Consider the following 144179-nt stretch of genomic DNA (forward strand, 5'->3'; position numbering starts at 1 on the left):
TTAAATGTTGTCCTTTGTAAGAGTTGCCTTGGTCATGATGTCTGTTCACAAGCAATGGAAACCCTAAGACAGTTGTCAAGCTGGGCGATAGGCAGTAAAAGTGGGTGTCATAGAAAAGAGAGTTCCTTCAGGCATTCTGTCTTCAAATATGTCTGGAAACCATCCTCATCTGGATACATACGGCTAAGAAGAGGAGGGAATTTTGCTGGGCAACTGACAGTCTGCTACACCATGCCATGTGCTCGGTATTGAAAGAGGAACCTCCCCAGAGAGGCTGAGCCATGTAGTGATTAAATGTTCAGGTTCAGGGCCAGACAAATATATATTGGAATCCTAGAGCTCTGCACATTATCTGATATCTGAAGATACTTAGCAAATTGCCTGTGAATAGACAATATCAAGCTTAGATAAGGGCATAGCCTTTGGGCTGAATCTCAAAAGGCCAGCAGTGACAGCTGGGAGGAGCCGCCTTGGCTGTGGGCGAGCCACCTTAGCACCTCTTTCCAGTTCTCATACCATACGCGAGGGGCCTGTCTCTTTGTGAAAGCAATACCCAAGGGTGGAAGCGCCAGCAAACTGAAGTGTGGGTGAAAGTCCGTGCCAGGAGCTAGGAAGACAGCCAGAACAGACCTCAAATCACTAGAATATCACCTCCGAATGTAGACCGCGTTAGTCCAGTTCTGGGTTGGATAGAACTGGTCTAGGTTGGATAGGACTACCAGGCTGAGAAACTCTTCAAGGATTCTGAGTCGCTCAGTATGGACAATACTGTCCTTGTGGCTTTCAATTCCACAGGCCATGAAGACTGGGTGAGCCAGTGTCTTCTCTCTCACTGAATGAAGCTTTTCCCCAGTTTCTGGCAAAACCGACTTCTTGGGAAGAAACAGGTAATCCCTTTGGGTCCCATTTAATAGCTAGTGTGGTCCCTACAGCACCAGAGGAAGGGGAGGTGCTGTCTAACCCAAGCATTATGGTCCTTTACCCGCCATTCTAACTTTTTTCCTAAATCCATTTTTTGACAGCTTATGAAGCAGTAGGTCTCCATAGGAGTCTTTCTCGCATCCTTAGTTTGGGTTAACTAGCTCACCTGCTCTTCTCCTTAATCCTCATCCTTGCTTGAACACGTCCCCCGCCCCGGTACTCCTTCCCTCTGCTTTCATTATCGAATCACACTCTCCTCCACCCATCCTCAGTGCCTTCCCATCCATTCCCCTTGTCCACACACTTGTCCTCTACAGCCGCTCCAAGTTACACAAGTCTGATCCACATAGGAGAGAGAAGCAGCCATTGTCTCTCTGAGCCTGGATCCCTACTTAGGACGTTTCCTAGTTCCATCCTCTTTCCCGAAACCTCCCCAGCCTCAATGTTCATTGCAGCAGAATGGAATTCTGTGCGTGAATTGTCACACTGCCACTATCCACTCATCTGTTCACGCGCATCTCAGCCAGTTCCATTTTCCAGCTACTGTGAGCAGAGCTGGAGCCAGGATCGCTGTGTCAGGATATAGAGTCCACGGGTACGTCCTATGCCTAGGACTGGTGTAGCTAGACCATGTGGTAACTCTGGTACAGGGCTTTGGGGTTTGTTTTGAGACACACCAATTTCCGTACTGGCTGCACCACTTTGTGCTCTCACGAGTGACGGATGAGGATTTTCCTTCCTACACATCATTTGCCAGCATTTGTCCTTTGCTTCCTTGATAGCCATCCTGCCTAGGGTGAGTTGGAAGCTAAAAGCAACTTTAATTTGCATTTCCCTCATGGCTAGGGATGTTGGATACCATATATTATTGGCTGTTAGTATTTCTTCTTTTATGATTTCTGCTCTTGACTACACAACCTATCTTCTCGATGTTTAGGTCTGTTTTGTATATTCTAGGTGCTAATCCTGTCATGTGTCTATCTGGTAAAGATTTTCCTCCCATTCGGTAGACTACTTCTACACGCTGTTAACTCTTCTCTTTGCCGTAAAACCTTAAATTTCATGGATCTGGTTTGTCAGTTGCTGGCAATACACCTTGAGTGACTATCGTCGCATTCAGAAGTCCTTACCTCTGCCCGTATCTCGCACTGTTTCCTTTCCCTTCCCTCTAGCAATTAGGGTTTCAGGTGTTGTAAAGTCTTTAGTACATTCGAAGTTGACTTTTGTGTAGTGTGAGAAATAAGTATCTAGTTAATTCTTCTGCATACAGATATCCAATTTCTCCACCACATTTGCTAAAGAGGTTGTCTTTGTTCCAGTAATTTTTGGCTCAAAAAACATGTGACTATAGCTACACAAGTTTATATCTGGATTTTCTTTTTTCTTTTTTCTTTTCGACATCCAAAGCTTTTTTGTTACCAGTAAGAGTCAGGGTTAATTTTTGTAGCCTCGGCCGGCCTTTCGGCCTCTGGCACGCCTTGGGACGGACATAGGGTTTGGAGTGGCTCTATGGAGCTCCTGGGGCCTTGCCAAAGCGTCACCTCTCGGTCATTCTGAGGACCAGACAGGAGCACAGTGCCTTGGCCCTTGGGAGACTCCAGGACCAGCTTGGTCGAAGGTCAGGATCTTACCCACGCCCCCGCCCCTGCCCCCAGCCTTGAGGATCCGACTTCCGGCCCTGCTGCTCACCCTCAGTGCACACACCTTCTGCTTGGGCACTTCCAGAATCCGCACATCATTTGTGACCATCCACAACCACAGCGGTTTTGTTCTCCCGACCAGGAAGCTTCATCTTCCGGATCATTCAGCACAGGGACAGAAATGCCTGGTTAAGTGCGGCTCATAAATAACCTTTTCAGCACAACCTGACTGAAGGTGGAGTTGGTCTGTCTGGCCAGAAACCTGTACAGCCTGACTGGCAGCCGCAGGAAGATGTCCTGGCTCTTGGGCTCCTTGCGCCGAACCTTTCGGTCCTTGTTGTGGTGACTGTCAACACCCATAATGGCGTCTCCTACTCGACACTATATCTAGATTTTCTATTTTATTCCATTGATTTATGTGTCTTAGGGGCTGGGGATTTAGCTCAGTGGAATAGCGCTTGCCTAGCAAACACAAGGCCCTGGGTTCGGTCCCCAGCTCCGAAAAATAGAAAAAAGAAAAAAAAGAAAAAGAAAAAGAAAGTAGAGATTTATGTGTCTTTTATTTTTTGGTTAGTTGGGGTGTGTGTGTGTGTGTGTGTGTGTGTGTGTGTGTGTGTGTGTGAATGTGTGTGTCTGTATGTGAGTGTGTGTATGTGTAAGTGTGTGTATGTGTGTGAGTGTGTGTGCCTGTGTGTGTATGTGTGTGTCTGTATGTGAGTGTGTGTATGTGTAAGTGTGTGTATGTGTGCCTGTGTGTGTATGTGTGTGTGTGAATGTGTGTGTCTGTATGTGAGTGTGTGTATGTGTGTGAGTGTGTGAGTGTGTGTGCCTGTGTGTGTATGTGTGTATGTGTATGTGTGTGTGCCATTACCATGTTTGTTTTGTTACTGTGCCTCTCTAATACACCTTAAAATTAGGTATGATGACACATCCAGCTTTCCATCATCCCCTTGGAATTTCTTTGTCCACCTAAGTTTATTTCAGCTCCAAGTGACTTGTAAGATTATTTTGGAGCAGAAGAAGTGATTCGGTGGTGAAGAGCATGGACAGCTCTTGCAGAGAACCTGAGCTCTGTGCCCGGTACCACAGCTCACAGCTGTCTTTAACTTCAGTTCCAGGGGATCTGACAGCCTCTTACAGACTCCAGAGGTCCACACGATGCACACGCTCCACCCCCTCCCCGAATAAACCTTTAGGATGATTTTATCCACTTCTGCGAAGGATGACATTAGAAGTTGGAGGTGGATTACTCTGAGTCTGCAGGTTGCTTATGATAAGACATCCATTTTCACAATATTGACTCTTCTAACCCATGAAGATGGAAAGTCTTTTCATCTTCTAATACATGAATGTCTTCTTCGGTTTCCCTCCTGGGTTGCTTAAAAGGTTTTAGTGCAGAACTGTTTCACATCCCTGCTTAGGTTTATTCCATAGCGTGTGTGTGTGTGTGTGTGTGTGTGTGTGTGTGTGTGTGTGTGTGTATCATGAATGGGATTGTTTGGTTTTGTGTTAATTTTGTGTTCTGCCACATTGCTAAAAATGTTTATCCACAATAGGGATTTTCTGGTGGAGTCTTACTGTACCACCTTTCTACATGACATGGGGTTCCCTCCTAGCTTTACATGGGTATGATGCAAGGGATCCCTTTTTGTTCCTGTCTATTTGGTGCTCTTTGTGCCTCTTAGGCCTAGATAGACCCCTCTTACCCTAGGTTTTGGGAAACTTTCTGCTTCAGTTGCACTGAACATTTTTTTATGCTTTTAGCATGGAGGTCTTCTCCTCCTTCTATGACCATAATTGTGAATTTGGCCTTTTTGTGGTATCCCAAAGACCCCACATGTTCTGTTCATGTGTTTGAAATGCTTATCAGTTTATTTTAACTAAATATGTCAATTCTTCCACTTAGCCTTTCCTGGACAGTCTTCCCTCTCCTCAGTCACATTCTGTTGGTGAGGCTTTCTATTGGGCCTTTTGTTTAATTTATCACATGGTCCATTTCCAGTGGTTGAGGTTGAGTTTTCTTCAGTAGTCCTTTACCCCACTTCCTCCTCTCTCTTTGCATGTGCATGCCTGTGTGGCACGTGCATTTTCACACATGTAGGTATGCGTGCACACACTTCTGGAGGCCAGAGTTTGATGTTGGCTGTCTACTTCCCCATCTGTAGCCTCTGCTTTGGATGTTGCCTCTCCTCCATCTCATGGATATTTGGATGTTGTCTCTGCTTTTGTCTTAGGGCACTTTGTATAGACCAACTGCTACTCTTCGAAGCTGCCTAAAAAATGCATTTGGTTCAAAGAATCTCTCTTCTCTGAAACCATTAGAATTAAACTGTCCTAATAGAAGAAAAAGGAAGAGCTGCCAGGGGACCTGACTGAAAGGGTCCAGAAGAACTTTCTACAATACTGAAAACTTCCTGTTTCTGCTACCTATTTCTGAAAAATAAATTGTCCTCACACTGATTTATTGAAAACAACTATATCTCAGGAGCCTTGTGGAAGAGGTAGAGTGGAGACTAAAGTCTGTGATGGCTGGGGCCTCGGCTCTGGGACTTTGTGATGACTCACTCAGGACTTTGCCTATTGGCTGCTGGACATTAATCAGCTTCTTGACACTGTAGCAAAGCACCTGAAACAATCAGCTTACAAAGAAGAGGGTTTTATTTTGCCTCACATGGTGCTGGGTCCTGTAGGTTTGGGTCTATGGCTGTACAGTACATCATCATAGGAACATGTGACAGAGAAGGCTGTGGTGGACAGAAAGGGAGAGACAGGAAGGGACAGCATTCCGACATCTCTTCAAAGGCACTTTCTCTAGAGTCCTAATTTCTTCCATGTAGGCCCCCACCTCATGAGAGTTCTATTACCTTCCCATAGTGCTGTGGACTGGCCGCTAAACATTTAACACATGGAACTCTGTGACCTTTCAGAACCAAAGTATAACGAGCTATCAGCAAGAGCATCTGTACCTGGTTTCTCCTTGCGGCCTCCTGACTTCCTTTGCAGCACAGTGAAAAGATTCTAAGGAACAGGAGAGGGGTGGAAAGAGGGAAGGAAAGATAGAAAGGGGGGATAGTGGAGAGAGGACAGAGGCCAAGGGAGGGACAGGGACAGAGAGAGGGAGAGAACATGAATGAGAAACACTTCAAGTAGAGTCAATGTCTAGCTAACTTAGTCTTTGAAATCATGTCATGGAAGAAAGTCGCAAATGCCAGTTCAAATTAGGGAGGAAGGAACGAAAGAGGGAGTGGCACATAATGTGCAGGCTTGTCTTAACTTTTATTCATATTTTTAGACTTAGTTTATATGTTTGGATGCTTTTGCCCGCGTGTATGCCTCTGTACCGCGTATGTGCCTGGTGCCCCATGGTGGTTCAAAGAGGACACTGGGTCCCTTACAGTTACAGATAGATGTGAGCCACCATAAGGGTGGAGGGAATCAAACCCAGGCCATCTTGGAAAGCAACAGTTGCTTTTAACAGTTGAGGCTTCTCTCCATTCCCTTCAACGAGTTGTTAAATACCCACAGGCCTCCAAAATTGTCAGAGCTCCCCAAACAAACGCTGCTTAGTCAACACCGATGTGAAAAGTAGCAATGCAGTTACATAGTAAGACACAGTTTCAAAACAGCACATCCTACCAGACCGGACCTGGCCCCAGGAGATAACAGTCGGTGAAGGGCTTACAGGAGGACCTGAGCTCAGTTCTCAGAAGCCTCATTTAAAAAGCCAGGCGAGGCAGACCCCTGGGGCTCACCGGCCAGCCAGCCTAGTCTAACTGGGAAGTTCCAGGCTAGTGAGAGATCCTATAACATGTAAAGAAAAAAAAATGATATTACTATGTTAACTTTAAAAGTATATTGCAGCTAGAGGCTGGGAAGAGTGCTTAGTGGTTGAGATCATTTACTGCTGTTCTAGAAGACCTGAGTTCAGTTCCCAGCACCCATGATGTCAGGTGGTCCCCACCTACTTGTCACTTCAGCTCCATGGGAGATACTGGCCTCTATGGCCATACACACCCATACATATTCATATAAATAAAAGTAAAATCTTTAAAGGGTAGACAGTGCCTGAATATTTACACCTGAGTTGGTCCTCTGACTTCCAACTGCACGCATATACACAGACATGTACCCACAGGACACAGACTTCATATATGTGCACTTGTGTGCACACAAACACACACATACACACAACTCTAAAAATGCAAGTCTGTGTATTGTCAAAAGCCAGCTTCGACACCACAGGGTAAGTTGAGGAGGGCCAGGTGTGGAGTCAATGACTGATCACTCAACAGACTTTTCTCTAAGGGAACAAAGCTTGATTCACTAGGGGCCAGCAAGAAAAAGAAAAGGAGGAGGGAATCAATCTCTCTCTCTCTCTCTCTCTCTCTCTCTCTCTCTCTCTCTCTCTCTCTCTCACACACACACACACACACACACACACACACACACACACCCAAAGTGGATAAAGCAAGACAAGCTCCAAAGCCTTTACACAAATGCAGACAGACAGACATACGGAATGGATGGAGCAAAGCTCTAACGACTTTATTTTTTCTTCTTGGCCTTTTTATACCATCGAAAACAAAGTTCTCTATGTAGCAGAAAGATTACTTCATAGCCATAAGTTACATATCCTCTAAAAACAATCACCACAAAAGCATATTCTTTAAAAATAGATTAAAATCAGCAAAACAGGAAATTACAAGATTATTGATTATGTATTTTTCTTTTGAAACTCAGACCTAATTAAACATTTCCCATCTATCTTTCTTTCCACAAGTTCAACATAATCCCAAAGCAATAATTCTTTTGTTATTGATTAACAAAGTCAGTCCATAGTAGCAAGTTTTCTCCTATGCTTAGCTGACAACAGTTTGTATTTACCAAGGAATAGATCATCATCTCTCTTATGTCTTATTTTTGAAGTCTTGTTAACCTTAACTGGCTAATCATTTATTCTTTATTTTTATACTCAAAATAGAATTATTCTTTATTCATAACCCTGCCTTTTCTTGGCGCACATTGAAACCTATGGCCACATCCCTGCATCACAAGATCCAGGAACTCAGACCCTACCTAGAAAGAATGTTTTCTTTCATCATTAACTTGTCCCAGCCTACCTTTCGCTTCCGACTATAATCACATGCTTGTGACCATGAAAGCTCATGGAGCTCCTTTTCTCACCTGTGCAGCCCTCAGTGCTCTACAAGGAGGCACATTCTGCTCTTAATTCTTTATCTTTCTGTGAAAACAACTTAAACCATCTCTTTAAACTTTCTATCAACTATCCTAACTTCTTAAAACTATTTAAAATCACATGAGGAATTCTGTAAAACCCATTAATTCATCCAAACAATATTATTTTGTGAAAGTTCATCTTCATATTGACCTGTAGGAGAAATGCCCGATAGGGTGGGCTATCACCCATGAAGGAATCACACAAGAATATAGGCGGTGAGAGTCTCCCCATGACAATCATGCCATGCCAGATACATGAGGTCGATAGCAATGACAGACATGAGAAGCCACAGCAGCAGCAGCAGCAAGAAGAAATCCTTGGATGAAGCCCCCAGGGCTGTACCTCTCCAAGGTACACCCATCGCAGCTGAGCAGAACAGTGGACCATCTCGAGGAAGCTCACTTGCCTACTGCAGCTCCTTCTGTCCATGTATCCTATGGGCAGGTCTCCAGTTTCCTTACTCTCAGCCCCAATGGTCTTGGTTCTTGGACTCCTAAATGGATTCAGACAGAACATAGCAGTATATCAAACAGTCAAGAGTTTACCTAAGGAAGCAAGAAAATACTCTATTATCTTTGAAATTTTTTGTACACTTTTACATGGCATCTTGGTCATACCCACCCCACCTCTACTTCTCCCTTTCTACTCTCCTCCACCTCAAGAAAACTCTTCCAAATTCAGGTCCTCCTTTTAAAAAAAAAAAATGACAGCCAACTGCTGTTAGCATCTCAGTAGGGGTGGGGCACCGGAACCACACATACACCCTCACTAAGAAAACACTTCTGAAAAGGATTGCACTGAGCAGAGTAGCATCTACTGGGGCCTGGCAGTCTATGGGATTATACTTTTCCCTGTTATTTCCCTCCCACACACCCCCATCTCCTTCAGGGTCAGCACTTTGAGGAAAAGGACATACTTTTTCCAGAAGCACACTTTCCCCAGAATTCAGTCTGTTTTAAAACACACACACACACACACACACACACACACACACACACCACACACCACACACCACACACCACATACACACACACTATATACACACACATACCACACGTACACACACACTATATACACACACACCACACATACACACACATACACACACACCACACACATACACACCACACACACACACCACACACACACATACATACATACACACCACACACACATACACACCACACACACACACCACACACGCACACCACACACGCACACACTATACACACACACACCACTCACACACACACACATACACACACTACACACCACACACGCACACACTATACACACACACACCACTCACACACACACACATACACACACCACACACACACACACACACACACCACATACACCACACACACACATACATACACACCACACACACACACACACCACATACACACCACACACACCACACATACACTATATATATACACACACACCACACATACACACACCACACACACACCACACACACATTATATACACACACACCACTCACACACACACACACACACACACACACGTATATATGATACAATAATATATGTAGGGTTTTAGTATCCCTAGAGTTGAAAACTTTATTAGGGAAATGGACAACAGCACTTTGCCACATGCTTCTCTGTAGACTTTGTCCTGAACTTGCTTTAAGCTGACCTAGGTAGAATGGGTCACTGTCACCCACTGTCCCTTTTGTCTTGTTTTTGAGACCCTGAGCTGGACCACACCATTAGTTTTACATCCTGTTTCAGGCTACTGAGCTGGTCTACCCACCGTTCCCTGTGTTCTATTTGGGGGGACCTGTTGTTCTGTACTTCCTGGAACTATCCTCCTCCCTAACAATACTAATGCAAGTCACAGATGTCACTTTCAGGTGACACAAATGTCTCCCTTGGGTCTCCAGATCTACAAGGGTCCTTGGAGACAAATTGATTTAACTCCTACATATTTGAGGGCTGTGAGAATCTACCAGAGATGAGAAGGAGCTTGTTGTAGGGCACACAGCAGTAGGTTTTAAAATCAGACCATGCTATCTGGGTCCTAAGACGGGGCTCTGCCCCACATCCCATGCATCAGGAAGTTGTATTATAGTCCACCCCTGCTGCTGGACAGAAAATTGATGAGACTGAATCGCACGATCAATGTAAAGCTCACACTTTGTACCAAATGAAAAGGGTTATGTATTTGTTATTAATATTTTAGTTTGGGGTGATTTGACTTGGCTTTGGTAGTAGAATCAGCCATGTAAAAAGTGTTCTTGGCCATCCAGTGTCATCACACACACCCCATTCCCTTCTACCAATGTGCTCTCTGTAAAGGTAAAGATTTTTGAGCCAGCTCTCACTCAACAACTGATCCCATGATAGGAACATAGAAGCATGTTCCTGGCACTCACTGCAAGCGAAGCTTGGATCCTTATCTTTGCCGCATGCTGAAGCACTAATTAATTTCAGGCATTCTCCTATTGTGCTCCTCTAAACTCTGGAGTGTGAGGCGCTCCTGCATTGTGCAGCAGAAGCCAGATAATGGCTTGCTTTTGCATAATACGAGTGTTCAGTCCCGTGTTGTAGTTCTTATTCAAGTTTCCTGAATGACTCTATTTAAGAGACCCACATTGGGACAAGGAAACACACAGTTTCGAGTGGAAGATTCATTTCAGAAAAGTATAGAGACTTGTAGGATGGTGTACATCTGTTTTGAGAAACAGCAAAAACTGACATTAATTATTAATGAGTTTTAGGCTTCATATTGATATCATGATATGACTAAGCAAAAGTGGCTACTGGGAGTTTTTTTTGTTTGTTTGTTTGTTTTGGTTTTTTTTTTGTTTTCTTTCTTTCTTTCTTTTTTTTTTTTTTTTTTTTTTTTTTGGTTCTTTTTTTCGGAGCTGGGGACCGAACCCAGGGCCTTGTGCTTCCTAGGCAAGCGCTCTGCCACTGAGCCAAATCCCAACCCCGGGAGTTTTTAAAATATACATTTTTTTTCTTACTCATCCTTGTTTTCCACTTCCTACTCAGCATTACCTTCAGACAACAAATCAAGCCTAGATTTTATGAGCCCAAATCTCACCTGTGATGACTTGGTCCAGACTTCATGCATATTCAGCCTCACCGAAAAGATGATTTATAATTAGTTGCTTAAAGAATAACATGACAGGATGGGCTACAGTTGTCTGTCTCCTTTCACTCCGTAATTGTCATGAGCCATCTAGTCCATATTTTAGTGTGTGTTTCAGCTAAAATTGCATCAGTGCACTTAGTCATGGTCTTAGATTGGGTTTCCACTGCTGCGAAGAGTCACTATGACCCAAACAACTCTTATAAAGGCAAACATTCAGCTGGAGCTGGCTTACAGCTTCAGAGGTTCAGTCCATTTTCATCAAGGCAGAAAGCATGGCAGCATCCAGGCAGACATGGTGCTAGAGAAGGAGCTGAGGGTTCTACATCTTGACCTGACTGCAGCCAGAACTCTTTCCCCCACTGGGTGGAGCTTCAGAGCCCACCTCACAGTGGTGCACTTCCTCAAACAGGGCCACATCTACTCCAACAAGGCCACACCTCCTAATAGTGCCACTTCCCGTGGGCCAAGGAAATTCAAACCACCACAGTCACATAGACAGTAATCCGCTAGGGTCTCCCATTTAACATTGTAGTGAGTCTCACCAGGCAGAGATGCTGCATATTTGAAAACCCTGCTCCCATTCCTCAAAACTTTACATAGAGTAGATGCTCATTGAATGTTTATCAGCTGAATCTATAAAGAATAAATATTGTCTGTACCTTTCTTTCTAGAAAAAAAGACCCTGAAATCTAAGAAACAGGTTTGGTATGATGATGATATCTGTGAAATTTGGCATGAGAACAAGGTGAGTCACACCTCCACCGTGGTGTCCAGCTCTGGCCCTGTCGAACTCTACTGATCCCTGTGACCACACAGGCAGCTGTATGGAAGCACTGTCACTGAGGTATGGCTCAGCCGCGGGCCCGTGAGTGGCCAACCATGATTGAGTAAAGGGAGTAAGCACAGTGGACGGTAGAATCTAAAAAGGGAAGTAGATGGAGTACAGCCAAGGGCTGAGCATAGCACTATGAATGCAGCCCTAGAGAAACCAACTTCGATTTTCCTGAAAATGGTGGCAATGATGTTCCTAGAAATACAAAGTATCACACGTAGAAAAAAATGGCACAAGCCCTTTCTGAAACCAGTCTAGTAGCTCTTATAGGGTTCAATGTATTTCTTCCATGCAGCCATTATTCCTGGGTGTTTGACCCAAAGACATGGTAACACACACAATTCACAAAGACTCATACACTAATATTCACAAGTAGCCAACAGACATTCCTATTGCTTGGGAAAACAGACTGGCTCTCAGGACAAGATGACTTCTGCTTCAGAGTATAACTTTATCCTTCGTGGACAACTGTCCCCACCTGTGGGGCAAACTTTTATACTCTGCTATTCTTGGAATCTAAAAATAATAAAAAAAAAACAGACTTAGTTCTGTGCTTTCAGCTTACTTTACATAATACCCTTTTTAAGATTCTATGTTTTATCAACATAATTGTTTATAGTTCCTACCAAGTGTGTCAGGTCTCTTATTAAGAACTGAGGCTTAAGTCAGGTTTATTTAACAATGTTCCCGTTTTCTAGGCATTATATAACAGATGATTTTTAAGGCATGATTTGTTCTTCAATGCCCCCTGTGAAACTAACAGTCTGGGTGTTTTGTAAACATACTTAAAGGCCTAAACTAATCTGAACAGAAGGACAGAAAGGATGGCCAGTATTTATTTGGTCCTTGCTCTCCAAGGTCAAGGAGGTCCCAGGGAGCCATGGTGCATGCCTTGCAAGGTCCTGTAAAGCAGCTCTAACTAGGTTGTATCCTCTTGATCAGGGAGACTGTGATGTTGGGAAGCAGATAGGAGACTGTAACCCAGCGGTTCTCAACCTGTGGGTTGAGACCCATTTGGGGGGTCAAATGACCCTTTCATAGGGGTCACCTAAGACCATCAAAAAGCATATATATTTATTCTATATTTACATTGTGATTCATAACAGTAGCAAAATTACAGTTATGAAGTAGCAACAAAGTAATTTTGTGGTTGGGGGTCAATACAACGTGAGGAACTGTATAAGGGTCACAGCATTAGGAAAGTTGAGAACCACTGCTGTACCCAGTGTATATTCTGCAAAGCAGAGAGACAACCCTGAGAGGACTGTTCCTTATAAGAAGACCTTGGCTCGTCCCAACAGATGGCACAACCAGCCAAAGAAAGATTAAAGAAGTCAGAGGTGCTTACCAAGCCCAAGTGACCCCTGAGGACCAGACCCTAAATGCCCTTAATAAAACAAAACAAGGCTAACTATGGCTATCTACATGGTTTTAAAAACAGAAATAACTAAAGATTAAAATTATTGGTAAGAATATAAAACAAACAAAAATCTAAACTAGACGTTTACAAAGACAACCAATGATCTAGGTCTTAAAGGGTCCCCAGTAAACCCTGAGTAGGGGCTGCTTACATGACAGGTAGAGTTATCAGCCTCCCCAGATGAAATCAGACTAATGACTCTCTTGCCCTTCCTCACTGTAAACAAAATGATACTTGTAACATTCCTGGAAATTCTGCAAATATTTCCTTTGTTTTTCAAGATCTACAAAATCAGGCCAAAGCCACACCAAACTACTTGGAACCAGCTCCCTGGACTCGTCTGTGGAAATGGGTTGTGCCTATTAGAATTTAAATAGTGATCGTATTAATTTCTGAACCGCGAGCACTTCATGATGTTTAGCTTTATCTCCTCACACTACAACCAGTCTCCCGCTCAGATGCTTCTGTGACAATCTAACACCAACTATCTGGGTCCCCTTGATTTCCCTCCAAGGCTTGAAAGTCTACAAAGAATGGGAACCCTAAATCTTTCTGCACCCCAACTTCCTCACTGTAAATTTAACCCTCACTCCCCTTGCTTTGACTCTATTTCCCTCATACCTAAGCCCCAGTCAAGGACTTCTTTTCTCACTTCACCTGAGTTTTATTCACTGCCGTGCATTTTCAAGGCTGCTTAGACAGGCTCACTGGAGGAACATCCCAACCAGCTCGCCCAGCAACTCAACCTAGCAAGAGAAATTCAGACCTGTCATCATCTAATGGCAGACCCTCATGGCAGTCAGGGTTACCAGGTTAGGAACAGTGAGGCAGACAGTTCAAGGATAGGGCCGTGATTCATGCCTTTAGTCTGAATCCAGAAATGTCCTCAGTCCTGTTCTGACTGGAGACCAGAAATGCCAGAAGTATGCAGGAGCTTTGGCCTGTAGTCTGGTTCTTGTATGACTTTAGGGCTTCAACACTTGACAGGAAAATAACTCTGGATGTACCCACTTCCTCGTCATCAGCTTTGGACTACTTCCCATTTCCCCACCTGGTAACTCCAGAAAGGTAAATACCGGCTTTGCCCCTTCTTAGAATGTAAATCATCGTAGAAGTGTAGGCTGGCCTAGGCTTGTAGAGGTTTATTATGGCAAAGCTGCTTCATCCTGGTCAATAGAATCTATCTGCAGCCCTGGGTAGAGACTTGACATTCTAAGCCACTCAAAACATTATATCCCATTGTCTCCTGGTTTTAAGAGTCAATACTGGTGACCTTGACAATCACCTGCCCACATCTACCCCTCAGCACTTAAAAACAGGCTAGAGGAGGGAGGACTAATCCCTCTCATAAGATGATGAGCTGGTCCTTTCTAGAAGCCTCTCCCTCAGGGCAGTTTCTGGCAGAGCTTCCATCAATGCAGCACTGCAGAGTCTGCCTGTTTAAAGTTTTCTTCTTCTATATCGTTTTCTTTGGGATGCCGGTCAAAAGCCCAAGCATGCTTTCGCAGGTTCTCTTGTCTTTCACTTTGTCTGCAGGCCTCTCCCCTTCTCTTGCGCTCTGTAGTTCCCTGTCAACCTCTCATTTTCTCTCTTCTATCCCCCTCTTCTAGACAGTTGCCAGCATTTAGAGTATGCATAATCTGTTGATTTTCTTTGGAAGGTTAGTAAATTTGTTCCTGGACTTTCTTCTAAGTTAGTTATAAACTTTTTTTTTAATTAATGAGACTAAAAACCCAAAAGGAAACCTCAGTTTCCCCACTAACAGTTTTAATCCACAAAACTAGAAATATCCCGAGCCTCCATTTTGTGGTTAGATTTGTCAACCTGACTCAACCTAAAATCTACTGGGAAGAGAGTCTCACTGAAGGATTATTGTGATGGTTTACATATGCTTGGCCCAGAAAATGACACTATTAGAAGGTGTGGTCCTGTTGGAGTAGGTGTGGCCTTGTTGGAATAGGTGTGACACTGTGGGTGTAGGCTTTAGGACCGTCATCCTAGCTGCCTCAAAGCCAGTCTTCTAGCAGCCTTCAGATGAATATGTAGACCTCTTGACTCTTCCAGTCCCACATATGCCTGGATACTGCCATGCTCCTGTCTTGATGATAATGGACTGAACCTCTGAACATGTAAGCCAGCCTCAGTTAAATGTTGCCCCTGTAAAATTGCCTTGGTCATGGTGTCTGTTCACAGCAGTAAAACCCCAACTAAGGCAATTATCTATATTGGGTTGGCCTGTAGATATATCTCTAAGGATTGTTTTGATTAGCTGACCAGTAAAGACCCAGCCTACTATGGGCAGCACCATTCCCTAGGCAGGGATTTCTGAACTGTGAGGGGAGAAAAACTGCGCACAAGCAGGCAAGTGAGCAAGTGTACATTCAATTCTCTGTGCCCTTGACCATGGAGGTGATGTGACTAGCTTTTTGAAGCTCCTGCCTTGAGTTCCCCATAATGATGGACTGTAACCAGGAATTGTAAGATGAAGTAATGCGGGCTGGAGAGGTGGCTCAGTGGTTAAGAGCACTGACTGCTCTTCTAGAGGTCCTGAGTTCAATTCCCAGCAACCACATGGTGGCTCACAACCACCTGTAATGAGATCTGATGCCCTCTTCTGGTGTGTCTGAGGACAGCTACAATGTACTCATATATAATAAATAAATAAATCTTAAAAAAAAAGATGAAATAATGCTCTTTCTCTGCTAAGTTGCTTTTCGTCATGGTTGTTGCTATTGTGGGTGGTTTGTTTGTTTGATTGGTTTTTTGAAATCACCGAAACAGAAACAAAACTCCCTATCAGGCAATGCAAAAACAACCTCTGGCATGTTACACACCAATTAAAATATAAAACTGATTCATACAATCATAGATGGATTTCAAAAACATCACACAGTTAAAATAAGCCAGACGAAGACTATAAGTGGACGATTTCCTTTAGATTAAAATCTAGGGGGAAAAAAACCTAATCCACACCACAAAACTCAGCTCAGTGATTGCTCCAGTCCAGGAGTGAGCAGAGAGTTCAGAGCACAGTTGTGGGACAATGACATTGTTTTGTATCTTGATTAGTGATGATCTCCTAGTATATGCATGTCATGTCTCAAACTTACCGAGCCCTACGTTAAAACACATTTTAATGTGTGAACTATTCCTAATTAACTCATGCACCTCTTTTAAAAATAAAATTTATTTATTTTAAATTTTCATGTATGTGTGTTTTGCCTGTGTATTTGTCTGTGCACTGTGTTCATCCATATACATAGAGGCCAAAAGAGGGTATTGGATCCCCTGAGGCTGGAGATACAGACAGCTGTCTAGGCAAAGAGGTAACAGGGCTCAGGCATGGTGGTGCACAACTTTAGCTGTAGCACGCAGAGGCAGAGGCAGACAGAGCTCTGTGGATTTAAGGCCAGCCTGACGTACACGACAAGTTCCAGGCCAGCTAGAGATATGTGTTGAGTCTCTATCTTGACAACAAAAGGAAACAAGCTGGAGAGAGAGTTCCTTACTTAACCCATGTACTGGTCTCCCAGAGGAGCCACGTTTAGCTGCCGGTACTCACATCAGGCAGTTGTGCATCCAGGGTCTCTGGCCTCTGTGGGCACCGGCATTTGTGTCCATACCTCCACACAGACACACAATTGAAATAACATAGTTAAACAAACAACGAAAGAGGAGACAGAGGAGACTTGCCAGCCAGACCTGACTGCTCAGGACTGTAATCCTAGCACTTAGAAGACTGAAGTAGAAAAAAGACTGTGAGTTTTAAGCCAGCCTGGGCTATAAGTGAGACACCATTTCAAAACAAAAAAAGGAGACTTTGGTGAGGTGTTATGACTTAGGATGAGGCTAAACAACCTCATGACGTGGACAGATGGACAGAAGGAAGTAAGTGGTCAACAAAACACATGGAAAAAGAAGCAGAGGAGAGAAAGAAAAACAGGGAGTGTGGGTAGAGGAAGAGGGGAGAGAAACATTAATTTTTATAGTTAACACAACATCATATTTTTAAAAAATTAAGGGGTTGGGGATTTAGCTCAGTGGTAGAGCACTTGCCTAGCAAGCGCAAGGCCCTGGGTTCGGTCCTCAGCTCCGGAAAAAAAATTAATTTTTATTTATATGAGTACACTCTAGATGCCTTCAGACACACCAGAAGAAGGCACCAGATCCCATTACAGATGGTTGTGAGCCACAACATGGTTGCTGGGATTTGAACTCGGGACCACTGGAGGAGCAGCCAGTGATCTTAACCACTGAGCCATCTCTCCAGCCCCAGATACAATTTTTATCTATCTATCTATCTATCTATCTATCTATCTATCTATCTATCTATCTATCTATCTATCTAGAGATGGGGGTTCTCTGTGTAACAAGCCCTGGCTGGCCTGGACTCACTTTGTAGACCAAACTGGCGTCTACCTCACAGAGATTCTTCCGTCTGCCTCCCTAGTGCTGGTTAAAGGCATGAGCCAATGTACCTAGCGAGGCACCATTTTAGTGGGGGTCTTATTTATCCCACTCCACAGAGACCTGTTTCATGTCCTACTTCCTCTACTGATTCATTGGCATTCAGGCCAGGCCATTTTCCCTCTTTTGAACTCATATACTAAGTTCTGTTAAATATGTACAGTGTCTTCCTTCACACATTGTTTAGTGTTCCTTAACTTCGAGTGTCTTCATGTTTACTTGCACAGTTGGAAAGAGGCTCCTTGTGCTTACACTGGACTCTGGACCCCCCATAGATGCTTCACGCAGTTCTAGGCAGGTCTAGATGTTCTTCAACTGATCTGGGTAGATAATTTGGAGGTAAGGAGATAAATCTATAATTCTCTCGACTCTACTTAGGGACCAAGGAGGCAGTGCTGAAATTCGTAAACACTTTCGTAATTCATTCTGTGTCATTGGCAGAATATAATGCTGGCAGAGCAGCAGCCAGCATCTCTTCAGGTGATGTTTTAGAGGCAAACTGGTGCTGCTGTTGTAAGGTTTTTTTTGTGAGGATTTCGCCTCTTTGTGTTCTCACTCTTTTTTTTTTTTTTCTCCAATAAGGAATTTCAGCCAGGGCAGTCACATTTGTATTCGAAGCCTGCCAACTCTGACCAGAAATCAGGTCTCCATTTAAAGACACACCTTGACAAGTGGATTAGATGTTCTAGTGAAAGGCAGATAAATGTCACTCATGACACTAAATAAAAGTCAGGGCTGGCTTATCAGCTTGTAGGGTTGAGGTCTTACCTTCGACATTTCTCAGAGTGCTTTACACCTGATTATCCTTTAGCTGAGGCCGTTTCCATCGAGACTCTTCCATTTGTACCCCAGAGGGAATTACACTGCTCACTCTTAGGAGTATGTGACTTCTGTCAACTTCCCATCTCCCTTTAAAAGACAATACAACCTGTGGCCTCAAATGGAAATCTGCCAGAATTTCCTCAACTGTCATATTACAGAAAGAAATAGAGTAGGCTCCTCTCATTGCACTGGATGTAGGACATCTTGTATCTGCTTTACAAAGGAGCAGATCATGTTGTAGCAGGCTCCGATCACTTAGGTTCTAGTTTAGACTCAAGCATGGGATTTGTCATCTAAATCTATGTAATACCAAGTATGGATTTAGGCTTCTGGGTTTTACCATATCTTTCCCTCTAAAACCCAGTAAATGTAGTTCAACTTGCTAAATGCATAGTAATAGCAGGCACCTATTTCTCTATACACAGCATCACTTCTCAAAGCAGTTAAAGAATGCAAATGTTTGGCAAAAAGAGTGTTCTCACTGCCAGAGAAATCTAGAGAATGGTTACCAAAGAGGCTTTAAGGTGACCCCAGAAATGTAGCCTGCTTTGCCAGATTATTTCACAAAAGAATATTTCTCACAAACTTCAGACTAGGGTTTCCATTGCTGTGAATAGACACCATGACCAAGCCAACTTTTATAAGGGACAGCATTTAACTGGGGCTTACAGCTTCCCAGGTTCAGTCCATTATCATCATGGCAGGAACATGGCAGCATCCAGGCAGGCATGGTCCTGGAGGAGCTGAGAGTTCTACATCTTGTTTCAGTGGAAGATAGGAGACGATTGACTTCCAAGCAGCTAGGAGAAGGGTCTTAAAGCCCACCCCCACAGTGACACACTTCCTCCAACAAAGCTACACCTACTCACAAGGCCACACCTCCGAATTCTGCCACTCCCTGGGCCAAGCATATTCAAGCCACCACTACATCACTCATTGTTATAGTTTTGTGGCTGAGTAGCTATATGGTCTTAGTTGACTTAAGATGAACGCATAAACAGTGGAACCATAGAATTAAATAATCTGTCTGACCATATGTATCAGTGTATACTTATTGGAGCTTTAAGATGCATCTTTTAATCATATACATTTCCATTCTGTCCTTGTTTTTCTGATCTACATTGTAAAGGTCAATGAGAATAGAATTTTATAGAAACAAACATGTTCTGAATACTTACTCACCAAGGTTATTTTTGCTTTTGTCTTTGAAGTACACTTGGCAATTATGAGGGTTAATCTTCATTGTCACCTTGACTAGATTTAAAATCATCTAGACTAGTAGTTCTCAACCTTCTCAAGCTGTGACACTTAAATACAGTGGGTTCCTCATGTTGTGGTGATGCCAACCACAAAATTATTTCATTACTACTTCATAACTGTAATTTTGCTATTGTTATGAGTCATAGTGTATCTGGCATCCAACCCCTGTGGGAAACATAACCCACAGGTTGAAAACTACTGATCTGGACAATACACCTCCTGGACTGTCTGTGAGGCTGATTCCTGAGTGGATTAGCTGAGGAGGGAAGACTCACCTTAAATGTAGGGAGCACCATCTCATGGGCAGAGGGCCTAGCCTGAATCAAGTGGAGGAAAGTCAAAAACCCAGTGAATACAAGCATTTATCTCTCTTGCTTCCTCCTCTGCCCAGATATGAGTAAATGCTCCCAACACAAGACTTTCCACGCTGTTCTGAAATATAATATCTCCAACTATAAACAAAATAAGCCCTTTCCCTTTAAGTTGTTACCAGAATTTTGTCAGAATAATGAGAAAGAGACCGAGTCTACTCAATGTACTAAGAAGTGGCATCCTCACATAAGCTTGACCTTGTGGTTCCTAGGCTTGAGGAACGGTTTCATGGACGAGGTAAGGAAGAGTTCACATCTGTGGGCTAAATAAACCTCAGAATAGTGTAAGCAGAGCTTAATGGACCACTCTGGTGGACCTGGGGAGGACTAGACTGTGGACAGAAAGGCAGATACTGAAAACTGCTCATGACATCTCAGAGTGGGATAAGGATTCAATACTGGAACTAGCTAGAGGCCATTTCTGTTACATTTTAGAGAGGAATTTGACTTTATTTTGTTCATGCACTAAAAACCTGAGCAAACCTGAATTCAAAAGTGATAGATTAACTTATTGGATGGAGGAGATCCCAAGGCAGCATAGCATTCAGGCTGTGGCATGGTTACCTCTCTCTGTTCTAGCTAGATTTACAGAGAGTAGAAATGTGTGAAAAAATGTGCAGTGTGGTGAGTAAAGGAGCATGAGCAAGATTAAAGGAAGGGATAAGGAGGGGGTGCGAAGTTCTGTAATTCCTAAAGAGATTCGCACAATTAATGAGGCACATCAGCTCTAGGCAAAGTCACTCACATATTGATAATGATTATAGATTATTTTAGGTAGTGAAGAACATGTAAAATGGAAACTGAATATGTCAAAACCCTAGAAATCTTTGGATGGGTTCCTTGAACAGAAACGCCTAGTTCCCTTTTCTTGCTTTGTATTCAAAAATACAACTTCTCTATGTCTTTGCCCTTAGGATCCCTTTATACTTTTAAATAGTATTACATTTTAAAAACACTTTTGTTTAGATCTATTTTAACATCATGATAAGATCTATTTTAGCTCATGATAAACCAAACCTGAGAACATTTCCTCGTCTCCAAGAAACTACCGTCTTTTAAACAGTTAATTATTTTTATTTTTGCCAGACATTTTGGCTCATGCCTTTAATCCTAGTACTCAGGAGGCAGAAGCAGGCAGATGTCTGTGAGTCTGAGGACACGCTGGTCTGTGTATCAAGTTCTGGGTCAGTTAGAACTACACAGTGAGACTCTGGCTCGAAAAATAAATAAAAACAAATAACTCATCTATATAAATAGAAATAAGAACATATTTCATGTGTATCTGTGGTTTGCCTGCATGTTTGTCTGTATACCACACATGTGCTTGATGTTCTAGGAGACCACAAGAAAGTGTTAGATTCCCCTGACATTGGAGTTACAGACAACTGTGAGCCACCATGTGGGTGCTGGCTCTGGAAGAGCAGCCAGTGTCCTTAACCTCTGAACCATCTCTCTAGCCCCAGAAATGGTGTTCTCTGCTTCACGTTCCCTGTTTTCACCCAAAGCTTAATAACAGTCCAAGACTCATTCTATTTCCTTGTGTTCTGACGATTTTATAAGAAGATTTCTACCTTTTCTAAATATGTGCAGTTATTATGACTTGGGAAATTCCTTTGAAATCCAATTAGATGCTGAGCTGTAAGATTTACTTGTTAGGTAATCACTTTACTGTAACCGCTTGTATTTTCATGCTGATTAGGTTCCCTAAAACCCTGTTTGCAGTGCCCCCCAACCCCCACCCGTTGGTTCTGATTGGTAAATAAAGATGCTGACAGCCAATGATTGGGATGGGACTTTAGATTTCCAGGGCAAGGGACCAAGGAAGGAGCAGGAAGTGGAAGACCATTCAGGGGAAGGGAAGGAAGACAGACACTAGGCCTGAGGGGTGCAGAAGACAGAGAGCCTAGCTGTCATGTAGGAGTTGGGGATCACAGCCCAAGAGGGCTGCACATTTGGGTTTAGGGCACCAAAGGTGGAATATAGGATTAGGAAGTAACCAACTAGGGAATATGGGGAGAGAGGGGATGAATCAGCCATGTGGAGGTTAGAAAGCGGCCCAGACATTGAGCTGTTTGAGGCATATAAAAATATAAAGGCTGTGTGTGTTTATTTCATTGGGGAACCCAGAACATTGGGGCAGGTAGTGAGGAGAGCATGCTGATGCCACTGGGACTGATTCGGGTAGCCTTAATTGGGTTCTGCTACACTACATATTTGGTGACTGTACCTTGTCTTTGGTTCTGATGGCAATATTTCATTCTTCCTAAATTCACTTTTAAGTTATTCAAGAGAGTTTAATTGCGGTATTTTAATTTTCCCCTTTGTATAGATCCAAGGCTATATAAGAAAGACTGTGGATCTTTGGTCAAATCCAGTGCTCATGAAGGCATCGAGATCCCTTGGAATTGGCGTTACAAATGCCATCCCTGACCTCAGGCTGTATTGCAGAGCAATAGCGGAGTTACAAATGCATGCTAGCTACCATGTGGGGAGTGGGACCCAGCCCAGCTCTTCCAAAAGAGCCATAAGCAACCTTAACACTGGGCCATCTCTGCAGCCTCAAGATTACGTATCTTACACGTTTAGTAACTACCTGTGACTAATCATAAGAGAGATAGTGCCATGGGTTCAGCCAATCCCACTTCCTTTTCCCGTTCCTGAGTACTCAAGATGACTACCTTGTCCAGGTGTCCTCTGCACCTGGGCTGGAGCCAACAGGTTTGGGCCTAGTGGGATGTTAACTGCAAGTATCATAAGCTACCATTAAGCCTAGCTCTTAAAAACATCCAGCTCAGCCCTTCTTCCCCAATTTTGCCTTTGCAGACTTGTCTCAGTTACTTTTCTATTACTGCAATAAAGCACCAGGATGAAGGAGGCTTCTAAAAGAAAGTGTTTAATTGGACTTACAGGTTTTCGGGGTTAGGCTCCATTACGATGGATGTCAGGAACAACCAAGTGTTCACATCTTGATCCACAGGCAGGAGGCAGAGATCATAGTGGGAATGGCAGGAGTCTTTTGAAACCTTAAAGCTGGCTCCCAGTGACACACCTCATCCAATAAGGCTATATATCCTAATCCTTCCCAAATAGTCCTACTCAGGGACGCAAGTATTCAAACATATGAACCTACAGGGCCATCCTCATTCAAACCATCGAAGGATCGAGGATGGAAGCAACAAGACCCCCAAGTCATTGTGAGGACTAATGCTGTGCTCTAAGTTTAAATTACTATGCTTAAGATCTCTGAAACAAAATGCCTCTAACCTGTAGGTTCCACATGCCCAAGGACCGATGAGTTCTCAGAATGCTGGAGGCTGCTGTTCAGGTAGGATAACAAGCCACATGTTTTTGCTTATTGACCCAATTGCGCAGGATGTGCTTGATCACATGTAGGCGGGATGTATGTAGACAGGAAGTACATCAGTATGTATGCTTGTCCCTGATGAGTGGATGAAGGTGGGGATGAAGATGTATCCTTGTCAGTTTTGCCTTTACAAGCCTCTGACTAATGTGATTTGGTACCATACTCTGGAAATCTCGAGAATAGACCTGGCCAGTGCCCACTGTCCTGGCCAGTATTTAATGAAGTATTGCTTCAAATTTGGCTCAAAAATTGTAGTACTGGCCTTATTCTTGCCTGATTGTGATTAATATCACCATAGGAAGACCTGGAGCCTGACCTCACACATGGTAAATGCAAATTTCATAATTGTTTGTCCTTGTACCAAATCTCACCTTTATCCTCATACATTGGGGGAAAACGAATTCTCACAAATGAAATGGGAAATGATTCAAAACATGGGGCCACATGCTGATGAGCTCAGTTCATTTGGAAGATGAGACTACGTGGAAGTCAGGCTGGGCTTTCATGCTGGGAGAAAGGGACTAATGAGTGATATTTGAATAGGCAAAAGTGATGGGGACATTAGCACTTTATACCCAACAAGGATTGTCTCTAATTCCAAAGTCATGATGCTACCCGTCAGATCAAGGCTCATTTCATACTTGAACTGAGTCACTTTTCAGAGGTGCTCAGCTCCTCCAGATGTAGTCTCATTAGGAACAGAGTTCTGGATCCTACTTCTTTTTTCTCTAAGGGAAAACCCCCTTTTTTTAAAAAAAATTAAATTTAAAATTAATCATTTTATTCGTTTACATTTCAAATGATATCTCGATTCCCGGTTATCCCTCCTCCACGAGCCCTCCATCCCATTGCCCACATCCCCTCTCTTCCCCTTTGCCTCTATGAGGGTACTCCTCCACCCACTCACCCACGCCAGCCTCACCACTATGCTGGTGCACTGAGCCTCCACAGGACCAAGGGTCTCTCCTTCTATTGATGTCAGACAAGGCCATCCTCTGCTACATATGTCTCTGGAGTCATGGTTCCCTCCATGTCTACTCTTTGGTTGGTGGTTTACTCCCTTGGAGCTCTGGGTGGTCCAGTCAGTTTATCTTGATCTTCCTACGGGGTTGCAATCCCCTTCAGCTCCTTCAGTCCTTCCCCTAGCTCTTCCATTGGGGTCCCTAGGCTCAGTCCAATTGTTAGCTATGAGTATCTGCATCTGTATTAGTCAGGTGCTGGTAGAACCTCTCAGAAAACAGCCATTCCAGGCTCTTGTCGGCAAGCATTTCTTGTCATCAGTAATAGTATGGAGGTTTGGTGTCTGCAGATGGGACAGATCCCTAGGTAGGGTGGTCTCTGAATAGCCTTTCTTTCAGTCTCTGTTCCGTGTTCTGTCCCTGTCTTTCCTTTGGACAGGAACATTTCTGGGTTAAAAATTTTGAGATGCGTGGATGGCTCCATCCCTCAACTGGGGGCTATACCTATCTACTGGAGGTAGTCTTTACAGGTTTTAATCTCCTCTTTGTTGGATCCCACCCTTCAGACCAAAGAAACAAAAATGTTTTCTTCTGAAACATATAGTTCTAAAGAATAAATACCAACTGAAAAGAAAAAAGAGAAATTGAAAAACAAAGGCTGACATGGTGGTGCAGGCCTTTAATCCTTACACCCAGGATTTCAAGTTCAAAGCCAACATGGGGGTACTGTCTCAACAAATAAAAGCCCAAGAAGAGAAAAATAGTTTGTCGATGCTGTTAAGCTCTACCATGTCAGAATGTGAATGTATTTGAGGATAGAACCTTTAATGATCTAATTGCATGAGGCCATTAGGTCTTAGGCAGTTATGCTGGGTCTCCCTAATAGAAGGGGAAGTTTGGTGCTAGGTGAGGTACAGTGCACTGTAATTCTAGCAATTGGAGGTCGCTGATGTAAGAGGATTTGGGGTTTTGAGGTTTGCCTGAGTTACACAGTCATATTTTTTTATCTTTGAAAAGTTCAACTGAGACACACAAGAAGGACAATGACGTGAAGTCATAGGGAGGTCCAGGATGAAACCGCAGAGGCAGCACCAGTCAGCACTTGATCTTACACTTTTGAAACTCCGAAAGTGAGGAAAAAAATAAAAGACAGAATTAACTTCAGCTGCGGCCTGGGGGAGTTGATGGAGTGGTAAAAGGAGCACAGAAGATCCAAATTCGGTTCCCACCACTCCCATCAGGCAGCTCAGGACCACCTGTTACATACAGCGCCAAGGTGTCTGAGGGTAGTCGCATGTACACACCTCTCCCACATACACATACATTACAACACACTTCTAAATCTTAAGGAGAAACAAGTGTATTTCAGCTAGGCGTGGTGGCCTAGGTCCTCAATCCCATCACTTAAGGGGTAGAGGGAAGCGTAGAAGATCAAGGTCAGTCTTGGCTACGAAGAGATTTTGTGGCCAGTCTGGACTGGATGAGACTGACAAACAACAGTGTACTGTGGAGATATAAACTGGGCAAAACTGATGAGGAAAGAAAGCATGCAATAATCCAGACATCAACAATAGACAAAATCAAACACAGTATTCCCTAGGATAATTACAATGTTAATGGGAATTAACATTTAAATGTTCATGAACCTTTGGGGGGTCTATTTCTCACCCATTCTCCCCACCCTAGGTCTAGAGAGCTCAGCCACCTATCCTTCTAGATGTGGCTTTGCTCCAGCTTTCCTGACAAAATCCCCTGAAGAGCAGGAGTGTTCGTGTTGTACTGACATTTACTGTGGTAGTTGTTCATCTAGTGTAACTGTTTTAAGAGCTGCCCTTACTAGGCCAGTGAGATGACTGGTTCAGTAGAGATGCTAAGTGCCAAAACTGAAGACCCAAGTTTGAATCCAGGGACCCATATGGTAGGATAACTTATCCTTTGACCTCCACACATTAATTATGCCATGGATCCTGCCTCAAATATAAACCAATATAATAAGAGTTGCCTTTGACTTAAAGGCCTGCCAGTAGCAGGAAACACAATGAAGTCCTGGCCAGTTGCCACTGAGGGCCAGGTCTGAGTCTATGGCCATGCAGCAGCAGGGCTTCTGTGTTGATGGCTATGACTCAAGATCATGCTGACATCCCTGGTCTGGGCTGCCACCTGGGACCATGTTGATGTCCGAGGCCTGTGTAGAGCTTGCCCCAGCCCTTACTAGCTGCAGCACTTAGGAGAGCCACATTTGGGTAGCACAGTAGAGCTGGCCCTGTTGGCTTTAGGTTGGTGGTGGATCAATCCTGAGGCCATGAGCACAAGGGAGTTGGCTCTGCCATTCATCTGCTCTGTGGTGGTGTGGGCAAAGGAGAGATGCCCTCCCGCCCGCTCCTTACTCCTCTAAGCATGGGACAGGCAGAAGAGATGGCTCTAGCCTTGCATTGGGTGAGCTAGCCAGGACAGTACTAGGGAGCTTACCCTGATGTTTTTATGGGAGAACTGTCCGACTGACCAACTCAGCTACCACCCAGGCCCAGATCCAGGAATTTGAGTTGGCCCACCCCAGTATTTACCCCATCTATGAACTGCTGGAGCATGTCCAGTCCTGGAGATCCAAAGATGCGGGATCTCCATGATACAGGGCAACAACAGGATATCCAAGAGACTTCCAGGTGAGGATCCAGTATTGATAGTGTAAGCAGAAGCCAGAGGCCTCAAACAGACCAATGAGTCATTGCGATAAACATTTGCAAGTGAAGATGTGTGACAAAAGAGTATTCTGAGGGGCACACTGTGACATACTATAGCTTCCATAACAAGATGATGATTCTTCTTCTTCTTCTTCTTCTTCTTCTTCTTCTTCTTCTTCTTCTTCTTCTTCTTCTTCTTCTTCTTCTTCTTCTTCTTTGTAGAGGGCCACTATAACATTCGCCACCGCTAGATGGCGCTGGCTTCCACTGCGCCCCACGTGGAAGGCCAGGATAGCCTCCGCCATTACAAGATGGCGCCAGCCTTCGCCGTGCCAGCCGGCCCCTTTCAGGAAGTTAACTGTGCGCATGTGCAAGAGTGCCTTCGTGCCAGGTCTTTGCCCACTTCGGGGCGTGCCTTATGAGATCATGGGTAAACAACCAATCAGGTGTGGATGCGCCATGCTAGGGTGTATATAAGCGCGCCATGTTGGCGCGGCGAGGCTTCCTCTTTAAGATTATAATAAAGTTGGTCACAGTAAGGATTTCTATGTACCCGCGTGTTTCTTGCTGGCAAGAAGTCGCGCGTGGGACACTTTCCTTCTTCTTCTTCTTCTTCTTCTTCTCCTTCTTCTTCTTCTTCTTTTTTTTTTTTCAGAGCTGGGGACCGAACCCAGGGCCTTGCGCTTCCTAGGTAAGCGCTCTACCACTGAGCTAAATCCCCAGCCCCCTTCTTCTTCTTCTTCTTCTTCTTCTTCTTCTTCTTCTTCTTCTTCTTCTTCTTCTTCTTCTTCTTCTTCTTCTTCTTCTTCTTCTTCCCCTTCCCCTTCCCCTTCTTCCCCTTCCCCTTCTTCCCCTTCCCCTTCTTCCCCTTCCCCTTCTTCCCCTTCCCCTTCCCCTTCCCCTTCTTCCCCTTCCCCTTCCTCTTCCCCTTCCCCTTCCTCTTCCCCTTCTTCCCCTTCCCCTTCCCCTTCTTCCCCTTCCCCTTCCCCTTCCCCTTCTTCCCCTTCCCCTTCCCCTTCTTCTTCTTCTTCTTCTTCTTCTTCTTCTTCTTCTTCTTCTTCTTCTTCTTATTATTATTATTATTATTATTATTATTATTTTATTTTGGGGGAGGATGTTGCAAGGAAGGGTGGAGGGCAGATACTGCGGGATATGGAGATGAGTGGGCCTGAGATGCACCAAGTGAAATTTGTCCCATGGGTGGCAACCCAGACCATGGCAGTCAGCAAATGAATCAATAGCTTTTAAAAAGAGTTGTCTTGGGGGGGGGATTAAAAAAAATAAAAAAAAATAAAAAGAGTTGTCTTGTCTGGAAAGATGGCTCAGGGGTTAAGAGCACTGACTGTTCTTCCAAAGGTCCCGAGTTCAAATCCCAGCAACTACATGGTGATTCACAACCATCTGTAATGAAACCTAATGCTCTCTTCTGGTGTGTCTGAACACAGCTACAGTGTACTTATATATAATGAATAAATAAATCTTTAAAAAAAGAGTTGCCTTTATTGTCATATTATGAGAACTATATTTTCATGGCAGTTTAGTAACTTTTAGTTTTTAAAAAAAATCTAGATTTACATGGCATAAGGAAAAAATGAACACTGTTTTACATATTATCCTTTACAGGAATGTAATTCAGATGTCAGCGGAAAGCTTTCCTCTGGCCCATGAAATCTTGGTGAACATGTCTCCGACCCTCTGGCTTCTAAATCTGTAGAAGCCTATAGTCTGTTTCAATGTTTGTGTGCATTTCCAACACAAACTCTCATCACCTCTTCTGTTCTTGAGCTGTTCATTGCCCACACTTGTGATTCCAGACCACAGTGACTCAACACCAGACTCAGTCTCTTCTTTAATTTATACAAGACAAATTCAAGCTTGAATATTAAAAGACTTCCTAGGACACACTGGGTTGAAGAAAGTGTTACAAGGTTTAGTCCATACCCTCCTGCCACTGTCTGGGTTTCACCTTTTTATTTTTTAGATAAAACACCACGATCAAGGAAGTTTATAGAAGGGTTTATCTGAGCTTATGGTTCCAGAGGAAGAAGAATCCATCACCATCGAGATTGGGAAGCATGGCAGCAGGCAGCCATGACAGCTGGCACAGAAAGCTGAGAGCTCCTGCCTTAACCTGCAAGCAAGAAGCAGAGAGAGCAAACTGGGAATGGTGTCTGGCTTTTGAAACTCGCAAGGCCCGCTTCTAGTAACGCACTCATTCCAACAAGGTCAGACCTACCTCTCCAAAAATGGCCACCAACTGGGGACCAAGCACTCAAAATGCCTGAGACTGTGGGGGAACATCTCATACAAGCCACACTCATCAATCAAATTACAAGGAGAGGTTTTTAGCTCAAAACCCCCCTGGAATTAGACTTAGACCTGTTGAGGGATGATCGGCTTTTCCTCTCCTTCAGTGATGCAGATATGGGCCAGGTTAAACCGCATTCAAAGTAGCCAAAGGCAGGTTTATTAGGAGGCAGCTCTCAGCTTCACTGGTCTCATAGGTGGAGCTCAGTGAAGTCGAGCATCTATCTAGGCTAAAGCAAGGGGTTTTTTACGGGTCTTGGGCACTGGATAATGATGTGTGAACTAGGAGCTGCGATTGTGTCCACATTATAGTCAAAAACTGAGTCCCAGGGCAGGCCCTCTTGGGTGAGTTGTGGGAAACACGGAGAGAAGGGGAGGTGACCTGTTAGCCTAGAGTGCTTTCCAAGCAGGTGGGGGATTTTTCTGTGTGGGAGGGGCTAAAGATGGGGTAGGAGGGCAAATGGGGTTTCCCACCTTGAGCTGGGGATGAGCAGGATTTCCAAACGAACATCATAGAGTAGCATACGTTTCTGTATGTTTCCTTTGTTTTTTGGACCCAGGCTACCCTCCTCTTCAGTGCTAGGATTACTTGAGTATGCCTCTTTGTCAGACCAGGATGTTTTGATGCTTATTACCATATACAGCTTTTGACTTATTTTTTACATTTCAAAGTTCAAAACCATTTGTGATCAACTCTGGGGAACTCAATGTAGCAAGCTGCCTGCTCCTCCCCAACTGCCTATGAATTTGTGTTCACATAAGAACATAGCCCATTCCAGAGGACACAAACTCTTAAAGATTTATTTATTTTATGTGTATGAGTACACTATATCCATCTTCAGACACACCAGAAGAGGGCATCAGATCCCATTACAGATGGTTGTGAGCCACCATGTGGTTGCTGGGAATTGAACTCAGGACCTCTGGAAGAGCAGTCGGTGCTCTTAACCACTGAGCCATCTCTCCAGCCCTGGACCCAAACTCTTAAGAAGGAACTATTTCCAATTAAAATGGGAATTTTCATCATAGAAAAAATATTCTAGAACAAACACATATATATGCACATATATAACTATTCTTAAACATAGGCTAAGTTCCACAGTAGCATTCAAATGAAGTCATTAAACCATTGAGGGAGGGACAACATTTACTGCCTGACAGGTAGCAGAGAAACCCTTTACAGAGGCCTCTTAAGGTGAGCCTTTGTCATTGAGTGTGATTTGTCAGGCCAAGGGGGATTCAGGGAAGAGACTTTCAGGCTTGAGCAAATGGGCACGAATACCTCCTCTTTCAAGACTTTTTTTTCATAAGCTTCGGGTGGGGTGGGGGATAGACAGGGCACATTTGAAGCCACCAGAAAACAAGGGTTAAAAATACGTTGGTTTGAGAGCAGAGGATTAAATGATCCTTGCTTGAAGTGAAATACAAGCAGTATGAATAAGCAAGTGATTTAACTCTTTGACAACCTGACTTTATGTGTTATGCTTTACAAAAAAATGGTACAGCAAAACCACAGAATGGGTGGAGTTGTTACACTGTGCCCGACTCAGGCAAACAATCACTGCCTCAAGGCCCACAGAGAAACATGCTTCCACAAAACAGCCCCTTCCAGCTTTTACTTTCTTGCCTGCTGTATGCACTGAATCTAATAATTTTTTTTCCCCTCCCTGTTTGGAGAATTCTTTCACACTGGAGTCACCAGGATGACACAGCCAGCCAGCACAGACGGCTCAACTGGTGATAAGATAATTCTTTAGTTCCTTGCCTTAGCACATCATAGGTACTCAACAAATGCTAGAACGTGATATTGGGAAATGTTGATACACTGAGCATAGCAACAAGGTTGTTTAACACCAAATTCTAGCTAGATTCTGCAACTATTTAAAGTGACTCGTCGGGTTGAGAGATGGTTTAGCAGTAAAGCGTTCATGCTGCTTTTCCAAAGGAGTAGAGTTTGACTTCTGGCAGTCACAGCAGGCAGATGACAGCTCCAGGGGATCTGATGCCTCTGGCCTCCATAGGTACCATCACTCGTTCACATAACCACATGTAGATATACACACATTCACATAATTAAAAATAAATCTTAAACGTATTTTGAAAAGTTGCTTATGCAAAAGCAGATTTTAAAAAAATTTGTAGGACACTTTATGATGCTTTTTCATAGTTCTGCCAGGCACAGTTGCATTTTAAAAAAAAATGAGAGAAACCAGGAAATGGAAACTAGAGTGTAGATGGTTCTATTCAGCCCAAGACTGATTGTGAGAAAGGAAGTCAGATAGGCCACGCCTTTGCAAAGCCTGACCACACCAGCAAGGAACTGCTGCCGCGGGCCTACTGTGGCCCGTGCTCTGAGGACTACTGCGGGCGAAGGCGTCAGCCCGGAGTCCAGCTCTCAAAGGCTTTAGGTCTCACCACCTACAGCCCGTCCAAACCGGCCACCGCTTGTGCAGTTCAAACGAACTCTCACTTAACCGAGCTCCTTTCCCTGCTTCCCTCGCGGTGGTGGAATGACGTAACTTCCGGTCGCTGGACGCACGTGGGAGGAAGTGCCCTCGGCTGGCCGCTCCCGCCAGTCTCGTTGGTTACACTCTCCCGCTGCCCGGCTGCTGCTTCGAGCTGCCCGCTGGTCATGGGAGTCCCGGCGTTCTTCCGCTGGCTCAGCCGCAAGTACCCGTCCATCATTGTCAATTGCGTGGAGGAGAAGGTGAGGAGGCGGCCAGTACGCCGGAGTGGGGACCCAGCGCGACACGTCTAGGCCGCGGCCCTCGGGAACAGGCGCCCGCCCCAGGGAGCCTCGCGGGCCGCTTCGCGGGTTCGCGGTTCCGGAGGCGCTCTGAGCGAAGCAAGGGGGAGTAGGGGTCTGTAGGGGCTTGGACGGCTCCTCCCCCGACTGCCAAGCCGGGTACCCCAGACTCCGCCCACGGCTTTGTTTCCTCGGCTGCCCGCGCCGCTCAGAGTTCGAAAGGGCGCCCTGTCTGGTCAGCCCCCTAACGCGGGCAGCAGGGTTGGCTGGGTAGGGACCGCTGCCTGGTCCACTTTGTTGAGCCCGGCATTCCCGGTGGTCGGATCGCTTGTTTTCCACCGGAGACTGGCCATTTGTTGCAGTTAACCGTGCTAGTTACGAAGGACTAGGATGGAGGAGCGGTCTGTCTCCCCGCGGGGGCTTCGCTGTCTTAAGACTGCCGGGCAGCTCGCTGTTTTCACTTCCTGTCTTCTCGAGTGGTGTTAGTTTGCTACTTCACAGGCAGACTTATAGCTGTTCCGATTCGTGAGTTTTGCTTTTGTCGTTCGCGTAATTCTGTCCGAGTTCGACTTTGTACTCTCAATTAGAATTTCTGGATTGGAAAAGTTCCGGGCACATGTGTCCCCTCCCACTTTCGTCTTTAGAACCGCCTCCTTCCAAGAACCTATTTCTCCTGCTTAAGTTATTTACTTTCTTACTTCGTGTCTTAGAAGAAACCAAAAGCTTTGTTTTGGTGACATTCCTAGTATTTTTTTCTGTTCTCAAAAGACAAATTGCTAAGCTGAATTATTATTTCCTTTGTAAAACTTTGCCTTCCCCTGGGAGGACGTTCCAAAGGGAAAGCCACAGTTGTTCTTCCGTTCTTTTCCGTCCAGTCTTCTCTCTCGAAAGACAGACGCTTTGGACTGTTTTGGCACTGTCTCTGAATATGGTTGTTTGATTTATCTGTTTTAGGTCTATATAATTTTGGGTAGAAGAGGAATTAGCTATTTATTCACCACCACCCGTTTTTCTAATGCTAATTCTTGTATCTGATGGTAAATTTTGTAATTTAATGGAGAACTGGTTTAAACGTATATCGGGTCAAGGCATGGCATATACATTTAGTCCCAGCACTTGGGAGAGAGGTAGGCTTGAGTTATGGAGTTCAGCCCGATCTACACAGAGTTCAAAGCAAATTAAGGCTTATATAGTGAGACCCTCTCGCAAAACAAAAATTCTATCGCCAAACGAAGTATCATTTTCTACTTTCTAAGACTGATGTTAGCTTCCCCACCCCCACCCCCCAACTCTAGCTGTCTTAATTCTTTGGTCCCCTGTACTTTTTAGTTCTCGTTCAAGATTGTCAAACCTTTGACCATACAAGCTGCGAGAGAAGTGGTGTTGTTGGCTGTTTTATACTGTGATTGTAGTTTGAGGTTGCTTATCTTTTACTAAAGCTAGCTCCTCCCTTACCCTGTCCCTCTCACCCTTAGTTTGGGTACACTTTATACCTCATCTAAATTATTTTATCAGGCATTCTGTCAAGTCCTTTTTTTTTTTTTTCCATTGCGCCTCTTTTAAGTATTAATTTTTCCTTTGGAGATACAAATTCCAGACGCTCACACACAGGCAATCTCCTGTGTACTGACATTCCCAGCTTGGAGTTGTCTTTACAGCTATTTTCTTCCCAGCACTTTTTTTCAATATGCTTCCTGGAAAGATGCTTCCCGAGAATTACAGTTTGCAGAATAGCCCATCTCTCTTGGCTTAAAGCTATCTTTGGTTTTTATTTTTGAATTGACTTTTTAGGAAATGCCACTGTGTGATCTGAAATACCTTTATTTTCTCCGAGTGATTATGACTCCAAGTTGGAAAACCAGTTCCCATGAAGATGTTAGAAACACTCTTTCTAGCTGTTATTGTTGATGAAAATTTAAACATTTTCTTTTAAGACAAGGTCTCACTATGTAGTTCTGTTAGGCCTGAAACTCAGATTTGCCTGCCTCTACCTCCCCAGTGCTGGAATTTAAAGCCGCTTGCTGGCTGCTAGGTCTGGCAGGGTTTTGTGGTATGTATTTCCCAGATTTTGGTACCATTTACCATGCACCAGACTCTGTTCTGAGCACTGGATCGATACTAGGTTGTTAGGTGCCTGTTATGGAGAAGGAAATCAAAAGGGGAAGATTCTTTTCAATTACTTTTCCAATTTTTGAAAAATTTCAATATTTCTGAGTTACTTATTCAGCTAATATCATACCAATATGAAAGCTGGGAAGGCCTTGTGTCTAACTTATGACCCTCCCCTTTCATTCTTAAGAACTGGTCAGTTTGTGTGTGCATGTATTAGTTGTTCACAGTGTTTTCATTGTGCCATTTGTATACATTTACACAATATGTTTAGATCCCATCCACCCTTTTACATCCTTCTTTCTTAGGTGTCCCCATACTATCCCTGTGCGGGCCCCCCCCCCCCCAATCCCTTACTTCCCTACCTTCATTGACTTCTGTCTCTGTGTGAGCAATTAGTGTCCTTTAGAAGAATATGGGTGAGAGTGAGCTTTCTCGAGCCTACTCCCCACCCCACCCCCCAGTTATCTTTCCCCTCCCCCTCTCCTCTTCTATTCAACAGGGTTTCTCCATGTAGCCCTGGCTGTCCTGGAACTTGCTCTGTCGACCAGGATGGCCTTAAACTCAGAGTTCTATCTGCCTCTACCTACTGAGTGCTAGGATTAAAGGTGTGCACCACCACCTGGTGAAAGTTTTTGAGTATGTATATATGTACACAGACACAAGTGTACCTGCTCCCAGGACAGAGCAGAGAGACAGTGACATGTCTTAGCATGTGTATGGAGGTCAAAGAACAACTTCGTGAAATCAGTTCTTTACTTCTAAGCAAGCACCTTTACCCAGTTGAACTTCGGGTTGGCCTCTATGCTATTTATTCTTCCTAGTTCATTGACTTTCATGTTCCGTAGTTAGATTTTGAGCTTAATTGATATGCATTAACCATCTCTTTCATTTTTGAAACATAGTCCAGGTTGTCCAGGAACTCATAATCCTACTGGGTGCTGGGATTGTAGGCATGCACAATCATATAGGCACAGCTAGATCATATCATATGGTAATTCTACCTTTCTGCCTTTTTCTTCCTTTTCTCTTTTTCATAATGGCTGCCATCACACACTTTGCTTCTAGCAGTGTGTGTCAGCACTCCCCAGTATCTGTGCCAGCATATGATGCTTGATTTCATGTGATAGTCATTTTCACTGGGGTGAAATCTCATTGTAGTTTTGATTTGCATTTCTTGATGACTAAGGGTTTTTCTTTGTATTATTGGCCACTTTATCTTTTAAAAGGTATTATTTCACTTATTTATTTATTGGATTATGTGTGTATCAGATAACTAACTGGCAGGAATGTTTCATTCTGTATGCTCTCACTACCAATTGTTTGCTTTTTTTTAATGCAGAGACTTAATTTCATGGAATCTCACTTGTTAATTTTTTTCTTTAAAATTTATTTTTATTCATGTGTGTGTATGAGTGCCTTCTGAGGCCACAAGAGGGTGTTGGATTTCCCCCTAGAGATGGAGTTGGGGCAAATGTGACCCCCCCCATGTTGGTGCTGGGAACCAAACTTTCTTCCTCTAGAAGAGCAACAAGTGCTCTCAACCACGTTGCCTTCTTTTCACCCTCTCATTTGTCTTTCTTCCTGGAAATTTCCTGGACAATTAGAGTCCTTGCTTGTGCTTTATCTTAAAGTGTTTTCCTTATATTTTCTTCTGGTAGTTGCAGAGTTTCAGGTCTAATACTTAAATCTTTGATCTATTTTGAATTTATGTTGTAATGAACAAGAGCTAGAACTCTAGTTTGAGTCCTTTGCCTGTGAACACTCAGTTCTGCAGCATTGTTTCTTGAAAAGTCTGGCATGTTTTTAGCACTTTTCCCAAATCCGTGATGGCTGTTGCTATTTATTTCTGGGTCCTCTTTCATTTCTTTTTTAACATGTTTGTTTTTGGGGTCCATAACTTTGCTGATTTTATTACCACGGCTCTGTTGTGTAATTTGAGATGGAGAATACTGACACCTCTAGTGTTTTTCTTTATGCTCAGTATTACTTTGGCTTCTTGTGTTCCCATGTGAATATTTTTTTTTCCTGTAGAGGTTGTCATTGAAACTTTGATAATAGATTACATGGAATCTGTAGATTGCTTTTGGGCTGTTCCAAAGCATGGGAGATTTTAGTCTTCTAGTATCTGCATCAATTTCTTCAGTGTTGCATTATCTTTTATTTTGGGATTATATGCATAGTGCATGCACATGGGTATGTGGTTGCTTGTGCATGAAGAGGACATAGGACATTGAGTATCTTCCTCTTTTACTTTCCACCTTATATTCTCTCTCTCTCTCTCTCTCTCTCTCTCTCTCTCTCTCTCTCTCTCTCTCTTTTTCCGGAGCTGGGACCGAACCCAGGGCCTTGTGCTTGCTAGGCAAGCGCTCTACCACTGAGCTAAATCCCCAACCCCTCTCATGGAATAAAAATTGAGCTCCTTATTCTTTAAGGGAGGAATTTTCACTGAATTGGGAGCTCACTTTTTAGGTGAGGCTAACTGGCTAGCAAACTTTCATGATTTCCTTGTCTTACCCTCCCAACTATAGGTTTATAGGCACATATAGCTGTGACTTGCTCTTTATACACAGATCCTGGGATTCAATTTAGATATGCTCAATGCTCACAGAGCAAGCACATTTACCTATTGAGGCGTCTCCTCAGTGTCCAAATTTCATAGAGTTCTTTTACTTCCATGATCATATTTATTGTGGAATGTTTTTTGTTGGGTGGGTGGTGGTTGATTGATTGGCTTTGTTTTTGAAGCTATTGTGAATGTGGTTTTCCCCCCTAGTTTCTCAGCATGTTCATTATTTGTATATAGAAAAACTTCCTGCCTCATTGTGTAGACTAAGCTGACCTCTAACTCACAAGAGGCCTATCTGCCTTCCTAGTGCTGGGATATGTTTGCTACTTGTCTTGTTGTCTTTTTAACTTAGGAGTCACTGACCAAGTCCAATTAGTGCTCTTCACCTATATATGTGTGTTGGGTTATCCACTGGAGCACCAACAGTATACTGGGTGCTACACTCCAAAGAAAATTGTCTCTCCCTTCTCTAGCTGTGGACTGGACCTTGTGAGCCTTTCTCTCATCCATGCTAGAATGTTGACCGACTTGATCTTGTATAGGTTTTTGTATAAGTGATCCCAACTTCTGGGAGTTCATGGTGTAATGGCCACATCATATCCAGATGTCTGCATTTTCCCAGTACCATCTCCACCCTTTAGGTCTTAGATTCTTTCTGTCTCCTCTTCCATGATGTTCCCTGAGCCTTGATAATGATGTCTCACTTATGGATAAACATTAATAGTCACTTATTCTTGGATGCTACTGATTAAAAAAACAAAATCAAAACTTTTGTTTGTGTCTGTATGTATGTGTGTGCATGCATGTGTACATGCCCTGGTGTGTTTGTGGAGGTCAGGGAACCAATTTGGCTCTCTTGCCATGTGGATCCTGGGGCTCAATCTCAGTTCATCAGGCTTGCTAGTAGTCACCTCTACCCCATGACCTATATTGCTAGCCTTTTTACTGATTTTATTTTAATACTGATTGTATATGCTACTTCACTGAAAATGTTTATCCACTCTAAGAGCTGGTAGCCTTTAGGATATACTTAAAATTATTTTTGTATGAGAATATGTGTGCCATGGCAAGAGCATTTACCCACTGAGCCATCTCATTAACCCATCCTTAGAGTCTTTTGAGTAACATCCAGTTTGCAAATAGAAATAATAATTTTACTTCTATAATAAAATGATCTTTCACTTGCCTTGTTACTCCAGCTAGGAGTTTCACTGCTGTATTGTAAATAAGGGTGGCTAGAGTGGACATTCTTGGCACATTCCTGTTTTTAGAGATCCCCTGCCCCCATTTACTCTTGGCTGTGTTACTCATACATGACACTAATTATGTTGAGGTATGTTCCTTCTATTCTAATTTCTTCAGGGCTTCATTCTAAAGGAGTGAGCTTTGTTGGAGACCTTTTCTGCATCTGAAAAGATCATATGATTTTCCCACTTTGCTTTAATTATGTAGATACTAGATTTGTGTATAATGACTTGTGTATGTTGAATAATCCGTGTCCCTGGAATGAGGCGAACTTGATTCTAAGATCTTTTAAATGTGTTGCTGAATTCAGTTTGAAAGTGTTTAGTGAGAATTTTGTATCTGTGTTCTCAGGGAAAAAGATCTGTTTGTAGTTTTGTTGTATTTATATTCCCTTGTATCATCAGCGTGATATTGGTTTTTGAGAATGAGTTTAGCAATGTTCTTCCCTTTCTGTTTTATGGCACAGTTTGAGGAACATTGGTGTCATTTCTTATTTAAAGATTTGATATTGTTTAGCAGTGAACAGTGGAATCTGCCCTGGTCTGGGTTTTCGTCAGATGATTCTGTTATAACTTCACTTTCATTGTACCTTTATAAGCATAAATTTTATATTTGGTAAGTCATATGTGTCTAGGAATGTATACACTTCTAGATTTCCCAGTTTATTGGAATGGAGTTTTCATAGTAGTCTCTAATGGGCCTCTGAATTTCTTTAGTATCTATTGTGATGTCCCCTTTTCATTTCTACTTTTATCAATTTGAGTCTTTTCTCTTTGGGCTGATTTAGTTTAACAACAGTCAGTCTTAGCTGGGTCTGTGCTAATCCTCCGTTTGTTTCAGTTTGAGTACATGCTGCTACAGCAAGCATAGGATCAATCTGGTTAATCTTTTCAAGATGGGTAGCATATTGCATAATGTGTTATTTGTTTTTCATTCATCTTACTGAGGAACGTTTGCACTGTTTCCAGTTTGGAACTGCTAGAGAAAACCCATGAGCTCTGTGTACATCTTCTTGTCATTGAAACACATACTTTCATTTATGTGTTGAAGTCTAGGAGTGAAGTGATGAGGCTATGTGGTAGGCACATGATTTAACAAGAAAGATCAGTCCTGTAGTCTGATTCAAATTAGGTGCACCATTTTCTGTTTGACTTTAGCAGTACATGAGAATTTCTCAGTTGCTTCCTTTCATTACCAGTGGTTAGTGTTTGTAGGTTTAGATATTCTAGCACAGTGTCATCTGGTTTGTGGTTTTAAGTTTGCATTTTCCTAGTGACAAATGATAATAGAACACTTTATCAAGTGCTTTATGTATCTTCTTAGGCAAGAGGACCGTTCCTTTTAGTTTTTTAAACCATATATGAGTTAAGATTATGTTCAGTTTTATTTAAATATTCTAGGTAGAATTCTTTAGGTTAATAAATATTTTGCATGCACATTCTGTTAATCTTCAGATTTCTCCCTTAAAGAATACCTTTAGAATTTTTTAATTTTATGTTTATGATTGTTTTCCTTGCACAAGTCTGTGTCTTATGGATGTGCAGTACCTGTAGACACCAGAAGAGGGAGTTGGAATCCTTGGAACTGGAAATGAGCCACTGTGTGGGTGGTTGGAATCAAACCCAGGTCCACTAGGGGAGCCTAGTGGTCTTATTCTTTAAGTCATCTCCCCAGTCCCTTAAAAATTTTAAATTTTAATGATGCGTTTAGTAGTTTTGTTTTTTTGTTTTGTTTTGTTTTGTTTTTGTTTAAGTTTTTGCCTGGGTCATTGAGCTCGTGTTTTCTTTAATGAAGTTTTAGTCTTTGTTCATTGATTTTTTTTTAAATGTTTTAAACCTGTTTTGCATTCCTTGGGAAAACCCTAGAAGTCATGTTGTATTGTTTATTTTGTGTTGTTTTGTTTTGTTTTAATTATTGTTGGGTTCAGTTCACTAAAGTTTTCTTTTTACTTATATATTTACAAAAATACTTGTAGCATTCTTGCAATGTGTTTTAATGTGTAATTTTTGTTTTATTTTTTGAGATGGAGGTCTTACTGTGTAGCTCAGGTTGGCTTTGGTATTATGATAAGAGTTTTGAAGCATTTATAAACAAGTGGGCACATAGAGTTTTGAAGGTAAAATTGAGTTTGCATTCTTGGGCAAAATCTCACTTGGTCCTGTTGTATAGTCTGTCTGTCTGTCTGTCTGTCTGTCTGTCTGTCTCTCTCTCTCTCTTCCTCTCTTCCTCTCTTTCTCTCTCTGGAGGTGTGGGGGTGTGTCTGGCTGATTTTTATTCGCTAATGTTGAGGATTTTGCATTGATTTTTTTTTCCCATGAGGTACTCATCTGTAGCTTTTTCCTGTTAAACTTTGTCTGATTTTGGTGTTCAGATGATATTGGTCTTGTACGACAAACTAGGAAGTGTTAGCAAGGGTTGATGAATAGCTAATATGAATTCTTTTTGCATACTTGGTAGAATTCAGCATTGTTGGCCTTGAGTTTTCTTTCTAGTCAGTTTTTGAATTACTGATTCAGTTTCTTCACTTATTATTGGTTTATTTTTATGTCTTCCTGAATAATTTTCAGTATTTGTTTTTCTAGTAATATGCTCCTCTGTCCCATCTAATTTGTTGATATATGTTCATTCAAAGTATTTTTATAATTATTTTTTGTTTGCAAAGTTGTCAATTAAGTAAGTTTTTGTGTCTCATTCTAGTAATTTGAGTCTTTTTCTTGTTCACATTAAAAAAAGGACTGTCTGTTTCATTGATCTTTTTGAAGGATTAGCTTTTAGTTTCACTGATTTTTTTTTTTTTTTTTTGCTAATTATTTTCTACTCTAATTTTTTCATTCTTTTTGTTTGCTTTAGGCTTGGTTTATTCTCTTTGGGATCTTGAAATGGAGAAAGGACTAGGTTATTGAGATTATTATCATTATGATGATGATGATGATGATGATGATGATGATGATGATTGCTGCATAGTCTAGCTATGCACGCAAAGCTAACCTCAATCTCTCAGGATCCTGTTGTTTCAACTAAGTGCTAGAACACAGATGCTTAGCTGTTTGTCTGGTTTGATCTGAGATTTTATGTACATCAGTGTTTGCCTGTGTCTGTGTATGTACACCACATATGTATGTGGTGCCCAAAGATGCTAGAAAGGTTGTTTTGTTTTTATAGTTTTTCAAGACAGGGTTTCTCTTTGTATCCCTGGATCCTGGAACTCATTCTGTAGACCAGACTGGCCTTACCTCTGCCTCCCAAGTTCTGGGATTAAAGGTGTGCACCACCACCACCAGGCTGGAGGATATTCTTTTATTAACATGTTTTGTTTTACATTCTTATTGTGATGGTGTTCAGTAAGTAAAGGCACTTTTAAACCCAGCAGCCTGAATTTGAGCTCTATAACACACATGGTGGGAAGACAACATTCTACCAGGTTATCTATGACCTCTACATGGCACCAAAGGCATGTGCATAGTCCCTGCCTCAACCTTCAAAACAAATAAATGTATCTTAAAATAACAGTATTTTGGAGGATAGAGAGATAGCTCAGTAGTTTGCTGTTTTTGTGGAGGACCTATGTTCAGTACTGCCTGTAATTCCAGTTCCCTGGAATCCAGTGCCTTTTGACCTCCAAGGGTGTCTGCATGCATGTGGTACACATATAAATAAGCAGGCACACAGGTATCTGGTGGTCAGGGGACAAGTTTTGGAGTTGGGTCTTTTATCTACCTTTATGCGGCTTCTGAGGATTGAATTGATGTGACCAGGATTACTCAGCAAGTACCTTTACCCCCTGAGCCATTTTATTAGCCTAAATGTATTAAATTACATTTATTTATTTGGTGACTGTGGGTAAATGCTATGGTATGCATATGGAGGTCAGTTCCTTCTACTATGTGGATTCCAGGGGTTGACCTCAAGACATTAGGCTTGGCAGCAAAGGCCTTTGCCCTCTGAGCCATCTTCCTGGACTTCATTACTGTTTAATAATAATGTTCCTAGATAAAAACTTTCTTTGGTTAACACTTTTTATGCTGTCCTGCTTCCCCGAGAAGTAAGATGTTACTGGGGTTCTCTTGAAAGTTGCTAAGCATTTGCTGTTTATTAATTTATTTGAGAATTTTATATTTATTTCATGTGTGTGAGTGGTTTGCCTGCATGGATGTATGTGGTGCCCTTTGGAGTTCAGAAGGAGGGCATCAGATTCACTAGGACTAGAGTTACAGACAGTTGTGAGCTGGATGCTGGAAGTCAAATCTGGGTCTCCTACAAGAACAACAAGTACTCTTTTTTTTTTTAAACATTTATCTTCATTGCATTCTGACCACAGTTTCTGCTCTCTTTATTCCTCCCAGTCTTCCCCCTGCCCCCTCCCACCCTGTTTCCCCTAGATAAGTTTCCCTTCAGAGAAAGAGAAGGCCTCCCAGGGATGTCCACCAAAAACACCATAACAAGATATAAAAGTGGGCACAAACAGCAAGACTGGATAAAGCAAACCAGTAGGAGGAAAGGGGTCCCCAAGCACAGGCAAAAGAGTCAGAGATGTCCTCCATTTTCACTGTTGGGAGTCCCATAAGAACACCCAGCTACTCAACCATGAGGTATATGCAGAGGACCTAGCTCAGACCCATAAAGAGCTCCTATGAGCTCTGCTGTAGTTGATTCTTTGGGCCATGTTCTCATGGTATTCTTGAATCCCTGATTCTTACAGTCCTTCCCCCCACCTCTTTCGTGGGGTTCCCCAGGCTCCACCTAGTGTTTGGCTGTGGCATCTGTTCCCATCAGTTGCTGAATGATGCCCCTCTGAGGACAGTTGTGCTAAGCACCTATATGTAAGTATAGCAGAATATCATTAGGAATTATTTCATTGACTTTTTTTGGTCTGTGTGTTTGGTTCTATCCTGGGTCTCTGGGCTCTCCTGCCTCTGGTTCTTGGCTATCTGGGCAGTGTCGGGTCTGGATTCCCTCTCACGGATTGGGCCCCAAGTTGTACTAGCCATGGGTTGGCCATTTGCACAAGTTCTGTGCCACTGTCACCATTGCCCCAACATGTCTTGCAGTAAGGACAGTATGGTTGAAGGTTTTGTGGCTAGATTAATGTCCCAGTCCTGCTGAGAGCCTTGCCTGGTTACAGGTAGAGAGGCCAATTCAGGCACTCTGTCCCCCATTACTAGGAGACTTCGCTAGGGTCATTCTCGTAGATTCCAGGAAGTTTCCATTGCACTAGGTTCTGCTTCACCTTCCAAATGCCCCACCCCAATTCCAGTCATCTCTCTTAGTACCCCCCCCCCCCCAAATCCTCCCATATTGTGTAATGTCAACACTTTATCCATTCTTCCGTTGAGGGACACCTAAGTCATTTTCAGTTTCTGGCTTTTGTGAATAAAGCTACAGTGAACATGGTTGAGCAAGTGTCCTTGTGGTAGGATGGAATGTCCTTTGGGAATATGCCCATGAATGGCATAGCTGGGTCTTGAGGTAGATTGATTTCCAATTTTCTAAGAAACCTCCATATTGATTTCTAATTGGCTATATATATGCTTGTATTCCCGCCAGTAATGGAGGAGTGTTCCATTTGCTCCACATCCTCACCAATTGAGCTGCCACTTGTGTTTTTGATCGTAGCTATTCTGACAGTTGTGTGATGGAATCTCAGAGTTTTGATTTGCATTTTCCTGATGGCTAAGAAGGTTAAACATTTCTTTAAATGCTTCTCAGCCATTCGAGATTACTTTATTGAGAAATATGGTTTAGATCTGTGTCCCATTTTTAATTGGATTGTTTGGTTTGTTGGTGCCTAGTTTCTTGAGTCATTTTGAATATCAGCCCTCTGTCAGATGTGGAGTTGGCAAATACCTTTTCCTAGTGGTATGTCCTTCACTTCACAGAAGCTTTTCAGTTTTATGAGGTCCCATTGATTGTTGATCTTAGAGCCTGTGCTAATGGTGTTCTGTTCAGGAAGTTGTCTCTTGTACCAATGCTAATGCCAACCAATGTATTCAAGGCTATTCCACACTTTCTCTTCTATCAGGTTCAGTGTGTCTGGTTTTATGGTAAGGTCTTTGATCTACTTGGACTTGTTTTGCACAGGGTAATAGAGACAGATCTATTTGCATTTTTTTAACACGGGAGACATCAGCACCATTTGTTGAAGATACTTTGTTTCCTCATTATGTAATTCTAGCTTCTTTATAAAAAGTCAAATGTCCATAGGTGTGTGGATTTATGTCTAGGTTTTTTATTTAATCACATTGATCAACCTGTTTTATTTCTACAGTTCCATAGTACAGCCTGAAATCAGGGATGCTGATTCCCCTGGTGTCCTTTTTTGTACAGGCTGCAAAAGTGCTCTTAAGTGGGGAGCCAACTCTAACCTGACCGAACTGTTTCCCCTGCTACCTTCGTTCCTCTAGTATATTCTCATATCATTTCTCTTCCTTTTTGTATATTTCAGCATTTTTACTGTGATGATGTGTATATTTTGGAGTTTATAGAGCTTCTGGTATATATATTTTCTTCTTTTTTCTTTTTTTTGGAGCTGGGGACCCAGGGCCTTGCGCTTGCTAGGCAAGCGCTCTACCACTGAGCTAAATCCCCAACCCCTATATTTTTTATTTGTGATAATTTCAGTATCTCTTTGAATTTTTTTCTGTTCTATCCTTCTCTTTCTTATGTATGTTTGTGCATGCATTTTTTTTATGTAAAGTTTATTCTTGGAACCATTTCCAAAGATTACATTTATACACACACACAGACACACACACACACAGACACACATACACACACATACACACACACACACACACACACACACACACACACACACATGTTTATCGTTTGTTTGTTTTTAGAGACAATGTCCTGGAACTCTTGAATCCTCTTGCTTGATTCAGTATATATTTATAGAACTGTCTAAAAGTCCCTTTTTCCATACCCCTCACCGTCAGTTATAGTATATATTGAAGCTTGCTTTCATGCCCGTCCCTCCCTTTAAGTAACCACTTTTCTAAAATAGTTTTTGTTATTATTCCCTTAATGTTCTCTGTGCTTTCATTGCATGTGTATTTAGCTCTACACAATATCTAATTAATGTGTATTTTCTGCCTCTTACATTTTCTGTCCAGTGGTGTGTTCATAACCATCCAGTTAGCTTTTTATATCTTACTTGGCCTGGCAGTCCAGTACATGGATACATGGCAGTCTACATAAGTTAGCTTCTGAATTTTATTTAAACAGCTTTATGAAGTATAACTTATTTGCATACAAAGTAACATTAATAATATAATTTTCATACACATAAAATTATTTTAATCATGTTCATTTTGTATTACCCTTGATATAAATTCTATCATGAATCCATTTGCTTAAAATACCAGGTTTTTTTCTTTGTTTTAAGTTATTTGCTTTTGAAATAGTCTCACTGTGTAGTCTTCACTGTCCAGAAACGCTTTACATAGACCAGTCTAACTTCAAATGAATAGAGATCTACCTGTCTCTGCCTCTTGGTGCCACTTAGAGGTGTACACCATTGTGCCTAGTGGTGTCAGTAGTTTTTAGTGTATTTGCAGAGTTGTGTGATCATTACTAGTATATAATTTTAGATTTCCTTACTATCTAAAGCAGTGGATATTCATTAATAGTCACTTTTCATTTCTCTCATCTTTCTTCATCCTCAGCTTGATATAGCCTTATCTACTTTGTTTCTGTAGATTTCTATAGGTCTTTCATATAATCATACAGGATAGGTGACTACTGTCTTGTAGCATAACTTTTTATAATTACCTGTGGTTTAGCATGTACATGATGGGCCTTTAAATTATGGACTTTTTCCCCTATTGCTTTGTGTTTAAGAACTCATACTATTAGTAAAACAAAAATTGGGTCTTGTGTTAATCTTTCATTGAAGTTCTGGAGGAAAACCAAAAGGACTGTCATTATTAAAGTGTAATTGAGAACCTTTGAGAGTACAGCCCCACACTTGAAGGCCTCACAATGTAGTTGGGTAGAAATGACAAACTATTCATAAGACTACGATGATATTACAAGAGTATAAGCAGAATCCTAAGAAATGCAGGAAGGAAACGGTTCATTCCTTGGGAGCTGACATATTATAGATACTGTGAAGTGAATGACATTTGATTTGAGGCTGGGCTCTGAAGTTACTAAGATTTCAGGAAGTGAGTGTTGGTAGAGGGAAGAAGGCTTTCTACCCAGAGGTGCAGCAGAAGAAAGGACAGCGCTTTTCCTGGGACATTTGTTTTTCTGTTCTGTTTCGTTTTTAGGTTTTCTTTTGCGATGCGGTTGTACTCTGTAATTTTGGAACTTACTGTATAGCCTGTTAGCCTTAAGCTTGGGACACTCCTTTCTCAGCTTCTCCAGTGCTGTGTTTAGGTGCCAGTTACTACACCTGGCTTATAGGAACTTTTGAGAACTGAATTGGGCCTCCATAATATTGTGTGGGTCAGGCTCATTGTTTAGCTGTTTGGTTGGGAAGCACTGGGAAAGTAGGCAAGGATAAGACACAAATGTGTTTGTGTTTTACTGTTTAAACACTAGACTGGAAGTGAGATTGTGTGAAGGTAGTTGCTACTTCCTAGGTATGATGTGATAGCATGATACCATGCTCACAGCATGAAAAGAGATGAATGGGAAAGCATTTTAGGTTAAACTGACAGAACTTGTTAGTGTAAATGGTGAGAGATGTGATGAAGATGGCTCCCTTGACCTTGCTTGAATATGTCAGTGATCTTACATAATTAGAGTTAGAGGCGGTTTATACTTTAATGGGAACATTTCATTTGATTCTGTTTGTACTTCCAGTTCTGAAATTAAATCGGTTCATATTGTGCATAGTACCTGCCATATTTAGATCTGCACAATCAAAATATTGCTTATCACTTCTTCATAGCCAAAAGAATGCAATGGTGTGAAGATTCCAGTTGATGCCAGTAAACCTAATCCAAATGATGTGGAGTTTGATAATCTGTATTTGGATATGAATGGAATCATCCATCCCTGTACTCATCCTGAAGACAAGTATGTAATCCATTTTTGCCATTGATAGCACACGTTACAGAAGCACTACATTCTATTACATTGTCTGCTTATCATTATAGACCAGCACCAAAAAATGAAGATGAAATGATGGTTGCAATTTTTGAGTACATTGACAGACTTTTCAATATTGTAAGACCAAGAAGACTTCTCTATATGGCAATAGATGGAGTGGTAAGTGCTAAAAAGGAATTGATTTAGAAGCCTCTATTTTTGTTGCTATTTTCTGAATATCTCAGTGAAAGTCAGCTGAATTGTAAAAAAATATTGACTGTGGTTAATTTCAAAAAGAAAAGTCTCATACTTCAATAATTCATTGACATTTTCTTTTGTCATTTTACTATGCAATGCTATGGATTACTGATTGATGAACTTCCCCTTTAAAGTGACATAGACAGTAAATTTAGATACTTAGAAGTACTAAGTGACACATACAAAGGTGTTGGGAGAAGAGGCAGTTTGGATTTACTATGGGATAAAAAGTGAAGGTTAGAAATGATGTATGGATTTGCTTGGAAATATTTTGAATAGCATTATGTAAACATGAGATATATGTTTTTAGGCACCACGTGCCAAAATGAACCAGCAGCGTTCAAGGAGGTTCAGAGCATCTAAGGAAGGAATGGAAGCCGCAGTTGAGAAGCAGCGAGTCAGAGAGGAAATACTTGCAAAAGGTAAGGAGGATATATCTTTAAGTTGGACTTTCCCCCTTTTCTGCAGTTCCCAGTGCTTTAAAATTTCTGTTGGATACCTAGGTTAGAGCTAAGTTTCAGAAGAAAGTTGGAGAGGGATGCTGAGGCCAACTGGAACTGCTTCTTCAACCCAGTGTGTGTGGTGTGACCTTTGGTTGGTTTTATCAGGTTTATCTGTTGGTGTGTGCTACCCACAGCAGTATAGTAGATAGAAAAGCCCCCCCCCCCCACTTTTTTGTTACTAATTCGCATTTTATATCAGGAAAAAAAGATGTCATGAGCTATTTAATTTGCTTGAAAGTATGTAAGTATATATAGCTATTTTAACCATGGCTTGTAATTAAGATTCCCTTTGCCTCTTTCCCCGAGACAGGGTTTCTCTGTAGCCCTGGCTGTCCCTGAACTCACTGTGTAGTCCAAGCTGGCCTTGAAGTCAGATCTATGTGACTCTGCCTCCTGAGTGCTGTGATTAAATACATGTACCACTATCACCAGCTGTAGTTATGACTCTCTTACAGCTTGTTTCTGTTAGAATATTTTAATGATTTATTGAGAATTGTTGTCAAAATTAAAACCATTAACCAATGCTTATGTTCTCTTACAGAGAAAGGACCTCATGATTTTTATGTTTCTGTGTTGTAGAATCTTTTGTGTGTTATGTATTTTTTGACAGTCTTAATAAAACAGTGGTTTTCAGTCTGTGGGTTGCACAGACTCTTTTGGGGCTTGAAAGACTCTTTTACAGGGGTCTGCATACCAGATACCCTGCATATCAGATATTTCCTAACTGGCAAAATATAGTTAAGAAAGTAACAATGAAAATAATTTTATGGTGGGGTCAATCCAACATGAGGAACTATTACAGGGTCGCACCAAAGAAGGTTGAGAACTGCTAAGTTAAAGCTTATTAAATTGAAGGGGAGAAATGCTGTTTTCTTCTCAGAGAGCAGATCATCTTTTTCTTAAGTTATAACATCTTTCTTTCATATTTACATTTTTTGTTACTCTTCTGCCTTAATATTGATTAATTTATTCAGTTTTTAAGGGGAAAACAAAACATTGCCTCTTTTGTCTAGGTGGCTTTCTTCCTCCAGAAGAAATAAAAGAAAGATTTGACAGCAACTGTATTACACCAGTAAGTAGTCTCAGGCTTTGCTAGCTACTGCTAACTCTTAAATGATAGGTTAATTTCTTTCTTTCTATCATTTTAGGGAACTGAGTTCATGGACAATCTTGCTAAATGCCTTCGCTATTACATAGCTGATCGTTTAAATAATGACCCCGGGTGGAAAAATTTGACAGTAAGTTTCACACTTTGGTACTTCAGAAAGATGAGAGTGATCATTCGAGGCTGTACTTTGATATGACTGGTATTATTTATCCCTTTCCTCCGGTAAAATGCTAGTTGACTGTCAGAGAAAAGAGAAGCCTTCTCAGTTATTGGAAATGGGTTGCCTTGCATGGTCAGATTTTATATAGCTGAATTTTCTCTTAATGCTAGTTTTGTTCTCTTACCTCACTGTTAAGCTGTAAAATGGGATTCATAATTTAAAAAAAAATACAGATAAGAATATAGCTTTTAACTAGAAAGTAGGTTTGTCATTAGAAATCAAAATGTAGCAAAATAAAGTTGTGAGACTGTATTTACAAATGGATAGTTCTCATGAAGTCTTTAAGTAAAACTGAGTGAACCTTTCTGTTATTGTAGCTTAAGGAGTATTTTTCTTTAATTAGACTTAGTAATTAGACTGGATAACTCTTTCGTTGATGATTGGTGCTGTATCCTTTGTAGTAAGTAGTTAGAGCTTGTGAACTGGTGAGGAATCACTCTGTTCTTTTCCGTCCTTGTGTTTAGTTAGCAGTGCTGTATCCTTAGTGTTCAACACATACCTTCTTTAGTTGTTGTCCCACCTACTAATACACATTGAGGAAATTGTCTGTTTTTTCCTCTTTGTTCATAGAAACTGGGGCGGTGAACTAAACATAGAAAACCTTTTTTAATAGGTTATATTATCTGACGCTAGTGCGCCTGGTGAAGGAGAACACAAAATCATGGATTACATTAGAAGACAAAGAGGTAAAATTCAAAAGTGTTTGATGATAATGAATATAACTCAGGCCAGGGGATGTAGCTTAATGGTAGAAGATTTACTTAGTACATGCAGGACCTTGGGTTTTGTCCTAGCGCTGACTGAAAACAATTAAGAAGACCATTAGCTAGAAAATACTTGGCAAGTTGTGGTACTTCTGTTGTGGGTGGTATGTTTCTATAAATACATGTTTCTTTTCTTTTTTAGCCCAGCCTAACCATGACCCAAATACTCATCATTGTTTATGTGGAGCTGATGGTAAGTTTGTTCTTGGTTTAAACCAGAGTATGTTAAGTGGGGTATTGTGTGGCGGGTATTTCAGGGTGGGTTGACAATTCTCAGGTGTCTTGCTTGAGTTTAGAAGGAACCACTGTTGATTTGTTGTTTTACTGTGGTCAGTTAACCTGTGATGAATTTTTTTTTTTGTTGTCGTTTTGTTTTTAAAACTTTAAATGTGTGTCATTGACTTTATTGTGGACAGTTTCCCACATAATCCCTAGTGGTGTTTTATTATTGTAAGTCCATGTCTCTGAATGACTTTATAGTAGAAAACTACTATTGGATGGCTTTTTGGTTTTCCTGCCTATGTTCTTTGTTCTGTGGGACTTTTTCTTGTTGTCATTGTTTAGTAGTACTTTGATTATGGTATAGGATCCATCCAAAATACCATTCATTTGTTGTTTTCTTATTGATAGCTGATCTCATTATGCTTGGTCTTGCTACACATGAACCTAACTTCACCATAATCAGAGAAGAATTCAAACCAAATAAACCTAAACCATGTGCTCTTTGTAATCAGTTTGGACACGAGGTCAAGGACTGTGAAGGTTTGCCCAGAGAAAAGAAGGGGAAGGTAAGAGCTTTAAGATAGACATACCCTATTTGAAAAGTCTGTTACCATAGGAAAATATGCATACTGCCACACAGCATACCATTTCAACAGTTTTAGAATGTGCATTAACCACCAACTTTATTCAAACTACTTCATAAAAATATTTCACAGAAATGTAGCTTGTGGAAGAATCTGAAGTAAGCCTGCATTCACAAACTTGCACACACTCAATTCCTTCTACTTTACATTTTTATAATGTAATTTTTGTTTCCATGAAGGTAAGTTCCCGTAGATAATGGTGTGTATTAAGTGTGAATTGTTTATGGAAGATATTTTAAATGATTACTATTTCCTTTGAAGGAACTACATATATATTACACATCATGATACTTTACCGTTTTATGTTTATCTGAGTTACTTGGTTGGTTAAGACCCTTCCACACGGGTTTCTTGGGGAAAACTGAAAAACAGTTAAATATAGTATTCTATGTGATTTTGGACAGACAGCAGAAAAGCGAAATATACAATGATCTGAGTAAACCCTCACAGAAGGGGCAGAGGAATATACATACTGTATCAGAATACTGATACTGGGGGACAGAGGTGAGGGAGGGGTTGGCAAACAGGCCTTTCATGGTTACCTATGAGTTAGAAGTTTTTTTTTTTTTTTTAAGGTTTTAATTTAAGGGAGAGAGAGAGGCAGGCAGACAGACACAGAAAGATAGACACAGAGAGAGAGAGAGACAGAGACAGACAGACAGACAGAAATAGATACCAGAGATAGACATCCGTTTTGACCTGACATGGGTGTTAGAAACTGAACTTGGGTTCATTGAAAGAATGTCAACTGCTCCTAACCACTGAGCCATCTCTCCAGCTCCTTTTATATTTTCTAAAAGGAAAGTAAAAGTATTCTAGAATATGAATATTCATCTGTATATGTCTCCCCAAATATAAAATATTCACTGCCCTTCATACCAAATAATTGCCCACTTCTGATCTAAATGTGATTTTTTTTTCCCCCCCGGAACTGGGGACTGAACCCAGGACCTTGCGCTCGCTAGGCAAGCGCTCTACCAGTGAGCTAAATCCCCAACTAGATGTGATTATTTTAAAAAGGTTTGGTGAACTTTTAAATTTTTAGTGCTTAAATATTAAGTGGTTCTTAAATTAGAAAAACTCTTTAAGATTTGCATGACTGAAAAATTGCAGGAATAGGCTGGACACAATCTCCATTTCTTTCCTACAGCATGATGAACTTGCAGATAGTCTTCCTTGTGCAGAAGGGGAGTTCATCTTCCTTCGGCTGAATGTCCTTCGAGAGGTACGTTTCAATGGTTTTTAGAACTGGCACTCATAAAGCATCTTCTTTCCATTGCTTTGATATTAACCTTCTTTTCTTGTAGTATCTGGAACGAGAGCTCACCATGGCCAGCTTACCGTTCCCATTTGATGTGGAGAGGAGCATCGATGACTGGGTGTTCATGTGCTTCTTTGTGGGGAATGATTTCCTTCCTCACTTGCCGTCACTAGAGATTAGGTGTGTGTATTTGTGGGATGTGTCAGGGACTGTTTCAGCCTTCTCGACTTCAAAGAGCCCATTGGTTTTAATGAATAATATTTGTCTCCTGGTGGCAGGGAAGGTGCAATTGATCGTTTGGTTAACATATACAAAAACGTGGTACACAAAACTGGGGTAAGTTTATTCTTGAATAATTTAAAAACAAAAATATTTGGTTTTTTAAGAGGATCATTTTACATGTATTTTATCACTTACAGGGTTACCTTACAGAAAGTGGTTATGTCAATCTACAAAGAGTACAGATGATCATGTTAGCAGTTGGTGAAGTTGAGGATAGCATTTTTAAAAAGAGAAAAGATGATGAGGTAAATACATTGTAGTAGCTGAAATTGATCCTGTCTTTCCTAGGCTGTGATGTACTTTTTACCTGTCTGAGTGTGTTATGCTGCCCCTGCTGTAATCTCAAACCTAGTTCTTGGTTATTTTATAACGGCTGGGATACTTGCTGTGTGAAACCGTGTATTGTACATTATTTGAGTTGTGTTGCAGGTTTTCTTTTCCTAATCTTATTTCAGGTATAAATCCAAAAACCTGAAGCCTAAGTTGGCTTTGAACTAGTGGCTATCATGTTTTTTTAAGAATTATTTATACTCTAGAAACAGGGTTATGTCTTAGGAGTTTGTATTCCAGGAGTCCAGGTGTAGAGGTCTGAGTTGGATGGCATGAGCTAGGGCAGAATGGCGGCAAAATGGAGGCCCTGTGGAGGGTAGTGCCTCTAAGGTAAATTAAAACATTAAGGAAGAAAATAAGTAATGAAGCACTTTGAAATTGCTTATGGAGGATCCACAAGTGCTTGTGGAGGAGTCCAAGTTTCTATTTTGGGCAATTCAGAATTTGTTGATACCATTCACCGAATATTGGGGCGAGGGACAGATACAAAATGAAGTACATTTTGGAGATGAGTATGGGATGACTACAGAATGTCTGACATGGGGCAAGTCTTGAAAACAATTTTAGAACCTTGGTTGATGGAAGGAGTTACTTGAAGCCAAGAGTGGGAATGTGAAATTCTATGGGCTTGTGTGGAGTGAAAGTGCCCCCATAAAAACACTGGGAACATTGACCATTGCTAAGAGTAAGGAATCAGTTATAGAGAGGCAGAAGGAGATCCCTAAATAGAAAAGAAGCTACAGTTTAGAATGACTTAGTCATGCTATCTAAGGCTTGACCAGGGGTGCAAAACCTCAGGAAGCTGGTAGGCTGGAGGGGCAGCAACCTAGAGGCAGAGGGATTGAAGATTGATGGTAGGGGTAGTAAAGGAGGAGACTAGAATGGGGCAATGAGCTGATAGTAGCTCCTTAAAGAGAAAGAAACTTTTGTAAGCTGAGTTGATAAAAAGACAAATGGCTGTATTGAGCAAATAGCAAGTAATAATTATATTGTTCCTGTGTTTTTAACTCTGTGTACCACAGTTATTCTCTCTTAGTTGTAGGGCTTTGGACCTTTCTTATATCAACTTGACTTGACTATGCATTTTTTTCCAATTGTCTTCAGTATTAGTCAAGTTTTCTTTTTTTCTTCTTCTTTTCTTTTTTTTTTTCCCCGGAGCTGGGGACTGAACCCAGGGCCTTGCGCTTGCTAGGCAAGCACTCTACCGCTGAGCTAAATCCCCAACCCCCAAGTTTTAGTATCTACTAGAGCATCTGTTTTGGAGTTGGTTGTTGTTGTTATTATATTTGTGTGTGTGTGTGTGTGTGTGTGTGTGTGTGTTTGACTATATCTTTAACACTTACAGTGTTTTCACTTTATTGCTATTGATACATAATAATGTATATGATGTTACAGCTTGGTATAAAAACGCCTTGGAAAAGCAGTCTTTATATGTGCTACAGTGCTAACTTACCATTAAAGGACAAGGGATTTGCTTTCTACTTTAGTGTTTTAGATGTAATAATGATTTCTTGCTGACCTAGCTGAGAAAGCATTTTAAGCTTTGGTGTCCCTGAAGTCATACTGTCTTTTCTCATGGTTGCACAGCAGGAGAAACATCAGTTTCAGTATGAAACTTCCAGAAAGTTTGTTTGTGGCTTTTGGTAAATCCATGAAGGTGTTCATAGCACATAGAAGAATTCAAGACCAGTTCACACCAGTGGTTGTTTTGTTTATGTGTGACTACCAGCCCTTAGGGCCATATATTCAGCAGGCAGTAGAATGAAAGTCTTCAGAAAAGGATGTGTTAGTACTTATTAAAATTGAGCAGTTAAGCCTAAATTGTGATGCTGTATAGTTAATGAGTTTTGGAATCCTTAGTATGAGCAGCCTAGCTATGTGCTAGTGTTTTGATTGCCAGTAATAAGGCAGTAGACAAAGAGTTGACAAAAATTTCTGCCCTCTGAGAGCTTTTATTCTTTAGGGGAAGATCGACAGCAACCATAGTAGCCAGCTCAACCTTGTAATGTGATAGACTTTTAAAAGCCATTAAGATAAAAACTAGTTGAGACAGTATCTGGCAAAGTAGTAATGGCAAGATTGTACAGCGAGAGGCTTTACTGACAGATAAGTGAATAAAGACACGGATAGTGTTAAGGTGTATGCCACGTAGATGTTTAAAGGAAGCACTTAAAACCCAGAGAATAGCTCTGGACAGGAGCTGCCTTGTATGTACACTGACCAGTAAGGGGCAAGCAGAATATAGCAGTAGGAGAGGAGGCAAGACGGTGAGAGTATTGGTGTGAAGTTCTGAAAAGTGATAAGAGGGCTAGATCTAGGTACCCCTATAGGCTATTTTAAGTACTTAGCTTTATTATATACCAAAGGGAGGTTCTAGATAGAAAACTGATAAGATCTGATTTTTCTCCTACCTTGCTTTGATTAACTATGGAGAGCATATTTCATGCAGATGAGGTCGGCACACGTTTTGAAAGCAGTGCAATGGGGCTGGCCAATGGGCTGCATGTAGGTTATAAGAGAGAAATGAGGTGTCAAGAATGACCACAGGGTATTTCCAAGCAGTTAGAAAGTGAAGCATCTCCTCTAAGAAAGGTTAGGGTGCAGGAAAATCTTAGTAGAGATGAAAATTCCATTTTGGACGCGTTTAGTTCAAAGTACCCAGATGGAGATTTTGAAGTGGAAGAGGTCCTGGTTATTAACATATGGACAGTGTTTAAAGCCAAGAGAGCAGATGCTCATTCCCATTGGAAGAGAAAAGTGAAGAGGTCCAAGTACTGAGCTCAAGGGAACAATAAAATTGAGCAAAGGCAAGAAGTGAGAGTAGAAGAGAGCCAGGTAAAGGATGTGATTCAAGGAAGTTCTGAAAAGGACTGAGAAATTTCACAGTCTACAGCTGGCTTAGATAGAAACTTTGTAGAGAGGGAGGAGGAAAGCTTGATTACAGAAATCAATGGGGGAGCCAGCTAGATATAGCTCAGTGGGTAAAGGCACTTCTGTCAAGCCTCATGACCTTCAGATTTCTAGACTCCACATGGTAGGAGAGAACAGACTCCCTGAACTTGCTTGTTCTCTAACTTGCCTGGAGCGCGTACACACTCATCCACACCCTTCTCTCTGGCTTGGATTTCCAGAACCACAGAAATAAGTCAAAGAAGAAAAAACTTAGCAGTTTCCATACCATTGGAGGTTTCATAGGCTCATCCTGGGTCCATGTTAAACCCTTCTCCTGAGCTGGGTGTGGTGATGAATGTCTTTAATCCTAGCAGAGGCAAGTGGATATCTGAGTTCTAGGGCAGCTTGGGCTACACAGGGAAGCTGTCTTGAAAACTACCACCAATAAAACCCATCTCCAGGATAGAAAACACCAATTTCAGATCTCATTAAAGTTTTGTATTGCACTTGGCAGGATACACTTAGAAGAGATACAAGTACATCTGCCTGGGGTAGCCACCAGTACTTGTACCTGCTGGCTTTTCTCTGTTTTAGGCCACAGCAGCAGCCGTGAGCACTGTATTATTGTTTTACTTTGCTAAGTATGGGTTTGCAAACCTGTGGAATAGACCATCATTAACTGGGGACAATGTCATCCCCAAATCGCAGAAAGTCAAAATCACACCTGTTCTTTGAGAAGAGAGAAAAAGAACCCTACCCTGTACATTAATGTGGCCCCGAATAAACATTAGATCTGAATTCCCTTTTTTCTGTTGATAGCTTTCTAGATGATACCAATCAGTCTTTGTGGGATCCCACTTCTTTCTTGCCTGTGGTTCTTGTGGTTTATGCTAGAATTAGGAGTGAGAGCCTTCAGTAATGTAGCAGAGTGTGTTTATTCAGCTGTCTTGTAGAGGTTTTAAATGGCAGTTATATTTAACAACTTAGGATTCGTAATTTATTTAACTTGTATTTTCTCCATATTGAAAGATGTATTCCATTCGAGGTAAAGCTAAGATCTTTGTCATAGCTTTTATATTTTCCTGAAAATGTATTTTTAAGATCTTAAAACTTTAAGAATAGTTATTTGTATTTAAGGTCAGTTTTTCTGCCCATCTAGAGTTCTCTCCCCCCCCCCCTTCTGTCCCCGTATGTGTGTGAGATTCACAGAAGTTATATTGCTGAAGACCATGCATGTGTCCAATAAAGGTTGAACACACACACATATGGAGAGAGAGAGAGAGAGAGAGAGAGAGAGAGAGAGAGGCAGAGAGGCAGAGAGGCAGAGAGGCAGAGAGGCAGAGAGGTGCCCAGTATTGTCATGTACCCAGATAAATGGTCTTTCACATCACTCCTGCTAATGTTTAACTCTGACATTTTTGTGTAATTATTTGACAGAATATGTGGATTTTATACTTTTAGGACAGTTTTAGAAGACGACAGAAAGAAAAAAGAAAGAGGATGAAGGTGAGTTTTTAATTTTAATCATATGAGATTGGCCATAGCTTAACTTTTTTGGAGGACATTATTCAGTACAGTGTTCCTTATTCAGTCAAGAATATCCGTATCCAACCAGCTTTCTTGGAACTGGCAAAAGAATATTAGGATCTCTGTTTCTCTGTGTTTCTGTCTGTGCCTCACCACCCCCTGCTCCTGTGTGTATGAGAGAGAGAGAGAGAGAGAGAGAGAGAGAGAGAGAGTGAGTGTGTGTGAGCGTGTGTGTATATGTGTGTTGAGATAGGAAATATTTGTATGTGTATAGCCTAAGCTGATCATGAGTCCTCCTGTGTTGGTTTAAGTGTAAAGACTAGTATGTGCCATCCTTTTCTTTAAATATCTGGTTCATTTTTTTAGGAAGCCCTTCTTATGCTTTGGAGTCAGTGTTCTACCTGATAGAAAGTAGGCAGCAAGTGGCACTTGGCTATTAGACTTTTTTGTAAAAATAAGGTAGTTTTTGAAATAAGAACAGTTGGCCCTTTGCTTTTTCTTGGAAGTTACTATACTCACTTTCTCTTCTCTCATCTTTGTCAGATTAATTCTCTTAGAATGTGGCTTTTTAAGCTTTGTTTCTCAGCTCTGAAATCTCTTTAGACTCCTCAACCCCTTCAGAATTCAATTCTACCTTGGTTTTAGTCTAACCATCTATTATCCCCTGCTGTCTTCCAAATTCACCTATGTGTGTGTTTAGTGTTTCCTTCATTTCATCCACTTGCACATCTGCCTTTGTTACTCTCTCCAGTCATACACAAGGCCTCCCTTGTTGGCTTTGCTCCTAGTGTTGACCAGTTCTTTCTCTTAGTTTGCTGTTGCTTGTCTGTCTGTGATTCTATACTTAAGTGCATAAAATTTTATAACCACTTCCTTCTCCACCCCTCCCCACCAGATGGAGTTTCTTACCAGATGGAGTTTCAAACTTGTTACTGAGCAGTATCTGGAAATTGAAAGGGAAAGATGTTAAGATGCTTAGCATTGCATCTGGTTCAAGAGGACTGTCTTAGTTAGGGTTATTATTGCTGTGGTGAAGCACCATGACCAAAAGCAATTCAGGGAGGAAAAGGTTTATTTCACTCACAGTTCCATATAACAGTTTATCATCAAAAACAGTAAGGGCAGGAACTTGGAGGTGGAGCTGATGCAGAAGCCATAGAGAGAGGGGTACTGCTTATTGGCTTGCTCCACATGGCCTGCTCAGCTTTCTTACAGAACCCAAGACCACCCACAATGTACTGGGCCCTCCACTACCAGTCACTAAGAAAATGCCTTACAGGCTTGTCTACAGCTGGGTCCTATGTAGGAGCATCTTCTCAATTGAGGGGCTCTCTTTTCAGATGATTCTAGCTTGTGTGTCAAGTTGACATAAAACTACCCAGCACAAGCGTAGTATTATGTGTACTTTAGGGCAAAGTTATGAAGTATTACAGATTGTTGCTTAGAAGGTACAAGTAACCCTGTGATGTTAATGGGAATTCATGTAGTTTTCAATTAGTGTAGTAGTAAAGAACTCAATAAAGTAAGAACTATTCCATTGTCCTCTTTGTTTCCTGTTACTAACTGTGTTATAATTTAATTTTCTATTTATATTAGAGAGATCAACCAGCTTTTACTCCTAGTGGAATATTAACACCTTACGCTTTGGGTTCAAGAAATTCTCCAGGTTGTCAAGTAGCCAGTAATCCAAGACAAGCCGCCTATGAAATGAGGATGCAGAGTAACTCTGTAAGTGGCTTACTACTTCTGTGTGGTGTTGAGTGGTGAACGTTGGATCCTTTTATAATTGTGTTTAAGGTTTTGTTTTACAGATTTTTCCCAACATCATTTAACTTTATGAAATCTACCCTTCTCAAGATGAAAATCACTAAATGAAGTGAAAAAGTATATGGGGTAGTCAGCACATTACAAGCAAATAGAAAGAGAGAGTCAAGTGGCTGTAGTGTTCCTGTAATACAAGTGATCCATAGCTGCTCTTCTCTATCCTGAGACGCCAAGTGGTGGGTGAGGCTAGAGATATGACTCGGATACCAAAATGTCTCAGGGCTGAGGCTAAAGAGAATAGTGACTTAGACAGTTGATACACATGTCACCCAAATAGATGAGGCTTAAAAATAGTGATCGTTTATTGGTTGATTAACTACTTGTGCAAGGCAGGCAGAATGCTAGTCAGTAATCATTGACATACATGATTTAGCTAATATTTGTTACACCATCTAAAGAGAACGTCATTCTCAGTGTAAGGTGAAATTCATAGGAGTTATATTGCTGAAGACCATACATGTGTCCAATAAAGGTTGAACTTGGTATCCCAGACTCTGATCTGTCTGAGATAATGTCACTCTCATTTCTAAATACAACGATGCTTTTCTACACTAATATGTTTTGGACACTATAGAGTATAACTTTTAAAATAAATCATGTAATAATTATTGTGTTTGTACATGTGGGTGCTATGAATCATCGTGTACTTATGGAGGTCAGAGGACAGCTTTGTTTTTGGTTTTTACCTTTCACTTTTTTTTTTTTTAAAGACAAGGTCTCACTTGGTAGCCCTGGAAGGTGCTCACTATGTAGACCAGGCTTACTAAGTGCTGGATTAAAGGTGTGTCTGGCCTTTTGCTTCTAGTTGTGAGTTGAACTCAGGTTGTCATGCTGATACAGCAATTGCTTCACTCACTGATCCATGTTTATGGCCTTGGGTACACATTCTTCTGATCAAAACTGCCATGTATATTTGAAAGGAAAGTGCTTTTGAGTTCTATGTGAAGTATAGCTGAACTTTTCTTGGTATGTAGTCTGAACTGTCTTCATGCTAAGGTTTTTGTTTTAATATCACTAAAGCCTTGAGGAGCCTGTGAACTCTCAATTCTAAAGTAGTTCAATTTACATGTAATAATTAATCTGCTGTGATTAACAGAAGGAAAACAAATATGAAAGTATTTTTCCATTATGACAGTTTTGATCATATATCAAGTATAATTGGAAAATATTTTAACATTTTTTGAAATTAAGTACTAAAATATTTATGGTCCTATTGTGTTTTTTTAAATTTGGTACAAAGGAAAACTAATAATCTAAAGTATTATCCAAGTTTTTACAATGGTAATAAAAATTTTTCTATTTTATATGCTGTATTAAAAAATACATGTAAAACGATTTCGCAGTTTTCAGATGGAGTCTCATTAAATTGCTTCTTTCCAGTGTGGTTGGGTATGGCTGGCCATTTAGTATTTGATTGCATTCTCACGAGCTTTGTTTGTGTGTGTTCAATTGTTATCTATTACAGATAATATATACCACATGTGTGGTTTTTCCTTCAGAGGGTTTTTTTTTTTTTTTTAAGAACTTTACTGTTTGATAGTAGAGAATGGTTGTGAATTATGGTACCAGGAAACTGCCAAAAGAAATCAGGATTTAAATTGAATAACTCTTTTTTTTTTCTTTCTTTTTTTTTTTTTGGAGCTGGGGACCGAACCCAGGGCCTTGCACTAGCTAGGCAAGCGCTCTACCGCTGAGCTAAATCCCCAGCCCCTGAATAACTTTTTTATGTCTGTTAAGCTATGTTTCTTTTGAGACAAGTTGTGTCCTAATAATTCTTTGGGTTTGAACATAAGAAGTTCAGTACTTTGTTAACTCTCCTGGGAAGAGGCCTGGTACGGAAGGCGACCAGTCTGCTCTTCGTAGGTGTGTCTGCTCTGTTTAATAGCTTTAAAACTAACTGTCCCACGAGACTTGTTAAGTGGAGGTGCTTGGCTGTACCTTCTTTCGTAGAATGAATAATGAAATCTTCCTGTAATATCATAATTGTCTGCAGAGTCCTTCAATATCCCCTAATACAAGTTTTGCATCTGATGGCTCCCCATCTCCACTAGGAGGACTTAAGAGAAAAGCAGAAGATAGTGATAGTGAGCCAGAGCCAGAGGATAACGTCAGGTAAAGCCTTTTCTTTGGGTAACACTTTGTTAGCGCATTCTGAAAGACATGCGGTCTAATTAATGCTATTTAGCTTACAGCAGCAATGCCTTTAGATTCTTGCCTGTGATCTTTTTATCCAGCAGTAATTAATGTGGAGAGTGAGAATAATCACTAATTCCAGGGAGATGTGTAAGCTATTGCTGTTAAACCCAAGTATCTAGATTAGTATGCAGGCAGCTTTCTGTCTTCCAAACCACTATCCCTCAGAGACCAAACACTAGATTGACTAGATACGAATCTTTAACTCCGACGATATGATCTGAATGTTACTGTTAGAGATTAAAATTTCTAGGTTGCGTACCTAGAAAGTTCAGATACATTTGGACAATTAATATAGTTTGCCTTAGTATTCTCAGCTGAAATCGTTTCTCCATAAAATAAAATGTGCACAAATCATTTTAAGAGATAATGATTCCTCCTTCCTTCCTTCCTTCCTTCCTTCCTTCCTTCCTTCCTTCCTTCCTTCCTTCCTCCCTCCCTTCCTTCCCTCTCTCCTTCCCTCCCTCCCCCCTCCCTTCTTTCCATTTTACACTCCAGATTTATTCCCCTCCTGGTCCACCCACCCGACCCCACCAGACATCAAAATAAACTCCCTGGGGCCTGAGTCTCTTGAGGATTAGTTGCATCTTCTCTGACTGAACCCAGACCTGGGAGTCCTCTGCTGTCTATGTGTTGGAGGCCTCATCTCAGCTGGTGTCTGCTGCCTGATTGGTGATCCAGTGTCTGAGAGATCTCAGGGGTCCAGGCTAATTGAGACTGCTGGTCCTCTTTCTGGCTCCCCCACTTCCTTAGCTTCCTCCAGTTTTTCCTTAATTCAACTAGAGGAGTCAGCAGCTTCCGTTCATTGGTTGGGTGCACACATCTGAATTTGACTCTTTCAGCTGCTTGTTGGGTCTTTTGGAGGGCAGTCATAATAGGTCTCTTTTTCTGAGTGCTCCATAGCCTCAGTATTGGTGTCAGGTCTTGGGGCCTCCCCTTGAGCTGGATCCCCCTTTGTCCCTCTTGCTGGACCTCCTTTCCCTCAGACTCTTCTCCATTTCCATCCTTGCAGTTCTTTCAGACAGGAACAATTATGGGTCAGGGTTTTGAATGTGGGAGAGCAACCCCATCCCTCATTTGGTGCCCTGTCTTTCTGCTGGAGGTGGGCTCTACACGTTCCCTCTCCCCCACTGTAGGGCCTTTCATCTAGGGTCTGCCCCTTTGAGTCCTGAGAGTCTCTCACCTCCCAGGTCTCTGGTATATTCTGGAGGATTCTCCAACCTCCTACCTCCTGAGGTTGTCTGTTTCCATTCTTTCTACTAGTCCTCGTCCCCTTTCCCTCCCAGATCCCCCCACCCCCACCCCTTCTTCCTCCCAAGTGGGACTGAGGTGTCCTCACTTGGGCCCTTCAGCTTGTTGACCTTTTTGAATTCTGTGGACTATCTTGGGTATTCTGTACTTTATGGCTAATATCCACTTACTAGTGAGTATATAGCATGCATGTCCTTTTGAGTCTGAGTTACTTCACTTAGGGTGACATTTTCTAGTTTCATTTGCCTGCAAAACTCAGAATGTCTTCATTCTTAATAGCTGAGTAGTATTTCATTGTGTAAATGAAGCCACATTTTCTGTATCCATTCTTCTGTGGGACATCTGTGTTGCTTTTAGGTAACACAAATGAAGCCGCTGTGAACATAATGGAACTCATGCCCTGTGGCATGCTGGGGCATCTTTTGGGTATTACTGGATCTTTAGGTACATCTGTTTCAATTTTCTGAGGAACCTTCAGATTGATTTCCAGAGCGATTGTACCAGTTTGCAATCCCACCAGCCAAGAGATAATTATATATTTTTTAAAAAAGAACTATGGAATTGCACATATGTGATTTTGTTGCATGGCAAGGGAGTTTCCTTTTAATTACATATTTAAATTTTGTAGTGGGGAACTTTGATTTTGTAATTGGCTTAGAAATTAGACTTAGAATCATTAAAAAGATCATTACCTTCTCTTATACCTAGGTCCAGATTACCCTCAGCTCCCTGTACAAAGGAAAACAATTTTAAAAATTGTAGCTCACTAAGAATTTAGGGAAATAGTGTGTTTCAAGGTTCAGCAAGGCATGTTTCTTGTACAGGAGATAAAATGTGGGATTTTTTATTTGCGATTAAGGTTTTCTGTAGGTCATATGTGGTGTTTCTTTTTAATATCCTTTAATATCAGATTAGTGAATAATCATGAGATAAACATTTATTTAAACTTTTTACAGTTTCTACTATCTCTGTCACTCCCGGTTTTCATCCTAAAACCATTGATTTTCTTTCTTTCTTTTTTTTTGCCTTAATGTGTTTTGGCCTGGATATATGTGCACCATGTGTATGCCTCATACGTGGAGAGGCCAGAATAGATTGTCAGGTTCCCTGAAATTGAAGTTACAGGTAGTTGTTGGGTGCTGGGATATGAATCTGGGTCTGTAGTGTCAAGGAAATGTTAGAGATCCCCCCCTCCCCGAAAACAGCTAGGAGCCAATCTGATGCAACTTAACAGATCTTTATTCGAGCTAGTTTGGGCCCTTCAGCTTACTGCTAGCACACAGGATGGTTTTGATGGAGAGAGGAACCCCAGATGTGTATTGGAACAGGGCTTTGTATTAGGCAACAAGCAGGGAGTATGCATGCAAGCATCTAATTGGAAAGCTACTGTGGTCTTTAACATAATTGGCTGGTGCTGGGAGTCATATCATAAACTTAATTTCTATTCTTCTCTGCATTGGTGGTCATTAGGTAGGGTATAGGCTTATAACCTGAAGGTGCAGGTTTGTTAGGAATAAACTGGAGGCACTGGTCTTGTTGAGGGTGTAACCTGGAGACTGGTTCTAGGCTTGGGTTTTGTTGGGGGGCAACTTGGAAACTAATGCTAGGTACCAATCTGTTAGTTTACCTGAGTTCAAACTTAGGTCAGGTTCTCCAAAATACAGTCTGAATTTAACAGATTTAGCCTCTCAGGTCTTCTGGAAGAAAAGCCAGTGTGCTTTTTTTTTTTTTTTTTTAATTAACTTGAGTATTTCTTATTTACATTTCGAATGTTATTCCCTTTCCCGGTTTCTGGGCCAACATCCCCCTAACCCCTCCCCCTCCCCTTCTTTATGGGTGTTCCCCTCCCCATCCTCCCCCCATTACTGCCCTCCCCACAACAATCACATTCACTGGGGGTTCAGTCTTGGCAGGACCAAGGGCTTCCCCTTCCACTGGTGATCTTACTAGGATATTCATTGCTACCTATGCAGTTGGAGCCCAGGGTCAGTCCATGTATAGTCTTTGGGTAGTGGCTTAGTCCCTGGAAGCTCTGGTTGCTTGGCATTGTTGTTCATATGGGGTCTCGAGCCCCTTCAAGCTCTTCCAGTCCTTTCTCTGATTCCTTCAACGGGGGTCCTGTTCTCAGTTCAGTGGTTTGCTGCTGGCATTTGCCTATGTATTTGCTATATTCTGGCTGTGTCTCTCAGGAGAGATCTACATCCGGCTCCTGTCGGCCTGCACTTCTTTGCTTCATCTGTCTTGTCTAATTGGGTGGCTGTATATGTATGGGCCACATGTGGGGCAGGCTCTGAATGGGTGTTCCTTCAGTCTCTGTTTTAATCTTTGCCTCTCTCTTCCCTGCCAAAGGGTATTCTTGTTCCCCTTTTAAAGAAGGAGTGAAGCATTCACATTTTGATCATACGTCTTGAGTTTCATTTGTTCTAGGCATCTAGGGTAATTCAAGCATTTGGGCTAATAGCCACTTATCAATGAGTGCATACCATGTGTGTTTTTCTGTGATTGGGTTACCTCACTCAGGATGATATTTTCCAGTTCCATCCATTTGCCTATGAATTTCATAAAGTCATTGTTTTTGATAGCTGAGTAATATTCCATTGTGTAGATGTACCACATTTTCTGTATCCATTCCTCTGTTGAAGGGCATCTGGGTTCTTTCTAGCTTCGCAGCCAGTGCTCTTAACCTGAGCTGTCTCTCAGTGGCCCTTCCCTCTTTTTAAAGGCAAGATCTCACTGTCTGACTTTGGTTTGGATGGAACTTGCTCTATAGACCAGAGATCTGCCTGCTTCTGTTTCTGAATTTTAGGATTAAAGACATGTGTCATCTTACTTAACCAGATTGTTTTTGTTTATCATGTAGCCATCATGACAAACACCGGTTTAATAGGTAATTTGATTTATTCAGTAATTTATTGTTTTACACTGGTGCTCGGGATAGTCAAGGTAGAACTGTGCTTCTATCAAGAAATGATTGAGGCTTTTTGGCATTTGTTTCATTTATATCTTTATTTAAAACAGTAGAGACCATATCTTCTAGTTCTGAGAATCCTTTTGGTTTGGGTAGGTGGTTTGGGAGGATAGTAGTGTGGTCTCTGTTTCTTTGTTAAAGTTTGAGTGTTGCGCAAAAGTCCTTAATGGAGAATGATATGATGTTCTTGATCTGTTTTGATTTTTAAAAAGTGTTCTTTGGTTTTATTCTTGTTCTTTGGATAAAGTATCTAAATCTTTTAGAAAATAAAAATACAGAACGAAATACATTTCTTTGGGTAGCAATTTATGGGCTAGAGAGATAGATGAGGTTAAGAGCATGGGCTGCTCCTGCAGAGAACCTGGGTTTGAATCCCAGTACTTACATGGCAGCTAGCGACCAGTCTGTAACTCCAGTTCCAGGAGGTCCAGTGCCTGTGGGCATGAGACATTCATGTGGGGCTCAGTCATACATTCAGGTACACAAACAAAGTTTAAAATGTGATTGTGTATCTTCAATGTTAACAATAAGTGACTGCTTATAGGTTATACCAGAACATAAGGGAGGAGATATGAGGAGAGACAATGCAGAAATAAATCTCTGTCTCCTAGTAAGACATCAGAACTCTTAGTTGAAAGAGAATAAGACAAACAAGGATAAAGAAAAAAGTTATGCACACAATCTTTGCCCACTCCCTAGACCACTTTATACCTTTTTAACATTTAAAATAACTACCACTTCAACTCATCATTTAATATATTAATAAGAACTTTGAAATAAAAAATATATTGAATATTTAATCTTAGAATATAATTTTAGAATTATTGCACAATTAAAGCAAATATGGGAAGCAGTATTAAAATTGGCACAGACAAGTATCATGTATTTGCTCAATGAATGATTATCCTCTCTTTTTAAAATGTAATTTTATAATATACTTACCAGAATCAATATTTGGGTTTCTGATGTTTAATTATCTTTAAGTAGATAATGCTGAAAATGGTGTTAAATGAATCTGTTACCTTTTTGTTCAGCTCCTTCAATTTCCTCTAGATAGTCAGTATAAATTGATTTAATTTGGGATTCAGTAGACAGTCTATAGTCACACGTGCATTAATTAAACATAAAATTACTTTACCTGGTTTAGGTTATGGGAAGCTGGTTGGAAGCAGCGATACTACAAGAACAAATTTGATGTAGATGCAGCTGATGAGAAATTCCGACGTAAGGTTGTTCAGTCTTATGTTGAAGGATTGTGCTGGGTTCTTCGATATTATTACCAGGTATCAAAAGAAGTTTTCCTCCTAAGTTCTTAGGTAACCATTTTAGAAAACCAGTAATTTCTGTAATAGTACCTAATGATGAATATCCTTTGATAAACCTACACTTATAATTTTAAACTTTCTACTAAAAATTATTACTATGAATAATATTCGTAAAGAATTGGAACTTCCTTAGGAATTAGTCTGTCAATAAAACTTGGTTCTGTTGTGTTAAAGGACTTTAAGTATCACAGTGTTTGAGTTGGTCGTTAAGATTATTAAAGTTTAACTGAGTTTTGGTTTATATGTTTGCTTGTTTAAAGAGTTTAAAAATAATTGGGCGTTAGACAGTTACTAAGTAACCAAAGAAAGGATGTGGTATGTTGTGTACCAATAAAAATTTGAAAGGGATTTGATTGTAACAATTCCCTTATAATACTATGATTTTTACATAAGATGAATATTAATTAAACTGGTCTGTATCTGACTTGAACCTTTTGTTTATCGAGATGCCAGGCTAGTGACAGATTATTAGGTAGACACATGGAAGATTGTCATACTAAATTAGGACAGCATCTGGCTTCATCTTAAAGAGAATAAACTTCAGTTTGGTGTTACCTGGGGATGATGAATTAGGTCAGTGTGTCCAGTGTACCAAGTAGTGATGGAGAGATCTTGATTTAGAGCACGCTAAAAAGGCTTCTCTTTTTCCATGAATATTACTTGCTTTTGGTTAATATTTAGTGTATTTATAGTCAAGAGAAAGTTGCCACATGGAAGTATAATAGTAAATTTTGGTTGTTTAATTCTCAACTACGTTGACATTCCCAAATACTACCTGCTCAGTAAGTATTAGGTGAAAACTGTGTTTGGTTTTATTTGATGACAGAAGCTCTGATATTGGAAAGAAATGCCATCAAATGTATTTTAAGGATAAATGTCTTAATGAATTTATATATGTAAATATAAAGTTTGATATTAACTACTGATTATTCAAGAAAGTTTACAATGTTTTTGTAAATAAAAGAACTACTGATATGGAGCAATCAGTTAAACTATTTCGAACCCAGAAAAATTAATGAGTGGAGTATATGCCAGAAATCATATTTTACAAATAAGATATTATCGACTGATAGTTAATAGTCTAATTTTTTTGTTTTTGCTGTGTTCATCATTAAGAGTATTTTGCTTTTAATTTCCTTTATGCTTTTAGGGCTGTGCTTCCTGGAAGTGGTATTACCCATTCCATTATGCGCCGTTTGCCTCAGACTTTGAAGGTATTGCAGACATGCCTTCTGAATTTGAAAAGGGCACAAAACCGGTAAGCTTCAAGTTGATGAAAAAGTAGGAATTTGAATTTGATAATAATGGAAAGCCTTTAACGTTTCCCTCTCTTGCAGTTTAAACCACTGGAACAGCTAATGGGGGTTTTTCCAGCTGCAAGTGGTAACTTTTTACCTCCAACATGGCGGAAGCTCATGAGTGACCCTGTAAGTCTTAGTGTTTTCAAATGTGTTAGTAACATTAGTCAGAGTTGACTTTGCATGTCATAGTTTTAAAAAGCTGAAATACAGAAAGAATATATTCTATATATTTTTCACTACATAATGTGGTATTCTGTACTTTCTTTGCCTCTGCATATCCTACCCAGTCAATAAAACTGATTTGTTTTCAGTCTACATGTTACTAGTTTGAGATAGCCCTGAAACTACTCCCCCTGTTCAAGGTTGGCCTTGAACTCACAGATCCACCTCTGACTCCCCAGTACTAGAATTATAGTTGTTGTGAGTTATCACACCCTGAATAATGATTATTTGTTTTCAGCCCTATAACAACTTCAGACATTCTATCTGACATAACTAAAATTAATTCTAAGCTTATTCTTTTGTGCTGATTAAATATTGAGACCCAGCCAGGAAGTAGGAATTGTCAAGTAATTAAACCCTTCACTGACTGCATATGGTCCATTAATTATCAGACCTAAAACTCCTTTTCTTATTTAAAGTTATTTCATGTTTCTGTGACAAGATGTGTAACTTTTGTTTTCTGATTCTCTTTACTTTCTCCCTGAAACAGGATTCTAGTATAATTGACTTCTATCCTGAAGACTTTGCTATTGATTTGAATGGGAAGAAGTATGCATGGCAAGGTAAGATTTAGATAATTGTTCCTTATTTTGTTTTGTTTGGCTTGTTTTTGGCGGGGGGAGGTTGGGGGCTTTTTCTGTGTATCCCTGGATATTCTAGAACTTGTTCTTTGGACCAGGGTGGCTTCAAACTCAGAGATCTGCCTACTTCTGTCTTCTGAGTTCTGGAACTAAATGTGTGCACCACCATCACCTGGTTTGTTTACAGTTTTTAATAAAGCTGATTAATCATGACTTCCAGGATAAGAATTCTAGAAGTCATACTTTCATAATTATATGTGAAATGTAGATCTAAATATTCAATCCATGATTGTCAGTGATCAGTATTAATTCTAATAGTAAAAGGTTAATAGTGACTTATTGAAATAGGTTAAAATTGGAGGTTTAGTGTGCTTTGTGACTTTTTCTTCAATCAGTAGCCCATTGCCACCTTTCAAAACTGATAAGAAAGAAACACAGTCATGCCTATTTGGTTATGGAAACTTGTAAAAAAATATAGTAGAAACTTATCTTTTCTGTTGTGCCTATTTTTTATATTCCTTGTGTGAATAGACTATATAGAAAAGGCAATTTTAAAATTTAAACTAAATTTAAGATATTAGGCATTACTCAACAAAAGTTGATCATTGAATATAAGACAATAAAAAATCTTGCTCACCAAATTCTCCTCTGACACTTTCTTAGGCTGTACCCTTTTTAGGATACTGAGCTCAGAATTGTGAGGCAGTGGGGCATATCATCAGTTTACAGATTGCAGGGCTAAGAAGTAGCTCAGTGATGGATCATTTACCTGGCATGTACAAGTGCCTTTGATTCCCCAGAAAGCAACATTCACCCACCCACCCCTACCCCAACCCCCACCCCCACATCCCCTCAAAAACAACAAAGACATACTGTAATTGGGGGGTTAGCTTTTGGTTTAAATAATAGTGATAATTTCTTATTACTTTAATATAATGATATTGAAAATTGCATCCAACATATGGGCTATTTAAAATGTGCTTTGGTCACATGTAAATGGATTAGACTCTCTAAAGGTTTTTGAAGGAACTTTGTAGAGGATGGTTTAATTAAAGAGAAGCAGTGTAGGAAAATGGAGGGGTAATTAAAAGGGGATTAATAAGTAAATATATTTGTGCTTATTAAGTACATAATTCAATGCTTGCTTAGGTTTACTAAGTAAACAAATAATTAAATATATAAACGTACAGTTTGCTTGCCAACTGATGTTATAGTTATTTGTATCAATGACAGTAACTTCTCAATATAGTAATTTTAGAGAGAAGATAAAATAATGTCCAATGGTTTGAGTGTCCCCATATCTTTGCCAATATTTTTCTCCTGTGGTTTTTGTTGTTGTTTTTGTTTCTTTTGAGCTACCCTAACCATTATGAAATGGTGACTCACAATAGCTTTAATTTACATTTCCCCAATGATAATGATAGTGAGCATGTTTTCATTTGTCTTTGGGGCATTTATATTTAATATCTATTCAAATACTTTGGGTCGTGTTGGGCTTTGTTGTTGCTTTAAAGTTTATAGCCTTTAAACATTTGATAATGATTTTTATATATTTTCTCAATTCTGTGGGTTATCTTTTCCCTTGGTTATGGTGTCCATTAATGTCAGAGCAGTTAAATTTTGGTGGTCTGCTTTATCTATTTTGCTTGCCTTTCTGTATCCAGGAAATCATTTGCCAAGTCTAGTATTGTGAACTTTTGCCTATTTTCTAAACCTTTTACAGTTTTACTTTTTATATTTTAGTTTTCAGTCTTATTTTGACTTAATATTTGTGTATGCTATAAGAATCTAGTCTCATTCATATGCGGATATCTTATGTTTCTATGAACCAGCTGTTAAAAAGACTTTTTCCTCTTGAGAAGTCTTGGTACTCTTTGTTGAAAATCATGTGGTTATTTTTGAGGCTAGTCTTTCTGTATGGTTTTATCCCAGTACTGTACTGTCAGGATTTGTTATGGTAAATATTATTTTGGTGGTTTAGAACATATAGTTCCTAAATAAAAGACACAATGACCTTAGATTTATAAAAAGCTCTAGAGCTGGGCAGATATCAATCCTTTGTGCCATTTTGTCTACTTCACTGTCAAAATCCTTGACATCCCCCTTCTTCTGCCCAGCCCAGGCTGTAGACATCTTCATTACCCAGTCAGGGATGACTTGAGGAAAGTTTATACAACAAAAGCTGGTATATGTGAGGATCTTGTTCTTGAGGATCTCCTTGTTGGGGGGCAACCAGATCTTGGGGTACAGAATTTAGCATTTGAACACAAGCAGCATCAGACTAGTCCCCCACAGGAATTTTTCTAGGGTATTTTGAGTCTGTATTAATTACTTAGCACTGTGACAAAATCCTTAACAAAAGCAGCCTAAGAAAGGAAAGGAATATTGTGACTCATGCCTTCAGGGATTGAGCCTAGCCCAGGGGAGGGAGGTCGTGGGAAACCAGGGGAAACCAGCTATTTGATGACTGTCACTGAAGTTAGAAAGCAGAAGATGAATGCCAGCTCCTCTTCTTGTAATTGGGGACTTCTGCCAGCAAAAGAGAGCTTCCCACATTCAGGGGGATTCTTCCCTTCTCAGTGGAAACACCTTTACACTTACACTCAAAGGGGTGTCTCCCAGGAGGCCCCAAAGCCAGTCAAGTTGATGGTGAAGATTAACCATCACAGGGTCTCTTGGAAAGTTTATGTTTTAGAATGGCTTGAATGCCAGTTTCTTACTGTTTTTCTATATTTTATATGTCAAATTACATTAACATTTTCAGTTACACTCTATCCATAGCACAAAAATGTTGTCAAATTTAGTACTATTAAGAAATACAGTTTAAAACACAACTTTAAAAACTTACTGGAAGCAATGTTAGTATATTACTTGGTAAAGCTTTTACCAGGGTTGATTATACCTTAAAATGATAGGAAGAGAAATATGGTCACTTGTTTAAAAAAATTTTTTTTTGAGTGTGGGTACTTTTATAACATTATATATAATTATAAATAATAATTTAATAACAAAATAATAAAAAATCACAATAGTGATTTTATACAGTTTGTTATATATGTAATAGTTTTGATTTTTTTCTGTTTTATATATGAACAAACAACTTATGTAATTTGGTCAAAGTTTCATGATGGCAAAACGAAGATCAGAACCTAGGGAGTCTGATTCTAGAAGAGCTCTCTTGAAGTGGCTGTTTTTTGACAATAACCAGTGTTTGAGCTGGTTTGGGATGAATGAGAGGATTAGATGAGGTGGTGCGTGGATCTGCTCTTTCATGGTTACTACCAGCACTCTACTGTTAATGGTTCCTTTCTGCTCCAGGCAACAAAGGTGATTTGTTCTTTGGTGATTTTTATTACTGTCAGTGGCACTGCAAGCTGTTTCCTGATTAGATTCATCTTCTGAAATGAATATTGTAGCAAAGTTTTGTTAAAGGAAAGTCTTTCAGAACTCTCTTTAAATCCTAAGTCAAATGGGTATACAATAAAAGATAAAGATTTGGGTATTTGTTGGTATATTTTTCCCAAGTGTGTGACTGAATAAAATTTGAACAAACTCATTTATTTCCTTGTGTTTGCCAATAATTGAATTAGCCTTGCCTAGATAACAGATGATGATTATTTTGAGATCATTTCTTTTAGGCACTGCAAAATTTATACCAGAACTTAGATTCTTACATGGCAGTAAAATCAAATGCTTCCTTACTAAGAAAATAATAGTAACTAAGTTAGTAATGTCTGCTTTGGAAACCTTTTCATTACTTAAATTTTCAAATACAGTAGTTTGGAGTGGTGCTTGTTTTAGAATTGTTTAGTTCTATTTCACATTTGTTGTTGTTACTTATCTTTAAGTTTTATTTACCCAGAGTACTATTTTATTCTGCATTCCAGCAGAACAAAGATATGGTTCAGTACTTTTTTTTGTATTCTAATAGACACTGTATTACGATAAGCTTCCCTTAGCTTAGGTAGCTGTAGGTTCAAGTGAAATAATGCCTTTAATTCAGCACACTTAGGGGGGCCATTTCCAGCCCCCACATGAACAGTCTATTCTGTTCCTAACTAGTGGTAAGTTATTTAGGCAAAGCTCTAAACAATGTTTGCATTCAAATTAGCTAGATTAATTATAAACAGAGCGTTATAGAAGCTTGGAAATTAAAGTGACTTTTCATGTAGTCCAGAATATAGAACTCCTGGGTATGTTAGGTAAATTAAATCATTTTTACAAAGAATCATGAAGGACCAAAGGACAAGCTCAGGCTCAAGGAAGATGAGCTAATACTTGGCCTCAGGACATTAGTAAGGTAATAGCATTGTAAGTATGAAAATATGGGGACATTTTTGTCATTACCATCACAAATGTAAATATTTACATCTGAGTTTTGCTACATGACAGTTCAGTTCCAAATGTCTTTGTGTCAACAGAGATGCTTTTCTAGAGTATTTATTTGAACCAACGAATTGAAATCAGGTGATTCTAATGGTCAGATGGTTCGTTGTTTTCTCCAGGTGTTGCTCTGTTGCCATTTGTGGATGAGCGAAGGCTGCGAGCGGCCCTAGAAGAGGTGTACCCAGACCTCACTCCAGAAGAGAGTAAGAGTCACACTGCCTACTTGGTCAATGTGAAGTCTATCCAACACAGACTTCATTTCTGTATAAAATTAGCCTTTTTTTCATTTGGAAAGTTTCTCATATAGAGGGCATAAATTATTGATTTGCTTTTTTGTAATAGACGTTAACTTTGATTTTTAATTTGTTATCTGTAAACTAAGTACTAAATAATTGTCATTTTTTTATTCAAAAGTATTTACTAAATGTATTAAAGACTAAGTCCAGTTGGGCTTTGCTGGCACAATCCTGTTATTTCAGCACTGAGGGCACTAAGGCAAGAGGTTTGCTGAAAGTTCAAATTCAGCTTGGGCTACAGAATGAGACCCTAAAAAAATGTTACAATTCAAGAATATCTCTTGAGGTATTCTAAGCAAGTGGACCTAATAACAAGCCGATATCGTGTCTAACAATATACATTTTAAGCCAAAACTAGTGGAAACATGTGAAGGTGTAAATTTCTCTTTAATTTACCGATTAAAGAGAATATTAATATTCTGAACCCTCAACACACGTGTATCCAGTTTGACCGAATGAGTACTGCTAGTCATAATGTCACAGATTAGCCCTAGCAACCCTGACAAAAAATATCTGAATTAAATGACATCCTAGGTCAAATGGATGAGGAGATAATTCCTAGGACATTATCCCATCCAGACTATAGGATATACTAATTTCTTAGAGACCAGAGAACTATCTCTAAAATAGACGATGTACTAGGAGTCTTAACAAATAAAGGGAGATAGAAATAATTCCTTGTATTTTGTTCAATCTTGCAGGAATAAGATTATAAATCAATAGTAAACCCTAGAGCATCCATAAACTTGTGGAGATTAAACTAGACACTAGAGAACAATGACTTGTCCTTGAAGAAACTTTAAGAAGGAAATAAACATTCCTAGGTTAATTAAAAAAAAGAATCCCCTTTGACTTTTTGGTTCTTAATGACATCCACACACAAATGACATACTACGGCCTCTTAAGAAGGCAGTCCTCATTCTCTCATCTGCTCTCTTCCTATTAGCATTCAAAAGACTGACTCTTCTTGAAAGAGTTGGGTAAAACAAGCATTTACTCCTAGAGGGCTGACTTCAGTTGTTATTCTGCATAAAATAGCATTTTATAATTATGGCAGAGTATTTAGAGCATGGAAATTGTGAAGCTGAATTCAGTTTTGAAAATTTTATGTAGTATCATTATAACAAGTTTAAGAAACTGTTGTTTCATCTTTGTGACTTTGTATTTCCTTAGAGAATGTTTATGTCTTAAGCAAGAAGCCAACTACTGTATAACTAAGAAAGTCTTGTCTTTTTTCATGTGATGCATCCAAGTATGTATCAGCAGTGACCTTTCTTAGGGTTTCTCATTGTCGAAACTCATTTCAAATAGGATTTCTTCCATAGAGCCACACATCATACATTTAAGTTTGTTACTTATAAAGTGTTTTTCATCAGTATTGTGCTGAATTAATTTTAGTATATAGATGCTTTCTTTTGTTATAGTTTTATAAAGATGGGTCTTATTAGATGTAATTGCTTGACTGTGGTCTTATACTTTTTTATTTAGACAGGAGAAATAGTCTTGGAAGTGATGTTTTGTTTGTGGGAAAAGTTCATCCACTACACGACTTCATTTTAGAGCTGTATCAGACAGGTTCTACAGAGGTACAGTATTAAAGTTTGTTTAATAATAATTAGGGATATACAAGTTACAGGTTGTGTGTGTGTGTGTGTGTGTGTGTGTGTGTTATAATTTACTCTTAACTTTTTAAAATATAAAATTGTGTAACACTCAGTATATTTATGGTATTGTACAACTAGCAATACTGTCCATCTGTAGAACTTTTGCTTTTACCCACACAGAATTCTACCCATTAGTACTAAAACAGCATCTCCTCATTCTACGCTCCCACAGAGCCAAGTATTTATCTTTCTCTATGAGTTTGCTTATTTTTGGTACCTCATGTATAGGACCCTATTGGTATGAATTCTCATTGTATGCTGCATTTCACTTGGCATGTTAAAGTTTATCCATGTTGTAGACATGACCAAAATGTCATTTCTTTATATGACTGATCTTCAATAAGAAGCAAATGCCACCCTTTTTTAAATCAGTTTACCTGCTGATGTATTTTCAGTTTGTTCGCTCCTTCACCTGAGTTTGGCTCCTCTCAATATCAGTCCTCCTAACTTACAAGAAGGTTCACAAACCTCTTCTGTATCCTTGTGGTCCATTCGTTCAGTTATATTATAGGAATGCATTTTTTCACAGCCAGTAGATGTGCCGCCTGAGTTGTGTCACGGGATTCAAGGGAAGTTTTCTTTGGATGAAGAAGCCATACTTCCAGACCAGTAAGTACCCACTTGAGTGTGAGTGAGACAACTAAAACAGTGCCAGGTTAGCTTTCTCTTTGGTCTGCTGTCTTATTTCTAGAAATAGTATGAACGTTGTACGTACAACAAACTGCTGAACTTACAATAAGGAGATGGTTTCCAAGGCCAGCATCTAGCAGCTTTGAAGCCTTCTGTGCGTCTTTCTGAGTTTCTGAAACTAAGATACCTACACAGTCAGAGCTTAGTCATTGCTACTCCTATTCCAATGTCATTTGCTTTTTCCATTCTTTCTTGAATACACAGTGTTTTCAGAGGCAAGATGTGGGATAAGAAGCAGAGGAGACTACTGAAATACATAAGCCAGATTTTTAGATTTTAAAAATGTAACAGTGATACTTTTATTTCTTTTAGTTTGGTTCTGTAAAATAAAGTTGTTTTACATTGAAATATTATTTGTGCTAATTTAGTACTTTAAAATATTTTAATAGACAGATAGTTATAGCTATCATAAAAGTACTTCAGAATCTTTCATAATTTTCTTCCTCTTTGTTGTATATGTGTGTGTTTGTACAAGTGTGTACATACAGTCATTTGAATAGAAACTAGACAGCTATATTGGATGCTTTCCTCATTTACTCTCTACCTTTTTATTTTCATTTTCTTTTTTGAAATATATTGTCTTTTTCTGATCCTGGAACTGTTATATTGGCTACACTTGCTGGCCAGCAAGTACCTGAGATCCTTCTGTTTCTACCTTCTCAGTCCTAGTATTACGAGGACAGATTATTGCCCTTTTCAGTTTTTACGTGGTGCTAGGGATTAGAGCTCAGGTCTTCAAATTGTATAGCAGTTTACTGGCTGAATCATCTCCCAAGCTCTACTGCATAATTTTCAAGAATGTAAAAGGGTTCTGAGACATGAATTTTTAGACAGCTACTCAGGGCACATATATTTCAAAGTGGCTACAATGTATGATATATGATAGTATCATAGTGAGTGGTAGGTGATGAGAGATACTGATACTGAGATATCATCATAACTCTTTGTTAATCTCTTTATTGACTTCTTGTGGTTTACAGTTGTGTTTCTCTTTTACTAATGAGATTCACCTTTTCTAAATTATTATTTTTTATTTTTTGTTCTTTTTACTCATGTGAATTCTTATTTATGTGAGTGCACATAGTTGTGCAGGCCTGAAGAAGGTATCAGAATATTGTAACCTGGAATTATAGGAGGTTGTGAGCCTCTGAACATGGATGCTGACAGCTAAACTTGGGCCCTTCAGAAGATCAGTGTTTCCTCTTAACTGCTGAGCCCTTTCTCCAGCTCCCATTCAACTTTTTTTATTATTATTGGCTAATCTCTTTCTGCCGCCCTTTGATTAATGAGGGGAAGTGTCTTTGGCTGTTCTGTTTTACGGATTCTAATATAAACCCTTTTCCCATAATTGCTTTCTCTTATATTAAACTGAATCATTTTATAAAGGCATATTGTTTTCATTAGTACATTTTAATGATTTAGTTTTTTCAAAAGCCCGAAAAACAGTATGCCTTACTTGCCCACAGAGTTTCAGTGTGCACACAGGTGATTTTTCTCTTGTTTCTCTTTAGAACAGTATGTTCCCCTGTGCCCATGTTACGGGACTTGACACAGAACACTGCAATCAGGTAAGTTTTCTAGAATTCAGAGCATTCATCCAGGGCACAGCTTAGAATTTACAAGTGAATTTTACAGATCTTTAATTTACAAGGAAATGGCAGTGTTAATTCACAGTTCTTTGAGATTGAGAGTCTTCGTGTTGCAGACCTCAGAACAGAGCTCTTGACTTTAAATTATGTATATTGTTAAGGTTACTGATTTAACAAGCATGCTTATCTGTTTTCTGGTTTCCCCTGGCAACCTCTGATTCTTTCAGGATTAGAAAAGTGGGAGGTAGAAATGGGGTCTGTGAGTAGCATGTCATACAGAAGCAGACAAACCTTTATGCCCCAGTGGCTCACACTGCTTCACTCTTTATAATTATTACTATAATTGTGGTCCTGCAGAATTAAAAATTAAAAATATTATGTACTATATTTTACTTAAGAATAGCTGGGAAAGTTATCCCTCACTTTGGCATCTTCCACTGAGTAAAAAAATAACATAATTTAACTACTGTAAATAAAAGTCAGCCCTCTGCTTTTTGTTGTGGTATAGTTGTAAATCTTGTTGCCAGAATTTATGCTGTTATCATTTAGGCAAGACTAAAACAAATACATTTAAGGATTTGTTAAATACATGATAATTCTTAATCTTTTTCCCTGACCCATTGTTAAAATTGCTCATACTTTCAGGAAATGCTTTAGATTTTAATTAAAATTTCTCATTGCACAATGTAAACCAATTTAATTGCTGGCCTAAATGGATTTAATTAGTAGCTAATGCCATTCTAAAAGGTCGTGCGTGCGTGTGTGCGTGTGTGCGTGTGTGTGTGTGTGTGTGTGTGTGTGTGTACATACATTTTTTTCTCTTCCTCTTTATTTACTTAGCTCTCACTCTCTGTCTTTATGTTCTTTTGTTAAGGGTGAAGTACAGACTTTAAAGCCATCTCATAAGCCCGTCACAAACAATCTGCCACATTAATTGTGGACACGTGCATTAACCTGCGGATCTCTGCCTGTCATTGGTGCTTTAGACCAGTTAATTACACTAGTTTTCTCTTTGAGTTGTCACATTTTTGTTTTACTAGTTGGGTTTCCTGAATTTTTCAAAGACCTCACTACCTAGCCCTCTAGAAACAGTTAATTCTACTCAAGCTTCTAATTAGGAAAGAGAACTTTTCCCAGAGGAGAGTGACAGATGAGTGGATGAGTCCTGGAGTATTTTGGGGTGATAGATGCTGCTCTGCTGGCTCTTTGTTTCTGAACCTGAAGGGCATTATACTGTTTGATGTGAATGAGCTCACAGTGTTGATTGAGTTTCCAAAACAAATCCAAGATCTAGGTGCATATTCTGCTATATGTTGAAAGTTTAACTTTAAACATGGAACTTTTGAGCTAATTTTCTAAAGATTTTTAGGAAACGAGCTAAAAATAGCACCTTCCAGTCAGTGTCTCTCCTTTCATGCTTGAGTAATTCAGATTGACTTTGGATTGGTTCCTGTCATATCTGGTCTTATCTTTAGTATTGAGAAAGTGTGTTATTACACCAATTACTAGGGTACTTCAAGTTCATCTCTACAGGAAGGGTTTGTTTTTTTTAATTGGATCGTATGTAAATAGACTTTAAATGTAATGACTACCACAGTTTTTATAAGGCTCACAGCTGGCAGATAGGTAACTAAGAATCAGAAGCCTGAAGGAAGTGGAATACACACACTCAACAGCAGATTTGGTGGTGGCAAACTCTGGGGAGGGTTTAGCTGACACTGCCTACAGTCCTTTGTGGGACACTGAACTAGATAACCTCTTCTGAGAGAATGTCACAGTTCTGCAAACTCTTTAAGTGCTTTAAAATGTCAAGTATATGAATCATAAAACCTTCCCTGCAAGAACAGTTTGCAGTGCCAACATAATCAGAGAGTATAGGGAAAGGTAGAATAAAAATGAAGCTTGTTGTTTGGAGTTTTCTCTCTTTGAAAAGTGTGCTACCATTTTTAATCAGTAATGTTGAAATAGCATTTGTCAGAAAAATTTCTTTTTGTTTTAAAATTTGTTATTAGACATGCAGGTACATGGTGAGTGGGGAGAGAGAGAGAGAGAGAGAGAGAGAGAGAGAGAGAGAGAGAGAGAGAGATTGCACAAGCACACGTGTCTTTCAGAAGACAGCTATGTGGAGTTGGGTCTTTTTATCCACCTTTATGTGGGTTACAGAGATTAAATTCAGTTTGCCAGGTTTATGCAGTAAGTGCCTTTTACCTTCTGCACCATTTTGACAGCTCCTCAGAATAATTCTTAAAATGAAGTAAGTCAAAAGAGATGTCATGCATCTACAGTATCTGGCATGCAAATAAGTGTCAGTTTCCTTATTTTCAAAGATATTTAGGATTTATACTTTATTCACATTTGTAACATATTTGTATCACATTTGTGAGGCAGTTAAAGTGAGAGAAATATAACTGGCAAGGAAGGGGTGTGTTATACTCTCAGCTGGTAGGAGGAGACCAATGTTGAATCAGCATGGTAACATCTATGTTAGGTAAAAGCAGATGAAAATACTCTCAGGTGCATAGAGTTGCATGGAATAGTGTAAATCTGAACGTGGTTTTCTGACTTAGCAGCCTATTGAGTCTGTAGGCTGGCCTGGTTTAGGCACTTTTGTTTAAGGCTTTGTGGCAAGAGCCCTGTCATAGATCTATACCTATACCTATACCGCCCCCTTCCTCCCTCCTTCCCTCCTCTCCTGCCATAGGCCGTTTGTATACTGACTTTCCTTTTCTCTGGCCTTAGTGAGGGTCCGGGTGCTCCTCTACTTTTTTTAGTGTTGCTGCTTCCTCCCCCAGATAAACTGCACAGCTGGTTTCTGTTTCTGGTTGTGGAGTTTGTAGATGGTCATCTGTATGTTTCCCTTCAGTGCTCTACCTGAACAATTAAAAAATAATAAACCTGAAAGAAGCGAAGGACCGTGAAATGTTTGGACCTGTATAAAGGATTACCTTAGCCAGAGATATCAGTAGGCAAAGGTGCTTGCCATCCGACCTGATAGACTGAGTTCAGTTTGTGAGGCCCACACAGAAGTAGAGAACAGATAACTCCTACAAGATGTCTCTGTCCTTCAGACGTGTGTTCATAGCATGTGTGTGCTGCTGCATAAATAAATTAATTAATTTAATAGATGAAATGTTTTTTAAAAGACTTTTGATCTGTAATAGATTTTTTTCCTCTTAGGATCTTGCCTATAGGTTTTTTTTACTTTAGGAAATAAGTTTGTGCTGTGGCTAATGTTACCACATTGGAAACTACATTTAAACAACAACAATAGCAGCAACAGCAAAAAAAATGAAATACAGTTTTAGGAATTATTTAAAATTGTAAAAGTCTTTAACTTTAGGAGAAAGATTTTCTTTATCATGGTCTCAGATACTCAAAGAAAAGAATGATTTAGTTTTTAAGATTATATTTGCCCCCTGAATTGGGATGTCAAAATTTACTTTTAGGTACCTTTTCTTTCTCTAAGTGATTTGTATTATCTTAAGTATAAACATTATTGTGTGGGTGTGGTTCTGAGGGATGCTTGAGAAATTACTTTCTTTATTGGCTTGAAATTTTTTCCCTTCAGAGCATGAGTATGAAATATAGACATTTTAAACATTTAAAGGAATGGTACCTAAAGTAAATGTTTTTGGTGAATAAGTGAATCTGTTCTCCCAAATGTTATTTTGAGTTCTTAACTAAATCTCATTGTTACCTCAGTAAGGGCCTGCTGGTGCATACTTTTATCCCCAGCATTTAGGAGGCAGAGGCAGGCAGGTCTCTTGAGTTTGAGACCAGCCTTGTCTACAGAGCTAGAGGAAATGATTTTTTGCATCCCAGGACTGTTTTCTCTTCCCAGGAGCTTGTTCTTTTGCTGGTGTTCTCCTTTTTTCTAGTTTCAGATCATTCCACATGTAACTTGTTCATTTGAATTTGAACATTATGCTGATTTCATCTCCATATTCCATGTGCTTCCTGACTATTTCCCTAGTGTCTCAAGTGCACAGTGAAGGCTCTGGCCTAAACTGTCTGGGCTTTTTCCACATGACAGTGAAGACTTGAGAGTGCACACATTAGTTGTATGTAGCTGTAGAGCAGTGTTAGCCTGCTGTTCCTCGGGAGAACTCAGTAAGTACTCACATTATTTTTGTAGAGTTTAAAGTTCTCCATCTCTATTGAGAAGGACTACTTCAGTTAAATTAAGTTTTTCTTTGGTCTTAGGGTGAAGACTGTGTTTTTGTTCCCTTTAAAAAATACCTTAATTGAAACATTTGACTTGTGTTTACTTGTGAGTCTACTGCAGGTGATAGTTCTTGTTTTTGGGCTGTGCACATCACAATTTAAAAAATTACCTGTAAATGCCGTATACCACCGTAGGCACCACATTTCTTTGCCATTATTTGTACAAGGACATCTTAGTAACTGTATCTTTATTGAGAATATTTGCTACAGTACATGTAGAGATGCCGCAGTCTTTTTGTTTCTTTTAGTTATATACCTGACAGTGGGATTTCCTTATAGGCATTGTATCTTTTAGGGCGTTTTGTTTTGTTTTTATTTTAGAATTGTAAAACTTTTTTTCCATAATGGAGCTATAACGTACATTTCCATAGAAAGTATGTGAGAGTTCCTTTTCCATCCTGAGTACTCAGGAGGCTCAGGCAGAAGAAGAACAAAAGTTTGTGGCCAGTTGGGCTGTGTATGTAGTGACTAGCAATTAAAACTACTAGAAAATGGAAAATTCTTCAGGATTTGAGTAGGCAAAGATTATTATTTTAAAATGAGATTGTAAATTCCCAGACCACAAAAGTAGTGCAGCAGCGGTAAAGCGAGCCTACAGGATGGATTTCCTGCTACAGTTTTCAAAAATTAACTAATTCCTAAAATCTCCTTTCTATACCCTCATCGACATTTGTTACTTTTGTCTTCTTAATAGTTAAACTGTTAAATTGGAGAAGAATGACAACTTCTGGTTGATTTGACTTCCTTGCTGACTTATGACTCTTTTTTCCTTATATAATTGCTGGCCATTTGTGTTGTCTTTTGAGAAATGTCTAATATCATTTCATCACTCATTACATATTTTGGGTGTTACAGTTTCTATCTGGTCAATAGTCTGCAAGTACTTCCATTCCGCAAATAATCTCTGCCTACTCTAAATCCTGAAGTATTTTTCCTGCAGTAGTACTTTCATAATCACCACTCTTATATTTGTATCTTTTGAGTTAATTAAGGTGAAACATGGTGTTTAACTTTTATTTTTCTACACGTACACACACACACACGCGCATCCACGCACGCACACACACGCACACTTTCCCAACATTATTTGTTGAACAGTGTATGTTCTTGATGCCTTTGTCAAACTCAGTTGGCTGTGAAGACACACATTAATTTCTGGAGTTTTTGTCATGGTCTGCTGGTTTCTGTCTGTATTTTGAAGTCAAGATTTGTGGTATGTCAGCTTTGTTTTTGCTCAGGATGCTTTATTTGCTGTGGGTCCTGTGTTGATTATATGATTATTCATAATACTATGAAGAATAGTATTTGTAGTTTCATGGTTATTGCTTTCTATCTTTAAACTGCCCTTGGTAAGATGAACACTGTAAAAATATTAATGGCTCAATTTCTTGAACTTGGGATATATTTCTAGCTTTTTGTATATAATGAATTTTTTGTCACTGTCGTTTTGATAGCAGATATATTTTCCTTTCTTAGTTTAATTTATTCCTTGGGGTTTTTTTCACCTTTAAAATGTTGAATATTGGGGATGATATTGCCCCTAAAAATGTGTGTGTGCTTGAATGTTTGTGCAAGTACCTGAGGTTCTTAGAAGGGGGTGTTGGAGTTACAAGGGGTTGTGAACTGCCTGGTACAGGTACAGGTGCAGGTCCTCTGCAAAAAATAGCAAGTACCTTTAACTTCTGAGCCATTTTTTAGGCCTATGAGACTGCTTTTTTAAAATTTGTTTTTTAGCAAGAGTTTGTTACTAATGGGGAGAGAGGGAGGAATCCCCCTTCTCCCTCCCCAACCCTCGTGTGTGTATGTGTGCTCGCACATGTGCACATCCATGGGGTGTGTGTGTGTTGATTTTTGTATCATTATTACTAAATTTATCAATTTGATTGGGTTTTTGGTAGTCTTCAGGTGATTCTCTCTATAGAAGAGCATATAATCTGACAACAATAAATTTATGTTTTTTTTTCACTTTGGATGTCCTTCATCTCTTTGTCTTACTTTATTACCATGACAAAATTATGTTAGGTAGGAGTGGCAATCATTGTATTTTTCCATCTATCAGACCAAACACTCAACCTTTTCTCTTTAAAGCTTAAATTTGGTTGTGCCTTTTCATATGTAGCCTCTGTTATGTTGACGTATTTTCCTGCTATGCCTAACATACAGGGTTTTTTTTCTTTATCATGAAAGGATGTTGGGTTTTATTGGATGTTTTTATTAAGAGGATCAAACTGTTTTGCCTTTCATTTTGTTAATGTGATACTGCATTAGTTACTTTCTCATTGCTGTGATGGAGTCCCTGAAACAAGAGGACAGATTATTTGAGCTTACAGTTGTAAATAGTTTAGGCTGTAGCCGTTTGTTCACAAACATGGGCAAAGTGTTAGGATAGGCAGAGGAGAGTTGTTTTACCTCATGACCAAACAGGAAACAGTGTTGTAGGAAGTAGGCATAAATACATACTCAAGTACCTGCACCCCCAGTGCCCTGCTTCCTCCAGGTAGGCCACCTCCTGGTTTCTCCAACCTCCACAAATGGTGTTACCATCTAGTTATCAGCATCAGATCATGAGTATATGAAGGACGTTACATATTCAAATCATACCAAAGACACTGCCTTTATTGACTTGTGAGGATGCTCTTGCATCTCTGGGATAAACCCTACCAGATCACCATGTTTGATCTTTTTGATGTGCTGTCAGATTTGGCTTGACAGTATTTTGTTGACAATCTGTGTTTATCAGATATATTGGTTTGTTTGTTAATTTTTTGTTGTTAGGCCTTTATGTAATTTGCTGTCTAAGTAATGCTAGCCTCATAGAATAAATTTTGACACAGTCTCTTTTCCCAGTCTTTTGGAATGGTTTGAGTAAGATTTGTTTTAATTTCAGATGTTTTGTAGATTGCTGCGATATCTTTTTCTGCCATTCTATAGTTAGTCTTATTATTGTACCTTAAGTTGCAGCCCCTTGTGTGTTTTCCTTGGTCCCCTGATAAAAGAATTCCTTTGTTCCCCTTCCCCTTTCTGATTCATTTATATCTTTGTATATAGAAGGCAAGTGCACACACAGTTTTAACTTGTCATTTCTTCTGTGTCTTTTATTGCATGTCTACTCTCCTGATTTATAAAACAACTGTGAAACATTCTTTATTTCTCGCTTTAGAAGGGGAGATAGATAGGCTTGGTGCCTAAGCAGACTGTTCAGACTGCCACCCTGATGTGTGTGTGATTGGCAACCTAGCAGATTGGAAGCCTACTTGAGAGTATATATAGCAGATATACTATATACTATATACTATAGCAGATTCCCTACCTGGTGACAACAAATACATAATTTCTGTGCTCAGTACAATATTCTGAATTTTATTGCTGTTCCTATTTTGCCCTCCTACCGCCTTGCCCAGTAAGACACACCAGGGATAAAGATGGTGGTTCTAAGTGAGAATGGCTAAGATCAAAAACTCAGGTGACAGCAAATGCTGGTGAGGATGTGGAGAAAGAGGAACACTCCTCCATTGTTGGTGGGATTGCAGACTGGTACAACCATTCTGGAAATCAGTCTGGAGGTTCCTCAGAAAATTGTACATTGAACTACCTGAGGACCCAGCTATACCTCTCTTGGGCATATACCCACAAGATGCCCCAACATATAACAAAGACACATGCTCCACTATGTTCATAGCAGCCTTATTTATAATAGCCAGAAGCTGGAAAGAACCCAGATGCCCTTCAACAGAGGAATGGATACAGAAAATGTGGTACATCTACACAAGGGAGTATTACTCAGCTATCAAAAACACTGACTTTATGAAATTCGTAGGCAAATGGTTGGAACCGGAAAATATCATCCTGAGTGAGGTAACCCAATCATAGAAAAACACACATGGTATGCAGTCATTGATAAGTGACTATTAGCCCAAATGCTTTAATTACCCTAGTTGCACAGAACACATGAAACTCAAGACGGATGATCAAAATGTGAATGCTTCACTCCTTCTTTAAAAGGGGAACAAGAATACCCTTGGCAGGGAATAGAGGCAAAGATTAAAACAGAGACAGAAGGAACACCCATTCAGAGCCTGCCCCACATGTGGCCCATACATATACAGCCACCCAATTAGACAAGACAGATGAAGCAAAGAAGTGCAGGCCGACAGGAGCCGGATGTAGATCTCTCCTGAGAGACACAGCCAGAATACAGCAAATACAGAGGCGAATGCCAGCAGCAAACCACTGAACTGAGAACAGGACCCCCGTTGAAGGAATCAGAGAAAGGACTGGAAGAGCTTGAAGGGGCTCGAGACCCCTTATGAACAACAATGCCAAGCAACCAGAGCTTCCAGGGACTAAGCCACTACCCGAAGACTATATATACATGGACTGACCCTGGACTCTGACCCCATAGGTAGCAATGAATATCCTAGTAAGAACACCAGTGGAAGGGGAAGCCCTGGGTCCTGCTAAGGCTGAACCCCCAGTGAACGTGATTGTTGTGGGGAGGGCAGTAATGGGGGGAGGATGGGGAGGGGAACACTCATAAAGAGGGGGAGGGGTTAGGGGGATGTTCGAAATGTAAATAAGAAATACTCAAGTTAATTAAAAAAAAAAGATAGTGGTTGTAAGTAAACAGTGAGGCAGAAGACGAACCAGCTGACTAAATGAAGGATTGTTCAGTAGTTCCTTGTGCTTGCGGTAATTTTTATTTTAAGAGTAATTTGTGTATTTAAAGTACACAATTGAAACCTCACCGTGATAATTTTTTTTCTGTAACACATGGACCCTAGTTGTAAAAATGGTGATACTGAACAGGAAAGAAAGAAATTATCTGACTCAAAGTGAATTCAGTAGTTCAGTAAAATTCAGTAAAACTAAGTAATTCAGTAAAAAAAAAAAAAAAAAATTATTGACTATAACAACTGTAATCACGAGAGTAATTTGGAAAAATATTAAAAAAGATAGGATTGACAAGAAGATAGCAATTACACAGAAAATCACAAATAATAAATTGAAACATATATTTGGTCTGTTGTGTATATATTTTACCCATGTCATATTTTACTAATTTTTTTTCACCTGTCTTTCAAGGATGAACCTCGTTTCTTTAACAAGTTGTAAATCACACATTTAGATTATAAATTAGAACATGCTGAATAAGGATGTCAAAGGCATTCTTGAGTATAAACCTGACATCTAAGTAAACTTGTCGAGTGGCCATTGCTGAGTCAGAAGGCAGACTTGGACATATATACCTAACAGTTGAGGGCTAGGTATATATACCTGCCACCACCAGAAAGGGAATATAATTGAACCATTCAGTATAGTTTTAAGTGTTAACCAAGACTTTATGTGATCAGGGTGTGGTTCCAACAGCGATGCTGAGTGGGCTCTTAATGTTTGTTTTCCCTCATAACTTCCTGTCTTAGTTAAGGTTTCTCTTGCTATGATGAAATACCATGATCAAAGCAACTTGGGGAGAAAGGGTTTATTTAGTTTAAACTTCCATGTCACTGTTCATCATCAAAGGAAGGCAGGACAGGGATTCAAAAAGGGCAGAAACCAGGGAGCAGGAGCTGATGGAGAGGCCAGCTCAGTGGTGGCACCACCCTTGGTAGGCTGCGTTTCCCCCCATTAGTCACTAATTAAGAAAATGCCCCATAGGCTTGCCTACAGCCTGATCTTATGGAGGCGTTTTGTTAATTGAGGTTTTCTTCTCAGATGACTGTAGCTTGTGTCAAGTTGCCATAAAACTATCTAGCACAGTTGCTTAAATGTTTGTGTACACATTTTATATTCTGTTACAAATTTTCTCAGCTTTTCCAGTATTAGACTGGAAATTCTTAAGAATTGGGATAATGTCTTATTATTTTTCTGTGATCATTTACAGTTATCTAGAACCTGGCTCTTTCTATAGAGAAAGTTACCTGAAGACAATGCAATAGAGATCAGAGGTAGTTTGGTAAGGAAGATATTTAACCATTTGACAAAATCATTGTCTAAGATAACAATTTGGACAGTTTTCAATTTTAGTTATTCTGTCTAGACATCTTTGTTTAGTGTCTTTGTTTCCTTGAAAATTAAAACTGATAACATCATCAAATCATTAAATTTTTCATTGTTCTCTTTCAGTATTAATTTTAAAGATCCACAGTTTGCGGAAGATTATGTTTTTAAAGCTATAATGCTTCCAGGAGCAAGGTAACAACAGTAAACTACTTACCTAAGATGTGTGCTTTGTGGCAGTGTTCATCCCTATATCCTAAATAGTGTTATTTTTAAATGGCCAGAAAGCCAGCAGCAGTTCTGAAACCCGGAGACTGGGAAAAATCCAGCAATGGGCGGCAATGGAAACCCCAGCTTGGCTTTAACCGGGACCGGCGGCCTGTTCACCTGGACCAGGCAGCCTTTAGAACTTTAGGGTGAGTTGTGTGGTTCCTGTTTGTATATTGTGGGAGCTTTGTTGTTGTTTTCCTGAGTTATTCCATAAACAAGTCAGTATTTCTGCTACAGATATTTATGAGACTACACAGCACAACCACTTTGCATCTATATTAGTGGTTTTGATAATCATCTTTTCCTCCTTCTGCCTTATCTATTTGTCTGTCATTTGTCTGTCTGTGTCTGTCTCTCTATCTCTGTTGAGACAGTACCTCTCTGTAGCTCTGGCTGGCCTGGAACTCATTATGTAGATCAAACTGACTTTAAACACCCAGAGACCCGCTTGCCTCTGCCTTCAGAGTGCTGATTAACTTTTCTTCATTTTAGATGTTCGCTTCTCTATTTCTTTATGTATTGCATTGTATGTTGCATGAAGAGTATTCTCTCAACAGGTTATTTTTTTCTAGGTTTCTAACAGATAAAGAAATGAAATATTGTCTTTATTGTCAAGGTTTGGATTTGTCATGTACTGTTACAAGAGTGTCTTTATGAAGTGTTAACCAATACATTAATAAATAATAAATGATAATGAAATAAATAATAAAAACAGAGACACCAGAGTCTTAAATTTTTGTTTACCTGTGCACGAAAGGAGGTATATCATTGTTGTTTGCATTGGCATTTTTCTGCCAGCAAAGTTAATGTTTATTTGATCATCTATATTTTCTATATAAATTTGTGGTTTTTATCTTTTACCCTTATTAGCTGTTGAATTGTCATTTTCCTAGCTATAGAAGCAACTGTGTTTAGAGGACTTTAAAACAATGGAAGTTCAGGCGGGGATAAAAAGAAGAATGGTCTGGGGTGGGTGTGGTAGCACATGCCTATAATACCTGGAAAGCTCAGGCAAGATCACCAGTTGGAAGTCAACTCTGGCTACAAAGTGAGACCTTGTCTCAGAGCAACTTGATGGAGGAAATGTTAATAACTCATAATTCAGGAATTGAATTGATAACTCATAGGTATTTTGATGTGAATGAGACATCTAAAAAAGTGAAGAGGTAATTCAGGCAAAAAGTCTCTGGCAGCATGTCATTTATATATTAAATAATAAAAGGTTGTGGCTTAAATGTTAATAGTAAAATTCAGTCTCATTTTTCCTAAGTTTCTTCCTATATTAATAAAAGTTACTGTACCACTTAACATGTCAGTTTCCTAATATGTAAATTGGATAATAATTGCACCTACCTCAGGAAGAGGTGGTGATTCAATACTGTGTCAGCTGATATGTTACCATCTGGAAGCTTCTCAATTCTTGATGATAAAAGAAACTTGTAACTTCTTTTTCACAGTCTTAGTCTTTTAGAAAGCAACATTGAAGTCTTCTAAGTAGAGTTCCAAGTTTCAAAGATAATATTTTATCTAAATTCTTTTTACTTGGAACTTACTTGAGAAAATAGCTTAAAGTAGTATAGCTTTATACCAAATGTCTTGTTCATCAAAATATGTAACACTAGCTCTAAATGAGAAAAGAGGCTTAGTGAACTATGAGACATTAACAGTGAGATGGTCTAAGGATTCCATGCTATTGTTATTAAGAGTAAAGAAAGCCACAGGGCAGTACTTGGGATGGTGAACTAAAGTAGCAGAATATAGAATAGTGATTAGCAGTGACAGCAACTTAACAGATCCTTGAGAAAAAGAGCCAACCATATTTAAAAAGAAGATTTGTTGCCTTTTCACAGTAATTAGATGCTTAGAGGATTATGAACATCTTATGCGGTAGATGAACATTTGCTATCACCATTACTATTGTGTATAGTTTGGAACTTTAGTTTAATTACAAACCTTATTTTTATATTAATCAGGTCTAACAAAGAGGAAACTGCCAGTGTTTGATTTGTCAGCTTAACATATTATAATTTCTGGATATAGCTCTCTATTTTTTTCTTATGTAAGGCTCTCTTTTACAGCCATGTTATACCAAGAGGCTCAGGGACTGGTGTTTACAGCAACACTGCACCCCCACCTGCCAATTACCAGGGGAACGTATACAGGCCACTGCTGAGAGGTCAAGCTCAGATCCCAAAACTAATGTCAAGTAAGTTTTTACTGATTGGTTATTGTATATTCTAAATGACCTGTGACAGCAAAGGCTGCTTTCTGACTCTCAGTGCCAAGAACGATCATTGCTTTGAATGCAGCGATGGGGTCAGACATTGCTAGAAGACTCGTGGGAGAACACTATAAAAGTTCTTTCCAGTACTTTTGTCTTGTTTGTATTTAGCTAACTGACTAAGGGGAACTGAACTTTCTTCCTTTTCTTTACTTATAAACCTATTTCTGAGTTAACCTATACAGGCAGAGTTGATTTATGTTTATCCATTGATAATTAAAGTATTTAAATAGTTAATAGGTCTATTAGATATGAAATAGTGGTCATTTAGATGCTGAAAGACAAAAGTATTCCTATCTTGGTCCAAATTGGATGTTAGTTTTACCTAACATAAGGCCAGGCATTAATTTAAGCAGTATTAATCTCTCATCTGAGACAACCTTGGCCTTTCTTTCACTCCTCAAAACTTGAGTTATAAATAGTTGATAATGTTAACCATAAAAAGTGTAATATATTTTGATTACCATAGTAATGATAGAATATAGTTGAGTGTTAATACATACTAAGTTTACTATTGATTTTAATTTTATTCCTACTTAATATTACTTTTGAGATCCATGGCTGTTCTGTTCATCAGAAAGATACAGATCATATGCCATGTTCTTTGAACTGTCTTCATAAAGCCTTACTTTTCCATTCCTGGTTTTCAGTTAGTACCCAACCAGATAAAGGCAGCATGGGGGAGAAAAACATTTGGCAAGAGATATGAGGGGCATTGACACCTAAAAATATGTTTTTAATGTTTGTAATATTTTATAAATTAAATTTCAAAAGAAGGGTGGGAGCTGGGGATATGGCTCAACAGTAGATCCCTTATCTTGCTTGCCAGGGCCCTGTGTTTGATCTCTGCTACTACCTGGAATAGAGTGTTGCTTTAGTGCAGAAAACTCCCGGAAATCTTTATATCTCTCTCCCTTCTTCCTTTCATTTCTCTGCCCTCCCTCCTTTCCAACTCAATTGTTGTTACTCTTGTTTGTTTATTTTTGAGGTAAGATTTTGTTAGCTAGTATGTAGCCCTGGTTGGCCTCAGAGTTACAGAAATTCTTGTGTTTTAGCCTTCTGATGCTGGGACAATGGGCTTAATCTAACACACCAGACTTAAGTTGCTCTTTCTTGATCCAAAAAAATATCTCAGTACTATATACCATAGAGCCAGGCATTACTTTTAGGGATGTTGAGTAGTTATTAAAGTGCTAGGTAAGGTGGGAAATTGTTAGGAAGTGTCTGCTCTGTGCCTATCATGGTTTTAATGTCAGTTGATTTGTAGATCATTTTCTAACTTGAAGCACAGATTTTTTGGATATAGTACATGAGAAGAAATGGGTTCTGAAGGTCTCCTTTTTCTCAGGGCTCACTTGTTACCAGGTATGCTGTCTTGATTGTATGACTTTGATGGTTTGCATGACTTTCTGATATTGATAACAATGTCACGACTCACTCAGAGGACCTGGTTCAATTCCCACCATCTCTGCGGTAGCTCACAGCCATTACTAACTCCAGTTTTGGGAATCTACCATTTTCTTCTGGACTTTGACAGCATAGCATACACATTGTAGGCAGACTTGTGAAAGTAAAATACCCATGACAGATAAATAAAAATAAATCTTTGCAAACACACACACACACACACACACACGCGCGCGTGCACAAAAGCATAATTGTGAAAATAGAAAAGACTGTTTAGTGACTAACAAAAACTGTTCTGGGTTTACTAACACACACCTTATTGTAGCAGCATTGGTGGGACAAAGGTAGGAGGAGGATTCCACAAATTTGACACCAGACTGGGCCACAGAGGGAGACCTTGTCTCAACAAAACCAAAAACCACAAAATAACAAACTGTAAAACACCCTTCTTTGGGAAAGTGCAAGCCCTAGGTTAGTGATACTTGGCTTAATAAGAACCCATCACTGGTAGAACATCACTCATTATAAATTTGAAATTTTGGTCAGAAACTTTTGTTTTAGTAAAATTGAAAACTAAACCACTTAATTTTTCAAAAGCATTTTTCGTGTCATAATTATTTTCTTTAATATGGTATAAAATACACTATAGATGAACCATTTGGTCAAACTGCCTCTATCAGCTGTTTGCCATTGATGTCTCCTTTGTTGCTCTTTAGTTTACCTTTAATGTGACAGTTTGGGTCACATTATAAATCTTTATTTTTTGATAACTTTTTGGAGTCAAGTGTAGCCCTGAGTACTCAATATGAATAAAGCATCAGTTTTGGCATTCCAGAGAAGGTGGCACATGACTTCTCTTCATTTTGATCAGTAAACTTGTCACTTAGTTACATTTGAAAAGTGATTTGTGATTACTGCAATCAGTAAACATGAAATCTTTTCTGTGATTGCCACGCTGATTAAGTAAATTGTCACTTGAGAAGCTGTTGGCAAGGCTGGTTTATGTGGCCTTAGAGCTCCAGAAAAGGGATGCCTTTTTGAAGACCAAAGGAAAAAATTAACTCCCCCCTTCTTGTTCTTGTACCTTCTGAAGTGCAATTCATTGTCTCATAGGTTTTTTTTTCTCCCACTCAAAAAGATCTTCTGTTAGAGTCATACAAATGAATGGTAATAAGTTTGTTTTACTGTCTACTTCATTACTTATAAGCCAAGAAATATTTCTACTTTATGAATACTTAAGGGCTATGTGTATTACTTATAACTACATGAAAAATTTTGTCTAAAAGTAGCTTTGAAAAAAATTTGTGGCTTTTCTTGGATTAAAAGCAAAGTATGTTTAATAATATATGACAGAAAAATTTTTAAATTTTATGGGGCTGGGGATTTAGCTCAGTGGTAGAGCGCTTGCCTAGGAAGCGCAAGGCCCTGGGTTCGGTCCCCAGCTCCGAAAAAAAGAACCAAAAAAAAAAATTTTATATTATTAGCCCAAGTTTTAGCAAAACACCATATATTTGCTAATGCTAAGATTATATGAAAATGGGTTGTTCTGAAAGTGAGAATTAAATATGGAAGCACTTGATGTGCCTGGAAATGGTGACATGGAATGAATGTTTGTCTTCATTTTCTACCACTTAAAGGTAGTCTGTAGGAAGTGTTCACCGTTGATGCTTCTGTATTATTGTATTACTTCCTGAAAACAATCTTATGCTTAATTTAATGTACATCATCTTTGAATTATGTGTGAATAGATGTGGTGATTGCATTACCCTCCAATTGTACACTTTCTAAGAGCAAATAAACATTTTTCCCTTCATTTTCAAAAAACATTAGGGTAAATGACTCTAGAAAGTTTATTTTAATGTGCATGTGTCTTTTATTGTCTTTAGTTGATCTTGAATAAATCGGGGTTTTTGTGTGAAAGCTTTTCTGGGTACCATAGAAGGTATGCATTCTGTGGTTATTAGGATCCACCATGGAACTAGACTTGGCATTAAGTCTTAATGATAAACGGGCGTGTTTCCGGGGTGAAGCGCAGAGGCATGCAGAGCAGAGCTGAAGAGTGTCTGGGTCAGAGTCATTCTGTTAGTTTGATTTTGTTTACTTTTGTCGGTATATTACCTAATTTTGTACATGTAGAGACATAAAAAAATCATTTAGCTGATTGTTACTAATTTTTGTGTACCATCTGAATAGGTTATTGGTCTTCAAGTGTAACAAAGTAATCAAAAAATATAAATGCATATTTTTATTTTCAGAGGACTATTTTTTCATAGATTGCAGGTCATTGAAAATTTAAGTATGTTTAATAAATGTCTTAAGTTTTCTATCTAAGGAAGCCTCACAAAGGAAATAATTCTCATTCTTACACGAACTTCTAGCTTTACCAGTTTAAGATTTCCTTTGGGGTTAAGGTTTAGTTGACTTGGTAGAGTGTTTGTCTAGCACAAAGCCCTGGGTTCCATCTCCTAGCACCATAATTACCAGGCATGGTACTGGTGCTCACCTCTAATACCCAACCCTTAAATAGCTGAGGCAAGAGGATCAGAAATTCAAGGTCATCTTAGCTACTTAGAGTTTGAAGCTAGCCTGAGATACATGAGACCCTATCTCGAAAAATAAGATAAATACTGGTTTTTCTGACAATTTATATTCTGTAGTACTGGGTCATTCTAGTCCCAGAATAGGCAACTCTCTTCTCCCATTTCTATGAACTTTGTAATCAGCTTCCAGAATTTCCACTAAGGTTTTGAACCCTATTTTTGGACCATTTGAAAGATTTTTCCACCTTGTAACTCAGCTTTACTGCTAATAATTATATTTTTAAGCAGTGAAACAGGATATAATTCAGCTAGAGAGACTACTTGGTTTTCTGAAGAAGAACTTCCTCTCCTTTTTGAAAAAGGAGTCCTTAGTTGGGTGCCTGAAACTGCAGGTTGGTACCAGTCTTTGGATAGTATGCCCACATCTAGAGAACAACCTTAAGCTGTCTTTTACAGTCCTGTGGAGATAGGCAGAAAGCTTAGAACAGAGGAGAGCAGCTATGTCATGCTGTAGTCGTCAGTTGTCACGTACTTTACTTGGCCCATTTGTGCTTTGTGGAAAATTTAAAAGCATTAATTCTTTGGGGTTTTTTGTAAAATCAGATTGTACATTTTTTGGTTCTTAACTAGGGCTAAGTTTTTGTTTCTTCATTCTTTTAGAAAGCTATTCTGGAAAGCATGGTTTTGGTTTGAGTTTCCATTTAAATGCATGCCTGAATACATTATGATGAGCTGTGATGTCCTTCTTCTTGGCAGTCTGGAGATGGCCACTGTCCTCACATAGTGACTATACAACTTCTAGATCTGTTTTAATTAGGTCACAGCAGACCATGATAAAGGCAGATAATAACTGCAAGGCTGAAGCCAGGACCAGTGGTTAGTTGATACTGCCCCTTTGAGTGCTTTAAATGTGAATGCTATGCCTGACCAGGAGCTGATGGACCTTTCCTTCCTTGTAATGCTCAGCTTATGGAGAAGAGCAGCAGCCATTTGGTTTTATCTAAGTAGATAAAGTTACCAGTTCTGCTTTGCTATAATGGGTGAGGGTGAATGGTGAGGAAACTACAGAAAAATAGGTGGTTCTTTCATTAGCTTTTCTTGGTGGTATGTGTTAGAGAGATTGTGTGCTGCCTATTTGATGGTGTTGCATCGAATAGAACTCGTAGTTCTATTCGAATTAATACTAATTTTAAGTAGTTCAGTGTACAGTCATGAAAAAAGCTAAGATCCTTTTTTAAAAAATAACATTTAAAGTACACGTGTAAAAAGTCTATGTATATGATACATAGTCACACACTACAAGTGAGAGAAGTGTAAGTATAGCTAAGGTTGTTACCGAAACTGTCTTGTTAGCAACAAAAATTTGATCAATGAAAGTCAGTGCTAGTTCTGTTGGTCTTTTTTCATTAGCTTGCTTACTTGGTTTACATGTTATCTCATTCTATTTCAGGAACTTTGAATTATAACCCATGTGAGTTATAGAGATTACTTTTGCAAGCGTTTTATGAACTCCTCCCATTTATTTTCCAGATATGAGGCCCCAAGATAACTGGCGAGGTCCTCCTCCTCTTTTCCAGCAGCAGAGATTTGACAGGTAATGCTAATGCTCTCATGCTTTAATGTATTGATGTCTGGGGTATGCTGGCTGCTTATAAACCAAAACCTACCTGGTTTGAAATAATGCTTGTTCCCACCCCAAATATTTTTTCTTGTCCTTGTTTTTAGGAAATATGTAATTAATACTTTGAATTAAATGTTCTTGTTTACATAGTTTACTGTGTTTCTTGGTTCTCTTGGACTTTATTTTATTGACGAATTGAGGTACTCTAAAAAAACGCAACACAGCTTAAAATTGTATTAGGTTTTTGTCAAGCTAAACAAATTTCTTTTTAGCAGGGTTGTGCAGTTTAATGAGGCATAACTAATGGTGTTCTACTTTTCTCATGTCTGCCAGCAGCACAGCATTAGTACAGGCCGGCTATTGATTCTTACTACAGACCTCTTCAAGTCCTAATCAGCTTCTTTGGTACAACTTTTTCAGGGCTGACAGGCCTATTGTAGGGCAGTGTCACTGTAGGTCAGTAGTTATTAGTTGCCACTGAAAACAGTTTCTTTAACTACTTAAGATTGAACTGAATTAAATGCAGAAGGGACTCAGAAGAGGATTATGGGATCTGCAGTCTAATAAGTACCATGGACTAGGAAGAATGTGACATGGTTTAATAACAAGGGATGTTTGACATGTGTTCTGTCATTCATAAGTTCTGTGTTCCTAAGTCACATGGACCTGCGTGAGAAGTCAGATGGGCATGTTATGAATAATTATTATCATCTGTAGACTCATTTATTTAAAAGTGTAATGTATCATTCCAGGCTGGTTTTGATAGCATCAATACATGTAAAACCAAATGGAGCTTCATGAAAGTAAAACTCCCCTTTTCACCTTTCCAGTTACAATGTTTTTACTTTCCTCCACTCAATGAATGGGGTGCAGTAACAAATTGTACTAGAAACAGTGTTCTTCTTGCACAAACATTCAGTAGCCCGAGCCTTTCCAAAATTGCCTTCTGTTATTTTCTTCAATATTACTACAAAGATTTGTATAACTCAGCTGTTTATTGATGATGTCAGCTACCTCATGTAAATCATATTTTAAATTCAATACAACTGGTAAATGTATGTTGTACATTCTCAAAGCATACTGCACATACTATTTAATTATCAAAGTAGCCAGGCTGACCTTGAATGTCCAGTTCTCTTGCCTTAGTCTCTCAAGTCTGAGAGTAGGGATTACCTGTATACAACACCACAACCAGCATAACCCTGTTTTAAAACAAATTAAGGAAGAAATTCTTGTGAATTATCGTATTTGGTTTCTTTATATCATTGCTCCCTTCTTCAGTATGTTAATGACAATATCTAATGTGTTTCTTCAGCTTAAGAATTATCCACACTGTGTTGACATCTTCTCAGATGTGCTGTCCACACAGTTCAGTAGCTTATCCGAGGTCACTCTTTACCAAGAAATTTTTTAGTAGAACAGCACTCATCAGATTCTTTACTCTGAACTTAGTATAAAGCCACAGCACATCAAAGGAATGAAGGGTCAGCTCCACTTCTGAGGCTCTTTCTGCAATTGCAACAGCTTTCCTTCTCTGTGCACGGGTAAAGTTTGTCTACCGTCCGTATCCTCTTCCTGGCCCTGCTGTCTGTCATGTTCTTGTTCTTATTCTACCCTCACATCACCAAGAACTTTGTGAGCCCAGAAGTGAGGAAAGTTTTGTTTGGGTGTGATGGGGTTGGGGTGGTGTTTTAGGTACTCTTCATGCCTCAGTTTCCCAAGTATTAGTGAACTAAACCATTTTATTCTAAGCTTCTTTAGCTACTTAAGTGGTTACAATTTATTACTCATTTCCATAGCACTTGTCATTCTGTATATCCAGATCTTACAAGACAGAGAGTAGGAACCATTTTTACTTTACCAAAAGATTATAGATAATAGATGGTGGTAGTCTTATGAGAGCCAGGTGTTTTTGTAATCCCTAGTTTAGAGCATTTCCAGTGTACTATTTTTGGGTGTTGTTGAGAATCCTATTAGAACATGACTTTTGAGTGTATCTTGTCTCCTACTACTATAGTATGTTGTCTTGAGTTATTTCTTCATTTGTGATAGTACTTTAAATTATATGTCCCTTTGACCTAAATATACAGTGAATGGACTGGTAATGAAAGGCTCAGTGGATAAAAGTGCCCAGTCTGACAACCTGATTTGTGTCCCCAGGACTCAGTGCTGGAAGGAGAACACTAATTCCTGCAAGTTGTCTTCTGACCTCATACACACAGGCAAACGTGAACACCCAAAACCAAATGAATCTGATGTCATATATCTCAGAAAAAAACAAGCCACCTTTCCTCTCCCCCAAAACAAAATAATTATATTGCAGTTAATGGTGTTGACTCTGTGCAAGACTAGCTAGCGTTTGAGTACAAGGCAGCCATTCACTTTAGTTTCCTTACTTGTGATTATTCAGCTCAGTTGTGGGGGGAAAATCTTTAAATGGCATGACTAACTACCATGCAAATTTAAACTACCCAAATTGGGTTTAAACTACCGACTGCTCTTTAGAACAGTAATTTGGAAGCCTAAGAATATTGTCACTCAGTACCAAGTAGTGCCTCAGTTTGTAACCACTATCTCTTACATTTTATTTATTTATTTATTTATTTATTTATTTAGCCTTTTGTGTTTGTTTGTTTTTGAGACAGAGTTTCTTAGTGTATCCCTGGCTAGACTGGAACTCTGTAGAACAAGCTGGTCTTGGATTTATAGAGATCTGCCTGCCTCTCCCTCCTAGGTGCAGAGATTAAGGGGCTACATCACCACCACCTGGATTTTTAGTTTGCTTTTTTGAGACAGTTCCTACTATGCAGTCGTGGCTAGCCTAGAACTTGCTAAGTAGACTTGATCGGCCTTAAATCCACAGAGATCCAATTACCTCTGCCTCCAAAGTCCTGGGGTCAAAGGTGTGCGCCATCACACGTAATCTTAACTATTAAAGTTAGGCTTGGCCAACTTTAGGGTTTCCATCTCACATTTTACAAATGTTTTTCTCAAAGTTTCAGTTTGTTTATATTTGCAAATAAAAATGATTACTTCATAGTAAATACAGGTATTCTTGCCAGCAAACAGGAAATGGTAGTACATATATCTGCTGCATGGTTTTTTCTCTTTAAATTTTATTTTCATTATAGAAATTATCTTTGAACAAAAATATTAGTGATTATTTTGAATAAAAAGAAAATTGTATGTTTTACACTGGCTTTGCCTTATAACATTTTTAGAATATAAAAATGCTTTTAAGTTATATTTATAATTTATATTATGCCAAGATAATTACATGAAATTTACTAAGGCTAAAAAGAAAAATTAATCACAGTACAGTGCCTGAGTTGCAGTTTTGGTCTGTAGGCTTTGCATGTATATCCCACATTGATGATCCTTGATCATAACCCATGTACCAGCTCCCTTACCTATGCAGAGGTCAGAAGAGACCATCCTTATGTGTGTATAGGGCTGTTCTTCTGAATCAGATAGGACATTCTTGCCAGAATTCATTTACTGATAATAACCTAAAGATAATTACAAGTCCTAACCATAGGCACCTCACTCTGACTTTGAATTGGCTTTGAATCACATTCAGTGTTATTTGAGCTCTGGTTTTACTCCCTTTCTATAAAGAGTAGCTTTGGTCTTCCTTGAATCTGCAGATAACTGTTGTCTTTGATTTGTTATACAAAAATAATTACTTTACTTTTTTTTTTTTTTGTTTTGTTTCGTTTTTAAGAAGGCTTGGCTTGTTGTAAATGAAGGGAGAGTAGAGAGGATAGATTCAGATTTGAATAGCTAACTAAGAAGAATTAGTCCAACTTCAGGCTTTTATCCCTAAATTTTCTCTCCCACAAAGAAGTGAAATTCATATGCTGATACCATTATAGTGAAAGCTGGCTAGTCAGAACCTTGGCGAATATAAGAGATTTTACTGAGTTCTTCCTGGTATCATCTTTGGCCCCAAAATTTCTAATGTTAAAAGTATACAGGAACATTTTTTTTTCTATTTATTTTTTTGTGACTGTTAATAGAAGTTAAAAATTTCTAACTGAGAAAGTTCCATTTTAAATGATGATTAATTATTGCCTTTAGAAATATCTTTGCTACATTGTTTATGTGACAGGTTTTAATTAAGTTATGATTTAATGCCTTCTACCTGTTGTTGTGTATCTAAAAGTTAAAATAGGCACTTGAAGACAATTAAAACATGTCTTTCAACTAGTAATCTGGGACAGCAAACTGGGTTATAATAGCTGTTCAATCTGTGTTCCCATGTAAACTGTACACCAAATGCCAGTCAGCCCATGCCAATTAGTGCTCATGTTGCTAGGTCACCATGGTCAATTGAAAACTGCATCAATAGAACTTGAAAAGGTTTCTTCACGATCAGACCTTCTGACATATTGAGCAGAATAATGGATGGGAAAAAACTGCCAAGTTTCCTACCCTGGATTCAAAATACTCAGCAGTAAGAATTCACTTGCAACCTGCAATTAACTAGAAAGAATAGAATCTAAGAACGAGTCCAGACATTTTTTAAAATAAAGCCTCTTTCTCCTACTTGTACATGTTTACTCTTTTGGGCAGCATCATAAATGTAATCAGCTTGCTGATTGTGGATCCAAATACAAAGAAACTTCACATTTAAAACCATACAAAATATTTTGTAAATGTTAATCAGCTGACTTTAAGCATCACCCTTTAAAAAATAATTCATTTATCTCATGCGTGCACACTAATGTGGTGGTGGTGGGGTATTACCTCATATATATGGAAGTTCTAATTGGGTCCTGGGGATTGAACTTGGGTCATCAGACTTGTAAGGTGGGCACTTGGACCGTCTGAGCCATCCACTAGCTGTAAACATCCCTCTTAATAAATTATGGTGTTTTATGAACTGCAGTACACTTCACTGGATACCAGAGACACAAAGGCTATCATACTGCATATTCTGTATAACACATCTAATTTAGAGGAGATAACCTGTCCATTTTAGGCTTATGCTGTCCATTTTTGCTTATGCTTCTGATATAAATGTCTTTTTACAGAAGTGTTGGAGCTGAACCCCTACTGCCGTGGAACCGAATGCTCCAAACCCAAAATGCAGCCTTTCAGCCAAATCAGTACCAGATGCTGGCTGGGCCCGGAGGATATCCACCCAGACGTGATGACCATCGAGGAGGGCGACAGGTAATAAATACAGTGTGGGCTACAGAGGAGAAGCAGCATACTGCTCGGTTACGTTTGCCTCTTGGTAATTAATATTTTGTTACCAATATTTCTGGAGGAATTGTTAATAGAACAGCTTAGGTGAACTTTTGTCATCTTTAAAAATACACTCATGCCAAGTATCTCACATAAACAGTTTGTATGTGGGCAACCGTTAAGAATCCCAGCCTAGAAGCCTCTTTTATCTTAGCTGGCAATGGTGAGTAATAGGAGTCACGGTCACCAACACACTTCATTTTAGCTTGGAGGATGTTGTATTCTAATATAAACTACGTCTGTCATTGCCAAGTGAAGACTGCCTGGAAGCTGAAAGTAAAATAAATAAGTAAAATCAAATCAAATCAATCAAACACAAAAGTACCTGTTCACCGGCTGTCTTTATTCATCCTAGAATTCTCTTAACTGATCGTCATTGAGTCTCTCCCTGTGGAAGCAAAGTTCTCCTTGAAGATTTTCCACACATTTTTCTATTAAATGGATGCAAATGAGTGTTATTAGAATTCATAGATAAACTGAAATGATGCAGCTTTGTTTTCTCAGTTCCATCCAGTCTTAGCCATAGTTAAAGCTGAGACCTATTTAATATAATTTCCTCTCGCAGTTTGTCACCCTGAATAGAATTTGTACTTTAATCCAGTGCTTGGTAGAAAGCAGGATTTGAAGTACTGCGGCCCTGGGGTGTAGCGTTCTGGAGTTAGGTGCCTGCAGTGACATGAGGAGTTTTAAGTTGTTCACCTGGTGTTGCCTATAGCCTTTGTAGTACTTGGCATATTGGTTTTCTAATTTGTTTCTTACTTTGTGTCCCTCCCCCTGTCTAAAATCTCTTGACATCGAAGGAAAACGATTTTGATACCTCAAAAGTGTATTTTGTATGTCCATTTCAACTTTACCAGAAAATAGTTACCTTATAGTTAACACCCTTTGAGAAAATTTTGTTATAATTCATTAAAATCATTTCATAGAATTTAATTTTTTTTTCTACCCAACATCTCTGAAAAATCATATTAGGAAATTACTGCTGTCTGTGCTTTAGATGGCACTAGGCAATTGAGACAACAGCATTTTAAAAATGAAGACATGAGAAACCGTGGAGGATGCTGTGTGTAGTCACTTACATCATTTTGCAGTCAGGACCTGACTATGGGACCTCATAGTTTGGAGACAGAGCTGGGAACACTGAATCCCAGTTCATCTTGCCTCTGGAAGTAGCTAAGGAGATTTTCCTTTTGGGGGAACTCTGCTGTTGAAGAAGCTAAAATTCTTTGCTGAGAAGATACATAAACAAGTTGGAAGATTCTTTTGTTTTTGGAAATACACTCATTCTTTTTAGTCTTGTTTCCACTTAGTTTTTGTTAAATTGCAACTATTGAAGTTAGAGTTTATTGTTAAAGAGAATCATGCCTTAATTTTTTTTGTACTTGTCTAAACAAGTCCTTAGCGCACATCCCAGCCTCCAGTATCTGTCATGCCATATAGTGTGAGTTGTATAGTGATAAAATGGAGTTTTATCACTGGTGTTCTAAATAGGAATTTCCTCTTCCCTTTAGATCCAAAATCTGTACCACACTCATCCAGCAAATGCTTTTACCACTAAGCTATATTCCCAAACCTTTAGAAGAGTACCTGTGAATTATTTTTGTATGGAAATGTTTTTGCAAACATTTTATTAATGTTTTATTACTGTTCTGTTTTTCATTGAACAAAAAAATATATTCCTAAAAATAATTGGCCATTAGGCCTTAATAAGTCTCTTTCTTTGGTTAAATAAAGAGACTTTGCCACCAAGGGCTCAGAATGGTGAAAAATGTTAAAGCACTGTCTTTACAACATGAATAATACCTGTGCAGGCTCAGACCAGACAGAATGCAGCATGGAGGGGGGAGATAGACACAAAGTCCCTCCCTTAGTTAAGGAACTATTGGCAACTCGTAATCACTGGGAAAGAGAGGGAAAGTTTTGATGGCTTTTCTCATTTGTTAATTTAAGGGTGTAGTTCCTGGTAGGATGTAGATCCTGGTAGGTTGACTACTCACCAAAAAAAGGTCACATAGCCAAAAGCATTTGGGCAACACGAATGCTTGTACTTAATGGATTTAAAAAAAAAAAAAAAGACAAAGTTGGGTGGTTTGAGAAGAGTAGGAGAAGGGAGTGAATATAACCAAAATACATTGTTTGAAAATCTCAAAGAACTAATAAAAATACAGGGGCCAGAGAGATAGCTCAGTGATTAAGAGCACTGACTGCTTTTCCAGAGGTCCTGAGTTCAATTCCCATCAATTACGTGGTGGCTCACAATCATCTATAATGGAATTGATTCCTCTTCTGGTGTGTCTGAAGACATTACAGTGTACTTATATAAATAAAAGAAATAAACTCTTTAAAACAATATATAAAATAAGCCCCACTGTCCATACTTACAAGACGCATTTCATTGTTGGGGTTGGTGTTCAGTAATTCAACCTTTGTGTGCATCTTTATCTTTAGCTTTGTAGCAAGCTATGTTATAGCTGTAGACTTAGAACACATACTTTTGAAGACTTGTCATGTGATGTACCTTAAGAAAAAGTCTGCTGCTTTCTGATGTGCTCTTCCACAGAGATGTAAATTCCTTTATTAGGTATATTAATCCAGAAGATAAACTCTTTCTTTTTTTATTTTCAGGGATATCCCAGAGAAGGAAGGAAGTACCCTTTGCCACCGCCCTCGGGAAGATACAGTTGGAATTAGGCTTTTGTAAAGCTTCCCACATTCCTTTCACCATTTTACACTTTCATGCTATTTGTGGAAAGGTTTCTTTCTCAAGTAGTAGTTTTTAATAAAACTATAGTACTTTGTGTATTTCTTTTAACTGTGTGTATATTTTTACTGATCTGATCTCACTGTTTTATGTTGCTTTCTAGAGATGTGTATTGCATAATACAGTGGGTCTGAATTTATTATTGCTTGTAAACACATTTGATGAAATTAGGAGTCCTGGGTTTTCATTATGGTTAAAACTCAAAACAGCTCTATGCTGATTTTAATGCACATTAATAATTAGGTATGGACATTTGAACTGCACATTCTGCAGACTAGAGCATATATTGTTCAACATTTCTTTGAAAACATTTCATTAAAGTACTTGTCTTACAGAAATTTGTGGACTTTAGTAAAAAAAATAAAAATAAAGCTAAACTTTAAAAATGTTGTGGTCTGGTGTCTGATTACCTCAGCTGAAGTATTGACTTATGGTGCCTATACAGATTTATTTACAGTGCCAACTTAGACAGAAAGCAATTCCTACAATTAGATGTCAAGAGCCAGTCAGTGTCAAGGCATGTTTTAAGAGGATATGGTTAGCACTTTAAGAGAAGCATTTATTACATTAGCATATTACTAATACATCTGTGAATATTTACATTATTACAAATTTCATGCTTGTGTTTTAGTTTTAAGGACTTCTAAATCTCTTACTTAGGGATCATTTTGTTAAAAAATTCAAGTTGAAGTTTTTTTAACTGAAGACTCTATACTCAGCATATTTTAAGTGATAAATCACAGCAGAATTCAGTCTAGATCTTATTCCCCTTCATTTGAGTACACGAAGTCCTAAATGCATGTTTAGGATTCACACACAGCTATTTTTGTTTAACTACCAAAACAAACTTAGACCAGACACCTTTCCGAGAAGACTGAGGCTTTGTCTCAGTTTTTCTAGACTAATATTGTAAGATTTCTTTTTGACTTTCCCACTTAGGACATTTGTTCTTTGGAACACAGCTAATGCACACTTGTTAATTTTTTATTATGTGGGAAAGAAATTCACCTTTGAAAACAGGCATTTGGAAGCTGTGGAATTCATTGCTGATGCTGGTGAAAGCAGCAGGATCATTTTATTGTTGGAACAGAGTTTTCATTAGGACTGTCAACCTTTGTATAATAATTTCACTCCACGTTATAGTAATGAATCCTACTATTAATGTCTGGCTTTCCAAACATTAATGCTGCCTTCTAAATAAAGTCCTGTATCTTCCAAGGGAGCATGTGTTTTACTTTATATAGTTTTCATGGATTCTCCAAACCCACACTAATGCTTTTTATTTCCCCAATTCACTGGTTTTGATTTTTTAGTTTTGGCTGAAGAAGTCTAAGTAAAAGGCATAATGGAACTAGCTGACAATAGGCTCCCTCTTGTGAAACAGGTGGGTGTGTCCAGGGAACATTTGCCCAGTTCCTGAACTCATAGATCCTCTGCCCATCTCTTACTGTTAGAAGAGAAAAATGCTGTTACTTCAGTAAAGTGCTGTTTAAAGCTTTGGACGATATTTACCGATGTAAATGTTCCCTCAAGTTTTAGTCTTGCAGGCAACAGGCTAGTTTTGCTACTTGTATTCCATTGTTACCTTTGGGGCATCTTTTTTCGGGGGTTGTCACTAAATTGTTTTAAGTCAGTACCTGGGGGCATGCTAAGAGGACCTAGTAAGGAAAAAGCAACCTCCTTAGCTCTGGAGCCCCAAAGGGGTGATGTGAAAGTACAAAACCTTGTGCAAATGGGTATTAGACTGCCATTAAGCTTTTCAAGGGCAAATAGGATATAATGACATGTAGGTTAATTTTCTTGAAAAACCTGGAATATTCATAACACAGCTGGTAGGAATCCTCCCACTTTTTGAGGGAGGTCAGATGCTCAGGGATTTGGCTAAGATGAAGGTTTGGGATGCACAAGGATTTTGCAGCTGAGGCTGAGCTGCCTGGGAACAGAGGGCTGGCAGGGTTATTGAGGGTGTGAGCTGCTCCTCATAGTCAAGGTTGTGCTGTATCCTGATTTCACCTCCCTGTCGAATATGGAAGCTGAGGCAATTGGCCCAACATCTCCCCTAAGCCTAGAATTTCAGCCTACCCAGGAGTAAGGTGTGTGGAATCTCGGACCTTCAGTCTTGGGGACATTGTAGCATCATTTCACTGGATGCAGTACCACAGTCTTCATATTTACAGTTCTCCAGGCAAGTGCACATGCTGAACCTGTAGAAAATCAGAAACATGTCCTGCCTCACCCTCACTCCAGATTTCTGTTTAAAATTCGGAAGTCTTGACTAATCAAATTCATCTGTGCCTAGAAATCTAATCCGTAATTAAAGGCCACAGAGTGGCTTTGCAACTATACCTTGACTTCTGCCCATTCTGAATGGGTCAGAAAACCAAGGTGCTGTATTCCTGGTGACTGATTGCATCCTCTATTTCTAACACAAAGTAACAAGTGGCCCATTGAAATATGCTTCCTCCATTCACCATTAATTCCAACATGTTTTGTGGCTGTTTTTCTATACCCTACTTTCTGAATTGGAGTAAAAAGATAACATGCCTTAATTCGTATGTATGAAATGGCACTACTGCAAAATTGGGCACATTAAGCTTATGCAGCTTAACTGTTAATTTTTTTTATTAGAAGTTGCCTAACAATTACTAAGGTTATAGAGATTAAAAAAAAAAAACGTTTCACTCCATTTCAGATAAATTCTTTAAATCAAAACTGAACAAAACTAAAACCCGTATGTCAGAAACTTTCATTAAATCACCATTAAATTTAGAAAACATAACCTGGAGATCACAAAGAACTCTCCATACTCAACTGGAAAGAGGAGTGCGAGGTTCCCCAGTCTGGGTATCTCTGAAATTTCCCCAGACTGATACTCACCAGTTCTCACTAGCAGTAAAATGACTTCTTATGTTTTACAAATGTATCAGTTCTCTGTCTTACCAGGACTGAGGATGGTAATCACAGTGTTTCAAAAAAAAAAAAAAAAGAAACAAACTAAATTTAAATAATTTACATACAGAGGTCCAATGATACCGTGGCATTAAATAGCAGGACAATATTATCTGTGCTTTGTATGTGAACTGGAATTTATATCACTGCCACATAATGTATTACTTTCTCATATGCACAAATTCTTATCAAAATTAAATCTATATGCTTTTTAATATAATTATGGTCCAAAATTTACTTTTAGAGCCATTACTGTTCAGTGCAGTTAACAAAGCAAGCCTATGGAAGATGTTTGTACTTAGTGAACTGAATTGAGTCTCTGATTTGCTTTAAATTGAAAGTAAACAGATACTAGCAGAATGGAGTTTGAACACAGCTGTGTTAACTACTTGTTCTGACCTTTAGATTGTAGTTCTAAGCAAAGCCTTAAATAGGACAACTGGGTTACACTCTTACCCTTGCGTATATAAACCATCCTTGTGGTGTCCTTCAAATTTGCACACTCTCATACTTTAATTTACATCCTAATGAAGATTACATGCAGTACCTACAATCCCTGCCGTTACTCCCTGCAACTTTCAGTCTGCATTTTGGTTTCTACGCCTCCACTAGAAAAGATGTTAGACCCCAAAATGTACTGCAAAATGTCACATCTGCAGAGTTAGCATTTCTGAAACCCGGTTTTGCTATGGCCTCTGCTAAACTTTGAGAGGGCTTTGTTCCACCCAGCCCCAGCTCCAGTTCTCCCTCTTGGTTGTGGAGACACTTATCCTCCTCTTCAGTTAATGAGTTTCACCTAGTCTAGCCGTTTGTATTTTTATAAAGGATCTGTGAAGCACCAACTGCAAACGAAGGAAAAGGCTTTTGCTTTGCATTAATCAGAAAGTGGAATTCTATAGTAAAAAACGTTTCTTTTAATGTTTCAGGAATCGAACCTTTTCCTAACGTCAGGATGTGCTCAGTAAGTCTCTGGGTGTAGAATGTTAAGCCCTCTGCAGCAATTACCTCAAGCTTGGGGTTTTTTACTACTTAAATGCTGAATGGAAAAAGATATGGCTACAGTAAATATACTTTCAGAAAATGGTAAATGGCAAAAAATTGTTTGCTTCTGGTGACATTATTTCCAGTAGAATTCATTTAATTTAAAGGATTCTTTGTCTGGAAATAAGCTGTGGCGTTTGTGTGTGTGTGTGTGTGTGTGTGTGTGTGTGTGTGTGTGTGTGTGTGTAGAACTGTTAAAGGTTTATTTTCCTTAAGGTCTGGATGCTCACAGACCTAAATCCATTGTTGTTTTTGTTAGTGTTGGTCTGTTAAAAAAATTATTAAAAATGGTGTGAATTTTTAAATCATTTGCTAGAGGGAGTATAATCAAACAGATGAAAACAAAGCACTTTGAACTACAGCACATCAGTAATAGTTTTCCCAGCAAAATTAACACTGATTTCTGGAGTCAATCTAGTAGTAATGCAAAAACTCAAACTGAGAGATTTTTCTGTATGTTTATCGCACCACTTTAAGTCTAACTTGTCTACTGAGATTATATTAAATAACTTTAAAATTAAATCTCATTCTCCAAAAATGCACAATGATGGTTTGATGAAAGACAATCTCTTTGCTCCATGCCCCCTCCCTTTTCTTGCCTTGAAAGGAACTGGAGTTAATTTTTTTTCAAGAGAATTTACATAAAATAAATTTTGGAGAAAGGGCAAGTTTGACTTCTATGTACCTTCCTATGCAGTCACTTTGAACTTTCCAGAAAAATGTTTAAACCATGAGAAGAAATTGAGTGTTTCACACTCAAACTTGTTCTTCTAAAAACTCAAATGTAGAAGAGGTTTGGTATCTCTGGTGACCACCTGTTTTGATTATTTGAAAGCATGTTTTGCCCATATTATTTCCTTAACTTTCATTGATTCTCTAAGTTCACACTATTCGGTCAGCTTTATTTCCTCCAATATGATTACCTTAATAATGAGTAAAGGAGCTGTGTTGCCACACTGCCAAGAGGAAAAAGTAAAAAAAAAATCCCTACAACACTTAAAAAGAAGTGACCTCTTGACTTTTAGAAAAAGTACTTAAGGCCCTTTTAAAGTTATATTTAAATATCCATTTGAAATACTGAAAATATAAATTGGCATATTAAAGAGTAAATACATTTATTTATGTGATAAAACACCGATAAAATTGCTGCAACTTCCACTGAGCAATATGGTGGAAACGTGCAATTATCTTACTTTTCCTGTGTATTTTGATTACAAGTCAGTAAATCGTCTTATTCTTTTTGACATGCTTTGAAACAGATTGGTAGTAATATTGTTAATTTTGCTTGTTTGTTCTAGTACTTTTGTCAAGGAGTCCAAATTCAGGTAAAAATACTTTAAAGAGAATAAATGCCATGGTTTTAGAAGGGAAGGGTATGTTTATCAGCTGATTTGGAAAGGCTAGATTCTATATAAAACGTATTTTATAACCCTTTTTAAAAATGATGTACTGCATCTTGGGGTGGGTGGGGGTTGTGCTCTTCTGGGACAATATACAATTACTTGGTTGCCTAATAATTAACAAAAATATTTTAAAATCAGCATTTAAATGTAAAAACGGTAACGATCCATATAATTAGTATTTCAATTCTTTTTATTCCATTTCTCTATTTCACCCAAATGGCAGTTATTCCTCAGCAATCATGTTGCTGTGTATATGATCCATTTTGGGCTACAATTCAATTTACTTTCAATCAAGCATTAACGAAATTGCACTTAGGGGAGGGGCTTTGCAAATTAATCTCCCAAAATAAATTCCACTTCAAGGATTCATCGTGAAAGCTGGTTGATTTATAGAGATACAAACACCAACAAAGTTTCCAACTTCTAAAACTCTGAGAGCTTTGGTTCGGAACGTGGTGAATGTGGATTCCCGTCAGTTCTTCGCATAACTTAGGAACTTCTGAAAGAAGAGAAATCACCACCTCAAAGTGTGGTGTCACATTATTCGGTCTGGAGCTGTCGCCTCTCCCACCCCCAGTAAAGAGGTTCAGAGCAGACTGACCCTCTTCGCGACTCATTCGTTCTTATCTCCATGCACTAAAGGGCCAGCTTCTGTACATTTCCCCATCCGTTCTTGCAGTTTCTTGGCGGATCCTGCGAGTCGCAGGCAGACCCCCGGGGGCTCATCACCACGTTCTGCCATAGAGCAGGTTGGCGCCGAGCACGCCTCCGCCATAGTCCCCGGTGGCGGTGTCCAGGGCCGCTAAGCCGCCCCCGGGACCGTGCAGAGCGGGCGGGCTGGACGAAAGCTCCTCGAGCTCTGACGCGGGCGTCGGGGCCTGCGGCTGCTGGCCGCCCTGGCCAGGCGTCGGGGTGCCCGCGCCGTTCTGGCACGGCTTGCCGTCCTTCACCAGCACCGGTACGGCCACGCGGCGCGGCGACGGCGGCGGCGGAGGCGGTGGAGGACCCAGGCCGCCCTCCTGTTGCAGCTGCTGTGCCGCCTTGTCCTTGGCCTGTCTCTTCATCTTGTAGCGATGGTTCTGGAACCAGATCTTGACCTGCGTGGGCGTCAGGTGGATCATGCTGGCGAGGTGCTCGCGCTCGGGCGCCGACAGGTACTTCTGCTGCTTGAAGCGCCGCTCCAGCTCGTAGACCTGAGCTTGCGAGAAGAGCACTCGGCGCTTCCTTCGCGGCGCGGCCGCGTGCAGCGGTGCCAGAGACTTGGCGGCGTCCGCGATGCCGGTCAGCGAACCCATGCCGGCCACGTTCACACCCGCCGACGGCCCCATGAACCTGGAGACTGGGGAGGGGGCCCAAAAAGGACGGCCGGTGAGCCCCGAGCCTGCGAGAACCGCTCCCGCCGTCGCCCCGCTCGCTTTAAGTGATGGCACGGGGGCCCCGACTGCATCGCGGGACCCCTCGAGCGCCGCGGCCCGCGCCCCACTCTCTCCGCGTGCCCAGGGGCCCGGCAACCCCCGCGCGCCCCAGGGGTCTCCCAAGAAACCCCGCGCGTCCCAGGCCGCCCTGCGCGTCCCAAACCTCGACCCAGAACCCCTCACGAGCCCTAGGCCGCGTCCCAGGACACCCCGCGCGTCGGCCCTCGGGCGCCGCTGACTAGAACGCCAGCACCCTCGCGCCCCGGCTGTGGCGGGAAAAGCCCGCGCCGCCAGCCTGCCCTCAGTCCCGCGCTTCTGGCCCCGCTCACTTGACGAGTAGCGCGGGTCCGTGTTGGCGCCGTACCAGCCGGTGGCCGCGGCCGCCGCGCCGCCCCGCATGCCGTCCGTGTAGGCGGGCAGCTCACCCATGTTGCCCAGGCCGCCGTTGCAGTAGCTGCCCATTGCGCTGTGCGGGAACTGCGAGACGCCGGGAGGCATGTGGTAGGTGGCGGCCGCCGCCGCTGCCGCTGCCGCTGCCGCTGCCGCCGCCGCCGCGTTGTGTCCGGCCATGGCGTGGGGCGGCTGCATGCCGGCCACGGCCGCCGCCTGCGAGGAGGGGCCAGTCGGTGGCGCGCGGTAGGCGGCGGCCCCCAGGGGCGCCCCCAGGCCAGGCGGCGCACCGTCCATGACGCCGCCGAACTTCTTGTAGGTCTCCTCGATGGGGCTCAGGATGTCGGACACAGAGAAGGGCGTCGTGTGCTTGGGGCTCAACGACATGGCTCGGCGGACAGCCAGGTAGGGGGGCCCGGGGCGGGCGCGGGCGGGACGCGGCGGCCGCTGGTCGCCGCCACTTCGGCCCGGCGGCAGCGCCAGTGGAGAGCTGTCCGCGGCGCGGCGAGCCCCCGAGCTGCGGGATCTTGGGTTTATTTTAGTCCAGCGCCAGGTTTACGACAGACTCGGGGGGCGGAGCAATATCCCCAACGAGCAAACAATGGTCATTGACATCTTTTTCTCTCACCCCCCTTCCCCATAACGGAGGCAAAAAAGGTAAAGGGCCAGTTGGGTGTTTCTTGAAAATATCACCTCCCCTTTCTATCTCCATCCTTCGCTCTCCTATCCAGGTTACCTTAGCCCTGGAGAAATAAAAACTCTGAGGCCACTGAAAGACCCACGCTTGTTTCGTGCATACTGGGAGTTTTCCTAAAGTGACTTTGTAGCAAAGTTCAGTACAACGTGGAGGGTGGGGGGTGGGGGAGAACAAACAGCTGTTAAGTTTGGGAGGGGGATGATTTGCAGGGCTCACCTCCTTTCTAGCTACCAGCCCCTCACTGGCTCCATCAGCTAAAGTGTTAAAAAAAAAAAAAAGGCTCTTGGGTCCCACCATAAGAGCAGATAAAGAGGAGAGGTACAATGACAGTCCTCTGGCATTGTAGGGCTCTCTAATTTATGCATCGTTAGATCCTTTAAAGCATCATTTTGTAGGCAACCTAACGGACACTTCCAAATTAGCTCAAAGTATCCAAATCTAAAGAAGAGGGACAACACACACAGATACTGGCTTACAGAGATGCTGGCTTGTAAGTATGCTGTTTCTACTCTCAGGCTAGAAACTGAACAAGATAAAGTGTATTTGCTAAAAACGTCTCATATTTAATTTGCACCTTCATTACCTCTATCTTTTCTTTGTCCCCATTCCCAGAATCTGACTTACAGTTTATTCTTCTGTCACTACTCTACTATGAGAGAGGGAGGGAAAGAGAAAGAGACAGAGGGAGGGTAGGGGAAGGGAGAGAGGGGGAGGGAGGAAAAGAGGGAGGGAGGGGAAGAGAGAGAGAGAGAGAGAGAGAGAGAGAGAGAGAGAGAGAGAGAGAGAGAGTTCAAGTATGTTTTTTGTAATGGATCTTTTTGGTGGTGTTGGGAAAATAACCTGTTTAAGGGGTATCAACATTGATGTGGATGCAGAAAGAAGGTTAAAACAGCAGCTCATCTTGAAAAATGCAAACCCATAAGCTAATTTTTTTTAAAAAAAGTGTTGTCTCTTGGTATACAAATGTTCCTGCATAACAAAGAACTTAAACTTTTTGAACTTACAGAAAGTGCCGAGCAAGACAAAAGACAAAGAAGTGTGCAGGCACCAGTAAAACTGGAAAACATGGGGATGAGAGGGAAACAAAGACACGTTTTAAAAGTTTTCCTGGAAACTGGAAATGTTTCTTCTGCAAGATTTTATTGTGTCTAAAAACCAAAGAGTAACTACCAAAGTTTAACCTGGCAGCACGTGCCTTGAAGATCTGAGCAGTTCAGCATTATCTTTTTCTTGGTTTCCTGTGGTTTGAATGTCCTTGGTGGTTTTGTCTTATTATTTTAATCAACAACTGTGTTCATTTCAGTGTACTTTTGCAAAGAATCTGCCTTTTGTAGGGAGAAAAAGACCTATGATCACTCGTGGAAAGAAAAGGACAACCAGAGTAGTGGTTAATATTTTAAAACACTGTGAGACAAAATGCCAGCTTCTAGCAGTTGTTTACAGACATCAGTTACTGCCTTAACAAGGTTAGTATTGCTACAGTCTGACATAATGCTACTTTTACAGGTCTTTCCTGAACTTGAGACACTTGAGCTAGGTCACTTATGCTGGAACTGCCTACTTATATTTCTTGAACTAATGATATACAAAGAAGCCTTTACGGGGGAGGGCACTCAAATGCTGGGATCCTTTTACAGTGTGGGTTTTAAACTTTGTTTTGCTTTAAATTGTATTCTTTACTACTTACTAGATTAAAAGCAACAGAAAGTAATCTTAAACTTTAAACAAAGATAAGTATAGTTTTCATAATATCTGTGAATATGAAAGTCTCTTGCAAGTCATTTTATGTTTCAAGTTTGGACACATTTAAAAATGAAACAATTATCATAAACTTCATGTTGATGAGCTATCCAAGCCAGAAAAAATAGTTATAGTTCTTTCAGATGATTTTGTTTTCAAGTTACACATTTTATCTTGTGACATTTTATTTGTAAAACTTCAGTGTGACAATTTTATAAGTGTTTATACTATATTTTATTCAGTTTATCAGTGCACTCAGATCTGGAGGTTTCCTACTATAAGGTGAAAATATAAAACAAAACAGAATTTCTGCCAAAATTCACTTTCTGACTGCTTAGGAACATCATAGGCCAAGGAGAATTCCTCTCCTGGACATGAAATGTTCTGAAAGGAAAAAAAAATCTTAAAATCTTCCACATTTTCTTTTATCAGTTATTTGCATCTTACCCTAGAAATTTGACATCTTTAAAATGTTGTTATTTGGATGTGTGTAGATGAGTTTGATAATAGACTCTGGAGAATGTATACATGTACATCTAATGATAAAATAGTATGATACTCTGTTGAAGATTTCCATCAAACTCATTTCATCCAATTATTCTCTGCCCAAATTGTGAATGGAAGTTTCTAGTTAGTGATTGTTAAACACCGTTGACTATGTGTTGTGAAAATGTATTTCTCAGGAATGCTTTCTTGTTATTCCCTTCCCTTCTCTTAGCACTTAGCAGAAAGAAAGGAAAGAAAGAAACTCTTAAAGAGAATACAGTAGTGAAAAGAGATGGTTCTCCCTCTCCTACTCTAGTTTCCTTTCCCATTTCCTCTCCTCACAACACTTGACATTGTATTCTGCTAGGATTGGCTCCTGGTCTTGAAGTACAATGCTACTTTACATACAGGGGACAGCATGGATTTGGTTTTTTCCGTGCCTTGACTGTTTTCCATAGTTCAGATTTTTGTAGTTTCACACATCACACAACACTGGAAACTTACTAAAACAGCTTATAGCAGAAAAAGAAAATTTTCCTAGACAAAAAGATTCAGTAGGCTCATCCCCCTCCTTTTTTTTAAAACAAAAATTGACATTTATTGAAAATCTCTGATATATTAGTTAACTTTAGAAACAAAAATTCCTGGCAAGAAGCTAAACTAAACTAAAATACTAAAATCAGAAGAAAGAGCCTTCCTTGTAATTGGGATTTACTGTTGTCATGCAGCTCAGCCAGAGGGGCCTGGGAAAAGGGGAGTAACCTTGTGACAGACCCCCCTTTGAATTAGAGTTCCAGCTAGAACCAAGAGGGAGATTTTGTCTTTCTATGGTGGCACATAGATTGTCACTAGCTCCTGAATTTCTGCATCAGGGTGACTGTTCTTGAAAATATTACTCTTCTGAATAATCAAGAATATAAGTGCTGTTTAGAAATGAGACTTTTGCTGTACTTAGAAATTGTTTGAAATAGTTGTAAACTTATTTGATTAGTAAAATTCTCATGTTGGAGAAGTAGCTGTAATATAACAATTGTGACCTTTTTTTAATTGGAAAGAAATAAAGAATCATGTCAATAGCACTAGTTTTGTGCAGCAAAATTTGAATGTATAAACAAAATGCTAAGGAGACAAAATGAAGTTTATTCTTAAATTTTTGATAATTTTATCAATTTCTGGAATTTAGTTCCCATTTTTGTTTATAGTTTTCCTAGATGCTTTTAGTTTTAATTGGTTGTTTAAATTATTTCACATTTCTTTGGCTAATTTTACTCATATATTTATGACTCTCTCTGTTACACAGTGCTACTTTCATATTTTCTTTATAAAATACAGTCTTTGTGATTTAACTACCTACAAAAAGACTCTTGACTGAATCTGAAAAATATTCAGATATTTTTAGATGAAAAATATTATGCTTTCTCTTCAGTGGTAAGTCTAATCAATGGTTTTATTTTAAGTTAGTACAATTATTAATAGTACATTTTTTGAACATCATGAGAACAAATGGGAAATATCAGCAATGTTATCATTGGCTAAATCATAATGATTTTTTAATATGATTACCCCAGAGCAAAAACAAAGAAACAAAGCAAAACAAGTAATATAAAACAACCCACACCAAACAATGTACTTCTCCTGATATTATAGGAAAGCTGTAATCTTAGTTTTTAAGTTGTAGCAGAAAATAACAGTGTATGTATGTATGTATGTATGTATGTTTATATAAAACAAGAAGAATACATCTACTACATTATAATTCCCTTACCTTAGGTATATACTCTTAAATTAGATATTTATACTTTTCTTTAGTTTTAAAAATAGTGTTTTAGTGTATGCTATAGGAAAACTAACAATATAGGAATATAATTTTTGTTTCTAAACAACAAGTTATGTGTATATCTTGCTGCCATAGAACGTTCAAAACTTTATTTCTATTTGTTTTTCACATATTTTAGAATGTCATTAAATTCCTGTTATAAAAGGAATAATTTGAATTTTAAGAAAAAATAATTTCTATTATTTTATGCAGGGACAAAGTTCTAATTTCTCTCTATATACATTCTTAATAGGTACTACTACACATAGTCTTTAAAATATATACCTTTATAACTTCATACACAATCAATTTCCCCAGTCCAAGTTAGTCCATAATTTTCATGTAAGTTATATTAATGTTGCATCACCTTAGCTTTACAAGTTAGCTTTTAATATCTGAGCTGAGTAGTTGGTTTATTTGTTGCCAGCACTTACTTGAAGGAGAACTCCAATTTATGACATTTGGTGAGTTGATTATTAGATTGTTGCATTGTTATTAAAGCTGTACTATGTTCATTTTAGAAGAAATAACTAAAGTAATCTTATAACCAGAGAATAGTTTCTTCACTTTTTTTGTCTATATTGTTAATGTCAAGGTGTTATTTAATAACTGTTTATGCATATCAGTCTGAATATTTGATTGATAATTGTACTTACAAGGAAGTGTCTACCTCATAAAACATTTGGGTAAATTTCAAGCAATTTAATTATTAGCTTAATAATATGCATTAAAAAGCCTGATACAAAAGAGTTAATTACTCTATTCATTGTGAGTACCATCAGGAAAATTTTATTGATAAAGCTGCCTCATAAGATCTCAAAAATAAAATCAAGTTGGATGTAGTAACACATTGGTAATCATAAATCTCTTGAGGCATAAGAATTGTGGGTTCAAGGCTAGCCTGCGTGTCATAGTCAATCTGAAGCCAACTTGGGCTACAGGAGGAGATCTGCCAATAAATAAGCAAACAGATAGCTGTGGAGTTTTTAATGCTGTTTCGGTTCTGGAGTGCTGAGGATCAATCCCAAGGCTAAATGCTTCGAACAACCCTCAGTTAATAAAACCACAAACTGTTTGTCAGATGTACTTGAAAATTATTTCCCTAAAGTACCTAGCTGTGAAGTAAAGTAAGAATGGGATCTGACCCTTTGACAAAAGTTTTAAAAAATGAAATACTAATTATGAAATTTGAATATAGGGAGTAATATAACAACTATATGGGAAGGGTTTGTTTGTTATCGTTTTAGAAAAATAGAAGAATTTTACAAGATACAAAAGTGTCACAAAGCACAGGGCATTGTAATTCAGTCTAAATTACAACTCCAGAGAAATAAGATTCGCTTGAGAAATTTTGAACTAGTTTAAGTGAAAAGCAATTTGTTGTTGGTATGTTGATAAGAATGTATAATATCTGATGAAGACAAAAGTGGCAAATTATTATTTCCATAATAAAAAGCCTAAAACTGCAGTATCAGTTTAAGAGCAACACTAATTCAGTAATAAAAGATGATGAGTCTCAATAAGTGAAGTCAAATTATGTAGTAAAGATGAAACTTTTAAAAATCTAATTGATACTTTTATATAGTTAACTTTTAGACAATATAAATAATGTTGAATACAAGGGATATATAGATCTGAAGTTGTGTCCTTATATAAACAATCTGTTTATATATTAGATATAATAATATTTATATGTTATATATTATAAATATATTTCTTTAGGATAATCAGTGATAATGCATATGTGATTGAGCTGCTGTTGGAAGACTGCCTCGACTTAGCTTTTACTAATGATTTTCAGAGATTGAAAAGGTAGTGGAAATGGTGGTTTAGAAATTGCTTTCTAAGGACACTGAAGGATGGAAGAGAAACCTGGGGCTTCCCATACCCTCTGAAATCATCTTTGCATAAAACCAGGTTTAGCAGAGACAAGTGTCATTTTAAGTGCCTGTCATGAAAAAAGTGGCATAAAGAGATTATTTGAGCATGGTTCTTTAATGACAAATCATGGTATATGCTTTATACTCCTACCAAAAAGAAATAATGTTGTGCATATTCAATGTAGTCTCTGTGACTGAATTTATCCTCATAGATAATAAATGAACATGAGTGAGCATTCATGAAAAGTCAAACTTTTCATGACTAAGGAAGTCTGTTTATGAAGGTAGGGATGGTGGTGCACACCTTTAATGTCAGCAGTAAAGGGACTGAAAAAGGAAGCTGATGGGTTTGAAGTCAGCCTATGCTTCATAGTGAAAACTAATCTTAAAAAAAAAGGAAAGGAAAGTTAACAACAAACTACTTATCTTTACTTATTTAGGTTACATCATTTGTATGTGTTCAAGCCAGCTGTGTTTGTCATATAGATATTTTGACACCCAGGAGGAAATGTATCGGAAAAATGCAGTTTATTTGTTCTCTGATTCTGAAAAATATATGGCAGGTTATCAAGATCCCACAAATAAGAACTTTATTGAAAGAATAGGAAGAAAAAATTTAACTATACAGACACAAAGTCTTCTAAATTTATCAGCTTCTCAGAACTTGTCCTACTTGGAATGTGGCAGTAGGTCACCTAGAGTTATTAATGTCTTATAACATACTCAATGCTGTAATGAGTTTTATGTGTTTGTCTAAGTTAACTGATACATAGAACTTAAACATGTAATTGACATTGGTATACAATTAAGTAAATATTCTGAATAGGAGAGGAAAGAAGTACTCAGAAAATTGTACATCAGTTTCTTCTGAGTCTGCAATGGTGATGGGTCAAGACTTATGCTGTCTTTGAGTATCAATTGTAGAGGCTATTTTTATATTGCCTGATGACTTTGATGGTACTTACACAAAGTTTACAAAGTTAATACTCATGTGGATATTTGTTTCCAGATTGATACAAATGGATATCCAGATGGATATGTGTGCTGCCCCATGTCCACCTCTCCTTTGGGATAGCCAGACCACTTGCACACAGAGCTGGCCTGGAGGGAGGGAAGTTAACTGGGCACAAGTGGATGCAGTGCAGGATCTTGGTCAGCAATGAATGCATGGGTAATGAACACATCCAGGAACAGCTTCAGAGAACTGGTTGGATTACGAGGAGTAGGAGAGAAGGGGGGGCATTTATGCCCCTGGGGAGGTGGCCAGAGTATCTGGGGCAAGGTTTGTGTGGCTGGGGCAGGGGGGTTGGAAGATCCTTATCTACATACTCAGGTACTGTAGGATCTGAGGATGGAGTTGAGAATCTGGGGACCTTATAAGGTCAAATGAATGAAGCCTGATAACTGTTATTAGAACTTACAATAAATTCTTACCAGGGTTGATGGTGGGGGAGCTGGCCTTATGGCTTCAGGTTTGAAGCAGGGGCAGGTTAGCCAACTCCTGCTGTCCTCAAGATTAGGGTACCCAGGGCCAAAGCTCCTTCAACCATTCCTCTGTAACCCTGGGTCATTACAGTCCCACAGATAAGTATATGTGTATATACATATGTTTATATTATGAGCATAATATAAAGTTTCAACTGCTTGTAAGTGGTTATTGGATGAAAGAAGTTTTTTTCTACAGATTCTTCAGGATTAAAATAATTTCTTTAGAAAATTTGAAAGTATAATTTCCCATGTTATAGTGAATTACAAATTTATAGACCATTGTTATTGATCATTGACGTCAATTTGGTATTATTAAGATTATAAGTAATGAAGAGAGGCTTGTTGTAAAGTAATATAAAAGTATATATAATTCTCAAGTAGGTGGGTTGTACTTAACCCAATGTATCTGAAGTATTATTTCCATCTATTAACTTAATTTTTAAAGTTTTATTTTTTTTAAAGATTTATTCATTTATTATATATAAGTACATTGTAGCTGTCTTCAGATACACCAGAAGAGGGCATCAGATCCCATTACAGATGGTTGTGAGCCACCATGTGGTTGCTGGGAATTGAACTCAGGACCTCTGGAAGAGCAGTCACTGCTCTTAACCACTGACCCATCTCTCCAGCCCCCGTTTTGTTTATTTTTATGTTTGTGTTTTACAAGCATGTAAGTGCAATATGTGTGTGTAGTGCCTGGGGAAGCTAGAAGAGGGTGTTGGATCTCCTGGAACTAGAGTTACAGGCAATTGTGGGCAGCCATGTGAGTGGTTGGAACTGAACCCTGATCCTCTGGAAGAGCAGGCGTTGTTCCTAACTAAGTCATCTCTAAAGTTGGTGTATATGAAAAGGTTAAGGTTTTCTTTTCTATGTGCTAGACCTTTGCAATTTTATGATTACTCCTGGCTTGAAGTAGCCATACTTCAAGGGCTCAGTGGCCATGTGTCATTCATGATTATTGTGTTGAGAGGTAGTGCTCCTATAGTGTTCTATTCAAATTTCCTATACATCTAAATGTATGTATATTCATTGTCATTACAAATATGTGTTTTCACAGAAATTCACATTGATCTGAAATTTGTGCACCAGATTTGGCTTAGCACCTATTTTCTTTATACCCCAGGAATTAAATGGGTTCCTCTCCCTCCCCTTCCCCTCCCCCTTCCTTTCCCCCTCCCTCTCTCTCCCTTCACTCCCCCTTTCTCTCTCTCTCTCTCTCTCTCTCTCTCTCTCTCTCTCTCTCTCTCTCTCTCTCTCGATTGCTAAGTAGTCTTGGCTGGTCTGGTGTTCACTAGCTCAGACTAGCTTCAAACGCATGGCAATCCTCCTGCTCAGCTTCCTCAGTGCTGGGATTACCATGTTCAACTGTTAAGTCAAATAAATAATATTAGTTCATCTGATGTGAAAACCCCATAAAAACTCAGATTTAAGTACTCATAAATAAAGGTTTATTGAACACATTTATACTCATTTGTTTGTGGCTGTGTTCATAACATAACAACAAAGCAGCTATGACAATGAGTACTGTCCCATAGCCCTAAATTTTTTTACAGATACTATTGACTAACCCTTGCTAGTGAAATGGAAAATCACCTTTGCTATACACAATCCCGTATGTGTCTTAAGAACTAATCATTATTAAGGTTTTATGTGCAATTTTATGATTTTTAGATATTTTTATATTTATGTATTTATGTATAGAGATGTGGTATATAGTATGCTCTCTATGTGTGTGTATAAATATATAAATATGTATGTGCAAACATGTTCATATCCTGTAGTTTTATGTATCTAGAACACATTTACATTTTTATGTAATAGTATTATTACATCTGCTCTGATTTCCTTTACTCAACTATATTTTTTATCAATTGGCATGTCAGTAGTTATACGTATGCTCCATACACAAACACACACACACACACACACACACACACACACATGTTTGTTACAGTGTAGGTATTCATCTTCTTTTTTATTATTTTTTAAAATTTTTTGAGATAGAATGTCTTTGTGTGTAGCCCTGGCTGTCCTAGAACTTGCTCTGTAGAACAGAGTGGTCTTACAGAAATCCCCCTGCCTCTTGTCTCCCAAGTGCTGGGATTAAAGGCATGCCCCACCATGCCCAGCTTCCATCTTCTTTCTAATGATCACATTCTGTTCCACAATATGAGTTTACATAAGTTGTTTAACCAGTTTCCAATGAGTGTATATTCATTCTTTTTCTTGTTTGTTCGTTTATTTATTCTATCATTCCTTCCTCTCTTCCTTCCTGAGTTATCTTTCTTTCCCTTTTTATTTTCTGTTATAAACAGTGCTATAGGTAACATACATATAGGTTCTTGTGGCTCATAAGTTTTTGCAAGGTCAATTTCTAGAAGTAAAATTTAATCTAAGTATGAGGTTTTACATTTGGTAGAGGTTGCTAAATTACCTTTAAAAAACTACCAGTCTACATGGAAGTATGCATAAACTTTCTCCCCATGTCCTTGCCAACACTAGCTAATTCCTAAATTTAAAAATTACATTTATTTTGTGTTAATGTTTGTATGTGTGTGCATATATGTGCCATAATGTGTGCTCATATGCATGTACATGTGCATGTATGTGAGAGCATTTTGGACATTTGTGTGTGTGTTAGATAGATGGGGGGAGGGAGGGAGGGAGGGAGGAGGGGAGGGGAGGGCACAATTTATAGCAAATAGTTCTATTTTCTATCATGTAGGTCTTTGGAATTGATTATGCATGGGGGACAAGTGACTGAGCCACTGAGTCATCTCTCAAGCCTTAAACCGTTTAATACTAGTTCAGTATTAGATAATTATTTTAGTATCTCCAGTACTTTTCTGTTTTTTTAAAATACTGTCCCTTATTTGAAAAGAACAAAAAAATTAACCAAAGAATATATAAAGTATAAAAATAGCGTTCCCTGAAATAATGTCCAGAAGTATCACTATATAAAAGCTTAGACTGTTGTTTTCATTTTTTCTTATTATTCTAAGAACAATATTGTACAGTAAAATGTAATTATATTTTAGAATTACATGGACTTTGGTTAAATCCTATTCCACCAAACTGTAAATTTTGGTGACAAATGTTACTTAAGCCTTCTGCATTTCACCATTCTTAACTGTAAAAATGTGCCAGATAAAATGGGTTAAATTGTCATAAAAGTCCCCCCAAGATGTCCACTTTATTCTTTCTTTTACTTGTTTATAAGAACAACAAAAAGATTATTTCCAAGAATACTGTTTAATTGCAGATGTTTGGGGACCTATATGTAAATGGAGATGGCTTAGTAATGATGTCCAATATGTTTACAAATCTATATATATCGAAAGATTAATTTCCTCAAGGCTGTCATTTTATTATGATCTCATGACATTTCTCCTTCAGTTATATCATCCTCTTGTCACATACTACTCTATAGCCAAGATGTGGAATAATATCCTACTTGTTGGGAAAATATATCTTCAGGCATAAAAGAAATACCTTCCTCTTTAGTCTCCTTACTCTATTTGTCTGTCTGTCTGTGTTTTTTAGAAGAAAGAACTGTATAATCCTGGAATTAATCAAATTTTATTAAGCAAATGGTTTTCAATGGAAAATTACATGCCAAGGAAGAATATAACATTGAGAATTATATCCTAGGAAACCATAGATGAGGACTTTATGAACTGTATAGGTTGAGGAAATAGAAGGTGGAAATCATAGTCCCAACAGAAGAATATTTTAGGAGCATTTATAGAAGTTATTTATGTATGTATGTATATATGGTATGATATACATATTTGAATATTTTTTATTTTCAAAAAGGTTGAATTTATTATGTAACCAAAGGTCACTTTGAATTTACAATCCTGTCTCAGCCTTTTAAGAGCTGGGAGTATAGGCATATCACCGTATCTGGTAGTTTAAAATCAGTGTTTACTTAGTGCCTACTGCTATGATTTATATGTAAGTTTGTGTTCCAAAGCTTCATATACTGAAAACTTAGTTCCTCTTAAGAGAGTGACTGGGGATGCATTTCAGTGGAGGAGTGCTTCTCTAGCATTCATAAGGCCCTAAATTCAATTTCCAGAACAAAAAAAAGGCGGGGGGAAGGGAAGGAGGGAGGCCTAGTACTAAACAGGACATTTATGAACTATTTAGGGTATTGCCTTTGAATGGGGTTAATACAGTTTTCTTGGGACCTCACTTATCACTTCTTGTAAGACTGCATTGTATTAAAGCAAGGATACTCTTACTATTGACTTTTCTACATGTGTCAATTTTCCTTCTATGTTGTGACACTTCATCGGAGGTCAAACAGATGGGAACACTTGATCTTAGACTTTCATCCTCTACAATTATTAGTTAAATAAACCTACTTTCTTAATAAATACACGGCTTTGGATACCTTAGTATAGCAGCAAAAACTAGACATGTGCCGAGCCCTACAATATGTACAGTGTTTAGAGAAAGACATTGTTTCATTCAAATGGAGTATAAGCTACAAATTAAGAATCAATGGAAGATAGAATTGGAAAGTTAGATAGGGTCCAGATGATAAAGAACTTTGCTAAATACTAAGTATTGGGACTTTATCCACAAAGAACAAGACTAGATTTATGTTTTGGGAAATCATACTGCCATCAGTATAGATGAAGAATTCAGGAATATTAATGCTTGAAGCAGAGCATTCAGTTGAAAGTTGTTATAAAAACTTACACGGGGGCTGGGGATTTAGCTCAGTGGTAGAGCGCTTACCTAGGAAGCGCAAGGCCCTGGGTTCGGTCCCCAGCTCCGAAAAAAAAAAAAAAAACCAAAAAAAAAAAAACAAAAAAAACAAACTTACACAAAGAAATGTTAAGTTCAGAAATTTAGGCTGAACAAGCCCAAGTGCTATGAGCAGAACTTAATGGGTGATTCTTGTGGGAGCTCAGAAAGTTAGAATGCAGATAAGAATGTGAACAGTAAAGATTATGAGATAACAAATAGCAACAGACTGGAATGGTTTTCCTAGGTTTAACTACACATACACTTAAACTTAAAGGTCACTGCAACCATAGTCCAAGGGGGACCATCTACTGCATCATTCATGTGATGCTGCTTTTGCAGGCAGGTAGAAATCAAATTACAGAATCACAGATACATATGCATTTTAAGGAAGCCCTAAAAAGCAGATGGTATGTCAGATTCTCTTGCAAGGAGTCCATGAGAGATCAATGTGTGAAGCTCTTAGGTTAAAGTCTAAGTTGTAATGGAGATGCTAGGATGTTGGACAGAGTAGGAATGTAGAATGTCTGCCAAGAAAAACTATAGGCTACAAGTGAACGCAGCTTAAGAGAAGCCATATAGGCCCACAGATAGTAAAGCCATAGGGATGGGACTGCCCATGCTTGGTAGTGCTCGCATCAGGTCACCACATATTCTAGTTGTGTGACACGAAGTTATGGGATTTAATCTTTTTCTTATTGTATTTGGTCTAGCTCTGGTCCCATTCCTCCTTTCTGTGTCCCCATTCCTTTCCATCCCACACTTGTCTTTTCAAACTTGGTTTTTCCAGCCCTGACTGGAACTTTCTTTGTAGACCAGGCTGGCTTCAAACTCAGAGATTCACCTGCTTCAGCCTTCTGAGTGCTGGGATTGTGCACTGCCGTCATCACAGACAATCTCATTCTTCTCTTAAGAATAGGAATATTAGGTCTGGAGGGATTACTCAGCAGTTAAGAGCATTGATTGCCTTTTCAGAGAACCCGAGTTTGGTTCCCAGTACCCATATGGTGGTTCACAATAGTCTGTAACTCCAGTCCCAGGGATTCTGATACCCTCTTCTGGCATCAGTCTAGGATAGTGCATGCATGTGTACAGACAAACATGCAACCAAAACACCCATACACATAAAATGAGTAATTTAAAAATTTTCTACTAAGAAAAGGGAATATTTGTATCACTGTGTACTAGAAATATGGAGTACTTTTATTTTACAAGGATTCACAGGCAAGAGAATGCCTTGAACTTTAGTATAGACTTTGTACTTGGGCTTATGAATAACTTTGAATGGAACTACAGAGACTTTTCACACTGGGCTAGTGAAATTTGTGTAGAAATATAGCTTAGCCTTTTGAAGAGACAGTGCTGGGAAATTATGGTTTAAAGTAATGTATTTGTGTGTGAAGTTGGCAAGGGACAGACTTGTGGTAGTTAATGTTCATGGTCAGTTTGACCACATAGAATTAGGAGATTGGTGAGGTGTGTCTTTATTTCTAGGGAGGATTCATTTAAAGAGGATGATAGAACTTGAATGTGGCCACAGCCCTATGTACGATAGGAATTTGGACAGAATGAATGAAGAAGAAAGAGAAAGCCAACGAAGCATTGACATTCCTCTTTCTCTGCTTCCTCTTCATGACTGAACTTCTCTGGTATGGCTTCTCCACTATAAGCAAATGAATGCTATGAAACCATGAGCAGAATAAATCCTGCTTCCCTTAAGTTTTTCTACATCAGGCATTTTTTTTTGTCACAACAATGAGAAAAGTAAAGGTGTCATCTTACTTGCTTCTTTGGGGGATTTTTGCTTCAAACTTATACTGGCTCCTACCTGCTCAGACTGACTCCAAATGACACGAGGGAGGCAAAGCTTGTGTCTCTTCTACAACAAACTTAGAGTGTCTTCTTAAATACAATGGAAGTATTCCTATCACAGAACATTGGAAACCTACAAGTTAGGACATTTTTGTTTGTTTGCTTGTTGTTTGGAGAGCCAGTTAACCAGTATACCAGCAGCTTAATTCCTGACTGGCTTGACTACCAGGAATTCATTTTCTAGCCAATCAGATCCATGGGGGAGTGGTCCCCTATAGCTGGTTATTCTCTACTCTCAGCTTTTCACAGTGCTCAGCTCATATCATGGTAAAAGTGCTTGAGTAGCATTAACATAATATCCCCTACTTCCGTGCTGTTCACCACATAGATGCTAAAAGTCTACATATTCCTTTGAACTCTGAAGACCTGAGTGCTTTCCAAAATAATGTTACATTCTGTCAGTCTAGGGTTTTAGTATACCCTGAGGTATAATTTTATCTGTCATTGTCTTTGTTCAAATAGCATGAACCTGGTTTAGTTTTCTAAAGGAAACATTCCACTCATTTAAACTTAGAGTAAGCATTGTTCTTCAAAGATGTGCAGTTGAGGTAAAGCAAAGGAAGTTTGTACAAAGGGAATTAATAAAATATCTTGCCAGGATGAGTTTGATGAGGAGATGGAATAATCAAATGATCAAATGTTAATGTGAAAATTGGATTTTTTTGGTACAACTCCATCTGACTTATTGATACACTGAGTATAAGTATGCTTTAGGGACAAAGTTACCAGATAAAATACTGCTTCAGTAACATTTAGTTTGTTTGTTTGTTTGTTTCTATACCTACATTAAAAAGCAGCCATGGAAGTAGAGAAGGTTGTGAAAGATACACAAGAGATGGAATATATGAATCTTAAAATCCATGAATCCATCATATGAACATCTTTATTCTTTAAATTTTAGATAGAAACAAATTCAAACTCATGTAGAAATTCATACCACTATTTTGTATTTAAACCTCTGTAGTTCATATATTCCATCTCTTGTGTATCTTTCATAACCTTCTCTACTTCCATGGCTGCTTTTGTCAGGGACAAATGGAATTAGAAATTCACATCCCACTAGGACATCATTACTTATTTTCTCTCTGCATATTGGTGTCATTTCTTCCTTAACTGATCATTATCCTCTGTGTTGCAAAAAAACAAGGCCAGCAACTCTGTATAGGATGCTGTAGTCTAATCCTATAAAAGACTGTTTGATTGAACTTGGTACAAGTGCTAACCTGCTATGGCAGGTTAAAGACTTGTTTAATATTAGGTTAAAGATATTTATGTGCTTGAGATGGGAGGAGTAGAGAACAGCTAACAAAAGGTGGTGAAAAGCTAGAAAAATTGAACATGATTGCCACACCTCTGTTTTACAATAGATTTCATCCAGAACCCTTTTCTTAGACTTTTCTGTTATCATTGTTGCTACTATCTTTGCAATATCCTTAGGTTTTCTTACTGTTTCCCCTCTACTTTATGCTTATTCTATGATCCCAATATTGACTCCCTTTACTTTTCTTGTCTTTCACAAATAATAAAATATGGTGTTCTGATCAATAATAAATCTCAAACTTGTTTTTTTCATGCTAGTAAAAAAATAAATAAATACAGCAACAAGAACAGAAAACTACCACTCTGCTACACCATCAGCTCCAGGATCTCATAGGTTTTTTTTTTTTTTAATATATCTCAGGCTGCCTGCTTCCACCAGGCTTTTTTCTCTCCATTTTCTCCAAATATCCATTAAGAAGAGTGTATTTTTTTATATTCTTTTCAGAACTTCCTACACATTAGAACCAACTTGTATCTAGCCATCTCATACATTAAGGGAGGTGAAGAGACAACCTTTTACTTGATTTCTACTCAGAAAATCCATTGCTTTTAGGACCCCGACTAAAACTGTAGGTAACTTTCCCAATGATTCTATTTCTAGAAGTTCTGTGAACAGTCTGTGGTCTTCTCTTTATCCTAAGAACTCTCTGCTACCTACCTTTGTGCTATCCTCCTCCCAGCAGGCATCAAGACCCAGCTCAGATTCTCTCCTCTGGTGACGCTCCTCCCTTTGATCTTTTCTGATGTCATATTTCATTTTAGATTTTGGGTTTTTTTTGAGTGATGTAAAAATGACTGCAATGATATTAAATTTATCATTTGCATTCATCATTTTTATTATCTACTTGTTAAAGTGCATTATGTGGAAACAGCTGTATTCTGATAGAATACTAGGTAGAAATATAAAACAGGGCAAGTAACTTGGCTTCATTTGGTCTGTACATGTATAAAATGAAGAGTGGATTTGCTTTCGGAAAACATTACAGGTTAAATTCATAAGAGTTCAAAATGCCAATAAGGCAAAAATAAATCACAAGCAAGGCTAAAGGACATATAGCAGCAGAGGTGAACTAAGTTCTCAATTCATGTTTAAGGTAAGCCGGGTAAGTCAGGCCCTTGGGAAACACAAGGTGTGTTCTGGACTATTATACAGGCAGGGAAGGCCAGTCCAGGTGTTGGTCCCCATTAGGTCCTACCTTGGATCATAAAGGTTGATAGAGATATCGAACAATTTTGTAAATAGTTCATGAAAAGACAAGAGACATCAAAGAAAGCATTCCTCTACCTACAAACATCTTTGTGAAGCCTGATAGGACAATTGAACTCAGGATTAAACCCACTGTTCCCTACTTTTTAAAGACAGCTGCTGGAATTTAGAGGGGTGCTTGGCAAACAAAGAAAGAGGTAGTAGGTCTGGTGCCATTGAAGTACTTATATATGATTGCTTATGTCAAAGCTACGTAAGGATGATGCTTTTGCCATGCAGTATGTTATCTATTCTTTTTTTTGTGGAAGAAAAACTTTAATTGCTGTTGTATAAAACACATGTATGAAATAAGAATTGGTTTTGAATAACATTAGTAGAGAATATACTCTAGAAAGTGGAGGTAATGGATGTAAAAACTCTGGCAGCAATTTAATAGAACAGTCACAGCTGGTCAGCTGAGGCCACATCTAATGGGGACGAAAGCCTTGTCTGTGAGGGTTTTGGACAATGCCTGCAGAAATATTACACTGTACATAAACCAAATTGAATTGTTTTTGCAAGTGTCATAAGGATTCATACAGTCAGAGTTCTTTTCTACATGTACTTCAGTTCCATAGCAAGAGTGGCATAGAACACCTAAACACAGACGAGAGCATTCGTGCAAGATATCTAATTCCTTGACATAATAATGCATACACTTCAAAATGATTACACTATCATTACACCTGGGGCTTTCTGCAACTACAAAGTGGTGGTTATGGTTAGCATGGCCCCCAGGATCAACATCTAGAAAGCAGCCACTACCTCCTGTGTGTCTTCTCTTTTTGTGGCTTTTTTTTCTTCTTCATTTTTTTCTAATCAACTATGCTGTTGTTGCTGTTTCTTAGCAAAACTGGTAAAAACAAAATTGTAATCGTTGGATATAGCACTCTGGCAATCAAGATGTTTAAAACTGCTAATCTTCTGGGGTGAAGAAAACATTGTGCGACATTTAGAACTCTGATTAACAAACAAGGTGATCACAAAATTTCCTGGCTTGAAGATTTCCATAACTTTCCTGATCAGGTCATGATAGGAGGTCTGACTTAGGTTTGTTTCAAAGCTAACGTAAGAAAATTCTGGTTCTGGAGTGATGTGAATAGTCCAATATGTTCTATCTGGTTTCATTCCATTCATTGAGTAGCCACAGGGATTGAACAGTGTGGCATCAACAACAGAACCTGGTATCAGGTCATGAATTCTACTCTCATGAGTGACATCCTTTGCAGTAACACCATCTTTCATGTAGAACTGGTCCATAACTGCTGGGTCAAACTCACTCTTCAGAATTTCTAGGGTTTGATTTGGCTGATTGATTACTCGACTCTCTGGGAGATCCAAAGTATACAAGTACCAACAGTCAGAATTTATATGTTTCATGCAATATGCTCCATTTGGGGAAATTGCATTAAGAAACTCACTCTGTTTCTTCCTGGAAATTCCGGTGTGGGTACCCTTGGTGAGAAGGCTTCATGAAATTCTTACAAGAATAAAAGAAGCTTTAAATTGAGTCAAACCCACTGTAGTCCCTAATAAGCTTCAACAGGGAAACCAGTGCTTTCAGTAAGATGGTGGTACCACATGTCTTCAAAATAAAACATCTCTTGGAGACAAACACGCTACTCTAAGTACATAAGCTTCCTGCTTGTCAGTCTTTGTCACAGTTATGGTTGACATATTATTATTCAAAAGGGCATCCCACTCAGACCTTGGGGCGGTATGAAGATCCCTAGATCCCTGGTTTGTGTCGAACTGCTGTCTGGAAAACCTGACCTTCAAATGTTTCTCGGTCCCTTCAAAAAAAATGTGCAACTTCCATCACTGTGAGACTAATGAACAGCCAACAACCACAGAAAATCAACTAAACTAAATCTCTTGTACTGCCGCTCCTGCTGCAACTGCAGATTGTTCCGGAGGTGTTACTAAAGTAGTAGTAGTAGTTGTTGTTGTTGTTGTTGTTCTTGTTCTTCTTCTTGTTCTTGTTCTTCTTGTTCTTGTTCTTCTTCTTCTTGTTCTTCTTGTTCTTGTTCTTGTTCTTCTTCTTCTTCTTCTTCTTCTTCTTCTTCTTCTTCTTCTTCTTCTTCTTCTTCTCCTCTTCCTCCTTCTCCTCCTCTTCCTCTTCCTCCTCCTTCCTTCTCCTTCTCCTCCTTCTTTTTCTTCTTCTTTGCTATAATTTTATATTAACTTTTTTAAAAAAGGGCTAATAAAATTTCCTCCTTCCTTCTCCTTCTCCTCCTTCTTTTTCTTCTTCTTTGCTATAATTTTATATTAACTTTTTTTAAAAAAAGGGCTAATAAAATTTTCCCAGCTATTTTTGTGAATGAAAGTTGAACCTGAGTTTGTTGGAAATAGAGGCAGAAACAGTTAAGTCTCTTGTAGTCTGCTGCTTTCCTGTTAGAGGGAGTCGAGCAAGTGCTAGCTAATGTTGCTGGCCATACTGTGTAAGCCATGTTATCTAGTCTATCATTGGCTTTGTTCATTTCCCATTTGTGGGTGAAGGACCTCAATGTAGAAGAGTTGACAGCTTACCAGAAGGAACAAGAAAGTGTTTCTGGCTCCTCAGAAAGACAGATTTGATAGCTCAGACAAAAGCTGCTAAGATGTGACTATAGCCTTCCATACTCTGGATTTTGAAGAAAATGCCAAAAAGAGGGCTGATTGGCCAAGCTGTGCCACATTCAAAAAATATTTATGATGGAGGGAAATGTATACTACAAAAAATAATATTGCTATCTGTAGTGGCAATGCCTTCAAGCAAACCACAAAGAATAATTTACAAAGGATATAGGAAAAGTCACCACCTGAATAAAAGAGTTTATTCCTCCATAGTATGAAGGACGTGCAAATAAAATATCCATGAGAAGATATTCTTTGCTCCCAGGAAAATCTACATTATACATAGAGCTAAAGAATATAAAACAACACAGGCAGGTTGTTGACAAGACTGTGAAATAATATAGCATTTTTGCCTGTAAGTTTTATATGCACATCTCCCATCTTCTTTTACATATCAAATTCATTTCTGGGAAAGTATCTTGCTCTGTATTTTTATCAATAGAACAATGCTATGAAATCACTGAAAAGAACAAGAGAAGGCTACATTCATCTACTTCTATACCTAGTAAACACCACAGTGATAATATTGAGTAACAAACAAAAAAGTTTAGGCGATGGGGAGATTGTTTAGCTGTCAAGAGCATTGGTTGTCTTCCAGAGACATTTAATTTAATTCCCAGGATACATGTGGTGACTTATGTACATATAAAATGCCTGAGCTTTATTTTTTCATTTAATTGATATGTCTATAAATCTTACAAATTTTATGTTGGTGTGGTTAAGACCTAACACTGTTATCAGTATTTCTCTATTTAATCAGTGACATGCAAAAAAGATGCAAATAAGGGCTGATGAAATGGCTCAGCAGGTAAAGCACTTGCTCCCAAGCCTAACTGATGACCTGAGTTCAGCTGCCAGGACCCATAGGGTAGAAGGAGAGAAGAGAGCTCTGCAAGTAGTTTCCTAATCCCCACACATGCTCTGTGGTTTGTGATAATGCCACCCCACGAATAACAGATAATAAATGTAAAAAAGTTAAAGTGAAAAGCAACTCTATATATTCTCTCTATATCTTTTACAAGTGCCTTAAGCAACTATATTCATTGACATTTATATATCAGAGGCAAAAATAAGAGGTTACAATAGAATTAACACCTTCAATACTTAAATCCTAAAACTAATTATGTTGCCAGAATAATGAAATGAAAATGTTAACATGCTTAAACTGTCATCTGAAAGTCTTTCTGATAGCACAATGAAATGTATGCTATCCTTGCCACAATTTGTCACAGTTCCATAGTTACATTCCAGTTTCTAGAAATACCTGTTTCAATATTAGATAAAACATTACTCAGAGAGTAGTGATGCATCTCTGACCTTCTGGTAAATGACTCTTTGTTTTTGTCTGCATATTATCTAAATGAATTTGAGTTGCAAGAATGTGCCTCAAACTAGGGGGCTCCAACTACTTCCTTGCCCACACCTGAAGTAATTTTTCTTTGCAGTGTTTGACAAGACCTGTATCATGACAGCTGTTTGGCTTCCAAACTAAACCCTCCTCCATGCTATACTTAGATATAGATTTTTGTCTCTGTTGTTGGTACTGCAGAGAGTTAGAGATAGAGGACCCATTACTAAACACTGGGGTTTCCTTTATACTACCAAAGGTTCTCAATCACTCTGGATACCACCATGACTGAGGAATGAAAATAAATGGGAGGTGACTTGATACACGTTTTCTGTCCCCAGTAATTCTTATTTTTAAACTACTATTGGGTTGCAATAGAAGCTACCATTTCTGTGGCCTTTGAAACTTTTATCTGTCTTGACCAAAAGAACAGTCACTTGCCAACTTTACCTGCCTCTTACTCTGTTCTATGTATGTGATTGAGCATCTGTTTCCAAAAAAGTTTGATCTAGTCTTACAGATAGAAACATTCACTATATCTGCTGAAGGTTGTATCAGGTTGCCTTTACTAATATACGGTGTAATTTCTGCTTGCCAGATGCTTGGATCCCTTTCTTCTGATTGATAGCCTTTAAGATTTGTTTTTCCCAGCAACTCATTTTCTTGATGTCATTTCCCTCAACCTCTGACAAAGTCAATTGCCTTCTTTACTATACACTGTACCAGAGCAGAGCACAAGCTATTACTCCAGGCTTGAGGGCTGGTTAACAAGTATTCCATGGAACTGTGTAATACTCCTGTACTCTGCCCCCCATCCCAAGATCACAACTTTACCCTTTCATTTCTCTTGAAGACATTGCAACAAGGAATAATAAGCAGTGTGGTACTAAATAAAATGTGTCTAATTATTTTGATTCAGACACTCACTTTCATTGTGTTGATAATTTATAGGGAAGTCCTGTGTTTGGAAACCCCTTTATCCTTAATATCTCAATTCTTGGGGGGAAAAGCCATCTAAAGAGGCTGACCTCACCTGCAAGCTCTATCTCTTGCTTTCTGTGTCTCAGTTGCACATGCAGAACCTGTTTAAATGATCCCACAACATTTAGGTATGCCTTTTCTTAGCCTCTTCCCTAAAAGTACAGTTTTTAGTCTTCTACATCATCTTATATTCTCTCTCTTCCTTTCCCTCTCCTCATATAGCCCAGGATAGCCTTGAATTCTTGATCCTCCTGCATCAGCATCCCAGGTACTGAGATTATAGGTATTCACTAACACCCCCCAATTCTCTCCTTTCCTTCCCTTCCCTTTTCTTCCCTTCCCTTTCCCTTTCCTCACTCCCTTCCCTCCTCTTCTTTTCTCCTTTGCCCCCAGATGATACACAGACTGTAGGCTCCTCTGTCTATGTACTTGATGGTATTTTCCATGTTCTCTGTCACATGAAGTTCCTGTATAGTTATAGCATTGTTCAGTTTATTATACCCTTATCGAATGATGTTAATCAAATTTTCAAATATTGTGAACAACAATTACATTGATGTCACTGTATTACATCTTTGTACACCTGAACAATGATTTCTTTTGAAGGGAGCACCCATATTAGGTGTCTCACAACTTCCTGTAACTCCAGTTTCAAGGGGGATCTGGCCTTTGGCTCTGTAAGCACATGCACATTCCCTCTTCACACACATATGCATAATTAAAAATAATAAAAATAAATTCTTTTTAAAAAGTTCTTTATAAAATACACATTAACACTTTGCCCTGTGTATATATTGCAGACAGTTTCTTCAATTTGTCATTAAATTTTGATTGTATTGTCTCTTATGAAATGGAACTTAAAGTTTTTATATAGTTATTTTGTAGCTTCTGTCTTCTCATACTTTTCTCAGATATAAAGATATTGAAATGTATTTATTCTTCACGCTTTAAAAAATCTAAGCACAGAGAATCTGTCTTGTTATGAAAATGCTGAATAGTGGAATGGAGAAAGGTAGTATAATATAAAGTCACTCTAAACAGAGCTAATGATACCAAATAGTGATTTTCAACCTGTGGGTTATGACCGCTTTGGGGTTGAGCAGTCCTTTCACAGGAGTCAACCTATCAGATATTTACATTATGATTCATAACAGTAGCAAAATTGTAATTATGAAGTAGCAACAAAAATAACGTTATGGTTAGAGGTGACCACAACATGAGGAACTGTATTAAAGGGTCACAACATCAAGAATGTTGAGAATCTCTGACATACAATCTTATGAACACCACATAAATAAGGTAGGACCAGGAGTCCAGTTTGATTGTGTTGTTCCTTACAGTCATTTCCACAATTATTCCAAATGTGCCATAAGCAAATTAGACATAGATTCTCTTGTCATTAAATTGATTATTTTGGGTGGCAGGTGTGTGTGTCTATAGCTGTCACCAAATCTATACCAGCATTGTAATTTGTAAGGACACTAACCAACAGTCTGTATTTTCCTGAATAAAAAAAAAATCCAGAGGAAAGAATCCCTATTCAGCAATATATTATGAACTACTCTGTTACTGCAGGGAAACAGAATGGACACCTTCTCAAAATTGGTTTCAGATGTTGATACTAGGCACTTGACACACACCAAGAAGGCATGAGAAACTTTATCACATTCATAAGTAGTTCTGGAGAAAGCAGAGCAGGCATTCCAAACAAATCTGAAATGGATCAAGAAAAGCAAGAAAGTAGTACCTAAGCTTTCCCCCTCGCTTTGCAGATGTGAAGACAACTCATAGAACAGGGAAAACTCAAATGCAGGTACAAGTAAAAAACTATCAGTCTCCATTTTTTGAGCAGTCTCATTTACATTTCCATAGGTTCCTCTAAATGATGACAGATGGTAAAGGATTCACTCATTCATAGGAGAATTAATACTGAAATTTACTTACATAGTTTCTAGTAGCCAGAAATAACCAACTAACTGCCTTAGAAAAACTTGTATGAGTAGCTCCCAAGATCATGATGTGGATATTCCTTACACTCAGCCTGAGATAGCTGGATAACTCAGACATTTATGTTGAGACGGATCATAAATGATTCTCCCCATATGGGTATACAGTGACCTTATACTCTACAAATGGTAATGCCTCAGTCTTCTGAGTTTCTCCATTATGTGGTGATTTAGTTACTAATGTTCTATAAAGCAGATGTCAGCAGTACATTTATTTCTATAATAGTGAGTATAAACTGGAGCTATTTTCCTTTGCGAAAATTCTATTTGCTGGTATATGATTTTCTCATTTCCTCCTGAAATCACTCCATCATTGTCAGTAATTTCATTCTATTTCTTTAGGCAGCAGTCATTGCCCTTAACTGCTTGCTTTTCAGATCTTCGGTCTTTCTTGGTAACCACTTTCAACAGTACAAACTGACATAATAGAGAATTATTTTTATAGGTATATCTGCTTTTGTGGAGTGTAAATGGCCATTTGATTTCAGTGGGTTTTTTGGCTTGGATACAAATTGTGTGTGTGTGTGTGTGTGTGTGTGCGCGCGCACGCGCATATGTGTATGTGCACACAAATGCATGAGAGAGGGAGAAAGAGGGGGAGAGAGAATGAATGAATGAATGAATGAATGAATGAATATATTCAGTTTTGAGATATTTGGTCACTTAATGCTATGCAATTAATTTTTGCATTCTGTAAGAGGTTGTCATAACCAGGCTCTTGAGTCATAATTTTTGTAGTTATTTATTTTTAAAGGTTAGTTGTCTGTCTTTTTATTTTACACTGTATCTTTTAAACAAAAGTTTGCTTTCTTTTTCAAAGCATTAATCAAGCACATTTCATAATAAAACTTTGTTCTATTTGTTTACCAGAATTACAAACCAGAAATTTCTGACTGTTCAACAGGATCAAGTTCATGGAATCAAAGGACTTTTTGCTGGAAATATTTGGTAAAAATGAAAACTCAACGATACAGATACTTCAGAAAATAAAGATAAGGGCTACAGAAATGACTCAGCATTTAAAGCCCTTACTGCTTTTTCAGAAGATCTGAGTTTGGTTCGTTGTTTCTCCATGCCAGGAGCTCACCAATACCTGTAACACTAGCTCCAGGGTATCCAATACCTTTGGCCTTCACAAGCATCTGAACTCATTTGTACACACACACACACACACACACACACACACACACACACACACACACACTTAAAAATGATATTTTTTAAAGTAATGAAAAATAACTACTGATCAAATTTTGGAAATATGCTATACAATTTGCCACATATAATGAAGGCAATAATCTAATAAGATACTGTTGGCTAACTGCACTTAAAACAAGAACTCAAACAGGAACCTCATATAGCTGTCTCCTGAGAGGCTCTGCCAGAGCATGACAAATACAGAAGTGGTCGCTTGTTGCCAACCGTTGAACCAAGAATGAAGTCCCTGGTGGAGGAGTTAGAGAAAGGATTGAAGGAGCTGAAGGGGCTTGCAACCCCATAAGAACGATACCAACCAACCAGAGCTCCCAGGGACTAAATCACTACCCAAAGACTACACATGGACAGACCCATGGCTCCAGCTGCATATGTAGCAGAGGATGACCTTGTTGGGCACAAATGGGAGGGGAAGCCCTTGATCCTGCCAAGGCTGGACCCTCAGTGTAGGGGAATGTCAGGTTGGGGAGGTGGGAAGGAGTGGGTGGATGGGTGGAAGAACACCCTCCTAGAAGAAGGGAGAGGGGGGATGAGATAGGGGGTTTATGGATGGGAAACGTGAAAAGGGGATAATAATAATAATAATAATAATAATAATAATAATAATTTTAAATGTAAATTTAAAATATAAAAAACCCCTAGAACTCAAAGTAAAATTCAAAGAGATTATAGATTTTCTTCTTGTGTCATATAGAATCAAATCAGCAAACTCTAATTTCAGCAAGTTCTACGTATGGAAAAACATGTACCATGACATATCCAGTGTCATGATTGTAGCATATCAAAATTGCTGTCAATACATCAACACAGTGACCATTCAAAGAGAAATGTGTCTTACTGCTTATGAAAATAAGCATAATTCAGTGATGAGACCATGCTACAAAAGTGTAAAGCTGATCTTAACAGTCATAGTTCCCAAGAAATGATCTCTAAAATCTTAAATCTTAATCACTTTTTTGAGTAGTAGACAGTATATCAGTTTTATAAAATAGTAAACTTTAATACATTATGATCCTCCAACGTTGCTAGTTAATGTTCTAAGTTCTTAATACATCAAATACTTTTTATCTTGTTTACCACTAGAATGTCTATCTTCCTTTAATAGATTTGAATAAATTATGAAGACTTGTTCTAGGCTGCTCTTTACTAGTTATTTTCAAGTGACTGGGAGTTTAGCATGGGATTATATGGTACTCTAATGAATTTGGAAAGACTGGATTATATTTTATTTGATTACCCTTATTTTAGACTCTAATTTTTGCTGATAATTGTCTATTATAATTATTATGTTTAGAACAATACTGGAAATAATACACTTTTAATGTACTAACACATTTTCTATACTCTAGTATTTGGTAAAAAATACTGTAAAGGTTGCCTAGATGCTGGCTAGGAAAGTAAGTTCAATTTTAAATTTAAAAGCATTTAAACATTTTTTATTTATTTACTTTATGTGTATAGATGCTTTGTATGCATGTCTGTGCACTATGTGCTTGCCTGCTGTTCATGAAGGTCAGAAGCAGGCATTGGATTTGCTGGGACTAGATTACAGAAGATTGTGAGCTTCCGTGTGAGTGCTATGACTTGACTCAGTCTTCTGGAAGAGCAGCCAGTGTTCTTAACCATTGAGCCACCCCTCCAGCCCAAAAGGCACAATATATTTTTAAACCAACTTTTAACTTTGTTGTATTTAGATTCTAGTGCTTCTGACTTGAATTGGAAGAAGCTTATCAGAGTAATCTAGGGGATAGATGCCAAGTACACCTCTCTTCCATATATTCCCATTCTGATACAGTGGTCCTCATGAAATTCTAGATTCTCCTATTTTTGCAAAGAACAGTACTGTCCTTGCCCTGGACATGGTAATGACTGTTAACCCGCTTTTAACTTAGAGCTGAGTCAACCTCTAGAAATTGTTTTCGGTAGAGATTAAGCTTTTCTGGGGTGCATTATGCACCTCAGAGACTGATAAAGAAATACAAAGGCTTTCTAGCCTTCCTTCGGTGGGGATTTTGTTTTGAAGGATCCTTTCCAGCTTCAGAGCTCCCTGCACTATGTGTGTTTAATGTAACTGCAAGCATAGGTTAGGTTCCTTTTGTACCAATCCAGTTCTCAACATCCCCTCACAATCCTAAGAGCACATCCAGTAAATCCAGTTCTCACCATCCCTCACAGTCCTAAGAGTACATCCAGTAAATCTCTGGCAGGCAGTTGCTTTTCAGAGTCTCTTTCCAAGGAAACTGACCCATAAGTTACCTTTTGTTTATTTGATCTACCAGTGGCAATCATTGAAAGATTCCTTATGTCTGCTCTGCTTCCTACAAGTACTGCTCATATACAAATTTGGTAGTTTTTGTTCTTTTTGTTGTTGTTATTTAGGTTTTACTCATAACCATAAACAACCCTGCAATCCAGTTAGACTTAGAAGGGAATGAGTATACTGTTCTTAGTTACAAAATAAATGGTCTGGTTGTTGTGATAAACACAAGTCAAAAATATTAAGAACTGCCTGGTGATCTGGCCAGCGTTGTCTATTCCTGGAATTAAAATGTTTCATGTCTTCTATAAGAATGCTGCCATCTTTTCCCTTCCCAATTATCCTATTATGCATTCGCATTACGCAGATGACAAACATCAATTGTGGTTGAACCAATTTAAACTTATCCTTGTCTAGCTTATGAATGATTGAATGAGACTCAGACTAGGGTTAATTTATTTGGATTTGACAATTATCGGGGGATAACTCCTAGTCTACTTTTTAACTGTTTGTCTGCATATATCCCTAGTGGTGTACCCCAAATTCTTGCTGTTTCTCCTGGCTCACTTCCTCTTATCATGGCTTCCAACTCTCTCCTCTGCAACCTCCAACCAGGTCACTTAAAAAAACCTACCTCTAATCCATCCAGTAATTGGCTGTAGCCATTTTTATATAGTCAATAGTTTTAAACTTAGGAGCAAGGTTACATAGCATAATATGGTGTATTGGTTGAATAAAGATGCCTGCAGCCTGAAGCTGGGCAGAAGAGAGGTAGGTGAGGCTTCGGTTCTCAGGCTTGGGGTCTGAGGCAGAGACCTCGAGGAAGATAGGGGAGAAGAAGACACTATAGAGTAGATGGATTGTGAGAACATGGCCACGAGGTCTGTCCACTTGGAGCAGGAGTGGCCCAGGTAGAACACGGCAAGTTATATTTCAGGGTTAGTGAAAAGGAAGTCGAGAAAATAGCATAGAGGGTTGATATCTGCCCAGCTCTAGTGCTTTTAAGACTTATTTATAAACTTATTTATAAAGACTTATTTATTTAAGGTTGTGTGTCTTTTTGGGAACTAGATGATCTAAGGTGGGGTAGAAACCCCCAAATAGTATTTACCACAACATTCAACATTTGCGTTTGTTTCACCATTTGCTGTGAACAAAATGTTGGTATACTCTGATTGAAGTTTTCATCATAAATGGACTTGCTGTTACAGTATGTAAAGTCACAACCCTAGCACATGAATACTAGAATTCTATGAAAGGAAAAATCCTTCTTTTTTTTTTTTTTTTTTTTTTTTTTTTGGTTCTTTTTTTCGGAGCTGGGGACCGAACCCAGGGCCTTGCGCTTCCTAGGTAAGCGCTCTACCACTGAGCTAAATCCCCAGCCCCAGGAAAAATCCTTCTAACCAACTCTCCTTTCTTTGCTGTTTAGAGAACAAAACTTCTATTGTCTTTGTAAATTGATCTGCAAACAGCTCAAAGAAGATACAGAAACTCAAATGCAAGTTATGGATATATAATTTTTTGAATATTTTAATGTAATGCTACTTAGAAAGTACAACTTAATGAAACTAATTCATTTTGAAACTTTCATTCTTTTATCTGCTTTAATGTCTTTGCCCAATTAATGTTTGCCCTAAATTCTTAGCTGTTTGATATTAATTTTGTAACCTGATTTTGTGTTCTTTGAATTGCCCGATTAATACTCACCTGACCTTTTGGTCTTTTTGATGAGACATTGTTCTTACTGAGTCAAGGGACTTGTCTGTTAAAATATTTTAATTATTATTATAATTGGTATGACTTACATTGCTTTTGTCATCTTGTTTTGGTTTTCTTTTCTCCCCTATTTTTTCTTTTCATAAATGGTCCTTGGCATTTTTCTGCACTTTCAGTGATTAAAAAGACATATTCCTGTCTTAAAATCTACCAGTGATTACTTTTGTACTTTTCAGACATAATATTTAGCCTTTATTTCCATAATCTTTAGAAACAAGAGAAAAGCAATATGTTGAAATATCTTCTATTAGTCAAGAGATTTGGTGCAACTGTATTTTTCTCTCATCTCATCACCGTTATAATTGTAATCAAGTTTTATATACAAATAATAACACACTTTTATAGTTCATTTTATAACATTTATAAAGTTAGTATAATCTTACTTGCACTTACAATTTTTTTTATTTAAGTAAAATATTTTGCTGGGTATGATGTTTCACAACCGTAATACCCACACGTAGGAGGTTGAGACATGAAAATTAAGAGTTCAAGGCAAGTTTCAGCTATATAATAAGAGACTAGTCTAGGCTACAGGACATCCTGCCTCCAAAAACCAATTAATATTTTTCCAAAATATTTTTATTGTTGAGAACTGTAGAATAGGGACTTGGAGAGATGGCTCAGTGGTTAAGATCACTGACCCCAGAGGTCCTAATTTCAATTCCCAGCAACCACATGGTGGCTCACAACCATCTGTAATGGGATCTAAATCTAATTTTGGTTTTTATAACCAAACACTTTCAATTCTGTCTCCTTTTTTAAAATGCAAACTACCAGTTTACCTCTCTATCTTCTGTCTCTTCCCTTCCTTAGTAAAAGATTAATTTACTTTCCTTTTGATGCGAAAACAACATTCAACTGTGAGGTCATGTGTCTAAGCAAAAATGTCAATGATAAACCATGTGAGGGAAAAAGGAAAAGTATACCAAATAATTATGTAAAACTCTGATTTGAAGTGCCTGGTTGATAGATTAAATTTCATTTTCTTGAGCATGGTTACTATTGTTTTACCTCTGTGCTACAAAGCTGGCTTCAAACAGATTCAAAGTGGGCTGGGCATAGACTTGGTAATCCTGGCACTTTGGAGGAGAGGTCAAGGGAAGGGAGGGGAGAGGTGGAAGGGGAAAGAGGAAGGCAGAGTGCACTGCCAGTTCCAACACCGTCACTGCCACCAGCAGAGCCCTTCCTATCTGGAGTGATTGTATACAATTGAAAGGAGTTCAGAGCTACTCAGCATACACATTTAATTTCATATTAACATCATATTGATATTTTAACTGGAATTGTATTAGAATCTATAGATCAATTTACAGAAAACTGTCATCCTAACAATATTGAACTGTACAGCCTGTGAACATTTTTTGAGACAGATTTGGTCTTGAACTCAAACTCACTATGGTGCTGAGGATGACCTAGAACTTCAGATTTTCTTCCTGTTCACTTCTTAGAGTACTGAATTAGTTATGTTTTATGAACATTATTTTGTTAATTTTTAAAATGTTTCTGTCAGTAATGTTTTAGGGAACATATTTATCTCTAAATATTTATAAGGCTTTTGTCATTGTAAATAATATACTTTAATTTCAATTGTTGTTAGTATATAAAATATATCTGACTTGTATATATTTGTCTTATATAGGTTTCATAAATTTTTAGGAATTTTTGCAGCTATGTTCTACTTCTTTGTTTTTGTTTTCTTGAGACAGAGTTTCACATTGCAGCCCTGTAGACCAGACTGGCCTTTACCTTATAGAGATTTGCCTAACCCTGCCTCCTGAGTGCTGTGATTAAATTTGTATGCCATCATGCCTGGATTCCATTTACATGTTTTTGAGTTCTGGAGTTTGCCCTTCCTATTTCTGGGACTTCTGGAGTATATATTTTCATATATTTTTCCTAAAAATGTAAATTTTGGTGCTATTATTAGACATATATGCAATTAATAACTCATAATATATAATAATCCAATTGGTGTACCTATAATGAAGATGTGTGTCAGGGGTTTTATTATATATCCTTATTTTTAACTTTTCTTAAACCTGTTTTTCACATACCAGTATATCCTGGAGATTACTGTATGGAGATAATATACATTTCCTATTTTTTTGAATAGGTAAATGATGCTTTATTTTGTGAATGTTGTAACATATTCACCTAGTCCCCTTCTGGTTGAAGTTTGGGTCTTTCAAGTCTTTTACTATTACAAAGCATATTGCAGTGAGTAATAGGTATCATTTCATGTGTTTTCCCAGGATGTGTTTGAGTTTTAGGATGGAATTATTGGGTAAAGAACTGCCTTTGTACTTTTACAACATATCTCTGTTCTTTTTTAGGTAAGGTTGTGTCATTTTGTATTTTTGCCACTACTGTTTTTGTTAATTTTTGCTAATCTAATAAATAGTATTTCAGTATTCTCTTAATTTATATTTCCCTTATTGCGAGTAAGGTTCAACATCCTTTTATGTGGCAACAACCTTTTCACATGGCTAAGACTTTCCTATTCCCTGTTCTTATCTTTCCTTACTGCCACACAAGAGAATGAACCCAGGGACAGCATCTTGCTAAGCACATTCTCTGAGTCGTATCTCCAGCTGTGCTGGATAGCTTTGTCAACTTGACACAAACTAAAGTTACTTGGGAAAAAGAAATCTCAGTCAAGAAAATGCCCCCATCTGATTGCCTGTAGGCAATTATAGAAGGGTGCAACCTACTCTAGGTGCTATAAGAAAGTAGGCTGAGTAAGCCAAGTGAAGCAAGCCAGTAAGCAGGTTTTCTCTGTGATCGCTGCTTCACTTTCCTGTCTACAGGTTCCTGTATCTGGGTTCCTGCCTTGAGTTCCTACCTTGGCTTACCCTGATGATGGACTGTGACTTGTAAGGAAAACCCTTTCCTCTTCAAGTTGCTTTTAGCTATGGTGTTTTATCACAGTAATAGAAAACAAACTAGGATGCAGTTTGAATTTCCTGTTCAAAGTTTGGTCCATTTTTTTTTTCAGTTAGGATATTGATTGTTTCCTTCTGTTTCGACTCTATTCCTATATAAGAATGCCAACCCTGTATGCCTTGCTATAAATAACAAAAGTATTTTCCTAGTTTATCATTATAAGTGAGTGCAGCAAAACTGCCGAACTAGACCATTATGTACATAGGAAGAAAAGCTTATTGGCAAATAAATTGTCCAAACTCCACCAGAGTAAAAAGCAGCAACTTGGCAGAAAAAGCTTTGTTAACTATGTCCTGGGAGGTATCCTGGAGGCCAAAGCAACCTGAGAGTTAGTTAGGGGACTTTGCAGGAAGAGATGAGGCTGAGGGTTAAGGTTTTCTGAGAAACATTGGCGGTTTGGTTTCTATTTATTAGCAAAAACAGCTATGGTGGGATCTGAGCATCCATCTTTAAACATACCACCAGGCTGCCATTTTGGAGCCTGTTTTGTGAGCTATTTTTCCTTAATCCTTTCTAGATTTGTGTTTGTGTCTTTTTGTGTGTATGGTGTACATGTGTGTTCTAATGATTTGCATATGTGTTTATGTGTAGGCCAGAGACAACATAGGCTATCACTTCTCAGGAGCTATCTGCTAGGTCTTTTTAAGACAGATTCTCTCACTGGTGTCTGGGACTTGCCAATTAGGCTAGACTTGATGGAGAGTGAGCCTAGATCCTTCTGTCTTTGCTTCTCTGTCTGCACTGGAATTGCAAGAAGCACC

At 39.0% G+C, this 144179-nt stretch overlaps 2 protein-coding genes, 1 long non-coding RNA gene and 2 pseudogenes across 6 annotated transcripts; 2 read left to right on the forward strand and 3 right to left on the reverse strand.

Annotated features, from left to right (window-relative positions):
- Positions 1 to 2355: 2355 nt before the first annotated feature.
- On the reverse strand, positions 2356 to 2921 carry Rpl18-ps9 (ribosomal protein L18, pseudogene 9; annotated as a pseudogene).
- A 27275-nt stretch (positions 2922 to 30196) lies between these two features.
- On the forward strand, positions 30197 to 104158 carry Xrn2 (5'-3' exoribonuclease 2). 2 transcript variants are annotated; one of them, NM_001108596.2, is made up of 30 exons: positions 32000 to 32119; positions 46978 to 47105; positions 47186 to 47297; positions 47686 to 47797; positions 48892 to 48950; positions 49027 to 49116; positions 49820 to 49892; positions 50113 to 50163; positions 50601 to 50758; positions 51987 to 52061; positions 52144 to 52277; positions 52376 to 52433; positions 52517 to 52624; positions 57063 to 57107; positions 58725 to 58856; positions 60946 to 61064; positions 66512 to 66647; positions 67840 to 67947; positions 68027 to 68116; positions 68703 to 68775; positions 73299 to 73382; positions 74964 to 75061; positions 75669 to 75748; positions 77341 to 77397; positions 87766 to 87834; positions 87924 to 88055; positions 89988 to 90115; positions 95668 to 95731; positions 100795 to 100936; positions 103637 to 104133. In NM_001108596.2, the coding sequence occupies exons 1-30, from the start codon at positions 32045 to 32047 to the stop codon at positions 103700 to 103702; spliced, it is 2856 nt and encodes a 951-aa protein (NP_001102066.2). In that variant the 5' UTR covers positions 32000 to 32044; the 3' UTR covers positions 103703 to 104133. The 2 variants fall into 2 exon arrangements, with proteins under 2 accessions (XP_038961403.1, NP_001102066.2); XM_039105475.2 differs by lacking the exon at positions 52517 to 52624 and having other exon boundaries at positions 30197 to 32119; positions 103637 to 104158.
- A 5732-nt stretch (positions 104159 to 109890) lies between these two features.
- Positions 109891 to 111939, reverse strand: Nkx2-4 (NK2 homeobox 4). The gene is made up of 2 exons (XM_039106629.2): positions 110910 to 111939; positions 109891 to 110504 (listed from the first exon to the last, which is right to left on the reverse strand). Exons 1-2 carry the CDS (start codon positions 111355 to 111357, stop codon positions 109891 to 109893), a joined length of 1062 nt encoding a protein of 353 aa, XP_038962557.1. The 5' UTR covers positions 111358 to 111939.
- Positions 110606 to 115026, forward strand: LOC102547081 (uncharacterized). 3 transcript variants are annotated; one of them, XR_005502536.2, is made up of 4 exons: positions 110606 to 111081; positions 111290 to 111375; positions 112063 to 112157; positions 112674 to 115026. It is a non-coding gene; the product is annotated as an uncharacterized LOC102547081 (long non-coding RNA). The 3 variants fall into 3 exon arrangements; XR_005502537.2 differs by having other exon boundaries at positions 113002 to 115026; XR_005502535.2 differs by having other exon boundaries at positions 112063 to 115026.
- Positions 128537 to 130723, reverse strand: Amd1-ps3 (adenosylmethionine decarboxylase 1, pseudogene 3; annotated as a pseudogene).

Source organism: Rattus norvegicus, chromosome 3 (assembly GCF_036323735.1).
Source record: "Rattus norvegicus strain BN/NHsdMcwi chromosome 3, GRCr8, whole genome shotgun sequence".
NCBI classification, from domain to species: Eukaryota; Metazoa; Chordata; class Mammalia; order Rodentia; family Muridae; genus Rattus; species Rattus norvegicus.

What these genes read in the sequence shown, in the direction of transcription:
- Nkx2-4 (XM_039106629.2), bottom strand. Translation starts at nt 111,357, where the DNA reads ATGTCGTTGAGCCCCAAGCACACGACGCCCTTCTCTGTGTCCGACATC. An exon ending in GGACCCGCGCTACTCGTCAA is followed by an intron (nt 110,505 to 110,909) that starts GTGAGCGGGGCC and finishes CCCCCTCCCCAG; the next exon opens with TCTCCAGGTTCATGGGGCCG.
- Xrn2 (NM_001108596.2), top strand. Translation starts at nt 32,045, where the DNA reads ATGGGAGTCCCGGCGTTCTTCCGCTGGCTCAGCCGCAAGTACCCGTCC. An exon ending in CCGGGTGGAAAAATTTGACA is followed by an intron (nt 49,117 to 49,819) that starts GTAAGTTTCACA and finishes CTTTTTTAATAG; the next exon opens with GTTATATTATCTGACGCTAG. An exon ending in AAAAGAGAAAAGATGATGAG is followed by an intron (nt 52,625 to 57,062) that starts GTAAATACATTG and finishes TTATACTTTTAG; the next exon opens with GACAGTTTTAGAAGACGACA.